The following is a 144,179-nucleotide window of genomic DNA, read 5'->3' as shown; positions in this document are numbered from 1 at the left end:
AATGCACTATTCTTACCTGCCATCATCATAATATACCTTAGATTACTCAATTTGTTCATCACACATAATCACAATTTTGTATCCTTTGACCTGCATCTCCTCAGTCCTGCTTTCTTCTCTTTACTCCTGGTATCTTAGTCTGTTCTATACTTCTGTAACAGAATACCTGACAATAGATACTTTATTAAAAAAAGAAAGAAAGAAAGAAAAAGACAAAGAAAAATAGAAATGCATTGGCTTACAGTTCTAGAGGCTGGAAAGTCCAAGATTGAGGGGTTGTATCTGATGAGGCCTTCTTGATACAACACAACATCGCTGATGGCATACATAGCAAGAGAGAGCAAGAAGGGGACTGCACTTATCCTTTATAAGGACCTGACTCTTGAGATAACAAACTCACTTGTGCAACAATGGTATTAATCTATTCATGAAGACAAAGCCTTCAGATCTAATTCCCCCTGAAAATTCCACCTCTTAACAGCATTGAAGATTAAGTTTTCTGCATATGAACTTTAAAAGACTCATTCAAAACATGGCACTTATTAACCGTGGTTCCACTCTCTGACTTTCTGTTTCTATGTATGTGATATTTTTAGATACCATGTAACTGAGATCATGTAGTATTTGTCTTTCTGTACCTGTGTTATTTCAATTCACATAATGTTCTCTAGGTTAATCTATGTTGTTGCAAATGACAGCATTTCTTTCTTTGTAAAGGCTGAATAGTATACCACATTTTCTTTTTGCATTTATTGGTTGATGGACGCTTAGGTTGATTCTGTATTTTGGGTATTATGAATAATGCTACAGTGAAAATGGGAACTTAGAAATCTCTATAAAGTACTGATCTCATTTCTTTTGAATGTATACCTAGAAAAGAGATTGCTGGTTCACATGTTAAGTTTTATTTTTTATTTTGTAAAAACTGTTCCTATTATTTTTCATGAGTGTACAAGGGCATCCTTTTCCCCACACCCTTGCCGACATCGATTTATGGAGCTTTTTAAAAATAAAAGCCATGCTAACAGATGTTATGTGACATCTCATTGTATATTTGTTTGCATTTCTCTGGTGATTTGTAATGTTGAGCACATTTTTATATACCTGTTGGTCATTTTTATGTCTTCTTTTAAAAAAGAAGACAGAAAATGTCTGCTTTTTGCACAAGTTTTGAGTTTTTTATTGCTTTAAAACATTAGTTAAAAATTGGAGAACACATAAATAAATGGAAATATCTCTTAAGTTTATGGGTTAAGAGGATTAATATTCTTAGAAGTCCACACTACCCAAGGCAATCTGGATCAAAATCCCAATGGCAATTTTTACAGAAAAAAAGTAATATAAAATTTACATGGATCCACGAAAGACCCTGCATAGCCAATACTGTCTTAAGAGGAAAAAAAGTTGGAGTTATTACACTTCCTGATTTCAGATTATATTACACAGTTATAGTAACAAATATAATATGGTACTGGCATAAAAACAGACACTAGAAAAATCAAACGGAATAAGAGCCTCCAAGTGAACATAAACATAGTCTACTAATTTACAGCAAGGGCCCAAGGAAACACGATATGGAAATAATAATCTCTTCAGTAAATGGTTCTGGGAAAACTGAATATTCACCCTCAAAAGAACAAAACTGAGTATGTATCTTCCACCAAGCACAAAGAATGAACTCAAAATAAATTAAAGACCTAAACATAAGACTTGGAATAAATTCCTAGAAGAAAACACAGGTAAATCCTCCTCAGTGTTGCTCTGGGCGCGGTGATGATTTCTTTAGATACTATACCCAAAGCACGAGCCACAAAAGAAAAAAAATAAACCCACGATAATACATCAAGCTAACTTTGCACTTCAAGGAAACAATCAAAACAAAAAGTTTACATTTTGTCAGAAACTATTTGTAAACCACATATTCAATAGGGGAAAACTTTAAAGTACCTAGTCTTACTTCTATGGAGGTATTTTCTTAAAAACGGGCTTTGAGGGCATGGAAGGAAAAAAAAGGTTAATTCATAGAAGTTTAATAAATAGGTTGGGTGTGGTGGCTCACTCCTGTAACCCCAGGACTTAGGGAGGCCGAGGCAGGTGGATCCCGAGGTCAAGAGATCGAGACCATCCTGGTCAACATGGTGAAAACCCGTCTCTACTAAAAATACAAAAAATTAGCTGGGCATGGTGGCACATGCCTGTAATCCCAGCTACTCAGGAGGTTGAGGCAGGACAATTGCCTGAACCCAGGAGGCAGAGGTTGCAGTGAGCCGAGATCGCGCCATTGCACTCCAGCCTGGGTAACAAAAGCGAAACTCTGTCTCAAAAAAAAAAAAAAAAAAAGTTTAAAAAATAAATATAAATACATAATTATCTATGTAATTTAATATATTAACAGTAAATATATCTAATTTTAGAATCTGAGAGTCTAATAATTTTAATTTTCTTTTCTTTTCTTTTCTTTTTTTTTTTTTTTTTTGAGACAGAGTTTCTCTGTCACCCAGGCTGGAGTGCAGTGGTTTCGAACTCGGCCCACTGCAACTCTGCAACCTACACCTCCTGGGTTCAAGCAATTCTCCTGCCTCAGTCTCCTGAGTAGTTGAGACTACAGGCACTCACCACCACCCCTGGCTAATTTTTGTATTTTTAGTAGAGACAGGGTTTCACCATGTTGGTCAGGATGGTCTCCGTCTTCTATCCTTGTGTTCCATCCTCCTCGGCCTCCTCAAAGTGCAGGGATTACAGGCATGAGACACCACACCTGGCAGGAGCCTAATCAGTTTCAGTAATTAATACCAGAGAATACAAAAGATAGAAACCCTCAAAAAAACAGAGATAGTTTGCTATGAAATGATCATCATACAAAACTAGCATCAACTCTCAAAATTGTGTTAAGGTTAAAAACATAAAATATAATTTGTAAGTATCTGGAACTAGAGATCCAGGACTTTTATAAAAGATAGAGTCAGATAAGTGAATGCTGAGAAAGGCTCACATTGATTGATTTATCACGATAGGTATGCTTCATTCTTCTTCTTGTCTCTAATTATGTGTATTTCTCCATGGGAATTACCCAGCCTTAATTTAACCTACTTCTGTTGGCCAGAAAAATAAATGACAGTGCCTGTCAACTGATGGCCTGCAGCCAGTGAATATGCAAATAGATACTGTACAATCTATCCTTAGGTTGCCAATTACATCTACTGTTTATCTTTGTTGCTCCTTCCTAGGCTCATCTTTATTTTTTATTTGACTTTGATTTTGGCACAGATAACAAGACTGAAATTTCTATTCTTGATCAGTCACAAAGGTAAATCATTATTTACTACTCAGAGGAATAATTACACTTATTTAATAGATAACAGAAAATTATTCAATTTATTTTAAAAACTGACAATTCCTTAGCTGTGCTAAGAACACTTTATTGATGTGAGGAAAATGTATGTATGCAGAGAAAACCATTATTTCCCTAAGGTTATCTAGATGAAAGCTGCCTTATTATTCTCTCACAAAAGTATCTTTCGAAAGTGCTACTGAAAACACTTCAGGTATTAAATAAATTCTTAGCTATTGTTCTATAGTTGATTTCTAGATACTTTTGTCTGTAGAGACAGAATATATGCCATCATCTATATGAAATTCTGCTGAGAGATCACTAATAATAATTCATTGCATCATTCTCCTTCTCATTATTGCATCTTGTTATCTGTGGCCATAAACATATGCACACATTCTTACAGTCTATTGCAAACTGAAGAGTAAAACGTTTCAAAAATATGCAGGTGCTTTGTAAGGCTAAGTGCCTCATCAATGATGCAAGTAAGTAACCAAGAGCAAGCTGAGATCTTTCAATTCTCAGAAGCTTCTCCGTTTTATGGTGAAGTGAAAGTGGAATTATATGAAGAGCTTGTAATATATGCAACCAACTCATTATATTTACATATTTTCAGCTCTGCTAACAGATGATCAAGTGTAAATACCATAGTGAATTTTCTGCTTCTTTTTCTTCAGCAAAAACTATATACATAAATTTTCTAGACTAAAAATGAAAATGTCACCATGCATTTGCTGAAGACAAATATACCTTCTTCAACATGTACTGATGATTTGTTATTTCCATAATCCAAAATGGGTTTTATTATATCCTAACCTCTTTATGCAATATACATTTATTGAGGTTTTCATTAGATTTTCTATACCTAGAAACTGAGTATTAGGTCAAACCTAGCATTAAGTAAGCTGATCTTTTAAGGGGGCTGGAATTACTAAATCTCACCAACATCCACAGAAATATTACTACTATTTTTTATTCCTATACTTACAGGAAATTCATTATCATATTTACTCTCATCTACTATCAGAATGACACATTATGAGTATATATGTAATTATTATCTGCATATCTAATTTTCATGAGAACAGAGACTGTTATGATAATCTTCCTTTATGATTTTTTTTTTTAGTTTGATCCAAACAATTTCTTGAAGACCCAATGAAAAGGTGAATTTAAGGCGACTGTATGTAGTCCCAGTGACTCAGGAGGCTGAGGTGAGAGGATCATTTGGGCCTGGCAGGTGGAATCTGCAGTGAGCCTTGATTGCACCGCTGCACCCCAGCCTGGGTGACAGAGTGAGACCCTGTGTCAAAATAACAAAGTAAAATAAAATAAAATAATAAAGTAAAATAAAGTGATAGTAAATTTAGTGTAATTGATGGATTATAGCTCTTTCTTTTGGTGGATCATAGTCATATCCACTTGGTTTAACCTAATTTTAGCTGTAGCTGGTCAGTTCTATAGTATTTCTGCCTTACATTGATAATGTCACCTGGAGTACACACTATGTGTCTCGTTTTCAGTCACAGGGCTTTCTTTGAAACAATGCAAGCCTACTGAGGCACAACTTGGAACTATGTAGGACTTCATAGTCTTACGGACAAGCCTTAATTGATAGGTGCTGTAGTATGTGAGTGTGTGCTTTAGTCTTTCATTTATTGTATGAACAAATATAAAAGACATACAGCATGTTTCTCTGCCATTGCTAGAGAATAGGGTCCTGTGAATTAAATAGCAGTAACTTTGATGCTGAGCAATTATACTGCTTTTTTTCTGCTTGCATCTTTTCTAATATTGCCTTTCAAACAGTCATTTGGCACCCTTATTTCTTGCTTTACTTTTTGATTTGAATGTTGTATCAGTATGGAAACAAAATAGTTGAAGAAAATCAGTGAGATTTGTTTGTTTTTTTTTTTTTATATCTGGGACCTATTTTTAACTTAAGGATTGCAGGGAAAGTTCACAACTTCTGATTTATTTGCGAAAGTGTGATTTGTATGCAAATTTCTATAAAATATAGATTTATTTTAATTGCAGTATTTTATTATACATATAGAGCTTTAAATCCTTAAAATGGTTTACTTATTTGCTATACTCATTTATATACTACTGAATTTGTTGCTCAAGGGCATTACATCAGCATACCAACTGGAGGAAAGGGCATTGAAAATGTTCTACTTTATGACTTGGTAGAAAAATTGGACACCATGTATTTCCCTTTTAAATTTAGAAGAAGTATAGAGATGTATCTGGAATTAGTCTCTATATTTTTATTAAACTTAAATAGTATAAAACATGAATAGACTAAAAAGGGCTTCAGTATCATAAAATAGTTTCAGAGTTAACATTTTGTATTATGATGCAGACAAGATAACCAAGTAATACGGCTAAGCAACGCTAACAGAAGTAACAGGGTAATTGAATCTGAGGGAATGTACACACACGTGCACACACACATATACATACATGCTTTGAGAAACTTCGTGGTGGATTAAGTGAGTTGTGATTGTGGCCTCATTAGGTAGACAGAAGTATGTAAATGACCTAACTAGGGAAATGCTTAATTTTTCTCTCTCTCTTCTCATAGTAATCACATTTTTAAGTTTTTGAGTAACCATTGTATTGTTTTCCACAGTGGTTATACCAGTTTACATTCCTACCTACAGTGTACGAGGGGTCCCTTTTCTCCACATGTTCACCAACATTAAATATCGTGTAGCAGAAAAAAAGGGAAAATGTAAAGGTAACTTTGTATGGCACTGGAGATTTTGGTGGACATTATGAAAACTAAGAGAGAGAGAGAGGGATTTAAGGAGAGGATGATACAATCATCTACCCAGAAATCCCAACATAATCAACCTACAAATTATTGAAATAAATGACAAGCTCAGCAATGATTTAAAATTCAAAATTAAATATAAAAAGATACGATTTTAAAAAATCAAATTTTCCACAATATGGTTCTGAGAATTTAGGGCAATGCAAATTCATGTGTACTACTGATCTGCACATTCTTAATTCAGTCATTGTTTTTTGGTCCATGTTTTACTCTATTTATCAGCAATTATTTTTGTTAATGTATGTCCAAGACAACACACATTGGGTTCTCTTTCAGTTTCAATGCTATTTTGTTTGCTGGCAAACGTCATTCTTTTCATTTGGCATTATCTTCATACTCAGTCTCTGGACCTCCTATATTCTCTATCTATGCATTTTGTCTCTATAATCTCATCTAATCCTTTGCTTTAAGTACTGTCTTTTTTTGTAATGGCTCACATATTTATATATTTATATTTATATCTATGGGACCTCTTCCTGAATGCAGGATATATTTATATATATTCACTTTCTAGTTTTAGATCTCTATGTGTATGGCTAGCAGAGATTTACATTGTTCAATTTATGATGTTTTGATTTTATGACGGTGTGAAAGCGATACATGCTCAGTAGAACTTGCACAATGGGTACCCATAACCATTCTGTTTTTACAGTTTTAGTACAGTATTCTATAAATTGCATGAGCTACTCAAAACTTTATTAGAAATAGGTATGTGTTAGATAATTTTGTCTAACTGTAGACTAATGTGACTGTACTGAATATGTTTAATTTAGGCTAGGCTAGGCTATAATGTTCGTTAGGTTAGGTGAGTTAAATGCATTTTCTACTTATATTATTTTCAACTTAAAATAGACTTTTTGAGAAATAACCTCATCATAAATCAAGGGGCATCTGCAGTAATCTCAAAATCAGCATATCCAAAAGTTAACTTCTGTTCTTCTTCCCTCTACACACACTCTGCAGTATGTGCACTATTCATTGGTCTTTTTTTAGCTACTGGTCAAAAATATTCAAGTCGTGTTTTTCCGATACCCCATGTCACATCTATCAAAGATTCTCTTACATCAATTTTCAAAATATATTTAGAATTTAATCACTTTCCATTTTCTACTAAAACCATTCTTTCCATGCTACAATTAAAATGGCCTCCTAATGCATTCTCTTATATCCACTATCTTCATTGTACATGTTCTCAACACAGCAGCTTTATTGATGCTGTTGATACAAAGGTCAGATGATGTAACTTCTGTGCTAAAACTCCACCAGTGACTCCTTGTGTCTTTCTAAGTAAAAGCCTACAAGGCTCCACACATTCTTCCACCTTCTCTGATATTCTTGTATTTCACTTCTACCTTGGGTCACTCTGCTTCAGCCACCTCAGCTTATTTCTGTCATTTGAACATGCAGCTATACTTCCACCACAGGGCTTTTGAAATGTCTGTTCCATCTGCCAGGAATGTTCCTCTTCCCTACAGCAGCATGAATTCTTGGTAAAACTCCAGGAGGTATAATATGAACACCCTTCCTCTTGTTTTCCAGGACTTCCAAAAGGTTCTCTACTACTTTTCTATGGCTCTTGTAACATTATAATAAACATTGAAACTTAATTATTTAATGATTTTGTATACTCATTAATATATGAGTCATCCGCTGCGGCTCAGGCCCATAATCCAATATTTTGGGAGGCTGAGGCAGGCAGGTCACGAGGCTAGAGATCGAGATTATCCTGGCCAACACGGTTAAACCCCTTCTCTACTAAAAATACAAAAATTAGCTGGGCATGGTGGTGAGTGCCTGTAGTTCCAGCTACTCAGAGGCTGAGGCTGGAGAATCACTTGAACCTGGAGGTGGAGGTTGCAGTGAGCCAAGATTGCGTCACTGCACTCCCGCCTGGTGATAGAGTGAGACAAGACTCCATCTCAAAACAAAAAAAGTTTGTCCCAGAAGTATTCGTAGAACTAATAATTATATCTGAAACCTAGTAGAATACTTATAAATATTTATTGTGTGAATGAAATGTGTTGATGTTTCATTTATTCTAATAAACTGTATTTTTGCCCTTTGATTTAGATGTATTGATCTCTAATATATATCCTAGACAATTCTCATAAGAGGAAATACAGTACTATTTTATTATAATGTATTTTGCAAGACAAGGAGTTAGAGATAACTGTAAGATTTATAAACTATCTCTTCCTCTGTCTCTTTCTTTTATATCTAAATAGATATATAGGTAGATAGACAGAGAGAGAGAGAGAGAGAGAGATACATAGATTGAGATAGACTGGACAGATAGAGGAAAGCATATCACATGGGTGAATCACAAAAATAGTAAATAGAGTAGGGTTGGGAAATATTTAGAAGTAGATGGTTGACTGTTACTGCAGAATATTTTTATTTTAAATAGAGTACTACCTAATATAAACAAATACTATAAAGTTCAGTATTTATGTCATAAAGATTGAGTCAATGTTGGAAGCATAAGACAAAAATGAAAATACAAAATAAAACAGAAGGAGAAACTCATACAAACAAGTGATTAGAATAGACTATGAGTGGATAAATTAGGTTGATATTGATAAATGAGGAAATAATCAAATAGAATAGCATGCTTCTCAGCTGGAGTGTAATGGAGCCATTATATATCGCTGTAGTCTCAAACTCCTGGGCTTAAGTGATCCTCCTGCCTCTGCCTCCCAAGAAGCTAGGACTACAGGCATGCAACATCATGCCTATCTAATTTTTTAATTTTTAAATATTATTATTATCACTTTTGTAGAGTTCTTGTCTCACTTTGCCATCCAGGCTGTTCTGAAACTCCTGACTTCACATGATACACATGCCATGGCCTCTCAAAGTGCTAGGATTACAGGCAAGAACCACCATTTCCAGCCTTGTTCCACAATTTTTTTTAGGACATATTTAAAGTATTTGAATCTGAATAGTGCATAATGGTGTTATGCTTCTTAACATATGAAATAAAATAAAAGTTCTTAAAATATGAAAGTTTTGATGCATACATAATACTGATATCATATATTTAATAAATAACTTTAAAATCCTCATAAAGCATTCTAGAGAGAGAAAAACATCATGTTATAGTAGAAATGTTTTATCTGGACCCTGGAGAGTTAAGTTTAAGAAACAATAAACAATTATTTTGGAGAAGAATAAAAAATGGCAAATAAAATATATAAAATTGAACACAACAGATCAGTCAAAGACTAAAAAAAATTCAGACAATTCTAGATACTGGAAAGAATATGGGAATATAAAAATGCTTACTCCCTGCTGGTAAATTTTTATAACTATCCTGGAGATCCCTTAGAATTTAGCTTGTAAAATTAAAGATGCATGTAAATTAGTTTTCTTCAGCGAGTATCCTAAGTATAAGCTCCAGAGAAATCACTGCTCATGTGCATTGATATATATCCAAGTATGTTTTTAGAGATGTTGTTTGTTATGACAGGTAATAGAACCATACCAAATGTCTGTTATCAAAAGAATAGATTCATATAATGAGGTGACTTCATAAAGTAGGTTACTATGTAACAATAAAATTGAATGGATTGCAGCTGTTTTCCTCATCAAAGATATCTAAAATGTAAGTTTGGGTTAAAAATATTAGTTGCAACATATTTGCTTGGTACATATGACTGTGTACATACAAGATTATACAATTATGCAATGTTTCAGATATACAAACCCTAATGCTATTTTACTATGATTTCATTCATATGTAAAAATTTATAATAAAAAACAAGGAGTAATGGCTCATAAATGGGTAAAAGAAAATAACATTGGGGATATCTTCATAAAGGTTTTTATCTGATTTATATATTAAATTGAATGGTGTTTCCTTAGAAAAATGTCGACCACAGGTAATAATGAAATATGTTTCATGATAGTGTATTTACTTTTATTGTCAATAGTATTGGATAATATAGTTATATAAAAATAAAAAATATTTTTACAATTTAAAGTTGGCAGACAATATACTGCACATCAGAAAGCAAAATTTTAATTTGAAAATTAACTTCAAATAAATCCTAACAAAAAATTTGCTCTATGGTGAATTTGCTGCTGGATCTTTCAAAATCTGTTGAGAGATATTAGCAATATTGATATTCCTTAATGATGTAAATAAATATCCCTTAAAAATGTAAAGAAGTCTTCAGTATTTTTAATTTAGGTATTCAGTATTTTTAATTTAGAAGAAGGTTTATTGGTTTGTTGTTTTTATTTTTCAGGAAGATAATTTGGAGAAATGAACACATTCATCAACTTGACCTAATTTGTTCATTATATAATACAAGTGAAACATGAAATATTTGTGTAATACTAACTGGATACTCTTTCTATTAAAACTATGTGCAAGTAAAGATGATGAAGTATTTTATAGCACACTATGGAAACAATTTACCAAAATTGGGTTTCAAAATTAAGTTCTGTAATATTCTGGCAAATCACTTCTTCATAGCCATGGTGCTATATTCACATTTATGCATGGAGTCACTGGCAAACTTTAAAACTTTCACAAGTTATATCATTACTTGCATATGTAGTTTGGGAAGCACTTTCCATAATCTCTCCTATGTATATAGCCTTATCATATCAAACTCCAAAAGCATTCCATTACTCATATAAAAATACTTGTGCATTTAAATATTTTAACATTAGTTATGGAGAAGACCTTATATTTGTCGGTAAACAATTCTCCACAGTCTCTTGTATTTTTGCATGTCTTGTGAGCAAAAATACTGACTGCCTTTAGTCTAGACTATCATTTCAATGATGTGTTCAGCATGAGCTGCTTTGAAATTAGAGACGGTGTCTCCACTAGAGGCAATAACAAGCTTACTTGTCAAATTAACATAATGTCTCCTTTGGAGCCAAGTTCAGGAAGGCTGACAGCCCATGACAGTTAATTTTACATGTCAGCTCAGCTGTGCCATGGGGTGTGCAGACACAGTCGTGCACCACTTAATGGTGAAGATACTCTCTGAGAAATGCATTGTTTGGCAATTCCACTGTTGTGTGCACATTACAGAGTATACTCAGCAAACCTAGGTGGCATAGCCTACTGACCACTAGCCTATATGGTGTAGCCTGGGCTACAAACCTGGAGAGCATGTTACTGCTGTCAAGACCATATGCAACTGCAATACATTTATAAATATTTGTGTGTCTAAACACAGAAAATGGTCCTATAAACTTACGGGACCACTGTTGAATGTGCAGTTCATCCTCGACTGAAACATCACTAACCTAGGCATGACTGTATCTGATCAAACATCATTCTGGGTGTGTCTGTGAGAGTCTTTCCCACTGAGATTAACATTTGAATTGATAGACTGAGTAAAGAAGATTGCCCTCTCTAATGTGGGTACACCTCATCTCATCAGTCAAAGTACTAAATAGAATTAAAATGATGATAAAAAGTAAAATTCTCTAGCTACTTTCAAATTGGAACATCAGCTTTTTCTCTGCCTTTGACTTGAACGGAAACATTGGCTCTCCTTCAGTGTTCATCCTGCCAGTTTTTGGAATAGAACTATGCCACTGGTATCTCCCGAATCTCAAACCTGCCAGCATACCCTGCCATTCTCAGGATCTGTCAATTTCCATAATAATGTAAGCAAATTCCTTATAATATTTTTTCTCTTTGTCTCTCTACATATACATGTAAATATATTTATACGAGGATCATTTTTTTCTCTTCATATCAGTCTGAGGAACTGAGGAAACGAAAGCTTGAGGAATTGGTACAAATACTGATACTCTAGCTACTGCTATTGTAAATAATGATACATCCATTTATCTCTGACCCATGAGTCTCGTATCTTCTGTCAACATTTATAATACTATTATTGTAGGTGGCTCATTTGTTAGTTTGCAGGTACAAATAAATTTCAGCCTCTTTATGAATCTTGACAAAATTTTATTTAAAATATCTATTTCTAGGCCAGATGTGGTGGCTTATGTCTCAAATCCCAGCACTTTGGGAGGCCGAGGCCAGTGAATCAAGAGGTCAGCAGTTGGAGACCAGCCTGTCCAATATGATGACACCCCATCTTTACTAAATATAAAAAAATAGCCAGGCATGGTGGGGCATGCCTGTAGTCCCAACTACTTGGGAGGCTGAGGCAGGAGAATTGCTTGAATCTGGGAGGCAGAGGCTTCAGTAAGCCAAGATCATGCCATTGCACTCCAGCCTGGAAACAGAGCAAGATTCTGTCTCAAAAGAAAAAAAAAACTGTTTTTATGATAATATTAAGAAAAATATATACAGTATCCATTTCCATTTTATTTTTATATGTGCAGTACAGCATTACTCTTTTGCAACCAAAGGTTTTACATCTAAATTTGATACTTTTATTCTATGTATTATGTTTATAATGCCTATATTTAATATGATTATACAATCTATGTTGATGGCAAAATGGTATGTATATCTTAATTTTCCACTGGTTAGTAATCCAATTTGAAAAAATGTATTCTCTTAGCTATTCTCACCTCTTTTCCATGTTGTTTATTATTAGGTTTCACCTCTGTAAAAAAGGCTAAATGGGGCAATGGAGAGTCAGTAAGACTGTACCAGTCACAACTTCTATTGTCATACTGAGAGTCAGCTGAAGCAGGTGGAAAGCAACAGGGAAGCAGGGCATCTAACACATATTAATGTTCTACATAGTTTAGTAGCAGTCCTGAAAAAAGCAGCCAGAATACTTGTAAATGCTGATGCAATTTTGAAAATTTAAATATACATTTTTATTTTATTAAGTATTATTAGAACATTTTTATAATTACAGAATAATTACAAAAATAATGTAGAGTTTTTATGTAATCCATATCCAGTTTTTTCTAACATAATTATTTAAGTAATTACGGTAAATTTTTCTTAATTAATGAGCCAATATTTCTCCATTAACTAAAACTCATAATTTAATCAGAATTTTCACATTTTTCCGAGTGACTTCTTTTGTTGTTGTTACTTTTTCAAGATCACAATCAGGATATCACATATATCTAGCAGTCATGTGTACTTGGTTTTCTGTTAGTTGTGACAATTTCACAGACTTTTCTTATTTTTGATGACCTTGATGTGGTATATTACTGATAGAATGTTCTGAATTGAGACTTTTTAAAATTGTATCTTGGCCTCTGGTGTACATGTGCACATCCAGCATCCTGCAGGATTGTTGCATAGGTACATACATGCCATAGTGGTTTGCTGTCTCCATCCCCAACCCCTCCATCCCTCCCCCGCCACCTACATCAGGCAGTTCTCCTGGTGTTACCCCTCCCTATCCTCCCTTAAATGTTTCACTCATGATTAGACTTTCAGTAGTAGATTTAATGATGACCACCCAGGTCAGACACAGTGGTCCATGCCTGTATCTCAGAACTATGAAAGGCTGAGATAGGCACATCACTTGAGTTTAGGGGTTCAAGACCAGCCTGAGCAACATGGCAAAACACCATCTCTACAAAAATTCACTGGGTGTGGTGACACTTGCCTGTAGTCCAAGATCCTTGGGAGGCTGAAGTGGAAGGATCACCTAAGCATGGGAGTTTGAGGCCACAGTGAGTCATGATTGCACTACTGCAGTGTAGCCTGGGTGACAGAGCAAGATGCTGTCTCAAAAAAAAAAAAAAAAAAGACACCCAAAGATATCAGTTTCCAATGACTGGAACATATAAATATTTCCTTTCTAAAAAAAGTTTTTAACAATATCATTTAGTTAAGAACACTAACATAAGGAGACTATCCTGAATTATTTATTTGGGACTTAAATCCAGTAACAAATGTTATTTAAGAGAGATTCTACACACAGAAGATGAGTAGACAGAGGCAGAGAGAGGAGTTGTGCAGCCACAAGCAAAGGAATGTGGCAGCCACCAGAAGATGAAAGAGGCAAAAAACAGCTTGTCTACTAGGCTCCTGAAGAAAGTACTGCCCTGTGGACACCTGGATTTCAATCCAGTAAAACCGATGGGAACACCTTGCCTTCAGAATTGTAAGAAAGTTCCTCTTATTTTAAAACGCTCAATTCTTGGGAATTAACAGCCCAAGAAAACTAATGTGGGAAACTACTTACACAGAAATCTTGTGTTTTCTAGAGGAAGGCCACAGAGATAAAGTGGCATTTTCACCACATTATATCAAGTCTCCACAATCTTTTTTGTCTCTAACTTTTATTTTAGGTTCAGAGGTATATGTAGAAGTTTGTTACACAGGCAAATTGCATGCCACAGAGGTTTGGTGTACAGATTATTTTACCACCCAGGCAATAAGCATAGTACTCAATAGATAGTTTTTTGATCCTAGCCCTCTAACACCTTCCACTTGAATCGGCCCAGCGTCTGTTGTTCCCTTCTTGGTATCCATGTGTACTCAAGGCTAAAATCCCACTTCCAAGTGAGAACATGCAGTATTTGATTTGATGGTTCTGCATTAATTCTCTTAGTATAATAGCCTCTAGTGCCATTTGTGTTGCTTCAAAGAACATGATTTTATTCTTTTTTTTTTCCTGGCTTTATACTATTCTATGATGTATATGTACCACATTTTCTTTAACCAGTCCACTGTTGATAGGAATCTAGATTGATTCCATGTCCTCACTATTGTGACTAGTGCTATAATGAATATATATGCATGTTTTTATGGTGGAACAATTTATAGCCATTTGGGTATATGATTGCTGGGTCAAATAGTAGTTCCACTTTAAGATCTTTGAGAAATCTCCAGAAATTGCTTTCTACAATGGCTAATTTGCATTCCTGTCAGCAGTGTATAAGCATTCCTTATTCTCATAAGCTTGCCATCTCTAATTATTTGACACTTTAATAATAGCCATTCTGACTGGAATGAGATGGTATCTCATTGTGGTTTTCATTTGCATTTCTCTGATGATTAGTGATGTTGAATATTGTTTCACATGCTCATTGGGCACATGTAAGTCTTCTTTTGAAAAGTATCTGTTCTTAGCTAGGAGAGGTGGCTCACGTCTGTAATCCCAGCACTTTGAAAGGCTGAGCAGGCAAAACCCCGTCTCTACCACAAATACAGAAACAAAAAACAAACAAACAAGAAAAAAAAAAAGAGCTAAGTGTCGTGGCATGCACCTGTAATCCCAGCTACTTGGGAGACTGAGACAGGAGAATCACTTGATCCTAGGAGGCTGAGGTGGCAGTGCAGTGAGTCAATATTGAGCCACTGCACTCCAGCCTTGGTGACAAACTGTTTTAAAAAAAAAAAACAAACAGAGAGAGACAAGAAAACTGTCTGTTTGTGCTCTTTGCTCACTTTTTAATATGATTATTTCCACTAGTTAATTTATTTAAGTTCCTGTAGATTCTAGTAAGATGCATAATTTGAAAAAATTTTCTCCCATTTTATAGATTGGCTGTTTACTCTGTTAGTTTCTTTCTTTCTTTCTTTCTTTCATTTTAAATTGTACTTTAGCTTCTGGGGTACATGTGCAGATCATGCAGGATTGTTGCATAGGTACACACATGATAATGTGATTTGCTGCCTCCATTCCCCCGTCACCCACATCTGGCAATTCTCCCCATGTTATTCCTCCCCAACCTCTCCAACCCCCCACCCACTGTCTCTCCCTTGGATCCCCAACAAAAGACCCGAGTGTGTGATGCTCCCCTCCCTGTGTCCATGTGTTTTCATTGTTCAACACCTGTCTATGAGTGAGAACATGCGGTATTTGATTTTCTGTTCTTGTGTCAGTTTGCTGAGAATGATGGTTTCCATATTCAACCATGTCTCTACAAAGAGCACTAATTCATCGTTTCTTATGGCTGCATAGTATTTCATGGTGTATATGTGCCACATTTTCCTTGTCCAGTCTATCGTCGATGGGCATTTGGGTTGATTCCAAGTCTTTGCTATTGCAAAAAGTGCCGCTATACACATACATGTGCATGTGTCCTTACAATAGAATGATTTATAATCCTCACCCAGCAATGGGATTGCTGGGTCAAATGGAATTTCTATTTCTAGGTCCTTGAGGAATCACCACACTCTCTTCTACAATGGTTGAACTAGTTTACACTCCCACCAACAGTGTAAAAGTGTTTCTATTTCTCCACATGCTCTCCAGCATCTATTGTCTCCAGATTTTTTAATGATTGCCATTATAACTGGCATAAGGTGATATCTCAGTGTAGTTTTGATTTACATTTCTCTAATAATCAGTGATGATGAGCATTTGTTTATATGTTTGTTAGCCTCATATATGTCTTCTTTTGAAAAGTGTCTGTTCATATCCTTCACCCAATTTTGGATGGATTTTTTTTTTCTTGGAAATCTGTTTTAGTTCTTTGTATATTCTGGATATTAGCCCTTTGTCAGATGGGTAGATTGCAAAAAATGTTTACCATTCCGTTGATTGCCAGTTCACTCTAATGATTGTTTCTTTGCTATACAGAAGCTCTGGAGTTTAATTAGGTTCCATTTGTCTATTTTGGCTTTTGTTTTAGTCGTGAAGACCTTGCCTATGCCTATGTCCTGAATGGTTTTGCCTAGGTTTTCTTACAGAGTTTTTTATGGTGTTAGGCCTTATGTTTAGGTCTTTAATCCATGTGGAGTTAATTTTAGTGTAAGGTGTCAGGAAGGGGTCCAGTTTCTGCTTTCTGCACACTGCTAGGCAGTTTTCCCAACACCATTTATTAAACAGGGAATCCTTTCCCCATTGCTTGTTTTTGTCAGGTTTGTCTAAGATCAGATGTTTGTAAATGTGTGGCGTTGCCTCCAAGGCCTCTGTTCTGTTCCATTGGTTTGTATCTCTGTTTTGGTACCAGTACCATGCTGTTTTGGTTACTATAGACTTGTACTATAGTTTTAGGTCAGGTAGCATGATGGCTTCAGCTTTGTTCTTTTTGCTTAGGATTGTCTTGACTATGTGGGCTCTCTTTTGGTTCGATATGAAGTTTAAGGTGTATTTTTCCAGTTCTGTGAAGAAGATCTTTGGTAGCATGAAGGGGATTGCATTGAATCAATAAATTGCTTTGGGCAGTATGGCCATTTTCACAATGTTGATTCTTCCTAACCATGAGCATGGAATGTTTCTGCATCTGTTTGTGTCCTCTCTTATTTCCTTGAGCAGTGGTTTGTAGTTTTCCTTGAAGAGGTACTTTATGTCCTTTGCTAGTTGTATTCCTAGCTATTTTGTTTTCTTTGTAGCAATTGTGAATGAGAGTTTGCTCATGATTTGGCTCTCTGTTAGTCTATTATCTGTGTATAGAAATGTTTGTGATTTCTCCACATTGATTTTGTATCCTGAGACTTTGCTGGAGTTGCTTATCAGTTTAAGGAGATTTTGGACTGAGACGATAGGGTATCCTAAATATACAATCATGTCATCTGCAAGTAGAGACAACTTGACTTCCTCTTTTCCTTACTGAATACCTTTTATTTCATTTTCTTGCTTGATTTCTCTAGCTAGAACTTCCAATACTGTATTGAATAGAAGTGGTGACAGAGGGCATCCTTGTCTAGTGCCAGATTTCAGAGGGAATGATTCCGGTTTTTGCCCATTCAGTATGATATTGGCTGTTACGTTTGTCATAAACAGCTTTTATTATTTTGAGATATGTTCCTTTGATATCTAGTTTACTGAGAGTTTTTAGCATAAAGTGCTGTTGAATATTGTCCAAGGTCTTCTCTGCATGTCTTGAGATAATCATGTGGTTTTTGTGTTTGATTTTGTTTATGTGGTGGATTACAATTATAGACTTGCATATGTTGAACCAGCCTTGCATCCTCGGAATGAAGCCTACTTGATCGTGATGGACAAGCTTTTTGATGTGCTGTTGCAATCAGTTTGCAGTATTTTACTTAAGATTTTTGTATCTATGTTCGTCATGGATATTGGCCTGAAGTTTTCGTTTTTTTGTTGAGTCTCTGCCATGAGATTTAGGCAGGGACACCAATTCAGACCATATCACAAGCATAAGAGAAATGTGTTATCTTTCATTGTTGCAAGTATGTATGTGCGTCTTTGCAAAAAATCATTTATTTCTCTTGCCATATCAACAGTGGAATCTACACAGCTACAATTACAGACCATGCTTTAAGACTTATTTGTAAGTTTAAGATGACTGATACCTGAAACAAATCAAAATCCATACTTTTTCCAGGATTTTATAAAGTGTCAGAGGATAGTGGCATCAAATCAATCTCTTTAAGTATAAACTGTATGCCGGTTTTATAAAAGCCTGCATTAATGAAGCACTATTTTAAGAACTATTGGAAGATGAAAATAAATAATACATTATCTTATTTCTTAATGCACTATTTAGTAGATAAAATAATATACTTCAATAAATTGGTATACTTTTTAGTTTGCTAATTTTATTTTTATTTTTCCACATGAGTAGTAATCTTGCATCTTAACATATTAAAAACTGCTATTAACTTACACATGAGATTCAAGTTCTAAAGATTCAAAAGTTTTCCAGGTTCATCCATGTCCTTACAAAGGACACAAACTCATCGTTTTTGATGGCTGCATAATATTCCATGATGCATATGTGCCATATTTTCCCTGTCCAGTCTATCATCGATGGGCATTTAGGTTGGTTCCAGGTCTTTGCTATTGTAAACAGTGCTGCAATGAACATTCGTGTGCATGTGTCCCTATAGTAGAGCGATTTATAATCCTTTGGATATATATCCAGTAATGAGATTGCTGGGTCAAATGGAATTTCTATTTCTAGGTCCTTAAGGAATTGCCACACTGTCTTCCACAATGGTTGAACTAATTTACACTCCCACTAACAGTGTAAAAGTGTTCCTATTTCTCCACATCCTCTCCAGTATCTGTTGTCTCCAGATTTTTAAATGATTGCCATTCTATCTGGCATGAGATGGTATCTCAATGTAGTTTTGATTTGCATTTCTCTAATGACCAGTGATGATGAGCATTTTTCATACATTTGTTGGCCTCATGTATGTCTTCTTTTGTAAAGTGTCTGTTCATATCCTTCTCCCACTTTTGAATGGGCTTTTTTTTTTTTTCTTGTAAATCTGTTTTAGTTCTTTGTAAATTCTAGATATCAGAAAATCAAACACTCCATGTTCTCACTCACAGGTGGGTGTTGAACAATGAGAACACATGGACATAGGGAGGGGAGCGCTACACAATGGGGTCTGTTGGGGGAGAATGGGGAAGGGACAGTGGGGGGTGGGGAGGTGGGGAGGGATAGCATGGGGAGAAATGCAAGATATAGGTGAAGGGGAGGAAGGCAGCAAATCATACTGCCATGTGTGTACCTATGCAACAATCTTGCATGTTCTCCACATGTACCATAAAACCTAAAATGCAATTAAAAAAATAAAATAAAATAAAATAACAGAAGTTTTAACTCAAATTTTAACAATGTGTGAAAATATCTTGCTGCATTTTAAAGAAATGTGTGCAATAATAGTGTGGAAATCTTACTTTGCATATTGCTTTTATACAACTTTGTTTTATATGAGTAAACTTTTGGTTTATTTCTTCCACATTCCACCATGAAAAACATCAATGAAGGCCGGGCGCGGTGGCTTAAGCCTGTAATCCCAGCACTTTGGGAGGCCGAGGCGGGTGGAACACGAGGTCGAGAGATCGAGACCATCCTGGTCAACATGGTGAAACCCCGTCTCTACTAAAAATACAAAAAATTAGCTGGGCATGGTGGCACGTGCCTGTAATCCCAGCTACTCAGGAGGCTGAGGCAGGAGAATTACCTGAACCCAGGAGGCGGAGGTTGCGGTGAGCCGAGATCGCGCCATTGCACTCCAGCCTGGGTAACAAGAGTGAAACTCCGTCTCAAAAAAAAAAAAAGAAAAAAGAAAAACATCAATGAAATAACTAGAATATCTGCTTTTCCTCATGGTCATTGTATGTGTCTCCTAGAAGGATTAATTCTCCTGCAAAAACCAAGACACACTAATAACTTTAGCAGACTCCACTCCAAGGAAAGAATAGGCAATTCACAGAAGGGAGATTCAAGACCATTCTTTTTTATCTCTTCCCCTGTGGTATCCTCAGATGGCCAAAGAGTATATGAAGATATGATTAAATATCCTCTGGTCGTCAGCTTCCAAATCTTCCTACCAGCCAAGGCTGGAGTTTTCTTCTAAAAAGGAGAAAAAAATGATACTCTAATATCTAAATATTAAAAAAAATTACAATGTCAATATTATACTGGGGGTATCTTGAATACATAGTGGAAATAAAATTGTTACTATTCTAACTAAGACATGAATGAAGCTACTGAAGTATGAATAAGTAAGGGTGAGTTTGGAGGGTCACATCAAAGACATAAGATAGAGGGAGGGTCACATCAAAGACATAAGTTAGAGGAGTCAAAATAATTTGGAGACCAGTTAGGTATGAAAATTAAAGAGGAAGGTGTAATCAGGTATAATTTACATTTTCCATCATAGCTAATCACTAAGATAATGTTTTTTCAAAACAAATTTTAAAAAGGAAGAGGTACATAAGCATTATTTAAACACTTGCATAGTAAATCTTTTAGCACATAGTTGCACATAGAGGAAGATAGAGACCACTTATGTATTTAAAGCTAGTAAATAATTTAGTCATATATTTCCCAAATACTTACTAAAGGCCACTATGTACCAGGTACTAGTTTTGGTTTGGGTATAAAATGGGAAACTAAGTTACAGTTTCTCTTTTACTTGTAGTGCTTGTACCTTGCTCAACACTGCATTCTTAATAAAATTTTTACCTAAAGAAATTCATGTTAAATCCTGTGAAGGAAGAATGTATATTGTGCTATAAGTTCATAATGAAGGATACTCTGCTAGTGGGGCAGGATAAAGGGTACAGGAAGCAGCGTTAGACGCAAGATCTGAACGATGACAACACAATAGTCTACACAGTAAAATCACTCTGACAGGAAGAGGGAGAGGAAGTGAAAGTATTTCACATGGCACCTAATGTCATAGGAAATATAAAAAATGATGAAGATAAAAATGTAAGTGGGCGAAGGACCAAATGGGGATATATAAATCTTATTCTCATTCAGTTGTATTATAAGTAGTCTTTTGACTGGCAGTATAATACTCATAGCCACAGGTTATGAATGCCAGAAACTGTAAACTTGGTTATATATAACCATATGCCAACAAATCAAAAAACTTGAAGAAAATGAGTACATTTCTGTCCACATTTAATCTGCCAAAAATGAACCAAGAAGACATAACAAACCTGAATAGGTAAGTAATGTGCAACAAGTTTGTTTCAGTAATAAAAACCCTCCCAACAACAACAATAACAAAAACCCAGGACCTGATGGCTTTATTTCTGTATTCTACCAAAATTTTAAAGAAGAACTAACACCAATACTTCTAAAATTATTTAAACATATTGAAGAGGAGAGATTTCTTCCTATTTTTTTTCTATGAAGACAACATTATTCTGATACCAAAACTAAACAAGGACACAAAAACAACAAAAAATAATGGCTAATATACATGATAAACATAGAAGTAACCATCCTTAACAAAATATTAGTAAACAAAATCTAACAGCACATCAACAAGATAATAAACCAGGATCAATGGAATTTATTTCAGGGATGCAAGGATCCTTCAACATACACAAATCAATGAATGTGATACGTCATATCAACAGAATAAAGGAAAAAAGTCTTAAGATCATCTCAGTAGAAGCATAAACATCATTTGATAAAACACAATACTATTCATGATAAAAAAAAAAAAAAAAACTCTCAACAAATCAGGTATAGAATGAACATACCTCAACACAGTAAAGGTCATATATGGCAAACATATAGCTAACATTCTGAATAGGGAACGTGTAAAATTTTTCTTCTAAGAAATGAAGGAATATGAGAATGCCCAATATCACAACTGTTGTTCATCATGATACTGAAAGTTTTAGACAAAGCAATTAGGCAATATAAAAAATGGCATACATATTGAAAAATAAGAAGTCAATTTTTTTTTTCTGTTTGCAGATGATATAGTCTTATATACACAGAAAAGCCTAAAGACTCTACCAAAAAAAAAAAAAAAAAAAAAAAAAACTCTTAAAACAGGAATAAATTCAGTAAAACTGCATGATACAATATTAGTATACAAAAATCAGTAGTATTTCTATATACCAATAATAAACTACCTGAAAAATAAATCCAGGAAGTGATCCTATTTATAGTAGCTATGAAAAATAAAATATTTAGGAATAAATTGAACTGAGGAGGTGAGTGAAAAATCTCTACAATAAAACTCAAAAACACCAATGAAAAAAATTGAAGAGAACTCCCAAAATAAAATGGCCTCCCATGCTTATGAATTGCAAGAATTATACAGTTAAAATAATTATATTATACAAAGCAATCTATAAGGTCAGTGCAATCCCTCTTAAAATACCAATGACATTGCTCTCAGGTAGAAAAAAAAAAAGTCCTAAAATTTATATGGAATCAAAAAAGACTCAGAATAGACAAAGCAGTCCTGAGCAAAAAAGCAAAGCCAGAGACATTACACTACCCCACTTCAAAATATACTACAAAACTGTTGTAACCCAAAACAGCATGGTATTGATATACAAACAGATACACAGACTGATGAAACAGAGAAGATTCCCAGAAATAAATTCATGTATTTAGAGGCAATTCATTTTTGACAAATTTACTAAAAACATACATTGGGAAAAAGACACTCGTTAATAAATTGTGCAGGCAAAATTAAATATCAATATACAGAAGAATAAACTTCTTAACTCTCACTGTATACATAAATCAACTCAAAAAATTAAAGAATTAAACTTAAAACATGGAAATATGAAAGTACTTCTATAGGGGCAGTGTTTCAGGACATCAGTCTAGTCAACTATTTTATGGATAAGACTTTGAAAGTGCAAACAACAAAAACACAAATAGACAAATTGCATTATATCAAACTCAAAGCATTCTGCACAGCAAAGGAAGTAATCAACAGAGTGAAGAGCTAGTCAGCAGAATAGAAGGTATTTGTAAATTATTCCTCTGACAAGGGATTTCTGTTCAGAATATGCGAGACACTCAAACAACTCAACATAAAAAATTGATTACAAAATGGGCAAAGAATAAAAACAGACATTTCTCATAGAAAGACACACAAATGACCAATAAATAGATGAAGAAACAATTGATTACAAAATGGGCAAATAATAAAAATAGACATTTCTCATGAAAAGACTTGCAAATGACCAATAAATAGGTAAAGAAAAAATCAACATCAATGAAATGCAAATCAAAGTCACAATGAGATTCTATCCCATCCGAGTTGGAATGTCTATTAAGAAGAAGAAAATTAATGAATGCTGGCAAGGATGTGGAGGAAAGGGGGCTGTTTTACATTTTTAGTAGAAATAGAGATTAATACAGTCATTATAGAAAACAGTATGGAAATTTCTCAGAAAAACTAAAAATAGAACTGTCCAAGACTCAGTCTTTCCACTATTTGTTATTTATTCAAAGGGAAAGGATTCAGTATATTAAAGATGCGCCTGCACCCCATGTTTTTTGCAGCACTATGCACAAACACCAAGATATAGAATAAACCTAAATGCCCTTCAACTGATAAATGGATAAAGAAAATGTGATTGTATATATATGCATATGTACAATGAAATGTTATTCAGCTATAAGAAATGAAATCTTATCATACCTAGTAACATGAATGAACATGGAGAGCACTATGTTAAGTAAAATAAGTTAAGCACTATGTTAAGTAAAATAAGCAAGTTAAATACCACATATTCTCACGTACGTGTTGGAGCTAAAAAAAAATAGCTGAGCTCAGAAGTAGAGAGCAGAAAAATATTACTATCAGCTGGGAAAGATCTCAGGGAGAAGAAGATAGAGAGAGGTTAGTTAGTGGATACAACATTGTAGCTAGATAAGAATACTCTGTAATGCACTGTAGCACTGTAGGATGTATATAGTTAATAATAATTTACAAGAAGCTGGAAAAAGGATTTTAAACGTTCACAACACCAATAAATAAACATTTGAGATATGTACATTGTATACATGTATGTCCTTTTATATCCCATAAAGATGTATGATTATTAAATGTCAACTAAAAAGGGAAGAAAGACAGGAAACTTGGAAAATCCATAGAGTAGATTTCATTTGTACTCCTTATCCATAATCAAGTTTTCTTTTTTTTTTTGAGACGGAGTTTCACTCTTGTTACCCAGGCTGGAGTGCAATGGTGCATCTCGGCTCACCGCAACCTCCGCCTCCTGGGTTCAGGCAATTCTCCTGCCTCAGCCTCCTGAGTAGCTGGGATTACAGGCACGTGCCACCATGCCCAGCTAATTTTTTGTATTTTTAGTAGAGACGGGGTTTCACCATATTGACCAGGATGGTCTCGATCCCTCGACCTCGTGATCCACCCACCTCGGCCTCCCAAAGTGCTGGGATTACAGGCTTGAGCCACCGCGCCCGGCCCATAATCAAGTTTTCTAATAGAGGAAAGCTCCAGAGAACTTCCTTAATTTCTCTCTACATTTTCAGATTATGCTTTTCCCATTTTAAAAATTATATCTATCATTCTTTAAAAGGGGTCTTAAAAATAAATTTTTTCCCTGTGTTAAATCAAAAAGTAAAAGATTTGACTTAATAATAGGTATAAAAGGTAGAGACAGTTAATGCAAATGAAAGGAAGATTTTTATTAACCTACTCAATGAATCTATATATTTCAGTTAAACATTCTGTCTGTAAAGAGGCAGAATATTTAATGATCATCACTTAAAATAACTGTGAAATATTCCTTAACTAGCACATTTTCATTAAAAAATTCTTTGAGCGAGCATTGTGCTTCTGTCTTAGATGTATGACATGATCTTTTCCCTTTTTATAAGAGTATTTTATACTCCTGTTATATTATTCAACTACCTTCCACAGGAAAAAAAAAAAAAAAATGTGACCAAAGTCTCTTCTTTGTCTGATAGCATTATTACCAACTTAAAATACTCTGTCAAATATTAAAATTTTAGAGAGATGAGCTTATTCCTGAAAGAATGGCCATAATGGAAAAAATAACAAAAATAACAGAGGTTGGCCTGGATGCAGTGAAAAGGGAACACTTGTAGACTGCTGGTGAGAATAGAACCACTGGAAAGGAATGTAGAGATTTCTTAAAGAAGAGACTTTCAAATGTACTTAATTAAAAACCTTCATTTTAATAATAAGCAAAGAAAAATCAAGTAAGACTAAACTATGTTCTTTAGCTTCTCATTCGGAGAGTTAATACATGCATAGACCTAATTCCCCCTCTAATTTTTTTCTCTCCTTGCTCACTAAACATTTGTAGTGGTTTACAGGTGTCATAGACTGCTTCTGATGTGGGTTTGAACAGCAAACTAGTCAATGTCTTATAGTATTTTTATTCTGGTGGAGATAGAGAATTAATATATAAGTGAATTACTTCTTACAGTGATAATTTCTATAAGAAATAACTAACATACTAATGTGAGAAAGCTAAATGAGAGACCAGAGCTGAGGGATTTATTTATTTATTTATTTATTTTAATTTTTGTTTGAGATGGGATCTCACTCTGCCACCTAGGCTGGAGTCAGAGGCACATCTTCACTCACTGCAAACTCTGCCTCCCGGATTCAAGTGATTCTTCTTCCTCGGCTTCCCAAGTAGCTGGGGCTACAGGTGTGTGCCATCATGTCCAGCTAATTTTCATAGTTTTAGTAGAGACAGGGTTTCACCATACTGGACAGGCTGGTCTTGAAATCCTGACCTTGTGATTTGCCAGTATCGGCCTTCCAAAGTCCTGGGATTACAGGCATGAGCCACTGCACTCAGCCAGGGATGTGCTTTATAATAGGAGTCAGGAGTTGAGGCCAAGGGACAAAAAACAACCATGTTGTGAAGATCTGGGAAAAGAATGTTTGATGTAGATAGAGGTTGTACAAAGCCCCTGGTAGAAAAAAGCTTCTCCCGATCAAGGATAGAAAGTTAATGTAAGCAGAGTACATCCAGTAAACATGTGGTGCAGGGTAATGGCGAGTCTGAACCCAGAAAACCCTGCACACTTCAATACAGGGCCTCGACTTTGTTGAATCAATCCCTCTGGCTCCTGTCTGGAGAATGGACTGCTAGGTGACAAAAATGAAAACAGGAAGAACAATTAAGAGGCTATTACTCCTTCCTTAATCAGACAATAAATTACTTTTTCAGAAATGTAAACTCAAAATTGATTGTCTTCTTAAATCATGTATTAACTAAGTACTATATGTTGAGTATCTCTAAACAACTTGTGACAAGTAAATAAAATGAAAAATTTGTTATAATTTAGAAATCTGGGGAAAAGCAAAATTGTTTAAATAGTGAAGGAACATGTATATCAGAACATATTTAGATCTATTTACAAAAAATGTAATTAATTTAAATGTTATATGTCAGAATTCATTTTTAAATTGTAAGCTGCATTTCAAGTATCATAAATATAATTTGTGGTAATTACTTATTTTGTAAAATTAACATTTATCTTTAGAAGACTAAGTATGTAGTGTCGTGTTATATACAAAGAATGTTGCTCAATAGGACTTTGTAAAATTCAATGTAAGTTACTATGCTAGCTAAACTCTATATATTATTTGTTTCTATCATGGATTGCTGTGCTTTAAAAGTTGCATAATTTTTTTTAACATTACTATGCTCTGTCTTAATGTAATTAGTAATATACTTTTAGTTTTAAGTTTGGCAGGTTGGAGGATAGATAATATGTTATAAAATTTCAAAGCTTCAAATAATGACCAAAGCTGAGGAAGCTTTTTATTTCAAAATATGATGCTAGTATAGAAAACTTGCTATTCAAGTATAATTTTGAATTACTGTTTAATTCTGTTACAATAATAAATTTATTTGTGATATTTCATGAAAGGAACTGGTTAAGCTTGCATTCCTTCTTTCTACTAACAATATTTGATATACAGAAAATCTTCAGGTACCCCAAAATCACCTGTCATTTGTAAGTGCAGAAATCCAGAGTTCAAAATTTCAGATATTTAATTTACCTGAAAATTCCAAAGGATGTCCAAGTAATAGCCTCTTAAATTTTCAAAAGACACATCAGAAATATGGGCCTTAATTATTTTCTATTCAGCTATTTTCCAAAAAGCTGTTTCTAAGTGAAAGTTGCTAATTTCTTCTAATACGTCCCAACCAAATTATTATATGCTGTATAACAGAAATATCACAAAATCTCTAGCTTAAAGATGATGTCATATTTCTAAAAGTGACCAATTCAATCTTTTTAACTGGTTTAAATCATATGAATGTATAAGCAGGAAAGTGATAGATAACTAGAATTATCTAAATTATAGTTAGATAACTATAATTTACAAATCTAGAGAAAAGCAAAATTGTTTAAATTGTGAAGAGGATACATAGTGAACTATAAATAATGATCATGTAACCAAATAGTCTTCTTTGAATGCAAGATAAAGATTGTAATGTGTTGTATTTTCTTCTGAACCTCTTTGACTTGTGATGTTTAATTTATGTAAATTGGGGTTTGGGTAAATATTGTCAATGTTAAATTATTGCTTTCTAATATTCATTAGACAGATTTTCAAAGTTTAACTGAAATTTTCATTCAGTTTTCTAATCAGGAATAAACATTTGGGCTTAACTTTCAATATAACTTGCTTAAATAATTGTATCATTTTAAACAAAAATTTTTTCCACTTATTTGTTTTATTATTATTATTATTATGCTTCAGTTTCTGGGACGTGCAGATCTTGAAGGATTGTTACATAGGTACACACATACCATGGTGATTTGCTGCCTCCATCCCCCTGTCACCTACATTAGGTATTTCTCCTAATGTTATCTGTCTCCAATCTCCCCACCCACAGCTATCCCTCCCCTAGCACCCCACTCCTCAACAGACGCCAGTGTGAGATGTTCCCCTCCCTGTGTCCATGTGTTCTCATTGTTCAACACCCACTTATGAGTGAGAACATGCGTTGTTTGGTTTTCTGTTCTTGTGTCAGTTTGCTGAGAATGATAGTTTCCAGATTCATCCATGTCCCTGCAAAGGAAATGAACTCATCCTTTCTTATGGCTGCATAATATCCCATGGTGTATATGTGCCACACTTTCTTTATCGAATCTATCCTTTATGAACATTTGGGTTGGTTCCAAGTCTTTGCTGTAGTAAACAGTGCTGCAATGAACATATGTGTGCATGTGACTTTATAATAGAACAATTTATAATCCTGGAAATTTATATTATCTGATATCTATACTTTGAGTAACCAAATTAACTGCAACTACTAAATACTTATTATAAGGCAAGTATTATACTAAATTTCTCATATACACTATCTCATTTGTTTCCTGGGACAACTCTATGGAATAGATGTTATTATCTCCACATCTCAGAAAAGAAAATGAATGTGTACTTCAACCAAATCTATGAAGTATTAAATCTGAATTGAAATCTGGAATTACTTGGCATAGGAGTCCAGGCTCTGGGTTCTGAAATGTGTGCCAGGCTCTAGGTTTTGCTCTTTTTCTCCTGCTGTGTGTTTGCTTTTCTATTTCTTTTTGTTCTTGCTCTGTTTCATCCCAGCCTGCCACATACCCATAATATAATCATCTTCGAAAAGGTGTGAAATTGCAGATGAAAGAGAAGCAGATATTTCTGAACTCCCACCAGCAGAAAGAATGAATTGTCCAACAATTTTTTTGGTATGAATATTTATGAGCCAGGCTGTAGAAGGAATGAAGACCAACTTTCAATAACAGAGAACAGATCCTTGGTTTAATAAGATCGAGCATTTTTAGTGTTGTTGGTCTTATATTTTTTTCTGAAGATTAAGCCTAATAGGAACTTATAATTTATAGCAATATTTATCAGTCTCTAGAAACCTCTAGTGTTTCATGACTTAACTTTCTGTATTTTGTCAACTTTTATAATTTTTTTGCTTCCAGAAATATTTTATTATGTTGTGGCTAAATGTGATCTGCTATGCATATATCAGTATAAATCTAAAGTTTCATGTTTGTTTGCAAATATCTATACAAGTGAAAGGTAGATATTTGCATTACAATACAAATAAGATCTAAGTTTTCTTTTCATATATATTTATACATTTGCTTTCTTGTTCTTGTGACAAGGAATTCAAATTAATTATGAGATACTAAAATTATTCAGTCTAATCACTCATAGCCTGTCAGTTTTGAAAGATAGTAACCATAAAATAGTGTACTATAAGTAGTTTATTTTATTTTATTATTTTTCAGTTGAAAATAACATTACTCAGGCCTGAGTAGACCAATAACAGGGTCTGAAGTTGAGGCAGAAATTAATAGCCTACCAACCAATGAAAGTCCATGACTAGAGGGATTCACACATGAATTCTATGAGAGGTACAAAGAGGAGCTGTTACCATTTCTTCTGAAACTCTTCCAAATTATACAAAAAGAGGGAATCCTCTCTAACTCATTTTTTGAAACCAACAACATTCTGACACCACAACCTGCCAGAGACAGAAAAATTTCAGGCCAATATACGGAAAAGAAAATTTCAGGCCAATACCCATGATGAACACTGATGCAAAAATCTCCAATAAAATGCTGGCAAAATGAATCCAACAGCACATCAAAAAGCGTATCCATAACGATCAGGTAGGCTTCATTCTGGCGATGCAAAGCTGGTTCAACATACGCTAATCTATAAATGTAATTCATCACATAAACAGAACCAAAGACAAAAACCACATGATTATCTCATTAGATTCAGAGAAGGTCTTCCACAAAATTCAACAGCACTTTATGCTAAAAACCCTCAATAAACTAGGTCTTGATGGAACATATCTCAAAATAATAAAAGCTATTTATGACAAACTCATGGGCAATATCATACTGAATGGGCAAAAACTGGAATCATTCGCTTTGAAAACAGGAATAAACAAGGGGTCCTCTTTCACCACTCCTGTTCAACGTAGTATTGGAAGTTCTGGCCAGAGCACTGAGGCAAGAAAAAGAATATTCAACTAGGAAAACAGGAAGTCAAATTGTCTCTATTTGCAGATGACATGATTGTATATTTAGAAAACTCCCATCATCTCAGCCCAAAATCTTCTTAAGCTGATAAGAAACTTCAGCAAAGTCTCAAGATACAAAATCAACGTGCGAAAATCACAAGCATTCCTATGCACCAATAACAGGAAAACAGAGCCAAATTGAGGGAGCTCGCATTCACAATTGCTTCAAAGAGAATAAAATTCCTAGGAATACAACTAACAAAGAATGTAAAGGACCTCTTCAAGGAGAACTACAAACCACTGCTCAAGGAAATAAGAGAGGACACATACAGATGGAAAAACATTTCATGCTCATGGTTAGGAAGAATCAATATCGTGAAAATGTCCATACTGCCCAAAGTAATTTATATATTCAGTGCTATCCCCATCAAGCTACCAATGACCTTCTTCACAGAACTGGAAAAAAACACCTTAAACTTCATATGGAATCAAAAAAGAGCTCACATAACCAAGACAATCCTAAGCCAAAAAAAAAAAAAAAAAAAAAAGCTGGAGGTGCTTCCTAGCTTCAAAGTGTAAACTATACTACAAGCCTTGGAAGTAACGCACATCTACAACCATCTGATCTTTGACAAACCTGACAAAAACAAACAACAGGGAAAGGATTCTCTGTTTAATAAATGGTGTTGGGAAAACTGGCTAGCCATAGGCATAAAGCTGAAACTGGATCATTTCCTCACACCTTATACAGAAATTAACTACAGATGGTTTAAAGATTTAAACTTAAGACCTACCACTGTAAAAACTCTAGAAGAAAACCTAGGCAATACCATTTAAGACATAGGCATGGTCAAGGCCTTCATGACTAAATCATCAATAGCAATGGCACAACAGCCAAAATAGACAGATGAGATCTTATTAAAGAGCTTCTTCTGCACAGCAAAAGAAACTATCATTAGATAGTTTCAGTGATAGACTGAACAGGCAACCTACTGAATGGGAAAATCTTTTTGCAATGTACTCACCTGACAAAGAGCCAGTATCCAGAATCTACAAAGAACAAAAATAAATTTACAAGAAAAAGACAACCACATCAAAAAGTGGGCCAGGGAGATGAACAGACACTTTTCAAAAGAAGATGCTTATACACCCAACAAACATATGAAAAAATACTCATCATCACTGGTCATTACAGAAATGAAAATCAAAACCACATTGAGACACCATCTCATGCCAGTTAAAATATTAAAAAATCTGGAGACAACAGATGCTGGACAGGATGTGAAGAAATTGGAACACCTTTACACTGTTGGTGAAAGTGTAAATTAGTTCAACCATTGCAGAAGACAGAGTGGTGAATTTTCAAGGATCTAGAAATAAAAATACCATTTGACCCAGTAATCTAATTACTGGGTATATACCCAAAGCACTATAAATCTTTCTATTATAAAGACACATGTATGTTCATTTTGGCACTGTTTAACAATAGCAAAGACTTGGAACCAACCGAAATGCCCATCAGTAATTGACTGGATAAAGAAAATGTGGCATATAAATACCATAGAATGCTATGCAGCCATAAAAAAGATGAGTTCATGTCCTTTGCAGGAACATGGATGAAGCTGGAAACCATCATTCTCAGCAAACTAACACAAGGACAGAAAACCAGACACTCTGTGTTTTCACTCATAAGTGGGTATTGAACAATGAGAACACATGGACACAGTGAGGAGAACATCACTGGGGCCTGTCAGGGGGCTGGGTGGCTTAGGGGAGGGAGAATTGGGGGGAGATTGGGGAGGAATAACATTAGAAGACATACCTAATAATGTAGGTGATGTGGGGATGGATGCAGCAAACCACCATGGCATGTGTATACCTATGTAACAATCCTTCATGATCTGCACATGTACCCCAGAACTTAAAGTATAGGAAAAAAAAGAGGAAAATAACATTACTAACATATTTTGTAACTTATTTAATCTGCTCCTAGGATTTCTTTCTCTGTCTTCTGCTTCATGGACAAATTCTAAAACATTAATGTATTTTAGTCAGTTAAAAATCTTTCCCATGCATCTTCTTCCAAATACAGAGTATTATGGTATTGGATTCCTCTTTATTGGTTGCTATGGATTGAATTTTGTCCTTCAAGAAAGATGTATTGAATTCCTAAGACATGGTACCTCAGAAAGTAACCTTAGTCAGAAATAGGGTGTTGACAGAGGAAAAACAGCTTTAATTTCTAGTTATCCTTCTGTTTCATGTTTTATTTCTATTATATAATGTGTTATAGAGATAAGATGATAGCTGTTATGAATCCAATCTCTTCGGATGGTGGTACCCCAGAGCTCATTCTTTGTACATCTTTCTGTCTTAATAAATTTTATGAAAACGCATTACATGTGCTTAATGTACCTAAAAAAAAAAAAAAAGTTCAGTTCTTTTGTGGATTGTGAAGTTTAAAACATATTGTGATAGTTGCCATATTTAAATAGGACACCCCTGGCCTCTGCAAATAAAGAATCACCACAGTATATTCAGTAACAACCAACGTCAACTATTACACTCTGAAGAATCTCTTTTAAGACAAATATGCATGTAACCACTAAAATCAGTGTTCTACTCATCTGCTCAAAATCACAATGAAAGTCAAAAATAAAAGTTCTCGTTTTTCATTAAAAAATTCTAAAGTAGAAAACTAAATTTTTAGAAAAAGGATTTTTATTTTTTAAAAAATGACACACATAATTACACAGAGGACAATTGTTCTGTTTTTGTGATTAGCTCAGAAGAATGAAATCGCAAATTTAAAATTTTTTCTTCATTCTTATTTAGCATATAGGCTACTAAATGATACTAAAATGCATGCCTTTATATTTACTGTGATTTTTAAGACATGGGAATTTATTTGTTAGCTGTGTTTTGTGAATTCTGGTTATCCAAATAAAAATCAAAATGTTACGTGTTTAAAAAAATCAAAACTTCGGAGTGGAGATTGAGTACAAGTACAATTCCAGGAAGTTGTTTTGTTTATTTGTGAAATAAATAATTTGAAATTAAATGCTCATTTTTTTTTTTTTTTTTTTTTTTTTTTTTTTTTTTTAGGCAGAGTCTCACTTTGTCACCCAGGTTGGAGTATAGTGGCGCTGTCTTGGCTCACTGCAATCTCTGCCTCCTAGGTTCAAGTGATTCTTCCACTCAGACTCCTGAGTAGCTGGGACTACAAGCATGTACCACCACACCCAGCTAATTTGTGTATTTTTAGTAGAGACAAGTTTTCACTACGTTTGCCAGGCTGCTCTCAAACCCCTGATCTTGTGATCCTCCCGCCTCTGCCTCTCAAAGTGCTGGAATTACAGGCATGAGCCACTGCGCCTGGCCAATAAATTTTAAAAACCATCCAGTTAAGTAGTAATAAAGGATACTTGAATTTCTGCATTCTGTATTGCTTGAATGTCTATTTGCATATGACTTTTAATATCTTAATGAAAAGCTGTTTTATATTAAGTGTATGTCATTATTTTTTATGTGTCATTGAAATAGCAACAATGTTTGAATTTAAATATTTTCCAATGTGAGATATTTGTTGAGGCTTTAAATAGCTAATGTTAGAGATTAATATACTTGTTTTGAGTAATACAATGGATTATATGTAATTAAGTTAGAAATGTTTTGGTATTACAACACATTATTTTTGAATAGAAAAAACTAAGTGGTTACCATTTTACTTTTATATGGATATTTGTAAATTAAATTATCTTCTAATATGCATTGTTTTATATTAGTGTAGGAATTTCTCATTTAGTCTATATTGTCTAAAAATATACATATATTTAAAATATCTATCTATCTATCTATATATAATCACAGCAAAAAAAGTACACATTTAAGAAACTCGATTTTTTTAACTTTTAAGTTCAGGGATATATGTGCTTTTTGTTATATATGTAAACTTGTGTCACGGCGGTTTGTTGTACAGATTATTTCATCACCCGAGTATTAAGCTCAGTACCCAGTAGTTTTCATTTCTCCTCCTCTCACTCCTCCCACTCTTCCCCACTCAAGTAGACCCAAGTGTCTCTTATTTTCTTCTTTGTATTCGTAAGTTCTTATCATTTAGCTGCCACTTACAAGTGGAACATTCAGTATTTGGTTTTCTCTTCCTTTGTTAATTTGCTAAGAATAATAACTCCCAGCTTCACCTATGTCCCTGAAACCTTTAATGAAAGTTCAAATTTACATAAATAGAAAAGGAGAACATACAAAATTATTTAATCTTAGGTTCCTGCATTAGTTTCTAAAACATAGATTAGATAAACAAAGTCAACAGAAAAATTTTCCACACTTCACTGTGAAAAATGATCTTATACTTGCTACCACTCCTTGCTATCTTCCTATCTCTTATTTTTATACCAATAAGATGACCCTAGAAAATCATGGTAAGTTACTTTGTATTGTCCCCAGGAAGACACCTAGAACCTTGAAGCCGAAAGTCCTTCCGCAATAGGGCTTAACATCCTAATGTTATCTCTATATAATTTAAAATAGCAAGCATATGTGTGATAGCTGCAGCAATGTAAGAAAAAAATATTGAAATGTATGTTACTGAAAATTAATAATTTAAAAAATAGTTTAACATGTTCATTTTGTTAGATGGACTTGCATTTATCTCTTGTGATTTTGGATTTTTCCCTCCAAAAAGCTTTGTTCATCAACATGTAGTTGTTTATGCATTTGACAAGGCTACTGCGAGTAAGATTATACATTTCAGGGTTATCTGCAAGTTACTTATAAAAACAGAGAATACCACCACAAGTATATCCTGAGGAACTGTGAAATATTCAGGAATTTGCAGAGACATTAAGCATGCAATCACGAAACAAAGTCAATAATTTTGAAATCTGATTAGTTTATAATAGTTCTTCAACAAAGAAATTGTTTCATTCATTCTTTCATGTTACATCAGTATCAATATGGAACAATGATTAAATGAACCAAATTAAATGTATCAAAAGTATACTGGAAAATATTGAAATACTTATGATAATACCCTTAAAAAGCAGATGTGTGTCATGAAACTTACAACTTTCAAGGGTGACTTCCAATGAAGAGGACGTAAAGTTTAATGAGAAACTATGTTAGAAAGTACAAAATCATGAAAGAAAAAATTTCATCTCAAGCACAATTCACACCACAGAACAAAAAGCTTCAGTTTAAGGCAGAATAACTATATGTGGAAAAGAAGGGAATAAAGATGACAAAGGTGAAGAAAATGGAAAAAAAAAATGTAGACTAAAAGTGTTAAATATATTCATATCATTTTCTTTTCCAGGAGAAATTTGAATAAATTAGCTAGAAATGCAAATATATTATCAAGAAAAGGAGACAGACATCAACAGTTGAAGTTGCCAGTTGGTAAATGTAAGGCCTAACAGAAAATTTTAGGGCTGGGTGACACAGATAGTGTGAAATACATAATTGTAGGTCAGTGGTTCTAGAAAGTTCCTGATCTTTCCTTCAGTTATCTCCAAAACCTCTGTGTTTCTGCCTCATTCTACACTTCATTTCCTTCATTTTTTTATTCCCTCCTATATTCCTATTTCTTTAAGCTTAAGTTATCTTAGTTCTTTAAGCTTAAGTTATCTTAGTTCATCATTTTACACACTACCTTTCTAGCACTGTGAACTCTTTTTTTAACAATACACCTTCCTGGCCAAACTCTTCTATGTATTTATTTTTATTTTTATTACACTTTAAGTTCTGGGTTACAAGTGCAGACATGCAGGTTTGTTGCATAGGTATACATATGACGTGGTGGTTTGCTGCATCCTTCAACCCGTCATCTAGAATAGGTATTTCTTCTAATGCTGTCTCTCCCCTAGTCCCACACTCCACAATAGGTCCCATGCGTGATGTTCCCCTCCCGGTGTCCATGTGTTCTCATTGTTCAACTCCTACTTAGAAGTGAGAACATGCAGTGTTTAGTTTACTGTTTTGTGTTAGTTTGCTGAGAATGATGGTTTCCAGCTTCATCCATGTCCCTGCAAAGGACATTAACTCATCCATTTTTATGGCTGCATAGTATTCCATGGTGTATATGTGCTGCATTTTCTTTATACGGTCTATGGATAGGCATTTGGGTTGGTTCCAAGTCTTTGCTATTGTGAACAATGCTGCAATAATCATATGTGTGCACGTGTCTTTATAGTAGAATGATTTAATCTTTTGAGTATATACCCAGTAATGAGATTGCTGAGTCAAATGGTATTTCTGTCTAGATCCTGGAGGAATCACCACACTGTCTTCCATGGTAGGTGAACTAATTTACACTTCCACCAAGAGTGTAAAAATATTCTTATTTCTCCACATCCTCTCCAGCATCTGTTATATGATTTTTTGCCGCTGCATGCAAGTTATTAAGAATTGCTGAAGAAAATCAGTTCAATGTAATAATAAAAGCAGATATATTCCACTATTGATAGATTCATGGTCTTTAATGACTTTCAGACTTACATTACTAAAAATAGTAATCTCATGCTTCTTTTTCACACAGTTATTTCAACTTCTAATTATTTTTCAAATTTACTTTTTTTCTCTTCAGTGTTACAGACGACTTCTGCTGCTACTTTATGAAGCTAAACGCTATAAAATAAAACTCCCATAATTATTTACCACCTCTGCTATAGCTACTTCCATTCTCAATTATTTCACATCTTTCCTTCTTCCCTTTGTTTTCAAAGAGGAAAGCATTTTTCTTCCTTGTCTGTTAGACTAGTTATTTTCTCTAAATTCCATCCTAATCTTTATTTTCAGAGACTAATCTTTATTCATATGTATAAATTATCACTTCACTTTTGTAATATCAGATTTTCTCACTTTAATAAATCCTTTCAATCAACATCTACTTTTCTGTAAATCTGTCTTTATTCCAAATCATCATAACTTATGTCTCCCATTTTTGAGTTTATTTGGTTTTTTTATGGCCTTCATAATCAGATTACTTCTGAAATTAGATTACTACTGGCATCTCTCTTTTGATAACTTACTGTGACTCTAACATCAGCAAATATGAAGACACCGTATTTAAGTATCCCTTCTCCATAACCGTGACTTCCAAAACTGAATTCCAAAATCCCAGCCATTTTGTTGTTTATTTTTACTCTCACTTTCTTTCCAAATCTCTTAGGTCAGTCTCGTGATGTGAGCTCCCTGAAGCCAGCCTTATCTACTTTAATCTGGTCTCTAATGTTAGCTTGATATGTTTCTTTCTTTAAAATAATCATTTTATTTTTCACATAAAGGCTTTGCAGCGAGTTCTAGTTACAGTCAGTAAAAAATCCAAAGTCTTTATCTTGCCCAGCTCATTTCACCCTTCTGCTGGACGTTTTTCAAGTCTCTCTTAAACATTTTTGCTTTGTAAAATATGCCAATTATTCTCTCACTTCCCAATCTTATCAAAGGTTATTTATTTAATCCATCTTTCAAACTTATCCCAACTCTATTTGTAGTTTCATGATCTAGTTAACACTTCCTCTCTTTACTATTCTCTGAAAACTTCAAGAATAATCACATGCTCCCAAGAACTTCCATGGTAACCTGTACTTTTGTGTCATTGAATTCCTTAAATACTTTGTTCTTTTTATACTTCCATGTTCATTTTCTAACAGCTGATGCTTTCGTTGAAACATTACAGTTCCATGAGCATGATGAGGAAATTACGTGTCATTCCTGCTATCTAATTTCTGTTCCCACTGTTTTGAAATTTATTTTCTCAGTCATTCTGGCTGCTACACCTGCTGCTCATCCAGTAAATACTATTATACATCAAGGCAATTTTAAACTGATTAAGGTCTTTCTCTCCAATGAATAAGTTAGGCCATTTGAAAAGAATAACAGCGTTAAATATAAACAGAATGCATCCTCCTCAGTGAATCCTTTAAGTGATGTGCTGCTGTGCTCTCGCTTCATTCAGCATGAAGGTGACAAGAGACTTGCTGTCAGCTTACACCTACTAATGAAAAAAATGACTTTCTTCTCTTTCCTTAAAAAAGCAGTCTCTGACAAGTAAGTAAGGCAAATAATTTTTCATCAAAATGTATCTGATGATGACTCTACAGTGACCATCTCAGCACATAAATGGGCTTACCATTTTTATTTTTAAAAACTATAAAGCACCTCCATACCATTGTTTGCCTACTTCACCCATATTCTCTCTCTCGTTTTTTTGTTTGTTTGTTTTGTTTTGTTTTGTTTTGTTTTTTGAGACAGTGTCTCATTCTCTTGCTCAGGCTGGAGTGCAGTGGAGTTGCCATCTCTTCTCACTGTAACCTCCACCTCCCAGGTTCAAGCAATTCTCGTGCCTCAGCCAACCTCCCAAGTAGCTGGGACTACAGGTGCATGCCACCACATCCAGCTAGTTTTGTATTTTTAGTAGAGAAAGATTTTTACCATGTTTGTCAGATTGGTCTTGAACTTCTGACCTCAGGCAATCTACCAGCCTCAGCCTCCCAAAGTGCTTGGATTACAGGTGTAAACCCCCACACCCAGCCTATCTTCTCTTTTTAATATTTTCTTCTGCACGGTAGTTTCACCATATTGGCCAGGATGGTCTCAATCTCCTGACCTCAAGTGATCTGCCCTCCTCGGTCTCCCAAATTGCTGAGATTACAGGTGTGAGCCACCACCCCTGGGCATGAAATGCATTTCTTAAATCATAATATTTGAAAGTAAAAATTACTCCTTGTCTCAGACTCCTTAGTAGCTGAGATTACAGGTACGCACCACAATGTCCAGCTAAGTTTTGCATTTTTTCAGGAGAGACAGGGTTTCACCATGTTAACCAGGATGGTCTTGCACTCCTGACCTCAGGTGATCTGCCCGCCTCAGCCTCCCAAAATGCTGGGATTACAGGCATGAGCCACCACACCTGTGCTCATATTTCTCTTTTATCACTGATAGCAACAGTGTTTCAAGCTAATCAAATATCTATATTAATCTGGCCTATACCCTAGTGTATTGTCCTCTTTTAAGTTGGTAAGATATATCCCCCAAAATGATATTTTCTGATTTGTAGTGATAAATACCAAGTTTACAAATTGTTTAGCCACCATAGTGAAGTAAAGAATTCTCATTCATCACATATTACCCCTTTCCTTAATTCAAAATGATCTTTAAAAATTCACCTGCAAAATGGAATGTATTTCAGCCATTCTAATTTGGGCAAAATGTGATTAAGGCATATTGCTCTCAGATTTGCACTGACCAGTGAGTGGTTAATTGCAGTATCAAATTTCATTATAAATTGCAACTGTTAAAATCACAGATGCAATTTATTTATTTTTATTATTATTTAAAAATAATTTTACCTGTCATTTTAGATTTAGTGGGTACATGAGCAAGTTGTTATTTAAGTTCATTATGTGATGCTAATGTTTAGGGAAGGAAAGTTCCCATGATGCAGATAATGAACGTGGTACCCAGTAGGTAATTTTTTCAGCCCCTCAGTTCCTCCCTCTCTGCACCCTCTGGAAGTCTGCAGTCACTGGGGTTTCCACTTTTATTTCCATATGCACACGATGCTTAGCTTCCACTTATAAGCAAGAACATGCATCCTGTTCCTGCATTAACTTGTTTAGGATGATGACCTCCAGTTCTATCCATGTGGAAGCAAAGGACATGATTTTGTTCTTTTTTATGGCTGCATAGTATTTCATGGTATGTACGTACCACATTTTTCTTTGTGATTGAGAATAGTATTGTGATGAACATATGAGTGCATGTGTGTTTTGGTAGAATAATATACTTTCCTTTGGTTATATACCCAGTAATGAGGTAGCTGGTTCTATTTTAAGTTCTTTGAGAAATCTTCAAACTGCTTTTCACCATGGCTACACTACTTTACACTCCCACCTAATGGGAATAAGCATTAATTTTCTACATAGCCTTGTGGTCATCTGTTTTTTTTTTTTTTTTTTTTAAACATTTTAATAATAGCCATTCTAACTGATGTGAGATTTTATCTCATTGTGGTTTTGATTTGCATTTCTCTGTTGATTAGTGATGTTGAACATATTTTCAGATGTTTGATGGCCACATGTATGTATTCTTTTGTGAAGTGTCTGTTCATGTTCCTATCCACTTTTTAATGTTTTTTTTTTTTTCTTGAGTTCCTCATGGATTTTGGATATTAAATCTTTGTTACATGCACAGTTTGTGAATATTTTCTTGTTCTGTAGGTTGTTTGTTTACTCTGCTGATATTTTCTCTTCTGCAGAAATTATTTAGCTTAATTTGATCCCACTTGCCAATTTTGATTTTGTTGCAATTGTTCTTGTGGACTTTCTCATAAATTCTTTGCATTAGCTGATACTTAGTCATAAATTCTTTGCCATTGCTGATACTGAGAAGATAATTTACCAGGTTTTGTTCTAGGATTTTTTTTTTTCTTTGAGACAGAGTCTTACTCTGTCACCAAGGCTGGAGTGCAGTGGCACGATCTCAGCTCACTGCAACCTCTGCCTCCTGAGTTCAAGCAAGTCTCCTGCCGCAGCCTTCTGAATAGTTGGGATTATTGGCATGTACCACCATGCCCCATTAACTTTTTATATTTTAGTTGAGATGGGGTCTCACCATGTTGGTTTTGAACTTCTGACCTCAAGTGATCCACCTACCTTAGATTCTCAAAATGTTAGGATTACAGGCTTGAGCCACCTCGCCAGGCCTGTTGGATTCTTGTAGTTTGTGTCTTATACTTAAATATTTAATCTATCTTGAGTTAATTTTTATACATGGTGAAAAGTAGTCAAATTCTATTCTTCTGTACATGGCTAGTCAGTTATCCCAGCATCACTTATTAAATTGGGATTTCTTTATCCATTGTTTATTTTTATCAACTTTGTCAAACACCAGATGGTGGTAGGTGTGCTGCTTATTTTTTTTTCCTCTCTTTTTAGTTTTCTATTTCATTTGTTTATGTGTCTATTTGTATGTTAGCAGCATGCTGTTTTGTTTACTATAGCCTTATAGTGTAGTTTGAAGTCACATAATGTGTTGCTTCTGGCTTTGTTTCTTTTGCTTAGGATTGCTTTGGCTATTCAAACTCCTTTTTGATTCCATATACATTTTGGAATAGTTTTTCTAATTCTGTGAAGAGTGATGTTGTTAGTTTGATAAAGATAGGATTGAATCTGTAGATTGCCTTAGGCAATATGGCCATTTAAATGATATTGACTCTTTCAATTCACAAGCATGGAATGTTTTTTCATTTGTTTGTATCATCCATGATTTCTTTCAGGGTTGTTTTGCTATTTTGCTTCTATATGTATGTCTATATCTGTGTCTATATATAGATATAGATAGATAGATAGATAGATTTTTTTTAATTCTTTTGCCATTATTGTAAATGGGATTATGTTCTTAATTTGGCTGTCAGCTTGAACATTGTTGGTATATAGAAATTCTACTGATTTTTGTACATTGATTTTGCTGCATTTTCTAGGTATAGGATTATATTGTCAGTGCAGAGAGCTAATTTGACTCATTCTTTTTCTATTTGGATAGCTTTTATTTATATCTCTTGCCTGATTTTTCTTGCTAAGACTTTTAGTACTATGTTGAAGAAAAGTGGTGAGAGTTAGTATCCACATTTTATTTCAGTTCTTAGGGGAAATGCTTCCAGCTTTTGCTCATTCAGCATAATATTAGCTGTGAATTTGTCATAGATGTCTCTTATTAGTTTGAGGAATGTTCCTTAGCTGCCTAGTTTCTTGAGGGTTTTTAACATGAAGGGATGATGAATTTTATTGAAAGCTTTAACTCCATCTATTGAGATAACCATATGGTTTTTGTTTCTAAATCAGTTTCTGTGGTGAATCACATTTATTAATTTGTGTATGTGGAACAAAGCTTGCATCACAAGAATCACTTAATCATGGTAAATTAATTTTTGATGTGCTGCTGGATTCAGTTTGCTAGTATTTTATTGAAGATTTCTGTGCCTGTGTTCATTAGGGATATTGGCCTGTAGATTCTTTTTTCTTTTTTTGATTATATCTTTGATAGGTTTTGGTATTCGGATGATGCTGACTTTGTTGAATGAGTAAAGGAGAAATCCTTTCTCTCCAATTTTTTTGAATAGTTTCAACAATATTGCTACCAGCTATTCTTCGTATGTCTAGTAGTACTTGGTTATGAATTCATCAGGTCTAGGGCTCTTAACGATTGGTTGGTTTTGTATTACAAACTCAATTTTGGTCTGCTCAGGATTTTTCATCTCCACTTTTCTCATTATTGGGAAGGGATGTGTTTTTAGGAATTTATCCATTCCTCTAGATTTTCAAGTTTGTGTACATAAAGGAGTTCATAATAGTATGTTATTATCTTTTGTATTTCTGGGGGAATAATGATCATGTAAACGTTGTCATTTCTGATTATGCTTATTTGGATCTTCTCCCATTTTTTCTTTGTTAATCTAGCTAGTAGTATACTGATCTTGTTTATCCTTTCAAAAAATCAACTTTTGGTTTTATCAATCCTTTATATAGATTTTTGGATCTTAATTTTATTCTGTTCTGCTCTAATTTCAGTCATTTTTTTTTTTTCTTCTTCTTCTAACTCTGAGTTTAGTTTGTTCTTATTTTTCTAGTTTCTCTAGGTGTGATGTTAGGTCATCAATTTGAGATGTTTCTATCTTCTTGATACAAGCATTTCATGCTATAAACTTTCCTCAGCACTGATTTTGCTGATTTTTTTTTTTTTTTTTTTTTTTTTTTTTTTGAGATCTGTGTGCCTTTATTAGCAGAGCCACTACTTGAGGGGGACGAAGCGGGAGGAGTGAGTGGCCCCGATGCCCGGCCGGCCGTGCTTCACGGGCTTGTAGGTGATGGAGAACTCGCCCAGGTAGTGGCCGATCATCTCCCGCTTGATCTCCACTTGGTTGGAAGTCTTGCCGTTGTAGACGCCCACCATGCTACCCGCCATCTCGGGCAGGATGATCATGTCTCGCAGGTGCGTCTTCACCACTTCCGGCTTCTCCATGGGCGGCGCCTCCTTCTCGGCTTTGTGCAGGCGTTTCAGCGGCGAGTGCTGCTTCCGCCGAAGGCCCGGGTTCAGCCGCTGCCGAAGGCCCGGGTTCAGCCGCTGCCGAAGGCGCGCGCTGTGCAACTGCATCAGTTGCTCGTAGGACACGTCCAGCCGCTGGTCCAGGCCCAGGCCGCGGTGGGTGAACTTCCGGAAGGTCCGCTGCTGTTTCCGCTCTACCTCCGCCACCTTGCGTTTTACACTTTTCGTCACTTTTTTCCTCTGTTTTTCTTATTTTAAAGAATTATTTGTTTTCTACCTTAATATCATTGTTTATCTAAAAGTCATTCAGGAACACGTTGTTTAATTTCCATATGATTTATGGTTTTGAGATAATTTATTGATATTGTGTTCTACTTTTATTTATCTATGGTCTGAGACTATGCTTGATATTATTTCAGTTTTCTTGGATGTATTCAGATTTGCTTTAGGACAGAGGATGTCATCAATTTTAGAGTATATTCCATGTATACATGAGAGGGGTATATATTCTGTGGTTGAGGGAAGAGTCTTCTGTAGATATGTGTTCCATCTAATTGGTAGAGTGTCTAATTTAAGTCCGGAGTTTCTTCGTTAGTTTGCTGACTTGGTGATCTAGCTAATCCTGTCAGTGGAGTACTGAAGTCACCTACTATTATTGCATGGTCGTTTAAGTATTTTCCTAACTCTGAAAGTACTTGTTTAATAAATTGGATTGTTCCCATGTTAGGTGTATATATTTTTGGGACAGTTAAATCTTCTCGTTGATTTAAGCTCTTTATCATTATGTAATACCTTTCTTTGTCCTATTTTATCATTGTATTTTTAAATTTTGTTTTATCTGATATAATAATAGGGACTCTTGCTCTCTTTTGTGTTCTGTTTTTGTGTTAAATTTTTCTCTCTCCTTTACTTTGAGCCTCTGGGTTCCGTTACACTTGAGATGTATCTCTTTAAGACAGAAGATGAATGGAACTCATTTTTTTTTTTTTTCAACTTGCCACTCTGTGCCTTTTAAGTGAAGGCATTTAGACTCTTTATGTTCAAGGTTAACATTGATATGTAAGCTTTTGATCCTATGATGAAGCTGTCAACTGGTTGTTTCGTAGTTTCTGTTGTATAGCCGCTTGAGAGAGTCAATGGATTATGCACTTCAGCATGTTTTTGTAGCGGCAGGTATTGATTCTTCTTTTTTTTTTTTTTTGAATTATTCAATTTAGAACTCTTTTAAAGACCTCTTGTAAGGTGGGGTAGTGGTAACAAATTCTTTTAGCAATTTCTTGTCTGCAAAAGATTTGCATTTCTTCACTTTCGAAGCTTTTTTTTTTTTTTTTTTTTTGACAAGACATGAAGTTCTTGTTTGGAATTTATTTTCTTTCAGAGTGCCAAAAAATTGCTCCCCATTTATTGTGGCTTCTATGGCTTTTGCTGAGGAGTCCACTGTTGGCTTGTTGGGGTTCCACTTGAATGTAATCTGATGTTTTTTAAATTGACTTTGTGCAGTGCAAATACTGTATGTTTTGGTGATGTTTATTTTCTACAATTTCTCACAGGTGTTCTCTGGATATGTTTAATCTTGATGTCTACCTATCTAGCAAAATTTGAAAAACATTCTTGAGTTGTTCTATCAAATATGTTTTTCAGATTGTTTATGTTGTCTTGCCCTCTCTTATGAATGCTAATAATTCAAAGTTTGGTTGCTTTACATAATCCCATGTTTCTCAAAGACTTTGTTCATATATTTTAAATTATTGTTTTTTAAAATTTTTGCCTGAGTGGGCTAGTTCAAAAGGAACAGTCTTCAATACTTGACAGATGGAATTTAAAAGAGCAAATATTCTCTTGATGTTTATATGACATCTTTTTTGATGTAAGGTAAGACAAACAATTATATTAGATTTATACTTCAAATCTACAGGTCTTCTTCTATAATACATACACTCTTAAAACAGTTACTATTATTATTCCTAAAGTCATTAACATTACTAAAAAGTTATAGCAAACATGAAGTCATACTGGAATAAAATACGTTTCTTCTCAGAGGTAACAAGAGAATCACTAGTCATTGACAACATAATGTTTCTGTGATAAAGCAAAGAGGCTTTTGGAAAGTGTGAAACTGACTATGTGTTGACTGAGAAGAGCTGAAGAAGCAATATAAAGTTTCAGTGGTACAAGTCACTGTGGGATGAAACTCAGGAAAGACAAACATAACTTCGAGAAGGAAAAGGTATTCAGAATATGGCTGCTGCCTAATGGAAACACACACACACACGCACACACACACACACACACACACACATATACACACACACTCATATACACACACACACACACACACATACACACACACACACACACACACACACACACACACACACAGTGTCCTACTAAGAACATGGTCTTCCATTTATTTATAAAGCTTTGTAGAAAAATTGTTTTAATTTAAAAATAATGTTTTCAATGTGAATCTATCTATGCATTTCCCCAAATTGTTAAAAAAGAAAACTATGGATGAAAGCTAAATTTATAAACCAGGGAGGTAGACATATACTATTAACTGAGAATGTTTTAAATAAGAATTTACATTATAAATATATGTATATATTATATATAGGCTTTTTGATATTTTCCTCTAGCAAAGCTTTATTTTCTTATCAAAACTGGTATTGTCATTTGGGTTTTCACAGTCCAAGTCTACAATTTTATACATCTCCATTGCATTTCTCAATAAAATGGTAGTAACTTCTACCCTTACAAGTGCACTGAACCTGATTTTTAAAAACTCATCAAAGATTCTTTGTTGCTCATGCAGTGGACTTCTCACTCAGTGTAAAAACTAAAAAACATTTGAAATTATTGACTTTTTATTGTCTTTACTCTTATTGCACATAGGATTATTCCTGTGACACTTACCCTTTGGTTTTTAGGAAAAAAAAAAATATATATATATATATATATATATATATATATATATATATAACTTATTTCCTTATTTGATTATAAGCAAATTTATTGAGTATGCACTATTGTTCTGTATTTTATGTATAAACTTTCACAGTTTGGTGGGTGACAAAATATTTTATGAATGAGCAAATTAATGATCAGCTGTCATAAAATATGTATTTATCTCTCTTTAGACATATGAATGTAGGTATGCCTAAAGATGTGTATACCATCCATCTGCAGTTAAAGAAGAGTGCTTCGTTTCGCATTATGCATTCTCTAAAGGATTTAATCTAATTGATACACTTTATCTAAAGTAGAATGTGTTGAGGATGGCACAACGTTTTATTTGAATATGTATTTAAGTGCTAATTTTTATCAGGCTCCAGACTATCATGCAACCAGTCACAACCTACTCCACTGGCTCTCATTCTGTTGGGGGGCAGAAAACAATACACTAAAATAAAGGCTTCAGAAACAGCCTCGGAAGAAAAAGTTTCTCTCTGACTTTCTCATGCCCTCCTGTCTCTCACTCTTATTTTCCCCGGAGTCAAGCCATAGAAACTAGAAGCTCTCTTCCTCATGGTTAATCATAGAAACCAGAACACTTTTTACCCATATATGGCTGTAAAACCTAATAAAATTACTCTTTCTCTTGCTGTCCTGTGTAAAAATCAGCCATAAGGAAATTATCTGACCTACTTTGTTTGACTGTAGGTCATAAGACCCTCATTTCAGAAAGATTCCTGTCCCATAGCCAGAAGGACGGAAGGCTGCATTGAAGATTCTGGACAGACAGGCCTTTTGGGGCTTCCTCTTTCAGTCTAATAGATTATGAAAACATAACCCTTGTGTTCAATCACAGTTCTACAAGACCATCCATTCTTCATTGAACCTAAGCTTTAAAATGGACAATTTCTCTTATATCTTTGGGTCTTCATTCTGAAAACTTCTATGGCATGTAAGACTATGACCAAATACATTGATATGCCTTTTCTCAGTTGATGATTCTTTTCCAGTTTGATTTTTAGTAAACCTTCAGTGGAATAAAAGGAAATTTTTTCTTTACCCCTATAATTCTATTATAGAGATAAATAATTTTCGCTGAAATAAATTTTGAATTTTTTTTTCATTGATGACCTGAGCTAACATTTTAAAAGGATTATGAAGTCAAGGGTGACTAGAATTGCTATTTTAAATTACATTTTCAAGGAAGTCATGTTGGAGGGAAAGTCTTTGTGTTAAGGTTTGTTTATTTTTCAGTTTAATCTAAAGTATGCTGTAATAACAATGACATAAAACCTCAATGGCTTACTACAATAGTTAATTTATCCTTCACATGAAATGTGGAATGGACTTTTAGTGGAAACATAAAAGTGTAAGTAAAATTAAATATATATATGTGTGTATATATATATATATATATATATATATATATTTCCAGTTTATTCTGTAATTATATGGAGATGTAGAGGATTTACAACTGTTAAATGTGAAAAACACCAATAGCAAATGGCTCACAATAACTAATTTCAAAGATTTTTACAAAACCATAAAAAATATGCTATTGCCATAAATAGAGACAAAAAGATCAATGAAACAGAAGAAAAATACTGAAAACTGAACACGCAAGTTTGGATATAGAATGAAATAAATTAGTCTTAATAAATAGGGTCCTAAGACAATTCTGTGGCAAATAAGTTTCTTTTTTTTTTTTTTTTTTCATCATTTTTATTCAGGAAGAGTCTCCCTCATGAGGAGATAACCTGAATGACTGAATATACATTCACACATATGTTAATTGCAGCACTGTTCACAAGAGCAAAGACTTGGAACCAACCCAAATGCCTATCAATGATAGACCGGACAAAGAAAATGTGACACATATACACCATGGAATACTATGCAGCCATAAAAAAGGATGAATTCAGAACAGGGTGTGGTGGCTTAAGCCTGTAATTCCAGCACTTTGGGAGGCTGAGGTGGGCAGATCACAAGATGAAGAGATCGAGACAATCCTGGCCAACATGGTGAAACCTCGTCTCTACTAAAAATAGAAAAATTAGCTGGGTATGGTGGCGTGCACCTGTAGGAGGCTGAGGCAGGAGAATTGCTTGAACCCTAGAGGCGGAGGTTCCAGTAAGCCGAGATTGTGCCACTGCAGTCCAGCCTGGTGCCTAGCAATAGAGTGATACTCTGTCTCAAAAAAAAAAAAAAAAAAAAAAAAAAGATGAATTCATGTTCTTCGCTGGAGCATGGATGAAACCGGAAAGCATCATTCTCAGCAAAGTGAGATGGGAAAATATATAAAAATAAAAATTAATCGAAACCCTTGTCTCTTACTAAAACAAAGTAAGATATTAATACCAGACATATTTTTTATCTAAAAATAAAAGGCAAAATATAAATTATTAAAAGAAATTATTAAAAAAAGCTTATGTCAGTTTGATATCTGCTTTTTTCACTTTTTATATATCACTCTATAGATATATATTAGAAAAAAATTGCAGAATAATCAACAATAATATTAATATGAAAACATCATTGTTTACTCAAACACATTATTTAGGAAGAATAAAAAGAAAAATAAGACACCATATATACAGATAGCTACCAAATCTTATATGAATACAGTACAGCATAGTAGTGGCACCATAATACCAAAACAATGTGATGAGGGCTTATATAAAGGCACAGCACAAATGTTATTGTATTACAGAAAAAAAGAGTCCTGAACTTTTGAAGGGTGGAAAGAGGAAAATAAATGCTTTATAGCGTGTTTCTTAAGCCTGCAAATCTTTTAACACTAACAATATGTTTGATTATGATTTTTTATGTTGTTAGCATTTAAAAAGGCATTTACTGGATATAAAAAGATAGCAAGATATTTGATGCAGTTTGACATATTTTTCTTTATAAAAAGAAACATTTAATATAGAAACTTTTGAATTAAAATGCATTTCAGATTCATAATGTCATTTTAACATGTATTACTATACTTTGAATCCACTTAGGACTGAATCTGAAATATATATATGAACAGCTGTTAGTTGAAATAAAAGTACTCATTTTTTTACTAGACTAATTTTATGTAATGCTTAAAACTCTTTTAGCATTTTTTGTTTAACAAAGGGAATGGCAAAATGCCTAAAAACATGTACGTTATTTGGCTGTACCTTGTATGTATATTTTTCTTCAAGTTTGTTCTAGTGATAATAGTTTTTTAAGTCTCAAAGTAAAATTAGAAATGCTTAAAAAATTGCAAAATTGCCGGGCGCGGTGGCTAAAGCCTGTAATCACAGCACTTTGGGAGGCCGAGGCGGGTGGATCACAAGGTCAAGAGATCGAGACCATCTTGGTCAACATGGTGAAACCCCGTCTCTACTAAAAATACAAAAAACTAGCTGGGCATGGTGGTGCGTGCCTGTAATCCCAGCTACTCAGGAGGCTGAGGCAGGAGAATTGCCTGAACCCAGGAGGCGGAGGTTGCGGTGAGCAGAGATCGCGCCATTGCCCTCCAGCCTGGGTAACAAAAGCGAAACTCCAAATCAAAAAAAAAAAAAAAAAAAAAAAAAGAAAAAAATTGCAAAATAGAAAATAACATGGGCCTGAAATGATTATTTGTCATATGACTGACAAGCCAGACAGAAGAACTCACATATCACTTGACATTTTGCTTTTTATAATTGATCAATGTTTACATATATTTTCTTTCATAATTGTGTTTTAGTTACTTAAGTGAAGGTGCAGTTCATGTTCTTTAAGTATTCATATTGTCTTTCACTAAATATTATTTTAATCGTGATAGCATTTAAAAAACCCAGGTAAAATAATATATCATAACTTAGAAGAAATTTTAAAATAATTACTCCACTATCATATACAGTCACACATCATTTGGGGCACACAATTTTCTCCTTTAAAACATATAATTTCTTGAATTTTTTCTGTTTAGAATGTTCAAACATGACAATGTATTATATCTATTATAGCTGACAATGTTAATTTTAATTGAAAAATTGTAATTATTTTAGACGATAATTCTCCTATAGGAACATTAACTAATTGATAGTTCCTAGAAGAAAATATTTGCTTCAATGGCTTTATGTAGTTTTATTGATAAAAATGTATTTATTTTTAATTAAAAATTATTTTAAACTACATTTTGGAACTTTCTTTTTCTTTTAACTTTTATTTTATGTTCAGAGGGTATATGTGCATATTTGTTACATGGGTAAATTGTGTGTTGTTGGGGTTTGGTGAACAAATTATTTTGTCCATATAATAAGCATAGTACCCAATAAGTAGTTTTTAAATCTTCCCCCCACTCCTCCTCTCCACCTTCAAGTAGACCCCAATGTCAGTTGTTCCCTTCTTTGTGTCCATGTGCACTCTCTGTTTAGCTCTCACTTAGAAATAAGTACATGCAGTAATCAGGTTTCTGTTCCTACGTTAATTCACTGAGAATAATAGCCTTCAACTCCATCCATTTAAAGTGGATGGAGAAAACATAATTCCATTCTATTTTTAAGGCTGTAGTATTCCATGATGTATACATACCACATTTTCTTTATTCTAGTCCACAGCTGATGGGACTAGGTTGATTCCGTATCTTTGCTATAATGAATGATGGTGCTGCAATGAACATATACATGCATGCATTTTTATGGTAAAATGACATATAGTCCTTTGGGTATATAGTCACTTGTGGGACTGCTGGGTTAAATAATAGCTCTTTTGTAAGTTATTTGAGAAATCTCCAAACTGCTTTCTACAGTGGCTAAACTAATTTACATTCCCTCCAGCAGTGTATAAGTGTTTTCTTTCTTTTGTAAACCTTGACAACATCTGTGATTTTTTGACATTTCTATAATAGCCATTCTGAATGGTGAAAGATGGTATTTCATTGTGGCTTTGATTTGCATTTTTCTAATGATTGGTGATGTTGAGTACTTTTTCATATGCTTGTTGGCTGAATATACCTTTGCTTTTGAGAAGAGTCTGCTTATGTCCTTTGCCCATTTTGTAATAAAATTATTTGTTTTACATTTGTTGATTTGTTTAAGTTCCTTACAGATTCTGGATAGTAGGCCTTTATGGGCTGCAGAGTTTGCAAATATTTTTCTCATTCTCTAGGTTGTCTGTTTACTCTGTTGATACTTTTTTTTTTTCTGTTCAGAGCTCTTTAATTTAATTAGGTCTAACTTGTAAATTTTTACTTCTCTTGCAATTGCTTTTGGAGTCTTTGTCATGAAATCTTTTCCATGGGCTACATTCAGAACAGTATTTCCTATTTTCTTGTAGAGTTTTTTTTTTTTTTTTTTTTTTTTTTTTTTTTTTTTTTTTTTTTTTTGAGATGGAGTTTCACTCTTGTTACCCAGGCTGGAGTGCAATGGCACGATCTTGGCTCACCGCAACCTCCGCCTCCTGGGTTCAAGCAATTCTCCTGCCTCAGCCTCCTGAGTAGCTGGGATTACAGGCACGTGCCACCATGCCCAGCTAATTTTTTATATTTTTAGTAGAGACGGGGTTTCACCATGTTGATCAGGATGGTCTCGATCTCTCGACCTCGTGATCCACCCGCCTCTGCCTCCCAAAGTGCTGGGATTACAGGCTTGAGCCACCACGCCCGGCTGTTTTTTTTTTTTTTTAATAGTTTTAGATTTTATATCTAAGTCCAGATATTTTAGAGAATAATAATATAAATTATGGGCTATTTGGAGAACATTTATTTCTACATTTATTTAGTTGTAATGAATTTTGATTGGCCCAAAGATGTGCAGATTACATATAGCTTGTATTAACATTTTCTGTTGAAAAAAAAAATAGCAATTCTGTAAAATGTAATGTTATGTTATTTCACTCCACAAGCTAATGAGAGAAGATATATCTGTATCTGTATTCATACACCAAAAACCTGGGTGGTTCACATATTTATATACTAGTATATATGCATATAATATATAAATATATGCATATTTTCATGTATATATGTATGCGTAGTTTACCTAAGTTTGTGAATGTGACTAAAAATATACAGTAAAACCAGTTATAAAATACATACATTTATTATAAAAATAAGCAATGAATGAAATTGTAGATAATAAAATTAAAATATTATTATAACTAAGATGAATATGGCAACTTATATAAAAGTATTTATAGCTTCTAAAATTAAAAAGAAAAAGAAATTCATGACCAGCAGATAAGTACTTTATAAAATATTAACGGAAGTTCTTCAGGTAGAAGCAATATTATAAATATTGATGAAAACAATGAAATTAAATTTTACCATTAACATTGAACAGATTTTTTTTTCTTCTCTTAAATGATACCTGAGTTTCTTTGTGTCTCTATTAGAGGAAGACTGCTCATTTATAATAAGTAGCACATCTCTGAAGGAAGATGGAGTTGAGATTAATATACTTGCTCTCTGAAGATTATAGACAATAACTACCCAAATGCGCATAAAATACCAAAATACCTGGTTTTCAGAGAATCATATTTCATACCAACGTCGTGTCACTGTGTTATCTTATTACCTCAGCATCACATTCTTTCCCCTTTGAATACTCTACCACATGATTTACTGTTGTTTTCTGTTTTATGTCCCATGTTTACTCTGCATTAATTAAAACTTATGAAAGTAACCTCTTGAAAATGATAACTACCTGTGTCCTTAAGAAGGTGGTTTCAGATAACCTTAACCACTTCTTTTCCATTCTAAAGGAGATTCAAGGCTGTTACAGAATCACCTTCACCCTACTTCCTCTATATTTAAAACATTATTTATCTTTGGTTTTCATATTTCTTTTTTTCCCCTCTAAACATTTTCTTAATTTTATGGAAACCTTATACACTTTGAATCTTGTGTCTTTTGTCTTTCTCTTAATATTGCCTTTCTGGTACTTCCAGCAAAATAAAGTTAGACAACAATGTTAACCCTTCTCTTGCCATTCTTCTTTCTCTCTTTTTAAAAAATTATTATATTTTAAGTTCAGGGATATGTGTGCAGAACGTGCAGGTTTGTGACATAGGTACACACGTACTATGGTGGTGCGCTGCACCCATCACCCCATCATCTACATTATATATTTCTCCTAATGTCTGCCCCTAGTCCCCACCCACTGAGTTGCCGGTGTGTGATGTTCCCTTTCCTGTGTCCATGTGTTCTCATTGTTCAACTCCCATTTATGAGCGGGAACATGAGGTGTTTGGTTTTCTGTTCTTGTGTTAGCTTGCTGAGAATGATGGTTTCCAGCTTCATCCACGTCCCTGCAAAGGACATGAACTCATCCTTCTTTTATGGCTCATAGTATTCTATGGTATATATGTGCCACATTTTCTTTATTCAGTCTATCATCGATGGGCATTTTGGTTGGTTCCAAGTATTTACTATTGTGAACAGTGTCACAACAAACATATATATGCATGTGCCTTTATTGTAGAGTGATTTATAGTCCTTTGGGTGTATATCCATTGATGGGGTTTCTGAGTCAAATGATATTTCTAGTTCTAGATCCTTGAGGAATCGCCACTATGTCTTCCACAATGGTTGAACTAATTTAAACTCTCACCAAAAGTATAAAATCATTCCTACTCCTTTGCATACTCTTCAGCATCTATTGTCTCCTGACTTTTTAATGATTGTCGTTCTAACTGTTGTGAGATGGTATCTCAATATGGTTTTGATTTGCATTTCTCTAATGACCGGTGATGATGAGTATTTTTTTTTCATATTTTTGTTGACTGCATAAATGTCTTCTTTTGAGAAGTGTTTGTTCATATCTTTCACCCACTTTTGATGAGGTTGTTTGTCTTTCCCTTGTAAATTTGTTTAAGTTCTTTGTCAATTCTGGATATTAGCCCTTTGTCAGATGAATAAATCACAAAAATTTTTTCCCATTCTGTAGGTTGCCTGTTCACTCTGATGATACTGTCTTTTGCTTTGCAGAAGCTCTTTAGTTTTATTAGTTACCATTTGTCTATTTTGGCTTTTGTGCCATTGCTTTTGGTGTTTTAGTCATGAAGAACTTGTCCATGCCTATGTACTCAATGGTACTGCCTTCTAGGTTTTCTTCTAGGGTTTTTATGGTGTTAGGTCTTATGGTTAAATCTTTAATTCATCTGGAGTGAATTTTTGTATAAAGTGTAAAGAAAGGATCCAGTTTCAGCCTTCTGCCTATGGTTCGCCAGTCTTGCCAACACCATTTATTAAACAGGAAATTCTTTCCCCATGTTTGTTTTCATCATGTTTGTCAAAGATCAGATGGTTGTAGATGTGTGGCATTATTTTTGAAACCTCTATTCTGTTCCATTGATCTATATGTCTCTGTTGGTACCGGTATCATGCTGTTTTAATTACTGTGTCCTGGTAGTATAATTTGAAGTCAGGTAGTACAATGTCTCCAGCTTTTATTTTATTTTATTTTATTTATTTATTTATTTATTTATTTATTTATTTATTTTGCTGCTGTTTTTTTTCCAATTCTGTGAAGAAAGTCAGTGGTAGCTTAATAGTGATAACACTGAATCTATAAATCACTTTGGGCAATCTGGCCATTTTTATGATATAAATTCTTCCTAACCATGAACATGGAATGTTTTTTTCCATTTGTTGTGTCCTCTCTTATTTCCTTGAGCAGTGGGTTGTAGTTCTCCTTGAAGAGGTCCTTCACAACTCTTATAACCTGTATTCCTAGGCATTTAATTTTATTTGTATTAGTTATGAATGGGAGTTCACTCATGATTTGACTCCCTGTCTGTTATTAGTGTGTAGGAATGCTGTGATTTTTCCACATTGATTTTGTATCCTGAGACTTTGCTGAAGTTATCAGCTTAAAGAGATTCTGGGCTGAGACAATGGGGTCTTCTAAGTATACAACCATGTCGTCTTCAAACAGAGACAATTTGGCTTTCTCTTTACCTAATTTTATACCCTTCATTTGTTTTCTTGCCTGATTGCCTAACTTCCAATACTGTGTTGAACAGGAGTGATGAGAGAGGGCATCCTTGTCTTGTGCAAGTTTTCAAAGGGAATGCTTCCAATTTTTGCCCATTCAGTATGATATTCACTGTGGGTTTGTCATAAATGCTCTTATTATTTTGAGATATGCTCCATCAATACGTAATTTATTGAGAGGCTTTAGTATAACTTGTTGTTGAATCTTGTTGAAGGCTTTCTCTGTATCTATTGAGACAATCATGTGGTTTTTTTTGGTCTTTTCTTCTGTTTATGTGATGAATCACATTTATTGATTTGCTTATGTTGAAACAGCGTTGTATTCCAGGGATGAAGCTGACTTGATCATGATGGATAAGCTCTCAGACGTGCTGTTGAATTTGGTTTTTCAGTATTTTATTGAGGATTTTTGAATTGATGTCCATCAGGGATATTGGTCTGAAATTTTCTTTTTTGGTTGTGTCTCTGCCAGGTGTTGGTATTAGGATAAAGTTGGCCTTGTAAGATGAGTTAGAGGGGATTCCCTCTTTTCTATTGTTTGGAATAGTTTCAGGAGGAATGCTACCAGCTCCTCTTTGTACTTCTGGTAGAATTTGGCTGTGAATCCGTCTGGTCATGGACTTTTTTTGGTTGGTAGGCTATTAATTGCTGTCAGACCTTGTTATTATTCTATTCAGAGTTTCTACTTCTTTCTGGTTTAGTCTTGAGTGGGTGTAAATGTCCAGGGATATCTCAATTTCTTCTAGATTCCAGTTTATTTGCATAAAGGTGTTTATAATATTCTCTGTTTGTAGTGTGTATTTCTGTGGAATCACTGGTGATCTCCCCTTTTTCAGGTTTTATTGTATCTATTTGTTTCTTCTCTCTTTTCATTTTTATTAGTCTGGCTAGTGGTCTATCTGTTTTGTTGATCTTTTCAAATAACCAGCTTCTGTATTTACTGATTTTTTGGAAGGGTTTTTGTGTCTCTATCTTCTTCAGTTCTGCTCTGATCTTAGTTATTTATTGTCTTCTGCTAGTTTTTGAATTTTTTTGTTCTTTCTCCTCTAGTTCTTTTAATTGTGACATTAGGGTGCCATTTTTAGACCTTTCGTTTTTACCTAAAGGAGAAGATGTAGAGATTTTGTTACATTGTGTTTTTGTTCTCATTGGTTTTAAAGAACACCTTTATTTCTGCCTTCATTTTATAATTTATCCAGTAGTCATTCAGGAGCAGGTTGTTTAGTTTCAAGGTAGTTGTTCAGTTTTTTTGTAGGTTTCTTAATTCTGAGTTCTGATTTGGGTGAACTGTGGTCTGAGAGACTGTTCGTTATGATTTTCATTCTTTAGTACTTGCTGAGGAGTGTTTTACTTCCAATTAAGTGGTCTGTTTTAGAAAAAGTGAAATATGGTGTTGCGGAGAATGCGTGTTTATTTAGGGTAGAGAGTTCTGTAGATATCTATTAGGTCTGCTTGGTCCTGATCTGTGTTCAAGTGCTGGATACCCTTGTTAATTTTCTGTCTTGTTGATCTGTTTAATATTGATAGTGGAGTGTTAAAGTCTTCTACTATTATTGTGTTGGAGTCTAAGTTTCTTAGTAGGTCTTTATGAACTTGTTTTATGAATCTGGGTGATCCTGTATTGGGTACATATATATTTAAGATCATTAGCTCTTCTTGTTGCATTGATCCCTTTACTATTATATAATTCCCTTCTTTGTCTGTTTTGACCTTTGTTGGTTTAAAGTCTATTTATCAGATACTAGGATTGCAACCCCTGCGTTTTTTTTTTGTTTGTTTGTTTGTTTGTTTTGCTTTGGGTTACCCACAATGAGAAGTCCATCAGACTAACAGCAGATCTCTCACCAGAAACCTTACAAGCCAGAAGAGAGTTGGGGCCAATATTCAACATTCATAAAGAAAAATAATTTTCAACCTGGAATTTCATATTGTAAAGACCATCGATGCTATGAAGAAACTGCATCATCTAATGGGAAGAATAACCAGCTAGAATCATAATGGCAGGGTCAAATTCACACATAACAATATTAGCCTTACATGTAAATGGGCTAAGTGCCCCAATTAAAAGACATAGGCTGGCAAATTGGTTAAAGAGTCAAGACCCATTGGTGTGCTGTATTCAGGAGACCCATTTCACATACAAAGACATACATAGGCTCAAAATAAAGGGATAGGGGAATATTTACCAAGCAAATGGAAAGAAGAAAAAAAAAATCAGGGTTTCCGATACTAGTCTCTGATAAAACAGACTTTAAACCAACAAAATCAAAACAAAGAAGGGTTTCTTTCTCTTTTTTTAACAATTGCTTGGATACATTGCAAAACCTCTCAGTGTGCCCAACAAGATTTATTTATCACCATTTGATGTTGAACCTATAATATTCTGGTTTCCACTTTTGCAATTTGAACAGCTTTTGCAGAGTTGGCAATATTTATGTATTGCTAATTTCACCATTCTATACTCTAAGACACATTGTTCTATGTGCTCTTTTAAATGAGGTTTTGTTTTTTTCTCCTTTAGTGTCTTTGACCCTGACTTTACCTGCTTTGACCTATATTTCTTTTGGTGTTCATTTCAGACTCTTGTCCAAGATATAACTGTGTGATGTCTGTTTCTTCATACACACCCACACCCAGACCCACACACACACACACACACACACACACACACAGAATCTTTATCACAGCCATTATAGAACATACTTTTGCATTGAACATGTAATTTTAAGAGAAATTTGAACTATAAAATTCTGATACAAGAAGCATTTTAAAGAAAAGTTAAAGATGAAAATGCTTGGTTTAAGATATGTATCCTAACTTTGATATCTGCTACATACTAATCATCCAACTAAAAATATCACTAAGCATCTGTTTCTCATATGGAGAATTAGTAAAACAAAATAATATATACAATGATAGAATGAAAAATCAATAGTCTGTAATATACCTGATGCTTGTAAGAGATATAGGAAATATCGCTGTCTTTATAATTATTTGGCTCTAAATTCCCTTATTCAAATAATAAAAGTATATAAATATAGAAAAATGTTATAAGTTAGAAGCACTTGTACATTTTTTATGAGAGACTATTTAATGCAACTATATTTTTGTGAAACATCCGAATTTTTTGTCTTATTTATCAAAAACTATATATTTAAAGAGATTCTATCCATTTTAATAAAGTAATTAGGTTTGAAGTGATTATTGTTCAACATTGATATAATTAATTTAATCTAAATCTCAGGTATTGTCCTGAAGCCATTTAAAATTATTACAGAATATGAGTATTTTATGCTCATAAGTTCATTTAGATATGTAGTGTTATCTATAAAATGTCTCTTTTCATTATTAATGTGATTTGTTTCTAATTTTGAAATATGAGATGAATACACTCATGTCATCATCGAATGCTATAGAGCAAAATCAATAAAAATGTAGAATGACACAATAATGCTGCTTCTGTATTTTATATTTAAAGCACATAGATAAGAGCAATTCACCTCTTGACAGTTAGAATGGTGATCATTAAAAAATCTGGAGACAACAGATACTGGAGAGGATGTGGAGAAATGGAAACACTTTTACACTGTTGATGGGAGTGCAAACTAGTTCAACCTTTGTGGAAGACAGTGAGGTGCTTCCTCAAGGACCTAGAAATAGAAATTCCATTTGACCTAGCAATCCCATTACTAGGTATATACCCAAAGGATTATAAATCATTCTGTTATAAAGACACGTGCACACATATGTTCATAGTGGCACTGTTCACAATAGCAAAGACCTGGACCCAACCCAAGTGCCCATCAGCGATAGACTGGACAAGGTAAATATGGTACATACACACCATGAAATATGCAGCCATAAAAAAACGATGAGTTTGTGTCCTTTGTAAGTACATGGATGAACCTGGAAACCATCATTTTCAGCAAACTGACACAAGAACAGAAAATTAAATACCACATGTTTTGCTCATAGGTAGATGTTGAACAATGAGAACACATGGACACAGGGAGGGGAGCATCACACACTGGGATCTGTTGTGGGGGGAAGGGAGGGACAACGGAAGGGCGGGGAGGTTGGGGAGGGATAAAATCAGGAGAAATGCCAGCTGTAGGTCACGGGGGAATGGAGGCAGCAAACCACATGTGTGTACCTATGCAGCAATCCTGCATGATCTGCACATGTACCTCAGAACCTAAAGAACAATGAAAAGAAGAAAAAAAAAAAAAAAAAAAAAAAAAGAACATTTCAACTAGGTTAGTATTTTTCAAAGAAATCCTCATATTTTAATATATATTTATCTTAAAATAATTATTTCTTAGTCAAGAAGACTTTCCACATACTCAGTTTTCATTGTACTGATAAGGCATTTGAACCATATATATGAGTGTTTGTGGTACAGATATATGTGTATGCCTATATGTGTATATCACTATTATACATAGACATTGCATGTAATACTCTATTGTAAGTTCTAGTTTGTTTCCTTACCTATTTAGATGTATTTAATGGAAAAAGTATTTTCTATATTTTTGGTTTGTAATAAAAGTGTATAAGATAATTTCTTCCTTATAATATGATATATTTTATGAAAGACAAGGGCTAGGATTTATAATTAAATAAGATGTTAGATTCATTGCTGTGAAAATTTGAAAGGTAAAATGTATGCTGATTTTATTATTACATATGCGTATTTTTTATCAGTACATGTTAAAAGCCTACACCTTGAAAGCCTACATACTGTTGACAGAGGAAGCTTTTACTACTTGCTACTTTCTGGGTTCTACTAGAAGCCCATCATGTTGCTTTGAGGTATTTTTAGGGCTATCACTCTGCATGTACCTCTCTTCTACCTTTGATCTTATTCAACCTTATCGAATCTCCCTGTGTCTCTGACTCTCTCTCTCCTTTTGAAAAATATTCTTTTTTAGTTTCTCTTTTAATAATAACTGAGGAATTTTATGTCTAGTAACATGCATCATGGAATTGTATCAGCTGTACAGGATCATATTATTAAGGAAAAAATACATTGAAATATATTAAGGCAAATATTTCATCTCAAGTTTGGCTTTGCTGTCATTATATTCTCTGATTAATGTACCTAACAAGTCTACAAACCCTGGGAGAACCAGAAGTGTAATAGACATGAAATCTTCCTACTGTTAAATAACAGGAATCATAGCAATTATGTGTAAGAGTTCATGTTTTATTGGTTAAATGTTAATGCTTATGATGATTATCAAAGGATAAATTTTCATTTATAATTAAATTATCGCATTACAAAAATCCGAATGTACATATGGCTACAGAATTAATGAACATTTCAAAGAATGTTTAAACATTAGCTTTAGAGAGAAAAAAAAAAAAGAAAAAAAAAACAGCTGTTCCAGGTAAAACCAGTTGAGTGGGTAATTTGTAATTAATTACAAACGCATATGGCCATTGCTACTCATGCACAGACCAAGTGTTTCCTTGCTAATAAAAAGGCAAGTGTTAAATCATCTGTAACTATTAAAGAGTATCTTCATTGCTGTATTGTGAATTAATTTGATGTGATTATCTGTTCTAGATTTTAGGTGTGAATAATTTTACAAAACTGTTTTGATTTGCCAAACAAAATAAATTTGAAAAAGCCCATGTCTATAGAGAAAAAGTAAATTTATTTTTAGTAACATTTTAACATTTGAGAGATAATTTCATGACAAAAAAAATCCAAAGGTGTTTGGTTTATCTCATTAAAATGTAGCTAAACTTATTTGTGAGAAAGAAAGAAAGATAATATTCAGGTCAGTAAATAATTCTCTATTGTTGTGAAACAAGTTGTAATTAATGCCTACATATCTATTTCATATATCTCCACTTAAATACTCTTTTTCTTTGTTCTGTACAATTATTCTAAAATAATTCTTGATACATCATGGTTATTCTCATTCAAATCATTGACATTTACTCCCCTTTTGCCTTTGTTGAATTTGTTTGCATAGATATCTCAAATTTATTCACTTAAAACTGACATTATTATTTTAAAATATCTATTTTTCACTCCTTTTTGAATGATAACAATAAAAAATATGCCAGTGCCTATTGTGTTAGAAACTGTGCCTTGTGGTGAATAGAATATTGCTTTTACTTTTTTATTTTTTTCTAATTTCATTTTAGGTTTTGGGGTACAGGTGAAGAACATGCAAGACTGTTGCATAGGTAAACATGTGGCAGTGTGATTTGCTGCCTTCCTCTCTATCACCTATATCTGGCATTTCTCCCCATGCTATCTCTCCCCAACTCCCCACCCACTGCTGTCCTTCTTCTATTTCCCCCCAACAGACCTCAGTGTGTAGTGCTCCCCTCCCTGTGCCCGTGTGTTCTCATTGTTCAAAACCTGCTTATGAGTGAGAACATGTGGTGTTTGATTTTCTGCTCTTGTGTCAGTTTGCTGAGAATGATGGTTTCCAGGTTCATCCATGTCCCTACAAAGGACACGAACTCATCGTTTTTGATGACTGCATAATATTCCGTGGTATATATGTGCCACATTTTCCCTGTCCAGTCTATCATAGATTACTTTTTTTTTGAACTTAACTTTCAACTCCGGTTTTTCAAAAAAGTCTGAATATTCTAACATTTGATTTTTCTAGACTTTTCTTTGGATTTCATTCATTCTTTGAATGTTTGAAAGAATAATGTTAATCATAATTCATACACTTGATTTGTGGCACAACTGTCACTTGATGTAGTGTGAGAAATAAACATTACAGATCATGACTTTTCAATTTTTATACAGTTGAAAAAAATAATATCAGATTTGGTGCAGAAAAATTTTAGGCTTCTATGGTTTAACTTGCTTGATGTTTGGTTGAATATTGGTTGCCCCTCCACACTTGATATCTCATGCTTCTCCACAGTCTGGTATGATAACAATCAAATTTTAAGTTTAGTCAAGATTATGTCCAAATTTTTCACAAGAAAATTATATATAAAACTAAAATTAAAATTAACAGACATACATGGATATGGGAATCTGTAGAACAAAGCTCTCTGCTCCTGTTTACCGCATTTTGGTTAAATATTGCTTCCAGTGATTCAGCTTCTGCTACTTATCTCTTTTAAAATTTTTTATTTTACTGTGGTAAAATGTATAATATAAAATTTACCATTTTAACAATTGTTAGGTGTACAATTCAGTGGTATTAAGTCTGTGCACATGGTTGTGCAACCATCACTACTATGTTTTTTGTTGGATGCCTTGACTCACTCCTGTAATCTCAGCACTTTAGGAGGCTGAGCTGGGAGGATTGGTTGAGCCTAGGAGTTAAGAGCAGGCTGGGCAATATGGCAGGACCCTATCTATACAAAAGATAGAAAAATCAGCCAGGCGGAGTGGCATGCTCCTGTAGTCCTAGCTAGTTGAGGGGTTGATAAGGAAGGATTTCTTGAGCCCAGGAGTTCACGGATTGCTTGAGGCCGTGATCACACCACTGCACTATAGCCTGTGTGACAGAGTGAGACTCTGTCTTAGGAAAAAAGTGTCTTTTTTATTTTAATAAAAATAAAAGAATAAATTTTTAAAAAAGAAAAAAAATTGACATCTCTCTTTACTTACAATTGCATCCCCCTTTTCCAAATTTCACATACTCATACATTTCAGAAAAAAAATGTCAGAACTCTTTATGAGATGATCATAAAATTAAATTTGGAGTTAACATGAAAAGTGCTTCACATACAATTTAAACTATGGTATATAAATACACACACACGCATGTGCAATACATGGGAATGTGAAATAATTTTTATGGATGTTTCACGTATAACCTTCTATGCCATGTATAACTAGGTGTTAAATTCACACACTCCTAAATTAAGAAAACTGTGCTTGTTCACAAGGGCTTCATGATGTTATTTCTTTTCTTTTCTTTTTTTGCTATTATTATTTTTATTTATTTATTTACTTATTTATTTATTTATTTATTTATTTTGAGACAAAGTCTTGCACCATAGCCTAGACTGGAGTTCAGTGGCAGGAGCTCGGCTAACTGCAACCTCTGTCTTTTGGGTTGAAGGAATTCTCCTGCATCTGCCTCCAGAGAAGGTGAGATTCCAGGTATGCACCATCACACACAGCTAAATTTTTTGTATTTTTAGTAGATACAGAGTTTCGCCATGTTGGCCAAGTGCATCTCGAACTCTTGATCTCATAAGCCTCCTGTCTTGGCCTCCCAAAGTACTGGTATTACACGTATGAGCCACTGCACCTAGCTCTTTTCTAATTTTAATTTTAAAATATACTTATTTTGGCATAACTAGCATTTTATCTACTGACCTGTTAGTTTTCTTTCTTTCCTTCTTTCCTCCTTTTCATCCTGCTTACCATTCTAATCTCATTCTTTTATTTTCCTCTTTCAATAATATTATATGTGCCTAAGGAATATATTGATTGACAAAGAATACAAATAAAGCAAGTAGTATCTATAAACATACTCTTATCAAAATTAATATTATTTCTTAGTATAAATATATAACACATACAAAAATGGAAATTACCATATAAGATATTAATATGTTTCTATTGTATATCTTTCCACAAAAATGCTGAAATATATTATTTTAAGTAGAGTAGTAGCATGTAATGTGAAAGTTACTTTTGCCTGGAAATTTCCATTCTTATAATTTCCTTCTACTTATAAAAATATAAATAATAAATCCAGATATAATATAGCTGTAGCTATGTCTTACCCTGCAATCCCATAATTTTGAGAGTCCAAGGTGGGTGGATCACCTGAGGTCAGGAGTTCAAGACCAGCCTGGCCAACATGGCAAAATATAGTCTCTACTAAAAATATAAAAATTAAGTCAGGCGTATTAGCATGTGACTGTAATCCCAGCTACTAAGGAGGCTGAGGGAGGAGAATCACTTGAACCTGGGAGGTGGAGGCTGCATTGAGACAAGCTAATTCTACTACACTCCAGCCTGGGTGAGAGCGCAAGACTCCTTCTCAAAATAAATAAATAAATAAATAAATAAATAAATAAATAAATAACTGACTTCGAGAAATAAATTAGAATTATAAGAAAATGTTTGAGTATAGTATTTTAACATATTACAGATAAATTTCAGTATCAGAATATATATTTATGCATTATACACGTGTATATATTTAAAACGGAATAAAGAAATTGAAAAGTGTTAGAGAGTTAACAATATTTGATCAATTAATACTCTAGGCCTATAGAATATAAAGCGACAACTCTAGGCAGTACTGAAATAAATAACTGTTTATTTAGATATTTAAAACTTGAAAAATGAATTTTTAAATAATGTCTTTACTAGTCCCTGCTTTGTAAGAAGTTACAGCATTATATGTTTGAATGAAGAGATTATTACAGAAACAAAATAATTGAACCAAACTCATTATATATGAGTTAGTGTAAAATTATCTCCTTTCATGTGGCTCAAGATGCTTCTTAAAACTCCCTTTAAACATCTTATATTACCTAATATTGCTCTTATTTTTCAAACACGTGTGTTCTAGAGGATAATTTTTGAATTAGTTTGTAATATAACATGATAAGAATATTATATCTACTTAAGAAATGTTTTAATATAATTAATGTTGTATTGCTTCATCAATTGGAATGCTTTGATAGTCACAATTTTTAAATTCAGTTTTAATAATTTTTTTTATGCTTAAGACAGTTCTGGTTGGTGGAGGTAGAAAATGATTTTATATTTTCTCTTAATCAAAAATATTTTCGAGGTGACAATTGACAAATAGTCCCTTGGTATTTGCTTGAGGATTACTCAAAAACATTAATTTCTTTTCATATGTATCAAGTGCTGTTTTGGGCCTGGATCGGTGCACGGCTGGAAGGTCAACACTCAGTAGAAGTCTTATCCTTAAGAAATTTACTATATAACTAATAATATACAAGTAACTAATTAGAGCATTACTTTCATGAATTCCATGCAGTGGTTGGCCTTTCCAGTCAAAATTAAACTGTTTTAATTAACTTTAATTATTTAAAAAATTCCTAATCTGTGATTTGGAATTAGAAATTCCAAGTAGAAATTCACCCATGGATGGAAGAATCTAATTCCATTTTTTTTTTCATTTAATGTACAAATAAAGCAAGGGGGTGCTGTGTCTTACAGAACCAGCATAAAAAGGAATTACTCATTTGTCAAGTTCTAGACAATGGATCCAAGAACAAATTTATAATAAGAATTATATCTAAAGTTTTTTCTTCAATAGCAAAACAAATTGTGATACACATATATAAAATATAATACCAGGTATGTTATTGAAAATATAGTACATAATTGAGGTTGTATTTTAGGGCTACTAGTGACGTAGTTAATTCACAAATTGTCCAAGCTATGGAAAAGTCTTTAATTATTAATTTACTCAAAATATGTCTTACTTACCTATTGTATACCAGGCCCCTTTGGTCTAAATTATGCCTAAATTCTTTTTTTTTTCTACATGGGTGGAGGGTAAAATACGGCCCTAGAAAATTACTCACTCTGTTCATTTGAATGTCAATATTGTTGAGGATTTGAAAGAATGAAAAAGCCAATTATCTGAATAAAGTGATCTCAGTTGGTGGCCAATTATGCACCTGTATGACATTTTTTACCTTTTGGAGAAAGACTTAAAGTCATTGAGTTGTTGAAAAACGGACTGACAGCTGATTTTTTCAGTAAAGGAAAAGTAAAGTTAATCAATGAAACAGTAAATAATTTTTGTTGACATCATCCTAAATATACTGATGATATATCCTTTTCCTCTCACTTACTTGGTGTCTACTAACTCTTCAGTTGACATCCAATATATAAACACTATTTTTTTCTCCTCTAAATCCTTTAGACCTATCCTACTATCCTAAAGAAAATGGAATATTTTATTGCTGCTTTCTATGTAAAATAAAATGTCACTTTTGAATAGAAAAAGAAAGAAAGAAAGAAAAACCACTAAGAGAAGAGCAGAACAGTGAGAACAGTGAATAGAAAAACGTAGAAAAAAAAATCAGTTAGAAAGGGTAATATAGTTCTCAAGATTATGTATTATTTTACACAATTTTGTGTTAGATTAGTTAATTAACTGAAATATTTCTTTAAAATAAAATCTCATTGGAGTATAAGCAAAGCTGGTATTTTGATATTTTTTTCTTTCAATTTTTGTGTTTTATAAATGGAGCAAAACGTGCAGAAATAGGATAGTATCGAGCAATTTACAATTAAAAATCCTTGGCCCCAAATCAGGAAATTGAACTGTATAAGAAAGAGCTATCTCGTAACTGACAGTGACAACTCTGTGATTATCTCTAGAGTCTGCTTCTGACCCTTGGCCAAGATAAGGGTGAGATACGCTGCTTGTGATGAATACTGTGCTGTTTAAAGTTTGAAACTCCCCTGGACGTACTTTAGGGCTAGATTGTCTATATTGTTTTTGAAATATATAATGTAGATTGTGAAAACCCGAGTACACGTCAGCATTATCTATTACCTGAATTATTGGTGTAGTTTCCACAAAAATTATTCTGCCTTGCTTTATTGCTTTATTCATTTATTTTGGGGGTGGGTGGGGCTTGTTTGGGGTTAGAGTTTTTGTTTTTGTTTTTGTTTTTGTTTAATTTTACTTCAGGTGCATACTATATCAGCTTACTGGTCAGTGTGTTATAAAACTCTCCTGCTCAAAAGCTTCTAGTAGTCTCCCATCTCACTCAAAGGAGATACAGATCTTTACAAGCGCCTGCAAAGGTCCTATGTAATCTGCCTCCAGTGGTCTGTTTCACTTCAGCTCCTACTTGCTCAATTGTACATGCTCTGCTGGCTATACTGGTTCCCAGTATATGGAACAAGTTAAGATGCTCCGTCTCGGTGGAATTAAGCTTGCTCTTTCCTCAGTCTGGAACGTTCTTCCCCAGACGCAAAGCATACCCTCTCAACTCCTTTATATTTTTATTTGCTTCTTGCAAATTATGTCTTTCTGGCCACTGAATCGCGCTCTCTCTCTCTCTCTCTCTCTCTCTCTCTCTCTCTCTCTCGTTTGCGTGTGTGTGTGTGTGTGTGTGTGTGTGTGTGTGTGTACTTTAAATATCTTACTTTTCCTTTTTATAGATTTGGTGGTACTAATGCTATTTGTTTACATGGATATATTGCATAGTGTTGAAATCCGGGCTTTTAGTGTACCCATTGCCCAAATATTGTACATTGTGCCCAATAGCTAATAGTTCATCCCTCACCCTCATCCCACCCTCCCACCTTTTGGAGTCTCTCATGTCTATCGTTCCACTCTATATGGCCAAGTGTACTCATTGTTGAACTCCCACTTATAAATAAGAACATAAGATTTTTTATTTTCTGCTTCTGAGTTATTTCACTTAGGATAATGGCTTGCTATGCCATCCATGTTGTTGCAAAATATAACATTTTATTTTTTAAAGGATGAGTAGTATTCTATAATACACACACACACACACACACACACACACACACACACACACATAGCCTGTACATTCTGTGTGTGTGCGTGTAGTCTTTTTCATCATTCTCTATGGCGTTATCACTATCTTGCCTAATACTAAGTATTTATTTATTTAACCTATTTATTTTGTTTATTACAGGTAGACAAGGAAATTCGATTTTTTTTTTAATTTGGTACTACTTAGGTTTAGAAGAGGGCCTTGCACATTGTAGGTGTGTAGACTAGACTTGATGTACAGCTGGGTATCACTGGGGTCTCCTGAATACCTATCTGGGTTTGTCTGTAGCCAAGTCAAGGGTGGTGAGCTTTATGATCCTCAGTAAAGTTAACACATAAAATTAACCATCCCAGTGGCTATCTAAAGTTTGAAACACCATGGTACACCATGGTACTCTTTGATTACCCATAATTTTTTTTTTTTTTTTTTTTTTTTTTTTTTTTTTTTTTTTTTGAGACGGAGTTTCACTCTTTTCACCCAGGCTGGAGTACAATGGCACAATCTCGGCTCACCGCAACCTCCGCCTCCTGGGTTCAGGCAATTCTCCTGCTTCAGCCTCCTGAGTAGCTGGGATTACAGGCATGCGCCACCATGCCCAGCTAACTTTTTTGTATTTTTAGTAGAGACGGGTTTTCACCATGTTGACCAGGATGGTCTCGATCTCTTGACCTCGTGATCCACCTGCCTCGGCTTCCCAAAGTGCTGGATTACCCATAATTTTAAACTGGCGTACCTAGTAGACAACTTGGAATCTCTACATGATCAAAAAGGAATAAAAATCACCACACCAGTGGGAACTTTTCTTTTAATATCTCCCAAAGCCAAAATCCTTTGCAGAGGCCTTGATGGTCAATGTCAGAATAAAGACACTGGAGATTTGTAGTTGGCTATTTGTGACTTCTCAATGTTTGCCTGTATTTTATTGCTCTTTCTGATCATGACACTTTGCCTTTTAAAAAGTCTCCTGTGATTATGCTTTGTGGAATTATTCAAACATCTGAAATTTTTTATGGAGGTATTCGATAAATATTTTCCTAATGACAGATACAGGTGAGGGGACGGAAGGCAGCAAACCACACTGCCATGTGTGTACCTATGCAACAATCTTGCATGTTCATCACATGTACCCCAAAACCTAAAATGCAATTAAAAAAAAAATAGTTTACCAAACCAAAAAAAAAAAAAATTTCCTAATGAATCAATCAATCAATTCTCCTTTAGTTTGACTGTACGAATGTCTTAGTCCGTTCAGGCTGCTATAACAAATATAATAGACTGATGACATATAAAAAGCAGAAATTTATTTCTCAATTCTGGAGGCTTCAAGTTGAAGATTAAGGTGATATAAGATTCGTTGGCTAGTGAGAGCCTATTCCTCATAAACAGTTGGTTCTTGCTATGTATTTATGTGATAAAAGGGATGAGATAGGTTTTTGGGGCCTTCTATGAGGGCACTAATCCTATTCATGAAGGCTGCATCCTTATGAACTAATTAAATTCCAAAGGTGCCACCTCCTACTACCATCACATTGAGCGTCAGGATTTAAACATGAATTTTGGGTGGAAACAAATATTCTAACCATGGCTATGTGTAAAAGGATTCTGAAGAATTCTACAGCAGAATAATCCAAAATATGGGTTCAATAAGATTATTTAACCTTAAATTTATTTGAATTATATTCTGAATATAGCTAAATTTATACTCTTTGTCAAATCAGGATAAAAGGAAGAACACCAGACAGCCTTGATGTCGTCCTATTATGTTGCAGTTCAGTTAAGCTTCGGCCACTGGAGCAATCACAAATTTCTCTCTCTTTAGATAGAAAGGGAGACGACGTAACAGCAGAACAAATCTATGCACTTGCATAAGCTGTTCACTAAGGCTGATTGCCCAGAGTAGATCAGCTCTGAGTTCCAGATCAAAGGACGAAAGTAAGAACATTCAATACGAAGCTCAAAAACACAAACTTTGTTTAATATTATATTTTTTCTTTGTTTAATCTTAAATTGCTGCATGTCTCTATTCTCTTCTACAAATTTGCATTTGCTGTTTACTAATTTTATTGCACAACAATCTGAGAATACAATGCTTTTTCTTAGTGAGATTTTTATTTTTCTTGTTTTGTGGGCAATTTTTATTATGTGCATTATTATGGGAATGTAATGCCTATGTTCTACTCTGGAAAATAACTAATATTTTGTTCTCTAGCTTTAGCTTTGTTAATCACATTAAGTCAAATTCTAATTTCCCTAGCTGGGTTTTTCCCCTTTCCTTCATTATGAGATTGTTATCTTTCGATACATTATTATTAGTATATCTATTTTTCTTTGACTGTTTTTCCATTTTTACTCATGTAAACTTAAAAGCCTACTTTAAGAGCATAATATTCAGATCATAAATATTTTGCCCAATTATAAATGTGAAATATATCTGTGGATAATGCCCAGTGCTATTTATGTTATTCTACATATACCAATGTATAGGCTTACTTTAATTCATAGCATTTGTTGTTTTACTTACATTCATTAGTTTCCAAATATATGTGATGCTAAATTATTTCAAACCTACAGTTTGTATTCAGGAAATATATATGTTTATATAATTACTTAGAGGATTTTATTTATTGTTTATATACTATACCATCAACTTACATGTATTTCTTTCTTTATATATTACCTTCTCTTCTAATTGACTTTTTTTTTTTTTTTTTTTTTTTTTTTTTATAAATTCTATGTTTGGAAGAGATCGTGGAAGAGAGGTTGTGTATTCCATCATATTTAGTTACTCAAAGTCACACTAAGTCAAAATTACTCCTGAAAATTTTGTACATTAACTCTGTGTATGAGGCCTAAAATTTCTCTCATAACAACCCTACCACGAACAGTTTTGTTTCCAGCTTAAAAATTCATAGCAAATCATTTGTATGAATTAAACAATTTATGTTTAGAAGCTATGGAATATAAAATATAATACTTAGAGCCACATTTATGGTGGCAATTTTATCACAGTATGTGAGCTCATAGAACTGAGGCCAACAGGAGAGAACAGAGATTTAAATCTCTCAGAGTCTCGTTGTATGATTTTTTTCAGAATACATGGTCATGAGTATAATGAAAGAGTGTATGGCCTGTATATTTGTAAATTTATTTTCATTTCACTCTATTTGTCACTAAATGTTGAAATTAAGTTGTCATGATTTGTCTATTTTTATAATATTATACACCAAATGTCTTCTTTCACATTCCAAGTATCCCTAGACTTATTTCAAAGGGAGGATATTTTGATTGTCATTATCTAAGGAGAGTTTTCTTTTTTGTGTATGTGTGGAAACTCACAGAGAGTTGCATTAATTAAGGTGTTACAAACAAGTATGTTTACTTGTAAATCTATTGATTTATATGTCTATTCAAACACGCAAAAACGATGTCAACAATATTGTTACCAGAAATTTATTTCCTCCCTCTGTCAGTCTTAGAAGAACAACAATAAGCTCTGCTAATGATATGAAGGTTAATCAACTAAAATAGCTTCTGCTTTCAAAATCAGACTTGTCCTCTGAACTCTCATGCCATCTAATAAATTTATTTCATTCTACACTGTAGAAGTATGAATTAGGTAATATTACCACACATCACCACAAGAATTGACTTTGGTTGCTACAAAAAAAGAGACCAAACTATGATTTTTACAGCAGGTAAAAATTTTCATATGAATGATTTTAGCAATTAAAAAAAGATAGATTAATGTTTAGTTATAAATAATTTGGATTGTAATAATTAAAATTTGTATACCTGTACTATTCACAGAAATAAACTGCAAATTACCATTGCCCACTGCCTCACTCAGATTTTATTTATATAGTGTGTTAACTATAATTTTATAAACTCAACCACCTAAATAAGTTTTACAGTCAGTTTTAGTAATCACATAAATGGGTAATACATTTTTTAGGAGTTAAAAACCTATTTATTCATTTTTCTACCAATAAAATCAGTAATCCTATGAAAATGACAAAACTCTCGAATGTTAAAGAACAAATGAAAACTTTATTTTTTTGTTGTTGTTGTTAGAGTAGTTACAGATCATTACTGCCTCAGTTAGTTTGGGCTGATGGGACATAGTTGGGGTGGCTTACACAATAGACATTTACTTCTCACAGTTCTAGAGTTAGAAAATCTAAGATCAAGGCAATGGCAGATCTGCTTACTGTTGAGTGCCCAGTTTCTGTTTTGTAGTCTGCGGTTATATTTGTTATCCCCCTGTGTTCTCACGTGAGACAAAGCGAGAGATCATCTTTCTCATCTCTCATCATATAAGGACACCAATCCCTTTCATGAGAGCTTTCCTCTCATGATCTATTTGTCCCAGCAAAGGCTCTACTTCCAGTAACATCAGATTAGAAATCCAGGCTTCAACACTTAAAATTTTAGGAGATACAAATATTCAATCTGTGGCAAATTTTTTAAAAATCAAAGTTTAGTGATGCAATTAACCGTATTTTTCTCTTCAGATTTACTAAAAAACTGAAAAGAGACATGTGTCCAGTGATCTAAAATCCAGATATTTTAGATGCATTATAAAGAAAGTACTTAAATACACTTCCTCTTTTGCTGCTGATTCCTTTTTCAAATTCAGATATTTTAGCTTATTTGTGGGAAAGTTAAATACTATATATTGTTTAAATATGCAGTAAATATGTTTATATTTCCCAGAGAGAGAATGTGTGTGCATGTGCTTGTGTATGTGTGGATTTCTTTGCATTCTGTGAGCACAGAAGGATTAGCTAGATCCATCACTTACTGGCCACACATAATAGCCTATTTGAGGCCAACTTCTTAGCAGATCCACCTATCCTCTAAGGCATCTCTCCAATATTATGAGCAAGAAAGTAAGGGAAAAAGTGAGACCAGAACTCTCATAGTTCCCACTGCAGTGACCCATAACTCACCTTCTGTGGAAAGTTAATAATAAAAGCTAAGCAAATTTTTATTAGTGACAATTTACAATTGATACAGTTTTAAATATGGCTTTGAGTAGAGATGTAAAGGATGTGAAAATATTACTTATTTTTCCTCCATCATTTATGCAGTGGTGTACTTCTCTTTTTTGAATGATATAACCATCATCATCTCAAAGTCCTTTATTTAGTAAATCCCCTTCATATTTGCTACCCGCAGAGCCTTACTTTATATGTAAATATCTATTTTTCTGTTTTTGATGTAGACACTACATAAAATTAATAGCTATTATTTAATACGGAGTAAACACTACATAAAACTTGATTCCATTATATTTTTGATAATAAGGAGTCATATATGAGAGGTGAAAATGTAGAGCCAAATGTATAAAGGCATTAACAAACAGAGGAATTAGCTTATAAGATTTATTAGTAAACACCTATATATTTATATAATCATGTATTCCAAAGAATATATATAATTTTCACATACTTAAAGTCAAACCAGTAAGAATTAAGGTTATTATCCAAGAACCAGCTAAGAACCAAAACTGATTGCCTCAGCTCCCAAATTTCTTCCTTCCGAAATGATAACTTGATCATATAGAAATATGTATATGGAAACTCTAAAAGGGAGAAGAGTGATAAGATATCCCATGAAATAACATATGCTTACTCAAGTAAGTATAAGTTCCTACTGGAAGGAAACTTGAAAAGAGTCCAATAAATGTTAAGCCCTCAACAAAAAGGGATGAAAAAGAATGTCAACAATATGTTTGGCTCTTAATGGATATTTTTATGTAATATGCAGGTATCACAGGGAGATCTTATAATGAAATATAATATTAAATAATCTGGTAAGAGTACTTCAGTGTTTTCACATCTCTTCCCAAATCAACTTAAACTCTTCCAAAACGGGACAACATTAAATTAACATATAATTGTCTAATATAATGTCATTTTGTTTCTTCATTCAATCCCTCTATAAAACCAATATGCCTTCTGGCTCTTTTAAAAGTAGCATACTCCTATGAAGATGCATAAATCCTTCATGTTAGTATTTGCTAAACTGATTTTTGTTGCTCATTAGTGAAGCAGGAACCCAAGTGATTGGGTTGTACTCACAGCTTTTAAATTTACTTTTTAATAGACTAGAAAATAACATAGCAGAGTAAGACAATACAATAGGATAGAGTGCCATAGAGATAAAAAAAAAAGTCCTAGGAAATTACGTGTTTTGCAAGAATTACATATATTGTAGCAAGTGCTGCTGAAATTTCTAAGTGTGAAGTAAGAGAGTCAGTGAATGAGATGATACAACAAATTTGTTTCCTGAACATGTCATTTTATCATGTGCAATACTTCTCTGTGAGATCGCCTTAGGTCCTCCAGTTCATCCAGCAGATTAATGTAGCTGCAAGTAGGAGCTTCTGAGACCAATAGAACAGCCTCCCAGACAATGCACATACATTCAAACAATAGTGACATTGACAAAATATTGGGAAGACTTACTCATGATCTTAAACGTGCTTTACAGAAAGAAAAATTACGCATATGTCTGAAACTTCATTAAACGTTTTAATTCATCTTGTCTTCAATTAGATCAAGGTTAAAAGTCCTACTTTATATGAAGTGGTCATGGTAAATAGCATGAATAATAATAAACTCAGAATATTACTGAACATTTTTCATATAGTATAACCTAATTTGATAATGTATAGTTAAGTATAATTATCCATCTTAACCAATTGAAGAATTAAACTGCAAATATGTATTTTCTTTAGAAGACAAGTTTAAATGAAACAAGTCAGATTTCACAAAGTAAATGGATCTTATACCAAAATTTTATTTCTTAAAATTTTCAACATTCTCTGCTGGAAATTACATTTATTATTTTTAGATAGAAAGTGAAGTAAATGGTGTTGGGAAAACTGGCTAGCCATGTGCAGAAAGCAGAAACAGGACCCCTTCCTGACACCTTACACCAAAATTAACTCCAGATGGATTAAAGACTTAAACATCAGAACTAACACCATAAAAACCCTAGAAGAAAATCTAGGCAAAACCATTCAGGACATAGGCATAGGCAAGGACTTCATGATCAAAATGCCAAAAGCAATGGCAACAAAAGCCAAAATAGACAAATGGGACCTAATCAAACTCCACAGCTTCTGCACAGCAAAAGAAACAGTCAGTAGAGTGAATCGGCAACCAACAAAATGGGAAAAAATTTTTGCAGTCTACCCATCTGACAAGGGGCTGATACCCAGAATTTACAAAAAACTAAAACAGATCTACATATGAAAAAATGCTCGTCATCACTGGTCATTAGAGAAATGCAAATCAAAAGCACATTAAGATAGCATCTCACACCAGTTAGAATGGCAATCATTAAAAAATCTGGAGACAACAGATGCTGGAGAGGATGTGGAGAAATAGGAACACTTTTACCTGTTGGTGGGAGAGTAAATTAGTTCAACCATTGTGGAATACAGTGTGGCGATTTCTCAATGACCTAAAAATAGAAATCCCACTTGACCCAGCAATCCCATTACTGGGTATATATCCAGAGGATTATAAATCATTCTACTATAAGGACACATGCACACGAATGTTCATTGCAGCACTGTTTACAATAGCAAAGACCTGGAACCAACCCAAATGTCCATCAATGATAGACTTGATAGGGAAAATCTGGTACATATACACCATGGAATATTATGCAGCCACCAAAAACGATGAGTTTGTGTCCTTTGTAGGGACATGGATGAACCTGGAAACCATCATTCTCAGCAAACTGACACAAGAGCAGAAAATCAAACACCGCATGTTCTCACTCATAGGCAGGCGTTGAACAATAAGAACACATGGACACATGGAGGGGAGCACTACACACTGGGGTCCGTTGGGAGGAAATGGGGGAGGGATGGGGGTGGGGAGGTGGGAAGAGATAGCATGGGGAGAAATGACAGATACAGATGAGGGGAAGGAAGGCAGCAATGTGTGTACTTATGCAACAATCTTGCATGTCCTTCACATGTACCCCAAAACCTAAAATGCAATAAAAAAAGAAAGATAATAATTCAATAAATTCTGTGTTTGTAAAAAAAAAAAAAAAGCAAGTGAAATATAATGGTAACTTTAACCCTGAATTTGTGTTATTTTAATAATCCTGATTAGTAATGTTCTCTTCAAAGTATTTTAGTAATACTAGGAAGATAGGCTTACTAGAGAAATTACCATTAAGTTTTGCTTTCTATTGGCAATAATTTGAGAGTTTTTGGACATTTTGGATTCTTTGCTATATTAAATGTGTTGAAAATATCATTTTTTTTCCTCTTTGTAGCTTCAAATTTATCCTGTTAAGTATTCTGAAAATACCAGATGGGAACCTGACAGAAGATCTCCAGTACCAGCTGGGCTAAGCTTGCTTTGGCCAAATTTGGGACAAGTTAAACATCAAAAATAATAGTGATATTGATGAATTATAACACATTGAATTAAAAGTTGGAAAAGACACAACATTTTTGTGAAATAAAATATCAGATGAATCTTAATTCAGAATAATAGATATGCAAATTTGGAAGAGCAAGCACTATGTCAGATTAATGGTTCTTGTTAGCAATACACTCTATATGTGGCTGTTTACCTGCATGAAATCTCTTGCCTGTGTTGAAGTTTTTAATAGTTCAAAAGTTAACTCAGTGTGTATATTCTGAAATAACCTGAGGATAATACACAAAACCACACACAAAGTACTTGCTGCCTACTCTAAATATACAGTGATTACTTGTATGTATTATAATAATGAAAATTATATACATGTGAATGTCAACAAGTAAATTTGTAGCCATTTATAAAAAAAACATTTCATAGTTGTGGAAAGAGAAATTTAGGTAAATAAAATTTTATTCTAGACAAGAAAAATTTGTTTTTTTTAGTGGTTAAAAGGAGACAGACTGCTGGTTTTGAATTGTAATGTTACTGACAAATACGTAACTTAGGCATCGACTTATCATCATTTTTAATTTGCAAAAAGGTTGATTATTGTAAGTAGCTCAAAGTGATCTATGAAGATTAAATTGAGTAACACCTTTAGAAACATAGAGCAGAGATTAGTATATATAATCAATTATCAATAGTCCCTGGACAGCTAGACTAACTTAATAACAAGTGTTTATCTTAATATAACAGGAACTATGTTAAAATCTCTACACATTTTAATATTACACTTAATTTTCATCCTCAGCTATGTTAGTATCAATGACTCTATTTCAGTTACAAGTGAAAGATAAATAAAGCAGCCTGCCTATTTTTATGTAATGACTAATTGGACAATATGGGGTTCAAACTCATTTGTATAGAAAGGCAAATTTTACATCTTAATTAGTATAAAAATATTCCACATGTGATGGACTCAATTTTAAACATGATGGTTTGAGTTGCTTGTGGGAGGGTCAAGTACATGTGATGTCATGCTAATTTGTGAAACAAATTGCTTTACCTTTTTTCTAGAAGTTCTCAAAAGACTATATCCCAGTTCTTAAACAAATAATATCGCAATTTTATTGGCATACTAGACTTACCAGAGTTTGGCCATTTTGAACCAGTATTACTGAAAGTGCTACACATTTCTTTTAAAGAAAGTGAACTTGAAAATGTCTGGTTCCTCTGGATGTTACCAGCTGCCAGCTTGAAAAATCAATTTCATAACTAAAATTGTAAAATGTAACATTTAATTTGCTCTTATGGTCTGTTGAGCAACATATTCATCCATGACAACACTTATCTGTCTATAGCTAATATTTTTTTAGCTACCCATAATTACTGAACAAGATTCATCCAGACATAAATCTTTTTTTCAGTCTACGTGGATTTAAATGCATATATTTAAATGGAATCTTTATTCATACTGAAAGCTAAATAATTATGGGGAGAATGTCTTCACAATGGTGACCATTTTAGATTCTATGAGCAGAAATGATTGATTTTCTTGTTCTAAAAAACATCATGTTATATGGTTAGTTAATAAACTCATTGAGTTAAGGAAGATTTTGAATTTTCTTGATCATGTCCAGTACAATATTACAAATGGAAAGAATCCCACTCATATTTTCCATGAGTTCAACTTATTATAATACTATTTTCTTTTTTAAATTCAGGAGTGATCTTTCCAGATGGTTTAAAGAATTTTTACATCCTTTCACTTTTAAGCAGTTTAATATTATATAAGTTTATATAACATTATAGAAGTTTAACATAATATAATTATAATAAACCAACAAATGTATATTTCTAAAGATTGTCAATAAAATTTCAAGGATTATTTCAGCTTTTAATAGTTATTTTTAATTTTCATTGCACCATTTAGGCATTTTAGGTATTACTTGTATTAAAATAAATCAACTATAATTTGTGGTAAATTTTACCATTTGACATCCACGAAATTATCATAATGTCTAAATGAGGATATTAGTAGGAAGTGGATGTAATGGTGTATTTTTATGCCACTCTGTATGAAATAGATTTGCTATTATTACTCTGTGAGTCTGCTTTCTACATTAGTCTATTTTTTTCTTCCAGATAAGGAGATTATATTTTTGTGATATTTCTTTAATCAATATTAATTTAAGCAAAAAATAGAAGTCTAAAATTCCTGACAAGCTGAATTCCCAATAGAAGAAATTCATTGAAATAAAAAACACAGTGCATTAATTGGATTACTAAGTTTCATATTAGTTAAAATGCATTTTACTTTAAAAGGCCCAGAACTATATTGTTTATAAATATTGAGAATTATGAAAGAATGTACACAAAGTTATTTGAAATTGCTTAGTTATAAGTTATGCTTAAAAATAGTTATAAGATTGATGTACTAGAATGTGTTATTGCCTCATTTTTTATTTTCTTTTATTGTATAAATATCCACTCTTTTGAGGTGTAAATTTTTCAGTGGCTCCAATTATGGGCAGAGCATGATTCTCTGTCCCGATGATGGTAGACATGTCAGCATCATGTGCAGAAAATTTCGGTGTACATCATGAGACTAATATTGTTGGTTTCTACTCCTGAACTCTGTTACTGCACAATATACACCAGATGTTAATTGACACTAACAATGTTCTTCAGCCCATACCACAAAAAGGGACATGCATTTCACTTCCCAGCCCAAGATCAGGAAAACCACAAATGAACTTCCCATCTCTGTGTGAACCTTTTCTGGTGACAAGTATACAAAATAAAATTTATATAGAAAGACACTGAAAATTTATGGGTTATTTCTTCCTAACACAAATTGTTTATACAGGCAATTTAATATAAATTTCTTTTTAGGTATAAAATATCACTTCTAAGAGACCATTTTTTAACGTTATCTACCTATATAGTCACTACATTATCAATTTTTTTTTCTTTTTATCTTCTCTCTTTCATTGATTAACTACTTTCTCTGTATAGTACAATACCTTGGAAAGACCTAACACTATTAGGGAATTATAAAGATTAATTTTTGGTAGTTATGAGTATTAAAGAGTTGAGAGAAACACTGGAAATACTGTGATAACTCATTTTTTATTTTTAATATGATGCTGTTAATAGTAATTATCTTTATTTCAAATTATATTCTTTGAATAGTATCTGAAATCCATTACTGATACGTCTCATTAGAAATGAACAGCAGTAGTTGCATTCCTTTCAGTAATAAATCACCAGTCTTTTATCTGTTTCTAGAGGCACAAGTTTGAAAGAGGAATTCATCTATATATGAGATGCTATTTTAAGTTTTAATGAATACAGTTTTGTGAAACTTAGCTACCTCACAAGAGCAGTAAATATTTAATCAAACTGAGATAGGAAAGTGCAAAAAGGCTAAATGTATTCTTTGGGGAAAGATGAAATATAAATTTATATGAAGATAAACCTATATCTGTAGGTTAAAATTCTTTTTGTAAACATACTTGGATTTATTTATTAGTTATTTACAGTTTTGCTTAGGGATTTACTAAAATCAGCTATAGTTCCAAGGAAAACAGTAATTACTTTATTGAAAAGGAAAACATCTTGAAATATCCTGAATATCTAATATTTCTTTCCATGCTTATAATTGTGAGAAGTAGCATAACTTCAACAGAGGAATAGTACTGCATAAATGGATGTGGCGTCAGTGAATGGCATGGATAAAATTGTTCACTCTGCATACAAGGGCTCGATTCCAAGGTCCATTGCTGTCTGTATAGCTCATTTAGAATTTTGAGCTCTCAGATTGCAGCTTAGTAGAGATAATACATACTATTTTAAAATTATCAGTTATATAAAGATATAGATTATGCACATTCATATCTATGTCTATACATACAACCATTAATCATCCTCTGTGTGTAATATCTCCTTATATATTCATACAAAGTAGTAATTTTTTAGTATATTGCAAAGAGTAATTATGGTAATTTCCATAATTGCCTAAGTTAAGTGCAATATTAACAGGAGCAGCACTACCTTATCCTGTACACTGAAACATTTTGGGAATTTTTATTTATTTTTTTTTAGTTCTTAGAGGAAAAACTTTAAGATTTTAAAGTGCCTTGTAGTCCGTTCTTTTTCTAATATAATCTTTGTCAATTAATTTACTTACTTTACATTTTAGACTTTTCCTATGTCAAGTTTATTTTTTCACACCTGGTTACTGTATTTCTGGAAAGACATAACCATAAAATTTTCTCATGGAAACTTTTCACAAATTCATTGCCTCTAAACGTTTTTCTTTTTTTAGGAAAAAAAATCCTAAACACATGTCACACAGCCTATTATTATTATTATTATTATTATTATTATTATTATTATTGAGACGGAGTCTCGCTCTGTCACCCAAGTTGGAGTGCAGTGGCCTGATCTCAGCTCACTGCAATCTCCGCCTCTCGGCTTCAAGTGATTCTGCTGCCTCAGCCTCCCGAGTAGCTGGGATAACAGGTGCACACCACCAGGCCCAGATAATTTTTGTGTTTTTAGTAGAGACGGGGTTTCATCATACTGGTCAGCTTGGTCTCGAATTCCTGACCTCGTGATCCTCTCTCCTTGGCCTCCCAAAGCACTGAGATTACAGGCATGAGATACCATGCCCGGCCAGGTCAATTTATATTTTATATTTACCATATCATTTAGGGTTTTTTTTTTTTTTTTTTTTTTTTTTTTTGGCATGGAATCACCACAGTTTTCTCCATTTCCTTTTCAAGTGTGACAACTGGAGCTGGATGTTTCGAATAGGCTCACCACTTCCATGCAGCTTAGGTCCCTTCATTTAAATTCAGTAAACGTAAAGGTCAAAATTAAGTCAGAGGCTCATTTTTAACCTTAAGCATGCCCGTCTTAATGTGCTATAGGTAGTTGATCATTTTAGATAGTTGAATGAACTTTCCTACTCTACAGGATTGCATACTTACATTCCAGGAACACAACAAATGGAGAGTGTTGATTATTGCAGCACTGATAGGACTAACATCGCAAATTTGCATTCAAGTTTAAGGATCAAATTTTCAAAATGAAATGAGCTGAGATCATAGTTATTAAAATGACTGAATATTAAATAATTATAACAGATAAGGATCAAATTTTCAAAACGAAATGAGCTGAGATCATAGTTATTAAAATGACTGAATATTAAATAATTATAAAAGATATGGATAATTTATATGTATAGATAATAATAATAAAGTCAACTTTCCTACTTGTAGTTTCAGTTTAATAAACAAGCTGTGGTCCTTAACTTTAAAGCATATTTTATATACATATTTATCAATTAACCCCAATGATCTGCCTTTTCTCGGATAATTAAGCCGTGTGAATAAATTATATTACACATAAAACAATGGAATTCTCTTAGTGTCTTTTAGGACTGGTGTTAATGGCATTTAAGTCTCCGTAAAATGTGTCCATCAAACTTTTTTCAATCTCTACTTCTACTTACATATGATATGACTAACGTTATGAATTATGTTAAATCAATTTCCATCATATTTCAATTTATTTACTAGGCAAAATTGAAGAATTTTAAATTAGAGGAATAATATAATTTGCTTAGTATAGTATTAATATATATTATTTGTATTATAAAACTAGCATTAATCTACAGTGATTTCATTTATCTCAAATATTCTCTGTGAATGTCAAATATAGGATATACTTTCAAGACTCACTTCTTACAAATAAAAATAAAAATTAATATATCAGGGATAGAAATGTTTGTCTACATAAAATTTGGTCAAAAAATGCTTAGACTAAATGTAAAAGTAGACAGAATGGAAGATTTTATGCATGCTATCTACCAAATTTTGAATTTGGCATGGAATTTTACACACAATGTTGTCCCATCTATTTATTTCACAATTACTGAAATTTTGCCATGTGAAAAATTCTGTTTTAGATTTTACGGTTATTGTAATTAAATGTTTAAAAACTTTTCTAGCTTTATATTCTTTTCAAACAAAATGGTATTTAAAAGTATTTAAAATTAGAATTGATTCCGACATCATCAAAATAAATTTTGAAACCATGGAAGTATTCTCTAATATTTTAAATTAAAATTAGAGATAACCAATCAATTATTTTATTACATATATTTCATTATTTCCTTACAAATTAATTTTAGATTAGTATAAAATAAAACTATACACATTGCAATTGAGCAATTAAAATTGTCAGTTCTAAGTGGAAATTTAAAAATGTTTATTTATAATTTCTTCTCTGAACTTTCCAAAGTATTTTCCATTTCTTTAGTTTATGCATCAGTCACATGGTCAGTTGTCATTTAGCCCATCATTGAATAGAGAGCTACTGTTATAAAAATATAGGTAAAATTCTACTTTCACTGGAATATTACATTTAAAAATATGGAATAATATATTTTTCCATGCTAAAATACATGATTATCTTGGAGTCTATTAGACAGATTTTTCAATCCTTTAATCTGGAAATAGTTCCCATGTATTTCATTTTGTCTGAAGGAAATTTTTGACATCAATCTTTTTATCTTTTTGGCATTTTTGTTTTCTTATCTATAAGTTGCTAACCACCTGAAAAATTTTGAATTTATTTGATTTAATTTTAAATAAAACCAGGACTGTAGTATAGTCATTATGAACATAGGGATTTAAGTCAGACAACTGGGTGCAAACTGAGATTTAGCTAACTAGGCATTCCACCTTGAATAAGTCATTAGACTCCCCCATGACTCAGTTTACTCAACTGTAAAATGATAATATATTTACTTCAAAAGATTATTCTGAAATAACTGATATTATTTTATATGAGTATTTAGGAAAGTATTTTGCACATATAAATAGATGATACAATTAATAAAATTTAGTTGAATACATCAACAATGGATATTGAAATAATAAGCAAGACAAACAAAAATCTCATCAAAGCCACATCAAGAGAACATTAATCATGTAAACTAATGGTTAATAGTGTGAATTATATTAGATTAAATGTCTCTAGAAACTGCATTAGAATGGTTTACACCTTAGTATACAATTCAGAATTAGAGTCAATGATTCTTCATTACTTAAAATGAGCAATATATTTCCTACTCACTTTAATGGGCAATTATGTTTAATATATAAATCTTAACTTTATAGTGTTTATAGCTATCATGCAATAAAAATGCCTAAACTAAATTTTACTCTATATTACAGAGGGAAGTTCTTGCTTAACATATTTAATTTCAAGATAGTATAGCAGTTAAGGCAGAAAAATAAGTTTCAATGTACAAAGCTCTATAAATTAACAATGACAAACTAATTATGGTGGTAGATGCAGTAGCCTGATAGTTTATTCTAGCACTCCGTAAATCCATAGTTAATAAATTCTTGCAATTTGGATTACAAGTCAATAATATAAAAATTACTTATTGTTTTATTATTCATGTCCCCACCCCCATTATTGAGTTGTTCTATGCAGCTTCAGCTCCCCAAACATCTGTCTGCTCTTCAAACATACCAAGGATGCTCCCATTTGAACTCTACAACTGCTCCTCCTTCTATAAGAATCTTCTTTCCCCAGATTTCGAACATTTTGCTCCTTCAAATCAATCAAAAATATTTTCTCACTTTCATCTTTAACCATGTGCCAGAAGTTAATAATTAGTCTATATCATAATTATTCTATGAACCAGAATTATTATTGCAGCAAAATTATATCATCCAAGGAGCATTTCATAAATAAAGTTTTATCAGATACACTTCTAGGTAATACTGTAAATGTCTATTAAAACTAAGTGTTCACTGTTCAAAAAGTTTAAGTTATCTTAAACAAAATTATTTGGTAAAGAATTTCTTAATATGTCACAATAAGAGGGCTAATATGCTTGACTTTCCAAATTTGTGTAGACAGAAATCTTCCTTTCAAAAGGCTATTACATTCAACAATGTTTACAACACCTATAAAGAAACATGTATCAGTCATTGAACAAAGCATAGTAAAGTATACTCAACTGGCTATTAATCTGGGATGCAATACAAAGGGTGTAATTCAAGCCTGTTTGAACATACGAAGTTATAATATCTTCTCTTTATAATGTCACTAATATCATGATAGTTTAAAAAGTATACGTTAATGATAATGAATAAAAAAATTCAAAATCATAGATAAAGGCTATAACATCCAATAATGTTTAGAACAACTATGAGGGAACCCAGTCAGGATTAGAAAAAAATTATGGATCAGTGTATTGTCTGAGGGACAACATTAATTATGTAAGAAAAATTGTATTTTAGCTTAAAATGTATCTCTTGCTGGTTTTGAAAATATTTAAATGAAGCTTATTACTAAAGGGGTAGCAATGTATTTATCATCTTAAATATATATGTGTTTAATTTTTTTAATAATGAAAATTATCATTTCTAATACTTCAACTTCAAACACTATGTTCTTATATAAATAAGAGAGAATATTTTAAAAGTAGGCCATATCAAAAAAAAAAAAAGGTCCACTCAGAATCTACAAGGGGTGCAAAGTCAGAGGTGTATTTGCCATACACCTACCAAAATCTAAATGCATTATTTGATCTATATCTAATGACACTTTTTATGATATTTAGTATGACTGTTCATCTTATTTACTTATCTTGTATTAGTTATTTACTAGTGCATAAAAATTTGTCCCCAAATATCAGTGGCTTTAAACAACTCACATGTATTATGTTATAATCTGTTGATCTAGAATCTAGGCAGTTCATCTGGCTCCTCTGTTTCAGGTTTATTCATGCAGTTACAATCAAGTTGTTAGCCAGGGCTAAGGTCTCATCTGAAGATGTGATTGATGAAGGATCCACTTACAAGCTTCCTCATTTGCTTTTTTACAGGATTCAGCTTTCTGGAGCTGGTGAACTGTGGCTATCTGTTTCTTGCTTTCTGTTAGCCAGACTGTGCTCAGCCTCTTGGGATATGGCTGTCCCTATTGCTCTGTCCACGTAATAGCTTGTTTCATCAAAGCAAACATAAGATCTCACATACATATACAAAGACAGAATCGCAGTCTTCTAAAATCTAATCTTGAAAATGGCATCTTATCACTTTTACCACATTATATTAATTGGCAGCAAGTTACTAACCCCAACCCTCCCTCAAGCGGAGGGGATTACACAGGTCATAAATATAGGAAACAAGTATTATTGAAAGTCATTTTCTGTATATTGAAATGGATAACATGTACCTGTTAGTAAATGTAAAATTATTTTACATGTTTTACTTGTTATAATTTAATATATGATATAAAATGGGGGAGAATAAAAAATAAATAAGAAAAATTTAGGATACTTATCAAATACCCTTTATGTCCTGAACATTATAGTATGTATTTTATATGCATTATCTATTTTAAATAAAACCAAAAAATTTAAACAAATATTACTTTCCTTAAGTTGGTGAAGAATTTGGAGTTTGAACAAATTAAGATTTATCTTTCCAATCTGGTAAGATAACAATATTTTTATGTTATTTTATTAATATACTACCTATCTATATTAATTAGGGTTCTCCAAAGAGACTGAATCAATAAGATAGATAGATGATGGATGGATAGGTGAATAGATAGAGCAATGATTGTTAGATAGATAGATAGATAGATAGATAGATAGATAGATAGATAGATGAATTTATTAGATAAACTGGCTCATGTGATTATGGTGGCTGAGAAGTCCCACAACATGCTTTCCACAAGCTGGGGAACCAGAGAAGTTGGTAACATGGCTCAGTCCAAGTTCAAAATCCTCAAAATCAGAGAAGCTGACATTGTGACTCTCAGTCTGAGGCTAGTGGCATGAAAAGCTGTGAGAGGGTGGGGGACTGGTCTAAGTCCAAGAGTCCAAAGGCCAGAAAGCTGGAGTTCTGCTGTCCAAGGGCAGGATCCCAAAGAAAGGTATCTCAGCTCCAAGAGAAAGAAAATTCATCTTTTCCTTCTTTTCTGTTTTATCTTGCCTCCACCTGATTGGATGGTGACTGCCCACCTTGCCCACTCAGTCCACCGACACACCCACCAATCTCTCGCAGAAGCGCCCTCATAGACACACCAAGAAATAAGACTTTACAGCTATTTAGGTATCCATTAATCCAGTCAAGGTGACAAATAAAATGTACCAGTACATTACCTAATATTTTTATATCTCTATTGACTTTCTTTTTGTAATATTGAATCTATGATTTATTCAGAAAATTAGGTTAAACTTAAATATATCAGTCATTTAATAAAGCACAGTAAGGTTAATTATAAATTGAATAAATGCTCCAAAAAACAGAAAATAATTTTCAAATTGAGTAATAAAAACCAAACTTGAAATTTTTTAAAAGACACACATTTACCTATAAAGACAATAAATTTTGATAGAAGATGGAATAATGAAAAAGGGTGCAATATGTTTGTTGGTTAGAGTCTCAGAGCAATAGAAAATTACTCAACACAATATAATCACAAAAATAATATAAACAATTCTTAACTTGCCATAAGTCTATTAACTGGTTAATTTGATAAAAACAGAGAACAAAGATGTATCCCAGAATTGGTAGCTGCTAGAAGGAGCAAATCTCTGAACCTTTCATGATAGAATGATTCCAATATAATAAGCCCACCATCACGTGACAGTCTGGTCTCCCTGAAAAATGGGGACTCAGTACCTTTCTCTGCTTTGAAACCAAGAGGTGGTGGTTAGCTTTGGTGAGGAAATATACACAGTTTTCATCCCTTGTATCTATCGTTATTAACATGACCACTTTGTACATAGGCATATTGAGTGAGCCCAACATAATTGGAGAACCAGAGTGTTGTTCTGCCATACAATGAGTCATTTTATTCACCTGATTATTCATCATTCATAAGAGACAAATATGTACACATTAATTGCATTCTGGGAGGTCTATCCACATACCATTTTCCCACAGCTTTTGGTTGCATAACTTTTTAACTTATTATTTCCAATAAATAGATCATCCAATGGTTCAAGAATTACTGTACATCCATAATTGTGACCATCTTTTGGTCCAGGGAAATGATATTTTTGTGTGTGTTCATTAAAATAAAAATTAAAATGCAAAAATCTCTCTTAATAAATTGTATAATGAACAAAGTATTATGATTAATCTGGCTTCATGAACTTAAGATCCAATATGGGAAATATTTTTTTTAAATCTATCTGTAAACAGATTTGTCTGTAAAGAGGAAATCGTTAAAAGTATGCTTCTGTTCAAAAAATAATTTAGCTCCAAAGCATCAGAATGATAATTGTACTTTAAAAGATTGCCTTAGATCATTGCTTTTGTTTTACAACTCCTGTCATTTTTCTGAGACTTCAAAATATCTAAGAAACAAGATTAATGTAAGTCAAGTGTCCACTGATTTGAAAAGATGGTTTAGATCATAAGCTTTGTTTTTCAAGAATTTTTTTTTTCCTGAATGCCATGAGAATAATTGTTTGAAATTTTTTGCTTATACCAAACTGTAAAAAGAAGAAAAAAGAGTTTTGCTCTCTAATAAGAGGATGTGAGCTTTAGAGGGCAAGGTGACCTTGCAGACAATAGGAAGACCTTTCAACCTGCCAAATGATCAACAACTTACAAATTCATGGGGTCAGACTTACATAGCTGAACTCAGTGACTATTCTTTCCTTGCAGCCATTCATGAAATGCTTTATGACAGCTTGTTTTCAATACTCCTGAACATTCATTTAGGCAATTTTCTTTAAAACTGTAGTAATCTTGGAAAGTATTCATAAAGAACTTTTGAAGTGCCCTGAATACAAATGAATTATCAGTTAGTGCTACAGGCTTTGATTCAAAACTTTATTATAAAATAAATATTATTCAGTAATCATGCAAATTTATGTGAAATTTCTATTTTTTTTCTGGCTTTTAAGTTCTCAGCAATTGTTATGTTTTCCTAAAAGTTTCTTAAATTAAAAACAAGTTGAATATTCCCTGACACATCACTGAAATAGTAGTGAAAGTTGTAATAAAGAACACAGGGTAGGTGAACAAAGTATCACATTGTTGGTCCCACTTTTCTGTATTTGGATCACAAAACAGAATTTGTAATTTGTTTTGTATGATTTTACATATTGGAAGGTGCTAGTAGAAAGTATTATGTAACATTTAGTCTCAGGAATTGCTACTTTTTCATGTCTGTATTTGAGTTGACATAGCAAATTACAAAGAAACACAGCTTTGTCTTAACAACTAAGAAGAAAAAGCTTGCAAAAATGATTGATAAATTGTTTTTAACTGGATAGTTCTAAGAAGATTGTTTTATATTTTATATTAAAGTTTCATATTGAAGTTATTTTACATGTTTATAGGACATTTGGATATGCTTATGGTCATGAAGTGCTGGTTCAGAAACTGTTCGTTTTCCATAGGGTTGATCAATGACATTTTCTCATTATTCATAAGAACTATTTAAGGTTCATACATTTCTATAGGTATAAATTGCTGTTCCATAGATGCATATACACATAGGTGATATGAAACCTGCTATATATAAATTTACATATGTATAATCAGTCACATTCATTCATTGTTTCCTATTTTAGTCTTTTTATGATACATTTTGATAAAATTCTTAGTTCTAAAGTAGTTCTGATTACCAGTCTCTACTTGTAATGAAAATACTTTCTCACCTTTGTGGTTTGTTTAAGAAACTCTAAGCAATAAAGATATTTTTTTCTATAGCTTTTTCAACAAGATTTATTGTGTCACTATTTACATTGTGAATTATCACCCGTATAGACATCGTTTCCATACAACAAAATAGAGGTCAGGATATTTTTCTTGGATTCTCAATCGTTCCAGCATTATTAATCAAACAGAAACTTGCCATATAACTTTATTATTAAGTGAATATTTTAAAAGTGTGGAATTTAATTGTAAGTCTGTATTCTACTCCACTATTATAGCACTACATTTGGATTGATAATATTCTTTATGTTTACATTATTAAATATAAATAACAAAATTTTCTTTTATTTTAAAAGTTTATGCTTCTGAATGATGAATGTGGAAATCTCCTAAAATGATTTGAAGTGTTTTCTATTATTGTGTTCCTTACAATAATTGATATGCTTTTTTTTGGTCTTTCTTAGATTCTTGAAAGGAATTTAAGGGTCCATAAGATTTTTGAAATACTTTTTAGAAATTATGCAAATATAAAATTATATTTTTTAAGAAATATGGAAATTTCAAGGTTTTCCACAATTTTTTCTTCAATCGTCAGTAGTTGTTCTTGTCTAACAATTCTGTCATTTAACCCACATTTCAAACTATACGGGCAGAATTTTTATAATCACTTGATTGCATATTTAAATCTTGAAGATTTACAGTGACATTCTCCTTTTTTTTCTGTTTATTATTTATGTTATTAGCTTTTACTAATAACCGTTGCTAAGTATTTGTTATTTTCATGAGGCATTTCAGAGACCTGAATTTTTATTTTATTATTTGCAACATATATTTGTTTTCTATTTTCCTAATTTCTGATATTCTCTTTTGTTTCCTATTTTTCTCATTAGATTATGAATCTGATTTGTGTGTTACTGACAGAATTACTACCACGTTACCAGAAGTGATGTTTTATTCATCATTTAGTTATTACTCTCTCACAAGGAGTTTTGACTCTTTCTTTATTCTCTTAGTTATAAGACACACAATTCTCTTACTGTTCTTTTACATAAACAGGATAAGCATAGCATAAAAGATGTAAAAGCAAGAACATTTAAAAATAATAATTTATATTTTAAATATAAAATAAATATTTTTGATGATATGAAATCCCAAAACATGTAAATATTAAGCAATTCTTCCAAAATTTTATCTCAGAGGACTTTCAAATTTTCAGGTGATTTTATTTTTTTTTTACTCAAATGTTTAACTAAAATTAAATCTTAATTACCTTGGATTAATTACTGTAAAAATAAATATAAAAGTACCTCCACTTTGCCTGAACATCAGATATCTTAATATTAATTTAAAACTCTTCAATAGTCATTACTTTCATATATTTTTGATTATTAAAAATATACAATAGAAGATCTTTATTATTTGGGAAAAATAGTGCAATATTAAACTTAATTTTTTAAATGCTTGAAAATTTATTTTTAGTATGCCTTATCAACCATAATGAATCAATCATAATAAATTAGAATTAACTTATCACAATAAACAAAGAGAAAATTTGCCACACAAAAGATAAAAACAGCAATTTCCACTGGAGAAGTCATGGAGGAAGATGCAGCACAGATTGTGATCCCCAAGAGAAAGAAAACTATTGAAGTCAGCTCTGTGGTGATTTTCTGCCTCAAAACACATTTTGGGCCCTGAGACGGAGAGTAAGACATGGTGGTCCTATTTATTTGATATGACAAAGATCACCTTTTATGAAGAATAACTGTAATTTGTTAGGCATATAACACAGAGAAAGGTGACACAAAGAAAGAGCTCCAGAAACCAGTATGATCTTCTCCTCGAATCTATGCTAAATACTAAGTTACTGTGAAATTCCACAAGGCTGGCAGAGAATGATTTAAGACATGATGACCTTTACGTTCATAAATGATGGACATTATACTTGTTTGTTTTCTTCTTTCAGTTTTTTGAGATGGAGTCTCCATCTGCCCAGGATGGAGTGCAGTACCTCTCGTGATCTTGGCTCACCGCAACCTCCGCCTCTTGGGTTCAAGCCATTCTCCCGCCGCAGCCTCCTGAGTACCTGGGATTACAAATGCCTGCCCTCACGCTCAGCTAATTTTTTGTATTTTAAGTAGAGATGGAATTTCACCCAGTTGGCCACATTGGTCTCAAATTCCTGATTTCGTGATTCGCGTGCCCTGGCCTCCCAAAGTGCTGGGGTTACAGGCGTGAGCCACCACAGCCAGCCGTTTTCTTTCTTATTATTAGATATCATGCCCTGCCATCCATAGTAGGGATGGTGAAATTAGACAAATGCTATTACTAGTATGATCACTGCACTAATGTGTATAAAAGAGAGCATAGTTTTAACATATTTTAATTGCCATACCAGATAAAAACAAATAAGAGATAGCTATCATTTTTTTTTATTTAAAAGCAATTTATTTATGGTAAATTGATTATAACTATATAAATACATGAGCTACAAAGTGATGTTACAATTTATAAATATATTGTGGAATAATTAAATTAAGCTAATTAACACATCTATAATCTCAAATATTTAACTATTTTTTGCAATAAGGACATTGAAATTTATCACTCTTAGGAATTTTTAAATGTATATTATTATTAACTATATTCACCACACTGTGTAATATAATTCAAAAATATACATACTTTCTGTCTGAGATTTTGTATTCCTTGGCCATTATCTCAATATATTTTTAAAGCAAAAATAACAATGTATTTGAAGTTTCTAATATATGCAAAATATTATCCCACAACTAGAGTATAAGCTACAGAAAAGATAAATAAAAGAGCATTGTTTTATTGTCTTAAAGCAAGTTAGGAAAATATTATTTAAAAATATAGTGTAAGATAAATATGTAAATGTAAAATTGTAGGTTAAAAAATGAAGAAATAAATTATATATTGTGTTGTAATACAACAGGTAACAGGGGAAATTAAATTGAATCCCAAGTATTTATATGTTTTACGGGTTGAATTGTGTCCCTCCAAAATTTATATGTTGAAATTGTAACCCTCAGAATGTGACTGTATTCGGAGATAGATTATTTTAAAAGGTAATTAACTTTAAATAATGTCAGTAGAATGGGCTCTAATCCAATATGACCAATATTCTGCTACATAAAAATCAGAATACAAACATGCCGAGAGGTAAGATCATGTGAAAAAACAAGAAGGTGAATTTCTACAAGCCAAAGAGAGAGGCCTCGGAAGAAACCAGTACTGCTGACACCCTGATCTGACACCTCTGTCCTATAGGACTTTGAGAAATAAATTTCTGCTGTTTATGCCACTCAGTCAGTGGTACTTTGTTATGGCTGCCATAGCATGCTAATACAGTATTCATTCAAAATAAGTGAGGACAAAAGTGAAAAATAGAAAAAGAGGAAATGGGTCACACTGAGTAATAATAGCAATAATGTCAAATAAGTAATATCAATATTTACATTAATTATAAATGCAATAATCACTCCAATTAGAAAACAAAGATTTTTCAGTTGGGCAGAAACAAAGACCCCAAAATGTGTGGTTTTCAAGACCACCACATTAATTAAAAATACACATTTTTAAACAGAAAATAATAGAAAATACATGTTGTCCACAATCATAAGTAAGCTGGAGTGCCAACATATTATAAAATATACATTTTAGCTTTGTCCAAATTACAAAGGATTTGAGAGGCAGTCATGTTAAGCGGGTGAATTCATTAAGAAAATTAACAACCCTAAATATTCAAACACTTAGGCTTAAAAATACAAGAAACAGAAAGTAATAAAATTATTTGGAGCAAAAGAAAAATCCACAGTTACCCCAAAATTTTAATTGTCCTGCCTCAATAATTAATAAAACAAATGAATCAAAAATTTACATATGTAGCTGAGCTTGGTGGCTCAGGCTTATAATCCCATTGATTTGGGAAGAAGAATGAGTGGGAGGGTCTCTTGGGGTCTGGCAATTGAGACTAACCTAGGCAACATAGTGAGATGCTGTCTCTACAATTTTTTTTTTTTTTTTAATTAGCTGGGCATGGTGGTGCCTGCCTGAGTCCTAGCTATGCTTGAGGCTGAGGTGGGGGTATGACTTGAGCCCAGGTGTTTGAGGCTGCTGTGAGTTATGATTATGCCATTGCATACCAGCCTGGGTGACAGGGTGAGATCTTGCTGTGAAACAAACAAGCAAAATTAATATAGGTATAGAAATCTTGAACAACATTTTAAAATAACAGGACCTAATTGACACTCGTAGAATATTCCACCCAATAATATCAGATAAGCAAACTGTTTTAAGAAAAAAAAATGTCATTTACCGAGACTGACTATATGATGTTCAATAAAATAAGCTTCATTGAGTTTATTAACTTGAAATAATGTGTAAAGTATATTCATTTACAATAATCCTATGACAGAATCAATAAAAAATTTATTGCCACAAGATATATGAGATAAATCCGAAATAGTATGGTATTAAATAAGACATGTTTAAACAACCCAAAGTTAAAGAAGAAATTAGAATATATATTGAACTAAATATAAATGAAAAAATATCAACATTTAAGTCATAGAAAAGAATGGTCCCAAAACAACAACCTAACATTTTGCCTTAAGAAACTACAAATGCAAGAGCCAATTAAAGCACTATACATAAAAGAAATATTATATACATATGATTATTCTAAAAAAAATGATACACATGTGCAGAACATGCAGGTTTGTGACATAAGTATACATGTGCCATGGTGGTTTGCTGCACCTATTGAACCACCCTCTAGGTTCTCTCTCCTCACCCCCGGCCTTCAATAGGCCCTGGTGTGTGCTGTTCTTCTCTTTGTGCCCATGTTTTCATGGTTCAACTCCCAGTTATTAGTGAGAACGCTCAGTATTTGATTTTCTCTTCCTGTGTTAGTTTGCTGAGGATGATGGTTTCCAGTTTATCTATGTCCCTTCGAAGTACATGATCTCACTCCTTTTTACAGCTGCATAGTATTCCATGGTGTACGTACCACAGTTTCTTTATCCAGTCTATCTTTGATGGGCATTCGGGTTGGTTACATATCTTTGCTATTGCAAACAGTGCTGCAATACACATTAAGTGTGCATATGTCTTTATAGTAGACTTCATGACAAAAATACCAAAAGCAATTGCAACGAAAGCCAAAATTGTAATACGGGATCTAATTAAACTGAAGTGCTTCTGCTAAGCAAAATAAACTATCCTCAGAGTGAACAGGCAATCTACAGATTGGGAGAAAATTTTTGCAATCTATCCATCTGATAAAGGGCTAATACCCAGAATTTACAAGGATCTTAAACACATTTACAAGAAAAAAATAAAAATAAAAAAGTGTGGAAAGCATATGAACAGAAACTGCTGAAAAGAAGACATTTATGCATTTAACAAACATGAAAAAGAGCTCAGCATCACTGATCATCAGAGAAATGCAAATCAAAACAATGAGATACCATCTCATGCCAGTCAGGTCAGTCAGAATGGAGATTATTAAAAAGTTAGGAAACAGTAGATGCCGGTAAGGCTGTGGAGAAATAGAAACACTTTTACACTGTTGGTGGGAATGTAAATTAGTTCAATCACTGTGGAAGACAATGTGATGATTCCTCAAGTATCTAGAATCAGAAATACAATTTTACCTATCAATTCCATTACTGGGTGTATACCCAAAGGAATACAAATCATTCTAGTATAAAAGGAAGAATATTATAAGGGAAATGATAATCAGTAAAATTCAAATTAAAAAAATATTTTAAAAATCAAAAAAATCCTAAGGCTGATTTTTTATTATTAAATGAGATTGATCCTTACTTTCATTGAACATGCAAAAACAGAGAAGAAACAAATTGTCATAGAATGAATGAAAGTTCTTACCGTCCTTACACATCAAAAGGCTAATGAGAAAATATGAACAATTTAATAAACTTAGAAACTTTGAAGAAATTGATAAATTTATAAAAAGTCAAAACTTTTGAAAAATGGCTATAGAATAGAAAATCTCAAAAAACTATGTCTGTTATAGAGTTTAAATGTCTATTTAAAATTATCCCCACGGAAAAAAGCACTAGCCATTGAAGTATTTGCTTGTGAATTTTGTCAAATACTTAAGAAAGGAATGATACTCAAGTAACACAAATTCTTTAAGAATACAGAGGACATTAAAACACCTCCCGGATCATTTATGAGGCAAGTGTTTCACATATATCAAGCCTAGGCTAAAAAATGAAAAAAAAAAAATAACGGATGTTAACCAATGAATAAAATTACATATATATATATATATATATATATATATATATATATATATTTGAATAAAATGGTGATTAAGTAGAGTGTATCCCAGGAATGCAGTTTGTTTTAACATTAAGAATCAATGAATGTGTCTTATGCCAGAATTTGGGTAATGGATAACTGTAAATGGTGGAGCACACACACTTTCGTTGGTATAGGTGAGTGATTCAGAAAGTCTGTTTATTAGATCCTTCTGACTTATGAAGGACAATATTCATCATTGATTCATAAACATAAAGACATTATTATAAGTGTTTCATAAAGTGATTTGATTTAAATTATTGCTCTGTATGTTTTTTTCTTTATTTTTGTTAATAAAATATTCCTCGATTGATGAAATCATATGATAGTCAATAGTACTTTTAATACTTCTGAGTGAAATAAAATAGAAAACCCTATGTCTGGTGCTTTTCAAATTCTAAACTCTGGGAATATTCTAGAAGACAAATAACAATGCACCAGCCAGTATTTCAGAACTTTTCAATTTTTTAAAACAATGAGTTAGCTTTATCCAATAACAGTTGTAAAGTAATAAAACACCGTGTGACTATTTCACCGGCGAAATCCTCACAGTTATTCTTATTATACGTTGAAGTCTACTAAAAAGAATATTTTTGTGTCCTCAGAATATACAAACAAGCCAGGGGAAGGAATAAGTGTTAAGAGGTATTGCATCTCTTTACATGGCACTAAATTGTATATGTATCTAATAATCTATATTCTGTAATTATAGCTAAAAGTGGTGGAAAATGTCTAATACCATAAATAAAACAAAATAAAATAAAAATAACAGTGCTGATAGAAAAGATTTTTGGTTGATTTTATTTGTTTGCTTATTTTTTTAATATTATGCTTTTATCTGAGGAATAAGTTTTGTATGTTCAGAAACTCTATGGAGACAGTTTTTAAAGGATGCAGATGGAGGATTTGAAGCCATGTGCATCTCCCCCTATGATTCATACTCTCTCCTTGTTACCTAAATTTCTACTTTTGCTGCAATTAAATTGAACCATACAGTTGTTTCATGAATATAAGCCTGTTACATCAAAGGTAAATGTTATTTTGTTATAAATATCTAAAGGGCATATAGTTTGTAAAATGTCTGGATGATGGATGCTCAGTTAGAAAGCAATAAATATATGACTTTGCTTTTCTCATTCTGGTGAATCCCGTATAAATCATGATAGGGTCTTTTGCACATGGTTTGCAGCTAAACAGAATTTTGACAAAGAAGTTGGGCACAGTACTCAGAAATTATACCAAAGTTGGAGAAGAAAATTAAAAAAGAAATACTGAGACATATCCTTTTCTCATATTTTCTGTAAAGGAATGGTGTGAATTTAGTTTTAAATTTGTTACTATTCTATTTACAAGAACATATTGCTCTGAGGTGAATGTATTCACAGGTTTCCATTAAGGGTAAGATTTTGTGTTTGCCATTTCTGCAAAAACCTGAAGTATTATTCCCCCTACATGTCCATGCAACCTTTTATTAGCAAATGATGAATTCATATAATATTTTTTCAAATACATTTATATCTAGAATGAATTATCTGGAAATTAATGAATTAACTAGAAAATTATAATATTCAAAAGTATTTCATAAATTTTATTTTTATAATTTAAATTTTGATTTTCGTTGTTACGTAGGTGTTTATATTTATGTGGTACATGATGTGCTGTATACAGACATGCAATGCTTAATAATTACATCAAGTTAAACCGCATATTTATCTCTGTGTGTATTTATCCTTTGTGCTACAAACAATCCAATTATGCTCTTTTCGCTATTTTAAAATGTATAATTAAGTGTATTATTAACTACGGTCACCCTGATGTGCTAGCAAATGCTAAGTCTTATTAATTCCATTTCTTCGTGCCCTTAACCATCCCCACTGCTCCCCCTCCTGCAACACACACACCTCCATTATCCTTCCGAGCCTCTGGTAACTACCTCTGCACTCTCTATCTCCATGAATTCAATTATATTAATGTTTAGCATCCACAAATAAATGAGAACATAATGACCTCTAGTTCTGTTCGTATTGTAGCACATGACAGGATCTCATTTTTTTATGGTGAATAGTAGTATTCCATTAAGTATATGTATTGGAGTTTCTTTGTCCATTCATCTGTTGAGGAACACTAGGGTTACTTCCAAATCTTGGCTACTGTGAATAATGCTGGACTCTTTTCAAACTATTTTCTAGATATGTGAGGCATGCTTCATTATTATTATTTTTCCTTTTTTCTCCTTGACTGTGTATTTTCAAATAGCCTGTCTTAAAGCTTGCTGATACTTTCTTCCACTTGTTAAATCTAATGGTAAGAGATACTGAAATATTCTTCAATAGCACAATTGCATTTTCAGCTCCAGAATTTCTGCTTGATTCTTTTAATTATTTTAATCTTTTTGTTAAATTTATGTGATAGAATTCTGAATTCTCTCTCTGTGTTATCTTGAAATTCTCTGAGATTCCTCAACATAGCTATTTTGATTTATCTGGCTAAAAATGTCACATATCTCTGTTGCTCCAGGATTGGTCCCTGGTGACTAGTTTGTTTAGTGAGATCTTGTTTTCCTCACCGGTTCTGATGCTTGTAGATGTTCATCAGAGATATACTTTGCACATTTACCCTGCTCAAATTTTATGCTGAAATGCTATTCTCCAGTGCTGGAAGCAGGTCTTCATGGGAACTATTTAGATTATGGAAGCAGATTCCTTATGAATGACTTAGGCCATCTCTTTGATGATAAGTGAGCTCTCGTTCGTTCTGAGTCCACATGAGAGCTGGTGACTTAAAAATGTGTAGCCCCTCCCTGCACTACTTTCTCTCTCCCTGCTCAATTCTCTCTCACTTGCTCCTTCTTTTTTCCATGTGCATGTGATTTTCTTGCTCTCTTCACCTTCTGCTGTGATAGTAATCTTCCTGAAACCTCCTTAGAAGGAGGCCAGGACCATGGTTTATCTTAAGCCTGAAAAACCATAATCTAATTAAATCCCTGTTTTTCTATAAATAACTCAGTTGCAGATATTTACTTAGAGTAATGCAACAATGGCTTAATACAGAAAATTAGTACCGAGTGTTGGCACATTGCTATAAAGATCCTTGGAAACGTAGAAGCATCTTTGGAACTGCATAACAGGCAGAAGTTGGATGTGTTTGGAGGGCTCAAAGAAGACAGGAAGATGAAGAAAAGTTTGGAACTTCTTAGAGACTGATAAATAATTGTGTCCAAACTGTTGATAGTATTATGGACAGTGAAGTCAAGCCTGCTAAGATTGGAGAAGGAAATTAGGAATTCATTAGGAACTGGAGTAAAGGTCATTTGAGTTACATCTTAGTGATGGGTTTGGCTGCATTCTATTTATGTCCTAAGGTCTGAGGAAGTGTGAAATATAGAGTGTTAATTTAGTGTATCTGGCAGAATAAATTTCTATGCAGCCAAGTGACCTGGCTACTTCTAACAACCTAGACTCAGATATGGGAACAAAGGGATGACTCAAAGTTGACACTTATACTAAAAAGCAAAGCAGAGCACGGAAGTTTAGTAAATGTGAAGCCTGGCCATGTGGCAGTGAAATAAACCTTTTTTCAGGAGAAAAATTCAAGCAGGTTGTGGAGCAATTTATTGTGAGAGAAATTTGCATAACTGAAAGGGAGGCAGATGTTGCTTTCTAACCCAAGGAGGAAAAGGTCTTGAAGGGATTTTAGAGACCTTTGTGGCAACCCCTCCCATCACGGGCCCAGAGACCTAGCAGGGAAGGAGGGCCTAAAGTACCCACTTGGGTACTGCCTACTGGAGCCATGGGAAGGGGGCCATTGTCTGCCAGACCCCACAAGGGCAAATCCACCAGCAGCTTCTACCCTGAACCTGGGAAAGCTATAGGAACTCAACAACCTGTGAGAACAGCCATGGCGGCTGAATTCTACAATGACGCAGTATTACCATTGGAGGGTGCTCAGCTTCTCGCCATCCTAAACAAATAATTGGACAAAATTCACAAAGAAAGAAAGAGAAGAAGGAAGCAACAAAAGCAGAGACTTACTGAAAATGAAAGTACACTCCACAGTGAGGAAGTGGGCCCGGGCAGAGGGGCTCAAGCCCTGTTTCAGAATTTTCTGTTATTTAAATATCTTCTGTTGGTTTCCATTGGCTTCTTGGTGTATTCTCTATGTAAATGAAGAGAATGGAGTAAAGTTACAAAGTCATTTACTTGGTGTATGCCCTAGGTAAATGGAGAGGATATTACTTGTCATAGCTGAAATGCTTTCACTTGATTTAGTTCTAGGAAGTCAGCATAAATCGGCCCTATGTTCCTTGCCTCCACACCTTATTCTCCTGCCTAGACAGAGGCAGAGAGGCAGAGCTTCTCAAGGCCTAGAAGGTTCACTCCTTGCGGCTGTGTACCCTGGTTGTGGGATATGGAGTCAAAGGAATCTATTTTGGAGCTTTAAGATATAATGACTATCCTGCTGAATTTCTGACTTTTGTGGAGCCTGCAGCCTTTTTTCTTTTGTTCAGTTTCTCCTTTTGGATTTGGAATGTCTATCCAATTTCTGCACCCCCATTGTATCTTTTTTTTTTTTTTTTTTTTTTTTTTGAGATGGAGTTTCACTCTTGTTACCCAGGCTGGAGTGCAATGGCGCGATCTCGGCTCACCGCAACCTCCGCCTCCTGTGTTCAGGCAATTCTCCTGCCTCAGCCTCCTGCCCATTGTATCTTAGAAGTAAATTAATTGTTTTTATTTTACAGCATCTTAGGTGGAAGGAACTTACATTCAGATGAGACTTTTGATTTTGGACTTGGGACTTTTGAGTTAATGCTCAAATGAGGTAAGACTTTGATTACTATTGATATGTCATGATTTTATTTTGAAATATGAGATGGACAATCATTTGGAAGATGCCAGGGGTGGAATGATATAGTTAGTATATATGTCCCTGCCCAAGTCTCAGGAGTATGTTATGTCCAATATGTGAGTTGGGACATGAGGGAACTGTTTGAATGGAGGCAGACCTCTCATAATGCTTTAGTGATAAATGAGCTCTTTCTCTGAATTTACGGAAGATCTGGCTATTTAAAAGTATGTGACACCTTTCCCCACTTTCTCTTTCTTTTATGTGTCTGCTTCTTCACCTTCCACTATGAGAGGAAATTTTCTGAGATTTGCCCAGAAGCTAAGCTGATGCCAGCACCATGCTTCTTGTGAAGCCCACACAACCTTGAGCCAATCAAACTTCTTTTCTTTATAAGTTACTCAGTCTCAGGTATTTCTTTATAGCAATATAAGAATGGAGTACATACAGCTGGTGTCTGTGTATCAGATATTTAGTGTTTATTGTAGTCTTCCTAATCTGGGCTTTGTGATCTGTACCTGCCCTTCTTGGGAAGACTTCCCAGATTTTCAAAGGGATTTGTGTCCCAACCCCAGTAATGCTATGGTTCTTTAAGACCTATAGAGTTCCCACCTTGATAATCTTGGATAAGATCCAGATGAATTGTTTGGATAACCAAGCAAAGACTCTTGTTTGCTTCCCTTACTTTTTTCCCCAACAAATGTTCTCTCTGTCTCTGTACTGAACTGCCTGGAGCTGGTGGTGGAATAACACAAGCACCTCTGTGACTAACACCTTGGAACCTCACTGGGTCAGACTTGAAACCAGAACAGCCCTGGGTCACACCCAAGGCTCACTGTACGTACTACCTGTCTACCACCTGTGTTCATTCAATCCTGGGGCTCTCTAATCAGCAGATGACAAAGCCAGCCAGGTTTGTGCCCTCTTCTTCAGGGAGGTGAGTTCTCCCAGCCCCTGAGTGGGTTCAGAGATGAGGTCTGGAAGTCAGAAACTGGAGTCAAAAATTCTAGAACTCTATCCGGTAGTCTATCCCCCTGTGGCCAAGCTGGCCCTCAAACCACAATATGCAGTCCTTCTTCCTCTTCTCTCTGCTTTAAACAGGCAGAGAACCCTCGTCCTGTGGCCACTATCACCACCAGCCCATGGGGAATTCTGCCAGGCTATCACCAATATTCACTTGAGGCCAAAGGGATCTTCAGTCAGATTGTGGTGAATACTACAGGGCCCAGGGATCAAACTTCGGGATAGTGGGCTCACCTCTAGCTCAGGGCAGGTCCAGAAATTCTGTTCAAGAGCCTAGGCATGGACTCAGGGACTCGAAGAGCCTGCTTCATACTCCAGCCCACTGTGGCAAAACTGGTGCCTAAAGCCAGCACATATCAGAGACTCAACCAATGCCCATGTCATACTACCTGTCTATTGCTGTTGGTTATTCAGGGCCCAAGGACTGTTTAGTCAACAAACAATGAATCTTACCAGGCCTGGGTCTTTTCTTTATAGGAAGTGGGTTCCAAGCCCATGGTATGTCTACAAATGTAATCTGAAAGCTTGGTCCTAGAATGGGGGCCTCATGACTCTACCCCATAGCCTCTCGTACTGTGGTTGAGTTGGTATCCAATATGCAAGATAAAATCCTCTTACTCTTCTCCCTCCTCTTCTGAAGCACAGATAAGGAGTCATTTTGTTATTGCTGCAAACTGTGCTGCCTGGGGTTGGGGGACAGGTGGCATACACACTCCCCTACCCACCCCATCTGCTGTCTCAGTAGGTCAGAAACTGCTCAAGTCCACTAGCCTTAAGCTCAGTACGGCATCACGATTTGCCTAAGAATTGCACTCCCTGTGACCTAGACTACATTTAAAGTTTACCTAGGACCTCAGATCAATTTAATCTTTAAATATGGTAGTGAAGATTGCTGAAACCCACGTTCCAGCTGCTTGGATGAGTGCTTCCGTTCTGGCTAGGGCTGGTCAAAATGCTTCATCCGTGGGTGAAGTTCAGCAGGGTTTTGTTTTCTGCTGTGACAGGGCAGCAGTGAGTTCAATGTAAAGTCCTCCAGCTGCTGTGTTTTCTCTCCCCCAAGTGCACAAATTCTCTCTCCATGCCAAGCAGTTGCTGGCGGGGAATTGGAGATTGATCATGTCAAAGATTCAAGAGTCTTTTTCTTCCCACTTCAGGGTCTTTGTCAGCTATATAAAATTAGAAACAGGCACCGTGATTGCTCACCTGGTATTTTTGTCTTACAACGGTGATTTTTTTGTGTGCAGATAATTGTTAAAATTTGTTATTCCTGTTGTAGGAATGATGGGTGGAATCTTCTATTCCATCATCTTACCCTTCTTTTATAAATTTGATGTAATTGGATTTTTAGTAATTTGCCTTTACTCATTTATTAGATATTTACGCTGTAATATATAATTAGCTAATTACTGTTACTGAATCAATTTGTAAGACAATGAAATTTTACTGAAACACTTGATATTCTTTCATATTATCCCAATTCTCTTAGTTCTAACAAAGATTTTAAAGTGTTTGTTGTAAGAACTTGATTGCTGATATCTTAATATATTAAAGATTAATATTGAATTTATTTGTACATTAAGCATAAAATCCTGTTGTTAAAGGGTAACCAAAAAACTCATTTTGATATTGTTGTGTAGAGATATAATAGTCATCAGCTATGTTTTGGAAGATGATGATCCCATGTGCTGTTCACTTGTGCAGTTACCCAAATGTTAACCAGGCATGTTAGCTATTTTCAATTCTTTCTGTCTGAACTCATTTGCATAAAACATGTTTCTTGAGAAAGAGCCAAAATTCAGAAATTCTACAGTTAAGGTTGCCTGAAAAACTGTTGTAAATAATCACAAAATATTTTAGTTTAAAAACAAGTTTTCTTGGTAATTCTATTGGTTTTATACCTGTTTAGTAATACAATAAAATATGTTTGTGTTATTTAATATCAATCCTTAAGGTCATATGATTTCCATTTTACACTGGATAAAAAGAAAAGCCAACATACACAAACAAATTCCATAAAATATTTTCTATAAATTGCTATTGAAAACATAGTACATATGAATATTTTGGTTCAGATTAGGTAGGTATATATATATATTTAATGACAAATCTCAGCTTAATATCTCTATTCTATTTATTCTTATTTTTTTTCCTGCATTTATCATAACAGTTTCAGTATCTTTCTTGGATTGACTAATTCAAGAAAGTCTCACCCACCTAACTCGTTAACTATGGTAAAAGTAAGCAGCATCTTTACCCTTGATATGACCAATTAACAGAGTACGGCATTTAGAACATGTTTTACTTTGAAACAACTTTAGGCACAAAATACTTACCAAAAAAATAACAGATTCCAGAAAATGTCCTCATGGGTGCAGAATAATTTCTTACTCTCTCTCTCTCTCTCTCTCTCTCTCTATATATATATATATATATATATACATACATATATATATATATATATGAGTGTTTTATAAACTTGATGATTGAATAATAAGTGCACTGGATATAAAATAGTTTTATGTCCTTTTATTGAGTTTCCAAAGAATGCTGCTACATTTGCATGTTCCTTGTTTTTCTGTGGTTTTTGAAAGTCTGATGACAAGTAATTTTGTTTTCTAAGGTTTTTAATCACTGTGCCTGAGCCTTGAAAATTTTTTTTTAATCTTAAAATCTAACAGTTGTGCTAGAAAATATCTTGAAGTTGATCGTTCTGCTTAATTTTCCCAGGCACCCAGTAGAACGTTTTAATATATATACTCAGGTTCTTACTACTTTTTTAAGTATTTTAGAGTTTAAATATGAATTCTGTGTTATTGCTTACTTTTTCTTTTTCAGAAAATCTAATAATATTATGACATTCTTTGTATAACTTCTACTTGCCTTATGTTTCTTCTGAACCATCTTACTTCTTTATATTATTTAATTTCTTTGTTTTTCTGTCTTTTTAAAATGTTTATTAGAATTTTTGACTATTTTTTTATTATCTATATTGTATTCTTAACTTTTAAGAAATATTGTATTCTTACATTTCTTCCCTCTCCTCCTCCTCCTCCTCCTCCCCCCCCTCCTCCTCCTCCTTCTTCTTCTTCTTTTTGATGGCATTTCTGCCCTTTTGTCCAGGCTGGAGTGCAGTGGCTCGATCTTGGCTTACTGCAATCTCCATCCTCTGGGTTCAAGCAATTCTTCTACCCCAGCCTCCCAAGTAGAAGGAATTACAGGTGCCTGCCATCATGCCTGGCTAATTTTTTTATATTTTTAGTAGAGACCGGGTTTCACCATGTTGGCCAGGCTGGTCTCAAACTCCTGCCCTCAGGTGATCTACTCACCTCAGCCTCCCAAACTGCTGGGATTACAGATGTGAGTACAATGCCCATCTATTTTCCTTTGTCTTTATATATTGTCTTCTGTGTTCTCTTTTTATTTCTTTTTTAAGATAACTTTTAAAAATGTTTAATTATTTGCTTGAATAGAATTAAACCCATTTGGACTGGGGTCTTCAAGTTGCTTTATGTTTGTTTTCCTGGAAAAAATTTTACTCAATTGATATTTGTTCAATTTGTTTTCTGATTTTTACAATACTTCTATTAATGTTGTTCATGTTTGTGTTACTGGGGTGCTTCTTGTAAAAAATAAAGAGGAAAGAAACATAAAAAGGTGGGTTGACCATTAAGACAGGTTTATTTTAGAGAAAACAAACCTGAGAGGGGTGTTTGGCTGCATTAGGTTAGAGGTACACTCTCTTACAGACTAAGAGTTTTTAAGTTTTTAGGAAGGGAAAATTTATTAAAGGTTTGGACTATTTCTGTTTTTTGTTTGTTTGTTTGTTTGTTTTGTGTGTGTGGTGTGTGTGTGTGTGTGTGTACTTATTTAGGAAGAAGAGTTGTGTCTTTGTTCCCATACATTTTTCTGCAGCTGCAGGCATACCCCCTGAGTCTGCTTTTAGATTTCCTATTTTAGTGTACCTGAAGGGAAAGGAATGTGCTTATTAAGGTTTACTGTTTTACTGGGCCCATTGTATAAGGGTGAAGTTTTGCAGTTACCCAAGAGACTTTTCTCCCACCTTCCTCTGTAACTGAGCTGTTTTATCTGTGTGTTTTGTTATCTGCTTTTTCTGGCTGCTTATAGTAAGAAGAGATTTTCTTAAAATGCATGAGACTAGAAAGGGTGCTGGAACTTAAAGTGATGGCATTTGCTAGAGATGACAGTGCTCCTGCTCTGTCACTTAGAGTGTCTTGAGTGTCCTCATCTATGAATATTGTAAAGTCAGATATTTAGTGTGGTTTTTTAAGTTTTTTTTTTTCTTTGCTTTCATAATAAAGAGAAGAGTTGTGTGCTTTCAGATGTTTTAGGTCTCTTATGATGTGCAGGACTTAAAATTTTCACTGTTATGTCCTTCTCTTGGTATCATTTAATTGCCAAATCGTGTTTTCCCTTCCTACTTTAAATTATTTCCCCTAGTGCGAGTTTCAATGACAGTTTTATATATATTTGGTCCCTTCCATAGAGACATATTTTTTCTATGCCCTGAACCACCAGAGGTTATTAGTATTACAGACTACATCATTAATGTATTTAGTCCTTCTGGAAACAACTTCAGATCATTCTTAGGATCCATTGTTTCATCTCTTTCTGTTTCATTCAGTCTTCTTAGGCCTATAATTCCTGGCTGCTTGCCCTTTTATGAGGTGGAATTGGTGGAGGAATGTGAGTCTAACCATGCTGTGACTTGGGGTTCTCTTTTTCTGTTTATATATATATATATATATATATATATATATATATATATATATATATAAATGTGTATGTGTAAAAAATATATATGTAATTATGTAATGTCAAGTATTCTCTGCTTTCAAGTTATGCTAAAAGATGGTTTTTATATGTTTTCTTATTTCTCAGAATTACTTTTACAAGAAATATGACAAATAGAGACTTAGGTACTGCTTTTGTCTTTAACCATCAGCAATCCTTTATTCCTGTTAAAAAATATTAAATTTAGGACATAGTAATTCATGTTTCATTCATACTATTCAACTAATTTTTACAAATTATCCATAGTATATACATTTTACAAAATTCAATGTAAGATTTTTATGCATATTTTATATTTATTTATTCATTTATTTTTGAGACAGAGTCTCACTCTATTGCCCAGGCTGGAGTGCAGTGGTGTGATCTTGGCTCATTGAAACCTCAGGGTTCAAGCAATTCTCGTGTCTCAGCCTCAGCTGTAGCTGGGAATACAGGCACCCACCACTGCACCCATCTAATTTTTTTTTTTTTTTTTTTTTTTTTTTAACAGAGACAGGGTTTCACCATGTTGGCCAGGTTGGTTTTGAAATCCTGACCACAAGAGATCAAGTGATCTGCCTGCCTTGGCCTCTCAAAGTGCTGAGTGTCACTGTGCCTGGCCTCTGATATATATCTATTTTAAATGTTTCTCAAATATCATTGCTTTCCATTAGAAAGAAACAAGCGTTTTGGAGAATTACCATACACAAAAACCTCTATATTTGTTGTCATTTACTACACAGAATAATCTGGCAGAGTGTGTCCTATTATACTGGATACCTATATCAAGAGACTATAAATGAACAACAAAATGGATTCAGCAACTGAATAAAATTTTTATATTATTTGAATTACCATTCATGTTTATATTCCATCAAGGTTTTAATTTAATTTCAAGTTTTAGTTAAAATTATACTGTTTATGAAGTTGTTATACAAATAATAGAACCATTTAACCACACATCACCAGAATCAATTAGTGCAAATGCATAAAAAGAAAACAACTGTGTCATATATTTGAAAAATCATTTACTAACCTTCAAAAGACAATTTAACAAAAAAATGTAAGATAATCATTTTTGGGGGATTAAATAAATCAATGAAATACTATTTCCAATTTTTATAAAAAGATATATAATTACTCTTAAAGAGTATGTATTTTACTCTACTATGGTTATTTAATAGATATATTGCTCTAGATTTAATGTATTGCAAGTGTTTTTTTTTTGTTTGTTTTTTTTTTTTTTTTTTTTTTTTGAGACGGAGTTTCGCTCTTGTTACCCAGGCTGGAGTGCAATGGCGCAATCTCGGCTCACTGCAACCTCCGCCTCCTGGGTTCAGGCAATTCTCCTGCCGCAGCCTCCTGAGTAGCTGGGATTACAGGCACACGCCACCATACCCAGCTAATTTTTTGTATTTTTAGTAGAGATGGGGTTTCACCATGTTGACCAGGATGGTCTCGATCTCTTGACCTCGTGATCCGCCCGCCTTGGCCTCCCAAAGTGCTGGGATTACAGGCTTGAACCACCGCGCCCGGCCCCTGTATTGCAAGTGTTAATCACACTTCTGTGATCAAAGCAATACCATAATGATGTAAATCTTTTATAAGATTCAAAACCACTTTCAGAGAAAAAATATATTTATATTTATATTAAAATGAATTATATATCTATCAATTTTGGGGGGTTAACAAATAGTTTGTGACACAGAACTGTCCACTTTTAATAGTATTACATTTTCTTCAAAAGTGTTTTCTTATTTTTAATCATCAGTTGTGTACATGTAGAAATTTTATGGCATCTCTACTATATCAAATATGAATGAGCAGTAGTACCATTATGGAAAATATACTTTAAGTTAAATTTTTTAACCTAATAAACTTTAATAAATACATTTACTAATAAATTAAACTTCCTGAAATTAATTTTAAATATGTTATCTCCTAATTAAAAAAAATAACAGAAGGCTACATATATCATCTTCTTTTATTTAAAGTATGTCTAATTATGTTATATGAATTAAGAGAAAAGAATCTTTATTATGCTACTGACTGGATAAATGGAGTAGTTAAAACTTTTAAGTAGAACAGAAAGGAGTGCCATATGAAGGTCATAGAGTAAAACTGATTCTATAAAATTGATTTGATTTATGTTCGCATGCCGACCATTCCCAATTTAATTACACACGGCAGCCTTGACCATCACAAAGGCCAAATAAATCGACTAGATCAGCAAAGAGTTGAACTTGAGGCAATCGAAGTACAGATATTGGCTTTTTGGAACAAAGCAGACTTAGAGGCAGTGGAGTGTGGATAATATCCACTTTGCTTATACAGTTTTCCCCAAGGTCTTGGCGTACATAAGGAAATGAATCTGTCCTAGTGAGATCGTACATTCACCAAGATATTTATTTAAATTTTATGTTCAATGTACTATGTAAAATTTAATGTAGACAACTTAAAAACATGCTTAAGAGTAGCACTTAGTGATTAAAGAAACTCGATTGTGTCTAAGTACAGGTATTTCAAACAGTATAAAGTAATTTATCGCTTCGATTGAGACATATTTGTGAATGAAAGTAAATTTCCAGAGCTTCTAGTTTATAATCTCTGTGCAAAAAAAACAAAACAAAACAAAACAAAAAAAAAACCTCTTCTTTCCATTCTCTCCTTCCCCATTCCAGTAAGAAATCTGGCTCGATTAAAAAAAAGAAAAGAAAAGAAAAGAAAAAAAAGCTGGCACCACCTTTACCTTTGCACAAAAAGTGACTTTCTTGTTTTGAATACATCACCCTACTAGATGATACTAGCCTAAAATTTCTAGGAAAAAATTTATACAGGGTCATTTAGATCAAATGCACTTCAGAATGTGGAGAGGAAAATTAGAAAAGTTGTATGAAGAAAGAAGGACAACACGTAGCATTTGCTCATGATGTGTTTGGCAGAGAGTTAGCAACTTAAACACATGGATTTGTTGAATCTACTATGGCTTTTATTATTTCTCATTTTGAGGACATTGTTTAAAGCCACAGAGCTGTGTGACACACTCATTAGAATAACTTCCTTAAATGTGCACTGGGCTTCTGCCCAGGATGACAGGAGGCTAACGACATAGAGAAACAGTTCCTGAACTGTGTGCTAAGGCACCACAGAGCACCATATGTAACTCACAAGGACACTGCAGAATATTCTAAATGTTTGAGGGAAACAAAAGCATGTTCCACATTTGTCAGGTAGCACACAAAATACTAGTTTGAGTTCACTGTTATAATATTTGATTATCCTACACTCTTTTGTTGATGCCCTATTTGTTAGGTTGAGTTTTTGTAGTCGCAGTAATAAAAAGGCAAGTACTGCCTGAAAATCAGTGTGGAACTATAAATCAGGATAGTGATAGTCAATAGAATTTCAAGCCATTCAGTCCTGACGATGGCACAGATCCCATAAGTATATGTGGTTATTGAAGACAAAAAATATATTTTTTTTTCAAATTGCATATTTGTCATTTCAAATGACTTAAATTGTGAAGACATAAACACTCACTGAGGATTTTGGACCTAATATGTAGTTAAAAATAGAAACTCATAGATATTTTAAAAACTAACAATACATTCAGAGCTTCATGAACCAAAAACATTTTAGAATCTCTGACATAGGGTTTAGACCAGTGTTCTTAGGTTGTAATCTCAGTTTAATTGACTTGAAACAAGTTAGAGAAACTCCGTTTTCTTACTTGAAAAATGTGGGCAAAATATTAAGCATCTCATAGGTGATTTTTTTATTTAATAATTAATTGCTTTTATGTAAATAAAGCATGTAAAAGACGATAAGGCACATGTTAATACTAGCTAAATAAGTCTCATCTAGAAACATAAAAACACACTGGATGAACCATGTTTTGAAACTTAAGAAACTGACAGTTTTTAGGTAATGAACTTAAAACTGCTTTAGTAGCTATACTGTATGTTTCTTTACAGTGTTATATAGTTACATGAAAACACAGATTAAAATGTGACCAGTTTTTATTTAATGTAACTAATCCTTGTTTATTTTGTTTAGGGAAATTTCTGTTCATCAACCAAACATGTAATTGAAAGCACTGATTAATAAAAGTATCTGAAATTATTTAGAATATTAGCATATAGATTTTAATCTATAGTCTCATAAAATCTTCTAAAATAACAGATAGTCTATACAGTTTGATAGTTTATGGATGCAAATGTAGTTATACTTTTTCAAAATATAAAAGAATGATCTATATCAAACCAGGTATATTGTTTGGCAATTTATTGAAGAAAGGACTGCATTTAGAGATTTCATAAAGGCAATCTAGGGTATAGATGATGTGTCTTACTATGGATTGAGCATACTGATTTATTATTATTATTATTATTATTATTATTATTGAGACAGAGTATCACTCTGTCACCAGGCCGGAGTGCAGTGGCGTGATCTCCGCTCATTGCAACCTCTGCCTCCCGGGTTCAAGCAATTCCCCTTCCTCAGCCTCTGGAGCAGCTGGGATTACAGGCTCACACCACCATGCCAGGCTGCTTTTTTTGTATTTTATTAGGGGCAGGGTTTCACCATGTTGGTCAGGATTGTCTGGATCTCCTGACCTTCTTATCCATCCACCTCGGCCTCCCAAAGTGTTGGGATTACAGGCGTCAGCCACCTAACCTGGCTGGTCCTTTTATTAATTTTATAAAAGTGTACTTAGGTATCTTATGTTTTATTACTTTTTAAAAATAATTTATAAAAATAGAGACATAATTATAAAACATAGCCCTTGCTTTTGAAATTCAGAGAAGCTAAGCAATATACCTACATCCTTACTTTACATTTACATTACATTTCTTTCTGATATCTCAGTACCACGGGAACATAGGAATTTCAGTTGCAGGAAACTGTGAAATTGCATCTCCTGCTGAAGTCTTACCCAGAGTAAACTAACTTTCTTTTGTTAATAAGCATGAGAACATTTGTCTTTAAAAAATTGCACTGAGTAAATTATTATCATATTAAAATATGAAACGGTTTTAATTTTGCTATTATACTTTAAAATTAACACAGCGAGATTTATAAGAAAGCAAAAACAAAGTGGTAACATTTTGGATGAAACAGTTATGACCATACTAGGTTCCTTCACCAATTTTCCTACTGTGAAATTGTATGGCTGAGTGTCTGAATAACACTGCTAACCCATTTAGAATATTAAACCTAATAAGATATCCTTTAAAGTAAGAAAGTCAAGCTTTGGGGCATGAAATAAAGTACAAACATGGAAAACGGCAGACTGTTTCTGATTAGTGTGACAGGGCAGCAGGCCTGACTGAAACTTATTCTTGGCACCATCATTCTGAAATAAATTTGTCAGAAAATAAGGCTACTTGACAAATTTCATAATGGTCGCAAGCTTATATCTACTTTTTCAACAATCATTGGTGATTAAGAACTGATATTAAAAAAATGTTTGATAGAATTTATTAGTTCTAACATTAAGTCACTGAAATATTATATGTATGTACATACATGTATTTATGAAACTTACTGATCTAGCAGTATTAACTACCTTTCTGCTGTATAACTTTTCCATCAAGCTGTTGAGCATAATGCAACCTCTAACTCCCAGGTTCGAATGATTCTCCTGCCTCAGTCTCCCAAGTAGCTTGCACTAGAGGCATCCATCACCACACCCAGCTAATTTTTGTATTATTGGTAGAGACGGGTTTTCACCATGTTGGCCAGGCCAGTATCAAACTCTTGACCTCAGGTGATCTGCCCGCCTTGGCCTCTCAAAGTGCTGGGATTATAGGCATGAGCCACCAAGCACAGCCTCTCCTCTTATCTTGAAACCATGTGTGTATTTCTTTGCTTTTCTTCCCTGGGCCCAATGCACCATCTTGAATAGCCTTGGAGTCTATTATTTGTAGTATTTTTAAATGAAGGCTTTACTCAACAAACTTCTATTAAAATTTCAAAAGTGACAGAAAAAGGGGCATTATGCTGAGGAAAAAAAAAAAAAAAAACTCATCTCAAAAGGCATATATAACTCAATTCACATAACATTTCCTAAATTTGTAAAAAATATAATGAAACAAAATAATTGTAGTGGGTGCCAGAAGAGAGGGACAAGGAGGATGGGTGTTGCTGCAAAGGAGTAGCATAAAGAAAATCTTTGTGGTGATGGGATCGGGATCGTAATGTCACTCTTCTGTTTTTGATATTGTTTTATTTTTAAGTGAAATATAACTTTTTTTTTTTTTTTTTTTTTTTTTTTTTTTTTTTTGAGACGGAGTTTCTCTCTTGTTCCCCAGGCTGGAGTGCAATGGTGCGATCTCGGCTCACCGCAACCTCCGCCTCCTGGGTTCAGGCAATTCTCCTGCCTCAGCTTCCTGAGTAGCTCGGATTACAGGCATGCGCCACCATACCTAGCTAATTTTTTGTATTTTTAGTAGAGATGGGGTTTCACCATGTTGACCAGGATGGTCTTGATCTCTTGACCTCGTGATCCACCTGCCTCGACCTCCCAAAGTGCTGGGATTACAGGCTTGAGCCACCGTGCCCGGCCCATGAAATATAACTAATAGGAAAAATTATATAAAGCATACATAAAACTTCTTTGTATGATCTTTACAATCTCCCATATGTCTAGAATTATTTCAAAATTAAATGTTTAAAAGTGATAAAATGACAATCCTTTAAAAATAATTCTAATATAAAACTATCTTAGTGCTTAATTTGAACATCAGGTAAATAGGATTTGAGAAAATGTTTTATCTTCTTGAAAATTCACAGGTGATGCAGCTATAAATAATGAGAATAAAGCCCCACCTTATCAAAACTAATGAATTTAGTAAATTCATTAGGGCAAGTAGTAATTTAAGTGAGAAAATATAGTTTGACATTAATTCACAAATATATTTATCAAACACTTGTGCATATATTCAAGCCTACACTGTTCCATAAATTTTAATGTAGTTATGCTTTCAGTCCTCAGAAATATGGAATCCTGTGAAAAATTTGAACCATACATACATAAAATAAATAGTAGATAAACAAAATGTGTATATCTGGTTTCAAGACTCATCAGTAGTAAAGCCATGAAAACCGGACTTTGGTAGAAAGACAACAAAGGGACCCAATTATGGCAATAAATTTTAAAGCCTGATAGGTGGGAAAACAATTACCTAGCAATAGTATTTGAAAAATTCTGAAAGTTTCTCAAAAAAAAAAAAAAAAAAAAAAAAGGAGTATTTTGCCAAAACTCTATGTTACATAATTGCAAAACAATCAAGACCACATATCCAGAATTGGATGCATATATTGGAAGTCTAGGATTGTGAAGTGTTACAAAAATAAGTTATAAAGTTACATTAATACCATTTTTCCTGAAAATGATTTTAACTGCCAGTGATGATATTTAAAATATTAGAAACTTCCTTATCCAAGTGAATCGTTCTTAGAACTTCAAGTTTCTGGTGAAAAATCAATAATGTCACCAACACAGTTCATAGAACAACAAACAAACAAACGAACAAACAACCAAAAAAGCATTACATGAGCAACTAGAAAGTGAGCTAAAAAATAAGCCAAGTGTTGGAGTTCCTTGTTTCTTATTATTTTGCTATGACAGAATATCACAGACTGGGTCATTTATGATGAGCGTACATTTATTTTCTCATAGATTTTGAGGCTAGTAAGTCAACATCACGGTGCTGGCATCTTTAGAGGCCTTTCTTGCTGCATCATCACATGACAAAAGGCAGACAGCAGAGAGACAAAAGAGGCCAAACTTGCCCTATCCTAAGGGCACCAATCCCACCCAATAGGGTCATAGCCCCCAAGTCAATGTCACCACCCAAAGTTCTAACTTTCTAATACCATCACAATGGCAAGCAAATTTCATCACAAATTTTGGAGAGGACATTTGAACCATAGCACCAAGGCAACTGGAAGCAATATGCCTTTCAATAAATGAATGGATAAACAATCAGACAATGAAATATTATACAGAGCTAAAAAGAAATGAGCTATCAAGTCATGCAGAAACATAACGGGACCTAAACTGTAGTTTGTTAAGTGAAAGGAGCCAGTCTTAGGAAGCTATATTTTACTGTTTAATTCCAACTATGTAACCTAGAAAAGAAAAAACTATGGAGATGGTTAAGAAGTCAGTCATTACCGGGAATTAAGGAGTTGGAAGGGGGAGGAGGGATAAATAGGTCAACAAAAAGGCTTCTTAAGACAGGGAGTTTACTCTGTACACTCTAAAGGTAGATACATGTCACTGTACATTTTCCAAACACACAGAATGTACAATACAAAGAGGAAACAATTGATGAACCAGTTAATTGATGACACATTGATCTTAAGTAAACAGTGTGTCAATATTGGCTCATGAATTGCAACAAATGTACCACACTAACATTTGAAATGAATATTATATTGGTGCAAAACTAATTGTGTGTTGTGTCATTACTTAAAAAAAAAATGACAAAAATTGTGATTACTTTTGTACCAACCTAATAATAGAGGAAATTTTGTGTGGATGGGAGGTTTTATAGAAGTGTCTACATATCACTCAATTTTTCTGTAAACCTAAAACTGATCTAAAAATTTAATTAATTAAAATAATCCAAGGAATAAGGGAGTTTAGATAAGTGGATTGGTCATTTTTTTCTTTATTTAACAAATGTACATGTAATGATGTCGATGGACCAGGCACTGTGCTGATTATCGAAGAAAACAATGGCAACAAGATAGACACGGTCTATACCCTTATAAAGCTTATAGTTAATTATTTCCACTAAGTCTATTGTGAAATTTAAATAAGACATTGCAATTAGTACTGTATACATCTTTTCTTTCTGCTATAAGTACTTAACACACCATGTAATCCCTTCTCCAACACTCATTTAAATTTGTAATTACTTGTTTATTATCTAAATTCTTTATTTGAATATAATCACCAAATGGCAGAAACACTTTTTTCACCACTGTGTAGCTACTAGCTAGCCTAATACCAATACCATAGCTGACATATGCACAAATACACATGCGTGAGTCCACATAAAGTCTAAAATTATATATATATACTTACATGTCATCGTTAAAGTACATTCAAAAGAATAATAAAAATAAAAATTATTTCAAATAGTGATAACTGTGGAAGTAGATATTGTGTAGAAAAATTTACTTGAAAGTAAAGCACAATATAACTCTTCAGTAGTGAAGTGAAGAAGTCATAGAGTTTAGAGTTCAGAAAAAGGTAGTTTAGACATTTTTAAGAAAAAAAAAAAAAAACTCATGAGTATTTTTGTAGGTGGATATTCCAAGGAAGGCTAGGAGAATAAAGCTCAGTTATAGTGGGTGAGGAACAAACAGTTCAGGGATTAATCAAATTTCAAGCGAGTACATGTTTTATGAATCTGGTTCAAACATTACCATATTTTTAAAAATTCTTAAAATATTATTTTTATTTAAATTCCTTCAATGTATTTCAATGGCAATTTATTTTTAAAAGCAAATAACCACATTTATTAATTGTATTTAGAATTTTAATGGGGACAACTAATGAAAAGAGTTGAACAAAGATTTCTAATTGCTGTTTTAAAAAGCAGTTTAATTGTGTACTATTGTTGGCACTCTATAATGAGTGAAATTTTCAATAGTTTATCTTGAATAAAAGTCACGCTACAGAAGATGATCTAAAATTAACCTTATTTTACACTAAAATGTTGAATGGCATATTTGTAGTCTTTTTATTTGTTATATCCAACTGATGTGAAACATGTTTCTCTAGTGAATTATTTATTTACAGAAACATGACAATCATTTGTAAAGATAATTTACTTTCTTTTCATCAAGTATTATGAAAGATATGTCTTAGATTATCAGATATTTTAGTTATTTGAAATTTTTCATATATGCAGAGTAATATCTATAAGATCAATATTACATAATCAGCTTACTTTACTCATCAAAAATATGTCTCTGCAGATATCCATCAATTATAATCAGAAGTAAAAAAGGTAGTTAATAATCTTGGCTAAAAATGTTATTTAATATTGATGAAATAATTTGAAATATGTAAAAATATAATTAATATATTTATTTGATATGCCTTACTTATCTAATTAAAATACATATATATGAGCATTTTATTCACCAGTTTTATTGCACATACAGGTATACATGTCCAGAGGATGAAAAAGATTGTTAGCATTAACTTAATATACGGTATAATTGATGACTTTTAATAAAAATGATTTCATGTGGAAGATAATTGGGTACATTTGCATATTACTTATTTTATTTTGTTAGTGACCAAACAATGAGCCTCTTGACAAGGTGAAACAGGAATATAGTCTTTGGTGTCCCTAGTGACTATAAGTTAAAAACATATTATGACTTCTGAGAAGTCAGGGTCTGGCAGTAGAGCTCAATCAGCAAATCCTTTACCAATTCAAAAAAACAAATAAATGAAACCTCCAGCAAATGACTTACTAACTAAAACAAAACACAGAAAGAGAACATGATGACACTGACTTGAAGTAGAAAGTGACACTTTTAGCTAAATAAATAACACTCTTAAGGCACTTCAAAATGGTTCAGAAAACAATATTGCAGAAAACAAATAAAGAGGAGTTTAGGAAGTCCCGAGCCATTTCAAGAATAGCTAAATATTTTGAGAGTAATGAGGAGAGGGGATTCGATGTGTAAACTGACAATAAAATCCTAAACCTCTCACCAACTGAGTGATTTTCTCTCAGTCAATGGGGCTCCAGAGAAACCTTAAAAACTGAGTTTCTGGCCATAATAGGGAGGCTGGACTAGCCTCAAGATTCATTATATGCCCTCCCTTTGGGAGTTGACCAGATTTCATAAATACATAAATATATATGTTATATATAAATATACATATATATATTTTATATATATATATATATATATATATATATATATATATAGTGGCAATAAGAGATTAAATTTTAAACAGACCTAAGGCCATGTAAGGCCAGGCCGTCATAGCATCCTTCTCTTAAAACATTCCTTTCTACTGACTCCAAGTTTAGACAGACACTTACTTCACTGACTAACTGGAAATTAAAGAATGTTTGAATCCACCTAAGATATTCTTCTTCAAGATATCCTGCTTTGTGGGGGCAAACCAATGTTTATGTTTTACGTAGTGGTGTATGCATTTGCCTGTAACTTTTGCCTCCCTGAAATGTGTAAAACTAAACTGTGATCTCAGTACCTCAGCTGCACTTTCTCAGAACTTCTTGAGACTGTTTCTCCAGGCCCCAGTCACTCATACAGGCCCAGAACGAAGCTTTTTAAAAAACATTGTACAGAGTTAGGATTTCCCACTTGCAAATAAAAATAGCATAGTCATCAGGGAGTACATTTCAATGGTAGAAGCTTGAGGCATCGATCACGTTGGGGTTACCACCTGAGACATCCATCACAACTTGGAGGGGTCTTTCCTGCAAACCCTGACTCCCTGACAGGTGAATACAATACACTCACACATACAGTAAAGTGCACGAGTGGGCTAGGGATGTTGTCAGTTGCTCTCACAGGACTATTGCAGCTACCTTACTCCTTAATAGCTGTTCCCCTCGAATTTATTTAGTATAGATTTAATAACAGAGGTTCTAAGTCAACATGCTTGTGGATAATTAATATCGTTGAAAGAGTGGTTTTACAAATGATAAAAGCTTTGGTTCCAGGCCCAGAACAAACACCATTAACAGATAATTCCCCTTCGACCTCCTCTGAGAGGGCCATCCCATCTGGCACAAAGTTTACATGAGTCAACAGAGTAGAGACAAAACAGTGTTGGGTAAACACATTTAACTCAGGAAGCTTCTATCATCCCTAATCTTTACTCTATGACCTAATGCTTTAAGATATGCACGGGCTGCCTTCAGCCTGTCCCATGAAAACCTTTTGCCCTCCCAAAAGGTTTGAGAATATAATCGTATAACTTCCCTAATATTTCCCTTACTATTTTGCCAACCACTCTGAATGAATCCCAACAGAAGCTCATATGTAATCTCATAATATTCTTCACATAACTTCTAGGCTTGTCATTTCTAGAACTTCATATTCTTTGGGGAGACTTTCTGCAATTAAGGACATGTTTATGGGAATAAGACAGACATGTTTAATTAGAGATAGCCCCAGAAGGGCAGTCTGCCTTGTGACACTCAGGCCTAACATATGTGGTTAAAATATATTGAAAAAATGAACTGATTTTCATGCTAAAGACAAATATGACTCACATAGTTGGGAAGTTTCAAAGAAATCTCTTGGCCATTAAGTCAGAGAAAAGAGAAATTTGGTTATAGCTGCTCATGTTCAGCCCTAGAACAGCGACTAGAAAAAGTCAAGACAAGAAGTAGAAAAATTTGCAGAAACTTAGAGAACATAACATAAACGTGTAATGGAAAAACAAGAGCAAAATAATTATGACCCATGGGAATGCAAACAAATCTATAATTCATATATAACAATATAAAGTAATATAAGAATAAATTTACTGATGTAAAAACTCAGTATATAAACTTTGAGAACATAATATGTTGAGACAAAACACAATACTTCAAAGATATCAAATAAAACAATAAGGATAAAATAACTTGATTGTAAGCTAAAATAATATTCAATTATAAATTGCTTACATTGGCCTAAAAATAAATACACAATCTGAAAACAATCTTGAGATTATTGTAAATAATGTTAAAATAATTAAATAAAGAGGAAAATAAAGATAGGCTACACAGATAATAAAATACATACAACTATAATACTGCAAATAAAACAGAAAAAAGACGTAATAGTGAAGTTTTCTAAGTAATATTAGCAGTTGACTTGATCCCCAATTCCTATCTTTCTCATAAAATGATTTGCAATCCTGGAAAACTATGAAAACCAATATTTATTTATTTATTTATTTATTTATTATTCTTTTTGAAATGGAATCTCACTCTATCACCTAGACTGGAGCGCAATGATGTGATTTCTGCTCACTGCAACCTCCATCTTCTGGGTTCAAGTGATTCTCCTGTCTCAGCCTCCCAAGTAGCTGGAATTACAAATGGGCACCAACACGCCTGGCTAATTTTTGCATTTTTAGTAGAAATGTGGTTTCACCATGTTAGTCACGTTGATCTCAAACTCCTGACACCAAGTGATCCACCTGCCAAGGCCTCCCCAGTTGCTGGGATTTCAGGCATGAGCCACAATGCCCGGCCACAAATCAAGCAATATATATATATATATATGCATGCTTGGAAACAAGAAAGAAACAATTTTATATTTCATAAACATAGAGAAAACTCAAGTATTATGTAATAAAATTAATTAAAGCTAAGAGCCTTTCCTAATGGTTTTCTGCAATGAGTATAAGCCTAAGAGACTGAAGAACAGAGGCTCAAGGACTGAAAGAAAAACAGTGACAGATCATCCGATCCAAACTATCTAGAAAGTCAGCAATATATTCATACTTTCAGAGAAGAAATACTTCTTTCTCACCCCTCCTAGGTTCTGTGATTGAAGACCTATGAATTAAACTGACAAAAGATAAATTAGAGAAACAAACATCTGTAATCATATTTGAATGAAAATTCACAGAAAATTATATAACTTATAGAAATAAATTCATGGTTTATGTAGAAAACTTAATTGGGCAACAGGAGGGAGAGAATGGCACTGAAGAGAATACAAATTGCTATTTGGAAAGATAAATGAGCCCTTAGGAGAACAGAGGGGAGACATGATAGTTCTGTGGCAATGGAGGTTTAAGGTGGTGTAGAAACTTCTCATCTCCAGTAATAGTCAATCTTGCCTGGTTGCTCTTGGGAGAAAATTGATCACAATTGCCTTCTTTTCATTCTTCTGGAAGGTTCTGCTTTTCAGCAGATGAGAGATTTCAGGAACTCAAATGCCTTCTATTTGAAATCATTCTTTATTTTTTATTTTGCCTGGAATCGTGTATTCTGGGCCCTGTCAATATGTAGCTGGATCCACTGCTGTCCTACTGATACAAAAATTAACAGGAAAATATCCAAAGACCTGGGTAGCAGTAAGAAAGGCCCTCAATAGTTCAGGATAGTCTCATAAGGAAATTTCAGCATTATAACATATTTCCAAAATGGTTGTGGTGGTGCCAAATCACACTACTTAGTGAGACTGGAATGTACTAGAAAAGGAACACAGAAATAATTCTTGAATGCTAAAAGGAAAAAATATATATATAAATATGTTTGTGCATGCATGCATGAGGTATGTATGTGTATACATATATACAATTTTATGTCTTTATGTGAATATAGTTGATTCTACCTACAGTCAAACAGAAAACTACAATGCACAATGACCCTAGACCATGAGATTTGCATTGCTACAATAACAAAATAATTATTACTAAGAAATCATTTACTATATATTAAAGTACAAAAGTATTTGTTGAGAATCAAAGATGCAGTAAACTGTTAAATTTACTCTCCAAGTCTGTTAATTTTTTTAAAAAAATTAGCTTTAGAAAGTTAATTAAAAAATAAATTAAAAATGTATTATGCATGGAAAGCTATATACTATATGGCAAGGACCAGTCTATCTTTGAGAAAAAAGTGCAATTTCTAGCACTAAAAATATACTACCACTTTTAAAATATCTCCATGTAGAAAGGTACAGTAGACAAGAGAGTGCTAAGGAAATACCTAATTAAATCACCCCTAAATAAAATTGATAAATAACAAGATAGGAAATAAGAAAGAGAAGTTCAAAGAGAATTTTGTGAAGAAAAGAATAATACATCATAACATGCATCTAAAAGGATTTCTTGAAGGGATTAATTTAGAGGCAGTAGGACATAGGTAACAATTCATAATTTTATATTCTCATTTTTCTAGAAATCAAGAGAATGAGTGACAGATGTGGAAAATTGGGTTACTGTACTGTCACAGTATTTAGGATGGGTGTACAGTTCTCAAAGATGCTGAATTAGTCACCTCCAATTATGAGCATTTTATCTTTTTCAAAAATAATAGATAATATTATACACTGATGTGTACCATTTACATAAAAAATTGGGAAACTCTCTTCTAGGCTGTATATACTAATACACAGAGTCTAAATAACTACTGTAGCTACTCAATTTCTAGTCACTAGTGATGATATACCAGTGAGCCAAATGAACCACACACCTTCCCACTCATGTGAAGATTTTATTTTACTTGTGTGGAGAAAGGAAATTAAGCAAATAAGCAATAAACATGGAAAAATTCAGGTGACCTTAAATGCTACAAAGAAAAAAAAATATCACATGTGAAGATTGAATTTTCCATTGAAGGCAACTGAAGTATCTCCCATCCACATGTTCTTCTAGAGCCTTGCCACTGTGTCCTCAAGAGGAAAATTCAAATCCCTCTCTATTGAGTTTGAGCTAGTTATATTACTTATATCCAAATATAAAATGTGATGACATACAGTACACCATATGCCTGTTACTGCAATAGAAATTGGCCTGAAATGTACATTAATAATTTCCATACATAAGATATTAATCCAGAGATTCTGAATATAATCTTTCATGCCTGTCAATATTTTCAAATGCCTCTAGTTCACATTTTCCATTTTCAAGGAGGTTGAGACAACCAAATTAATTTTTGTAGTTTCCAGGCTTCCCAGATGACAGGTGTGTTGTGTGTATGAAAGTAAGCTACCTGTGCTGGTCTAAGAACTTTATGTCGAGGAAAAGAGAGTAAGCAAGATATGATGGCAGAAGTTGAAACAACCACCAAAATGATTATTTGCCTTGACCTTAAAAAGGAAATCTTAACCAGAAAATATGAGTGGAACAATACTTTCTCGTCTAACTTATAAGAAGAATTTAAGAAATATAAGAAATTATTTGCACATCAGTTATTGAGTGCTGTTGAAGGGCAATAGCATGTGCTTCTGTCAGTTTAAAGAGCCTAGCATGTGACGTGCATGAGTGAGCCTAAAGGTCAAAATATCTGTGGCAGTTCAATGATGGCTTAACAGCAAGGGAAATATTTCTAAATACACGTATATTGAGAAGGCTTCAGGAAGCATGATTTTTTCAATTTCAAATGAACAGACTATGTGTGAATTGTAACTGCTGAAACCAAATAAAAATATCTTTTCACAGACAACTGACAGTGCTTCAGGTCACAGATTTGCAGGATGAATGAATATAGTCCTGAAAGAGTTTTAAAAAAGAATGGAAAGAATAATATATGAGGCAAGTTTTATATGAAAGTATACTTAAATAACTAGCATAATGGTAAATATTAAGGGAACTAACAGTGACATTGTGTGTTTGTGTGTGTGTGTGTGTGTGTGTGTGTGTGTGCACGTGCACATGTGTGCATTGGATGAGTAGCTGATGTATTAAAATATTTGAAAGAAACAGGACCAGCTGCACATATGTGTAATAGTGTCTATGTATATATACACAACCAAACATCCTCTATATAAAGAATACATATAAAGTACAGAACAAAATATAGATAACTATGTCTATATATGTACACACACACATACACAGAGCTAGAGATGGAGCCAAAATGATAAAAGCAAAAGGGTGGAATGTCAACAATCAATAAACCTGAGTTTAAAAAAAATATAGTATGTGTGCAACTTCTTTGTGAGTATAACAAATAAATGATAATAATGACATAAAAGTATCTATATATCAATTATATATATATATATATATATATATATATATATATATATATTTAAAAGTAAAAACCATATGCAAAATCCTGAAGGTGAGAAGTAAAAGTAATTTGAGGAAATCAAAATGGTTACAAGTGCCAGAGTTGAGAGTGGAGGGAGACCAGGCAAGAAAGGTGAGCCACAGAAGAGTCACAGAGGTCCATTTAGCCCACTTGGAGAAATCAGACTTTATTTGCTGGGGTTAAAGGGCTCTTGAAGTTTTCAACAAAGGAATTACTTTGAAATTATTTTAGTTCAATATTTTGAGATAATTAAAAGTTGGCAAGTCAGATTAATAAGACCACTTAAGAGATTGTTGCAGTAATTTAGGTTTAAAATGTATCACTAATTTGAACAAGTATACTGGCAGTTAGAATGCAGAGAATGAAATGTACTCAAAACAGAATTTGATATAGAGTCACAAGGAAAGAAATGAGGTAAAAATACTGTTATTGAGTTGGGTTTTAGGCACTCTGTTAAATTCAATGAGTTAGAAACAAAAACACATTAAGTGCGACTTTTGGATGGCAGTCTACAATTTTTCCCACCCTAAACACCCAAACGTGATCCTGGGGGACTAACTAAAAATGAAATATTTGGGATACAACACTAATTCTCTGTTATATGACATCTGTCTAACAACCAATCAGAGTTACGTATTGAACCACTCGGTCATTCAAAAATATTATATTTCAGAAATATTACATTGAAACACCTGACTCTGAACTCATGCTTCAGTTTTGTGAACTTTCTGACTCAGTTCTTCCCATCACATCTGTTCCTAATCTTTACTAAAAATTTCTATTCCAGACCATTTTATGTTTTCTTTCTTTCTTTCTTTCTTTCTTTCTTTCTTTCTTTATTTCTTTCCTTCTTTCTTTCTTTCTTTCTTTCTTTCTTTCTTTCTTTCTTTCTTTCTTTCTTTCTAATGTTTTTCTGTTTTATCTTGATAGCATGAACTTGGAGCTGCCTGCCTGGGTTTATAATAAAACTGGTCTCTAATTACATTGTGGAGCAAGTGTGTTTACACCTCTGCACGCTGTGCACAGTTTTTTTTTTTTTTTTAATACAAACTATTATCACATTCTCACCTACTTGCAAGGGTTTTAAGTTCCTGTCATGACAGCACTATGCAACCGAGACTTGGATGGATGGATGGATGGATGGATGGATGGATGGATGGATGGATGGACAGATGGATGGTTGGACAGAAAGATATGTAGGTAGAGAGATAATTCTATTCTGTATTACCCTTCTTCAAATCTTCATTAGCTTTTTAATCTTGCTCAGAATGAAATGGAAGCCTTTTATTATGAATTACCTATCTCTATAAAATACAAGTTTAGCTCTCTAAACAGTATGTGATTTATTCTACTCTTTGAGTAACACTCTTGCAAAGCATAGATGTAACTGAATTATGACTGGTCCGTATCCTTCAGTAGATCACAACTCCTTTGATGAACTCAGACTACATTTTTACATCAGACTCTCACATTTTCCTTAACAGATAGGTAGTTGATAACTGTTTATTGAATAGACATGTTGTCAATTTACAGCTAAATCTATCCTCCCTAGGCTACTCTTTATCTAGCCGACTAGTCCCAAGTAATTGCTGCCTATGCTGTAATGGCTAAGCCTTTTAAGAATGCTTGGCATCCCAGTCTGTCTCAGGATTAAACTTAATGATGTCAAGAGAACTTCCACAGTGGCTTATGTGTATGTGCCAGTCTTCTTCATTAGATTGTAAATCCCTATATTGAAGAAACTGTATTTGATTTACTTCTCTATGCTTCACAGCATCTTGGCACAGTACCTTGCATTTAATCAGCCCTCAATACAAATTGAGTTAAACTGAGTTTTACTTTCCTTCAAAATCCAGCTCAGATGTCACATCTTAGAAAAGACTTCCCTGAGTCTCCCATGCAGAACCAATCATCCCCTATGCTGTAGTAAGGATTGACTTTGACTATGAGAAGGATTAATCTGTCTTTTAAATATGAAAATTTCCTACCTACACACAGAAATGGATATATAACTAAACTGAAAAACTATGGTTTTCTTCTCCTGGGCATAGGGATACATTGATTTGTCCAGAGCAGGCATTTTACCAAAGCCAGGTCTTTTGGAGACCTTTGCAAAAAGAAAATAAAAATAAAAATAAAAATAAACTAACAAATTCAATAATTTAATAAACAAATTGCAAGAGACAGCAAAACAGTATTAAATTCCCAAATGTTTCTGTTTCTTGCATTTGTGCTTTTATTTCTATTCATTGTTCAGAATAAATTAAATTTATTCAAATGTAGATTTTGCAACTTGCACCCAATAAATTATAGAACAGTGCAGTTCATCTTATTGATAAACCAGTAGTGTTGTCTGTCTTTCCTTTCTTCTTTTTTCTGTCATCTCTCCTGTTTTCCTCTTTCCCTCCGTCTCTCCTCCAAACCATTTTTCTTTTCTTCGTCCACCTATATGTTTTTTTTTCCTATTTTTTTCCCTTCATCTTTCTTGAAATGTTAACAAAATACAATTGGTTCCTATTTATTCTACTTCACAATAAGTTCCCCAATCTACCCGTATACATCTCTTTCCATTTCTTCCATTCCAGATGAAAAGATATCTTGAGTTAGACAGATGGATGGAAGGATGGATGGATGGTTGGATGGATGGATGGATGGATGCATGGATGGATTGATGGACGGACAGACAGATGAATGGATAGATGAATGGACAGTGGAGGTGGTAGACAGATAGATAGATAATTGCATTCTGTATCACTCTCTTTAAAATCTTCCTTAGCTTTTTAATATTGCTCAGAATGAAAATCAACCCATTTATTGCGAAGTACCTATCTCTATAAAATACAGGATAAGCTTCCTACCTAACTTTAAAACCTCATCTATTTTCTGCCACCCTTTGTTTAAAGTGATTCAGCCACATAGGTTTTCTCTTGTCCTGTAAACACACTACATTTTCCTCTGTCATTGAACTTGTCACTCTTTCTGGTATGGTTTGGCTGTGTTGTCACCCAATCTTCTTTTGAACTGTAGTTCTCATCATCCCTGCATGTCATGGGAGGAAACAAATGAGAGGTAATTGAATTATGGGGGGTGGTTACCTTCATGCTGTTCTTGTGGTAGCGAGTTCTCATAAGATGTGATAGCTTTAAAAGGGGTTTGGCTATAATAAACAAATAAAAAGTGCTGCAATAAACATGAGAGTGCTTATATCTCTTTGATATCCAGATTTACTTTTTTGTTGTTGTTTATACACCTAAGAGTATGATTGTTAGATAGTATGGTGGCTCTATTTTTAGATTTTTGAGAAACTTACACACTGTTCTTAATAGTAGTGCTAATTTATATTCTCACCAACAGGGTATGAGGGCTCAATATTCTTTATATACTCAACACTATTTGTTACTGTCTGATGTTTTGATAAAAGCCATTTTAACTGGGGTGAGATGATATGTCATTTTACTATTAATTTTCATTATCTGATAATCAATGATGCTAAGCACCTATTTCTATGTAGGTTTGCCATTTGCATGTATTCCTTTGAGAAATGTCTATTCAGATCTTTTGCTCATTTTTGGTCAGATGATTATATTTATTTCCTATATGATCATTGCAGTTCCTTATATATTCTGGTTACAAATCTCTTGTCAGATGGGTAGCTTGCAAATTTTTTTTTCTTATTATTTGTGTTGTCACTTCACATTGCTGATTAATTCCTTTGATGTGCAGAAGCTTTTAATTTATTGTGATCCTATTTGCCAGTTGTTGCTTTGATTACCTGTGCTTGTGAGTTATTACCCAATAAAGCTTTGCCCAGAACAATGTCCTGGAGAGTTTCCCCAAAGTTATCTTGTATGAGTTTAGTAGTTTGAGGTCTTAGATATTAGTCTTTAAACCCTTTTGACTTGATTTTTGTATATGGCAAGAGAAAGAAGTCTGGTTTAATTTTTCTTGATATAGATATCCAGTTTGCACAACACCATTTACTGAAGAGATTGTCTTTTCTCCAGTGTATGTTCTTGGCACTTTTGTCTACAATGAGTTTCCTGAAGCTGTATATATTTATCTCTGGATTCTCTATCGTTTTCCACTGATCTAAGTGTGTGTTTCTATGCCAGGACCATGCCTTTTTTGTTACTGTAAGTCCGTAGTATAATTTAAAGTAGGTAATGTGCTTTCTCCAGTGTTCATTTTTTCTTAGGATAGCTTTGGCTATTCTAGGTCTACTGCAGCTCCATATAAATTTTAGGGTTCTTTGTTTCTATTTCAGTGAAGAATGTCATTGGTACTTTTATAGGGATTACATTCAATTTATAGATTGCTTTGAGCAGCCTGACTATTTTACCAATATTAATACTTCCAATACATGAACATGAAATAAATTTCATTTGTTTGTGACTTCTTCAATTTCTTGTATCAATATTGTATGTTTTCATTATATAGCTCTTTTATTTATTTAGTTAATTCCTAGACACTTTATTTTATTTGTAGCCATTGTAGATGGTACTACCATCTCAAATAATTTTTCATGTGGTTCACTGGTTGGCATGGAAAAATGCTGATTTTGGCATGCTGATTGTGAGTCCTGCAACCTTCACTAAATTTGTATACCAGTTCTAATACCTTTTGGGTGTTTTCTTTTTGTGTTTCAAAATATAAGATCATATCATCTACACAGAAGGATAATTTGATTTCTTTCAACCTAATTTGGATGTCCTTTATTTTATACTCTTCGCTGATTGCTCTAGGTAGGATCCAGTACTATGTTGAAAACAATGGTATAAGCAGGCATCCTTGCTATGTTCCCAGTCTCTGAGGAAAAGACTTTCAACTTTTCTCCATTCAGTATGATACTAGCTGTGAGTCTGTCATGTAAGGTTTTAATTATGTTGAGGTATGTTCCTTCTATACCTAAGTTTTGAAGATTTTTATTGTGAAGAGATGTTGAATTTTTTCAATTGCTTTTTCAGCATCAACTGAAATGATCATAAGAGTTTTGCCCATTTGGCTGATATGATGAACTTTTGCATACGTTGAAACTTTCTTGTAATCCCTGGTATAAATCCCACCTTATCATAATGAATGATCTTTTAAATGTGTTGTTGAATTTGGTTTGTAAGTATTTTGTTGAAGATTTTTGCATCAATGTTCATCAGTGATATTAGCTAAACTTTTATTTTTCATGTGACTTTGTCTAGTTTTGGTATCGGGATAATAGTGGCCATGTAGAATGAACTTGAAAGTGTTTCATTTTCCTCTATTTTTCAAAATAGTTTGAGTAGGATTGGTATTAGTTTGTATTTAAGTGTTTGCTTGAATTCAGCAGTGATGCCATAGGGTACTAGGAATATCTTTGTTAGAAGACTTTTTTTATTACAGCTTCAATCTCATTATTTGCTATTGGTCTGCTCAGGTTCTGGATGTTTTTCATGGTTCAGTCTTCATAGGTTGCGTGTAGCTAAGAGTGTATCCATTTTTTTCATGATTTTCCACTTTACTGGCATATAGTTGCTTATAGTAGACACTAATTATCCTTTGGACTTTCACAGTATTAATTGTAATATCTACCTTTTCATCTCTGATTTCATTTAGTTAGGTCTTTTTATCTCTGGTTTTATTTATTTAGGTATTCTCTCATTTTTTTCTTAGTCTGGTTAAAGATTTGTCAATTTTGTTTATCTTTTTAAAAAAATTAACTTCTCATTTCATTGTTTTGTATTGTTTTCTTCATTTTAAATTTATTTATTTTGCTCTGATTTTATTATTTATTTTCTTCTAATTTTGTGTCTGGCTTGACATTCCTTTTCTATTTTTTAAGATGCATCTTTGGATTATTTATTTGAAGTTATTCTTATTTTTTGTTGTAGACACTTAAAACTATAAACTTCCTTATTAGGACTACTTTTGACATAGCCCATGGTGTTATTATTTAGTATTGTTTTGTGTTTCGAGACAGGGTTTCACTCTCTTTTCCTAGGCTGGAATGCAGTGGCATGATTACAGCTCACTGAAGCCTTAACTTCCTTGACTCTGGTGATTCTCCAATATCAGTCTCCCAAAATAGCTGGAACTATAGCTACATACCACCATGCTCAGCTAACATTCTGTATTTTCACTAGAGATGGGATTTTGCCATGTTCCTGAGGCTGGTCTTGAACTCCTAGGCTCAAGCAATCCACCCCTCTCATCCTCCCAAAGTACTGGGAATGCAAGTATAAACCACTGTGCCCAGCCCTCAAAAGACTTTGGTATCTTCTCTTTCTACTAATTTGTTTCAAGAATTTTTAAAAATTTTCTTCTTAACTTCTCATTAACTCACTAGTAATTCAGGAGTATATTGTTTAATTTCCACGCATTTGTATAGCTTCCAGAATTCCTCATTATTGATTTATTTCATTTTCATCAGAGAGGATGCTCAATATTATTTCAATTTTTAAAATATTTTAAGACTTGTTTTGTGACTTAACACATGGTTTATGTTTATTTTATTGTAGTCCTCACAGTCTGGCCTTGTTTATACTAATCCTTCTTAGAAAGGTCTTCCAGTTACTCAAAGGGACTTCAATGTTGTGATCTAAGCTGTGCCTGCATTAAGAGGGACCAGAAGCCCAGTGATGCTGTGGTTCTTGCAGTCTCAGAAGTATTGCCTTCATGGTCTTGGATAAGTTCCAAAAGAACTCTCTGAATTACCATACCAAGACTCTTGTTCTCTTGCATTATTTTTCCCAAATGGTATCTTTCTGTCTGTTCTGAGCTGCCTGGAGCTACGGGTGTGGTGACACATGCATTCCTGTGGCCATGACAAGTAGAAGTTCCCTGGGTCAGACCTGAAGCCAGAATAGCACTGGGCCTCACCCAAGGACTGCTGTAACCACTCCTGACTACTGTTCATGTTCATTAAAGGGCCTACAGCTCTACAACCAGCAGGCGGTGAAGCAACCCAGGCCTGTGTCCTTCCTTCAGGACAGCAAGTTCCCCTAGGCCCCAGGTGAGTCCAGAGGTGCCATCCAGGACCCAGAAACTGCAGTCAAAATCTTTAGAAATCTACCTGGTGTCCTACTGTATTGCAGCTAAACTGGCAATCATCCCACAAGATGCAGTCCTTCCCACCCCTCCCTATTCTTTCCATAGGCAGAGGAGGCTCACCTGTGACCACCGCCAACACAGACCCGAGGAAAGAATTGCCAGGTTATTCCTGACATTCCCTTAAGGTCCAGAGGATCTTCAGTCCGCTTGTGGGGAATGCGAATGCTAACTGTCCTGCTGCTCACCAGAGGCCCAAGGAGAGTACTTCCAGGGTATTGCTGACATTCTCTTGAGGCCCAAGGGACCTTCAGTTAGCTTGTGGTAAATACTGCCTGGTCTGCAAGTAACCTTTCAAGGACTTGGGATCCCCTCTAGAAAAGGCAGGTCCAGAAATGCCATCTGGAGACCCTAAGAGCCTGCTGAGTCCTCTACATCCTGTGGCCAAGCTGGTACCTAAGGTGCAAAACAAACTCTCCTTTACATTTCCCTCTGCTTTTCTCAAGCAGAGTCACTCTCCATAGCCACCACAGCTGGCATGTGCTGGGATACACTTGGAGCCAGCACATCGCAGAGTCTCACCTAAGGCCCACAACAAACTACCTGAATATCACTGCTGGTTATTCAGGGCCCAAGAGCTCTTTCGTCAGCAAGTGATGGGTATGGACAAAACTAATTCCATCCCTTTAAGATCGTGGGTTCTCTTTTTGCCCAAGGTATGTCTAGAAATGTTATCTGGGTTCTAGGTCCTGGAAAAGGGTTCTCATGACTCTCACTAGTGCCCTATCCTACTGTGGCTGAGCTGGTATTTGAGATGCAAAACAAAATCCTCTTTACTGCTCACAAATCAAGAGGAAGGAAGGGGTCACTTTTGAAGCTGTGGGCTGCCGCTTGAGATGGAGGCAAAGGCAGTTCAAATACTCCCTTAGCCACCCTAGCTGGTGTATCAGTAGATTGTATGCCCCCCAATTCCACTGGTTCTGAGACCAGTTCAGCACTGGGACTCACCCAGGAGTTGCAGTCCCTGAGCCTAGATTGCCTTTTGAGTTTATTTTGAGCCACACATTTTAGCTCATGATGGTGAGATCATTTCAATCACTGGAGTGGGTGATTCTTCTCTGGTGAGGGCGGCTGATTTAAATATCTCCTCCACGGGCAGGCATCAGCTGAGTTAGGCTGTTTTTTCTTTCTGCTGTAACAATACAACACTGAGTTCAATGCAATGTTTCACAATTGTTGTGATTATTCAGGGCCCAAGAGCTTTTCAGTCAGCAGGTAATGGGTATGGCCAGGACTTCCTGTTAAGGCCCAACATGTGTCTAGAAAGGTTGCCTGAGCCTTCGGTCCTGGAAAGGGGGTCTCATGACTTTTACTGGGTGAGAAGTAGCATCAGCAATTATGAACTGTCTTTCCTACCCTCTTCAGTACCTCTGTTGTGATGGGGAGTTACAACCAGATACTGTGATTGCTAACCTAATTTTTAGTTCTTATGAATGTCCTTTTTGTGTATAAATAATGCTTAAATTGATGTCCTTGCAGGGGAAATGATTGTTGAAGCCTTTTATTTGGTCATCCTGCTCTGCCCCTTAATACATGTTTCTCATATACCCATGCCAACTTCACTTCTTTCTTCTGTACTCATTATGTACAAGCTGTCTAAAATAACATGAGAAAATTACATATCATTTGCATATAATGCCTTGCCATGGGGTGTTCTGAGTGCTCGAAAGAGCACAGAAAATCCACAACTGACATTTCTAAATCTTGCTGTGCAATGTTATTACATAAGTTATTTACCTAATTAGCAAATGTAGGTTTACTTCAAATTTCTAGGCACAATTTCTACTTGTGGTTCAAAAAATAAGATCTTTGGTTAAAAAACAATTTGTTTTCATATTATTACTGTTAAATTAATACATTTATGCTGGTTTTACTTTAGTCTTTAATAGTAAACAAATATAAAATCAAGAAAGATTCACATCTTGAAAGACATAAAAAAGTTAAAATTACAGACTTGAAACAGAGAACTAAGCAGACCTGTTGGGTCTTTCACTTCTAGACTGTGTGACTTTTTGAGAAAATTACTAAAATTTCCAAATATTTTGTGACCCCCTAACCCCAAAATTCACATGTTGAAGCCTTGTCCTTTGATAGTGTCGAGAGGTAGGATCCTAGGAATGAAATCAGCTTTAGATGAGGCCATGATGGTGGAGGCCCCATTAGGGGATTTATTTCCTTACAGTAAAATATCAGAACTTTCTGTCTTTGCTATATGAGATTAGAGAGAGAAGAAAGCCATCTGCAAGCCGAGAAGAGAGGTTTTACTAAGAATTGAATCTGTCACATCTTGATCTTGGACTTTTCAGCCTCCAGAACTATGAAAAATAAACGTCTGCTATTTAAGCCACTCAGTTTTCTTATGGAAGCCTAAGCTGATTAATATAATCTTTTTAGGATTTCTGATCACACTTTGAATAGTTCGTACTGTATCTTGGTATGTGGGATATCCCCGACTAGCTGAAACCTACACTGTGTGCTCTCTTACAGGTGAACCAGAAGTGACTAGAAAATTATGTCCCTACAGAGAATATCCCTTCAGCAAAGCCTGACAAGTATGGAGTTACTAATATTTTGATTCCCATTCGTCTTGGCCATCATATATTTATCAAAGGCATGTGTTCTGTGTCATGTCCCAGCACGATCTTGCAAAATTACTCCAAGGAAGCCAGCTGTCTAATATAGCCTCTTGGCTTGCATTACCTTCCCTGTACTACTGCCACACTCACCTGCCAGGGTGTATTCATCCCAACAAAGAAATTAAATTTTAGTTTCTTTTCCTAGGAAGACGTGGACTCAAGAAACAACTAAAGCTATGAAAAGATGGAAATGCAGCAATCTCTTGTAACATCCCACCACCACCACCACCCTAGCTCATTCATCCCGTTTCAGCAATTGATTTTATTATTATTAATGCTCTGACTTTAGGAAAACCATCAAATGTCACTGAGTTGTTATCTTTAAACCAGAGCTATTAATGTTAAAAACTACCATGGTTTCAATCTTCAGAGAAAAATTACTTACATAAAAATTGAGTAAGAAATGCTTGAGGTGATAGATACCGCATTTACCCTGATGTGATTATTGTGCTTTGGATGCCTGTATCACAATATCTCATGTATCCCATAAATATATACACCTTCTATGTACCCACAGATAAATCTCTACTTTGTGTTTCATACAAGTATTACAATAAGAAAAAGGAAATTTAAGTGTGAAAGTGAGCATTAGTAAAAAATGAGAAAAATTTTCTTAATTGTACATTAAATCTGTGTTTGCTTAGGTACACCTGTTTCTGATTCTCTGTCATTGTCCTACTCATGTTAATCAAGTGTCACCAACTGCTGAATCACACCTGCAGAATAACAGGTGCAGCCAGGAGAACACTAAGCTCAGAACTGTCAAATAAAAGTTTTAAACCTGGAACAGGAAACCCCTCTGTGCTCTCATGTAGGTGTGAACATCTAGTTGTCTAGCTTTTGGGAATGATCGCTTCTAGACTACTTTTTCTAACTTCATAAAATTACTTGTTTGTATCTTTCTTTTTATTAAAATATATCTTATTTGGCAATTCTTTATTCAACATCTGATGATGATATTTTAAGATTTCTGATAATATAATGACTGCTGGTCTACACTGATCCTAACCTAAATATTAATTTCTCACACTATTCATAGATTTGTTGATGATTTCACATTATTTTGAGCTTCACTTTTGTTATAAAGCAGATTGATGCAAGTTCAGTATGCACCAAACACTCTGTGACTTGTACAAGTCATATGAGAGAACACTCATACAACATAGTGAACACTCATTCAGCAAGTGAAGCAACTTTGTTACTGAGAGATAAGCAACAAAGGACAACAGAAGTGTAGAATTCATAATAAGCCACTCACTCAAGGCTCAGGAAAGCTTTCTAGAAAAGACAATCTCATCTACATGTCCCTCACCTCATATTGCAGTTGAGGGACCCCAAAAACACTCTAACCTGAGTTTTATACTCTGGAGGAAAGTAGGGTCATGGGGCTAACACACTGTGGGGCACCCTGTTCTATGAGAGATGGGAATAGAGCGTAGCTTTTCCAGAAAGTCTCCCCTTATCTCAGAATAATGCATTCCTGGCACACTCTGCAGTTTTTCTGAGAACTGCAAGGAAGAAAGTGGGGGAAAAGCTGGCTTAGCCAAACCAGCCAGGGACCATCTTGCACATGCTGCAAATAAACTTGTTCCCTAAATAATCTTATATTATTCATCAGTTGCCTATAGTACTATATTATTTTAAAAATTGAGTTATTATAAACCATAAAACATAAAAATCAAACACGCTGAATATGAATTCAATTATCTGATTATTTGTTTAGGACTGATTAACTAACAGGACAATAATTGTGTAATCACTAGAATGTCTTCTCTGTTTCTGCCTAACAAGTTATTCATAAATTTAAAATTTATGAGTTGCTGATTTTGTATGAAACAAATAAGGATAGACACAAGATCACAATTAACTTTTATCATAACAGCAGGCACACAATCAACTAAAAAATTTGTCTTAATTTTTTTCTCTCAAGAATAAATGCTTATCATTCATAATTATAGCATGTACTAATTCTGTTGGGATAAAGTTTTACTGGAAATTATACTATTTATATTCGCCTTTATATATCCTTGCAAATTTCTCCTCTTTGTAAAAGCTTCAAGCCCAAGAAATGTTTTTTTTTTAATTTTTACAACTGTAATTAATATGTTAAAATAAAAAGAAATCTGGATCTTTGAAAGTAAACTGAAATTTAAAAACATTAATAATACAAGAACTAGGTCTAACTATGTTTGTGAAAAATGATTTCTTTATTATATACTTGGATTGTCAGCAGTCTTGGCCAAATATAAGAAATACTGGAGCTTGATACAACTCAGAATTAGTATTACATGTAATGAATGTATGTAATAAATGGTCTCTGTTAACATGTAAAAGCTGTCAGAGCATTAGCCTGAAAAATGGTAGCTATTTTACTATTTTACTGAAATAAAAGCAACTAGAAGAAGCATTATATAATTAAATCTATAACCAATAGTGTTATATAATTTCAAAAGAATTGTATGATAGGACCATGTATAGTTGCCATGCTTATTGATTAGCAGGAGTTAAATATTTGTAATTTTATATAATTCTAACTAAATATCCAGGTAATGTTCAGTGAAAGTATACATTGATGAAGAGGGAAACAATTGTTTGTATATAGGAAATGTCCAGATTGAAAAATCCGCTGAGCACAACAGAGTGCTTATTAGGAAATTGCAAAGTGATATGTTGTGCCCTATGATATACATAAACTTTTCCCAGTACAAATTTAGGCATCTAATTTACAGAACTTGAATTAATTAATGATTTTCTTTTATAAGGCAACGAGTAAAACTTTTAGACAGCTTGGTCAGGATAAAGTTTTTTAACAAAGTTCTTGTATCAGATAAGATAATAATGGCAGCTTTAATAAAAAAAAAACTTTCAGCATTTTACAGATCTATTATAAGAGAGGATTTCTTTTTTTTTTCATTTGTGTTCAAGTAGATAAGAAATTTGTGTTCAAGTGGACAAAGAAACTGGTTTTGGTTTCAGTAGTCTTTACCGTATTTCCTTGTTTTCTAAATTGTATTTGGTGGCAATTATACATTGATTGCACTAGCTTCTCGATCACCATCACAATCATGACATGTAACCTCAATCACTTCAAAAATATCTCCTTGTGCTCTTTGTAGTCAGCCTCTTCTCCCACCCACAACTCCTGGCAGCCATTGATCAGTTATTTGTCAGCGTAGTTTTCTTTTGCAAGAAAGTCTTAGAAATATAATCATACCCTTTGTAGGATTATTTTTTTTCTGTCTCCTTTTAATTAGCCTAATGAATTTCAGGTTTATTTGTGTTTTTTGTGCCTCAGGGGTTACCATTTTTATTTTTATTATAACTGACTAATATTATGGTTCATCAATGAATCACAGTCTGGTTACCTATACACTAGTAGAAGGAATTGGCAATCAGGAGTAAAGTTCTTATAAACATTCATGCACAAAGTTTTGTATAAATTTTAGTAAAGAAAAAGGAGCGAGGTTATTGGTTAATATGATAAATACATACTTAGCTTCATAAGAAAATGCCAAATGGCTTTACAAAATGACTTATAGGGTTTTTTTTTTTTATTTTTTTTAAATGATGTCTCGCTCTTGTCCCCTCGGCTGGAGTGCAATGGCACGATCTTCTCTCACTCCGCCTCCCGAGTTCAAGCCATTCTCTTGCCTCAGTCTTCTGGGGAGCTGGGATTACAGGCACCTGCTACCCCGCCCAACTAATTTTAGCGTTTTTAGTAGAGACAAGGTTTCACGGTGTTGGCCAGGCTAGTCTTGAACTGACCTCAGTTGATCTGCCTGTGTTGGCCTCCCAAAGTGCTGGCATTACAGGCATGAGCCACCATGCTCGGTTGATCTAGAGTTTTTACAGGTGATTATTTTAATGCAAAAGAGTAACACACTGAAGAATATATTATTTCAAAGTTTGCTATTTCTTAAATCAACTTTCTTAAATCAACCAATCATACTATTTTCCTCCAAATTCCCATTTAGTTTCTATGCTGATATCTAATATTGGGATATACCTTTCTAAAAAAAAAATAAAAATAAAAATTTGAATTCATTTGTCATTATTATTATTTTTTTAATTTTAAGAGTCTAATTTTAGTTTCAGTTTTTCTTTTTTAAAAAAATCAATGTTATTGTGTAAATAGAGCTGGACCTCTATATCTGTGAGTTTCACATCACTAGATTTCACATCTGTAGAATCAACCAACCATATTTCTAAAATATTCAGAAAAAAGTTATAAAAATAAAATACAACAATAATAAGTAATGCAAATAAAACACAATACAGTATAACAACTATTTGCATAGCCTTCGCATTGTATTAGGTGTTATAAATAATCTAGAGATATTTAAAATGTATGAGATTATGTGCCTAGGTTACATGCAAATTCAACACCATTTGGAAGGGTCTTGAATAAGGGACTTAAGTATCTATAAATTTTGGTATCCACTGGCAGTGAAAAGGTGACCTAGAACCAATACCTTATGGATACCAAGGGATGAAAGTGTATATTACCTATACAAGAAGAAAAAAAATGGGTTTCCTAGGCAATTGGAAACATTTTTTACAGATTAGTCACAATAAACTGCATAAAAAAGGAAGGTCAAAGACATAAATAAACCAGCATTCATTGCAATTAGTCATAGATCAAATGTTACTACCATGTCAACTTAGATGTTTACCAGGCATTTTAGAAACTAAAATGTCATTCACAATCCACATTATCTTAGCAGGCAAATTCACTGGGTCTGTTTATGGTGCCTCAGTAATAAAGGAATAAAGAGCTTCTGTCATATTTATAGCTTATTTTGTGAGAAATAATAAGAGAAAAAAATCAAACATGTTTGAAAACGATGTATAACAGAAATAAGAGTCAATTACATAATTTTAGGCCACTGTATTTTTTTTCGTTAAGATAAGTTTATTAAAACTGGCAAAGTTCTACACAGAATTACTCATTACTGCCCTAGCCATACTGGCCCCCTTGCTCTTCCTTAAATCATCCAACCACACTCCTGCCTTGGGGCCTTTGTAATGGAAATTACTTTGGTCGGGATTCTTTCTCTAATAGGCACTTGGCCCACATCCTTACTTAAGTCATGGCCTTGTTCAGATGCTACCCCGTCAGAAAAGTCTTCAATTTATGCCAATACATATAAAAACACTTTAAAAAAATTCTCCATCAATTTCTATCCTTTTATTTTACTTCTCAGCATTTCTTATGCCCTAGCAAATCTGACTTTATGAGTTTAGTTTGTTTACTGTCTTTTTGAACCATGATGCAAACTCATGAATTACACACTGCTTTGTAATTCATTTTCTAGAAGACACACTTTTGAGTAAATGGGCAAATACATAAGGCAAATATGCAATCGGTTGATATAAATAATTCCTAGTGCTATACAAAATAGATTCACACAAAAACAATTATGGATGTTCCACAGTTAAAATGTAATTGTATTTTCTGATACAACATATTCTTGTCCCAAGGCAGACACTGAATAAAGGACTTTAATTAATATTTTAATTAAAGATATATTCATTGTTATTGAGTGTCTATACTGTGTACCAAATACTGGTAGTTCCAGTGGAAGATAGTTTTAAACAAAGAGTCCCAGTTTAGTCAGAAAATAATTACTCAATCTAATTAGATTATTATACATTTTTAAAAATTGGTACAAAGAGAATTATTAAAATTGCTATAGATTTTGAGTATAAGGCAGAGCAAGATGGGCAAATAGAATACTGCAGCAATTATCCCTCTGCAGGAACATCAAATTGAACAACTATGCAAGAAAGCACCTTTATAAGAATAGAAAAATCAGGTGACTTATCTATCATAGAAATTGATTTTTCATAATAACAAGAATATATCCATTGAACAGGGTAGGAAGGACAATTTTGCATTACCTACACCTTCCCTTACCTGATCTTAGCAAGAAGGAATTTGTGTGCTTGAAGGCAAGAGAGGAAAGTGAGTGTGAAATTTTGTGTTAGAACTCTGGTCTTCCCTGTCACAGTGAAACACAACACCAGGAATAATTCTGCTGGTTAGAAAGCATTTAGATCACAGTGAAACACAACACCAGGAATAATTCTGCTGGAACGAAAGCATTTAGGTCACATCTGGGCTGGAGGGGAATCCTCTATCCCCTTGAGATGAGCTCAAGTCCTGGCCTGCTTCACCATTGACTAAAGTGCCTCCGGGCCCTGAATAAATTTGAGTGGCAGTAAGAGCAAAGTAACAGCAGTCCTTAGGTAAGCCTTGACACTGAGCTGGTCTGGAAGGCTTTGAGTTTGGGGTGTGACTCAATGTGACACTAGCTGAAGCTACCACAGAAAGGCTTGTATCACCACTACCCAAATTGCAGGCAGAGCAGTACAGATAGAAACTCCTGCTTGGGAGGAGAGGAAAAAGCACAAAGGACTTTGCCTTACAATTAGGCACCAGCACAGCAATCGTAAAATAAAGCACTGGGTGGGATCCTGAAGCCTCTGCTTATGTGCCTGTTATCCCACAGTGTTTAGACTTACACTGGGGCTGAGAGGAATCTGCTGTCCTGGTTGGATGGACTGAATTCTAATAGGAAATACTAAAGGAATCTCTTCAGTCTAAAAGATGCTGAAGTGACAAGAAAGTATCTGAAGGTACAGTACTCATTGGTAAAAGTAAGTAGACAAATAAAACAATTCTTTAATACTGAAATTATGGTGTAAAAACCACTCGTATCTTTTGTATGATGATGAAAAAAAGATAAACCTACAAAAAAATAACAATAACTATAAAAATTTTAGTAGATGGGCAGTGAAAAAATATTTAAATAAATACAACAAAAAGTTAAAAAGTGAAGGGAAGGCTCTTAAAGTGCAAAAGGTTTTTTGTTTTGTTTTGTCTTCTCTTTGCTTTTCCTTGTGTTTTTAAAAAGAAATAACAATGTTTTTAACCAGTTATTTTAAACTAATGACAACTTAACTCTGATTACAAGGCTGTCATTAGTTTAAAATAATTGGTTAAAAACTTTTTTTTTTTTTTTTGTAAGCCTCATGGTAACCATAATACAACTAGAAACTGATAAAAGAGGAATTTTGGGAACTATAAAAATAGGTGGAAATTAAACAATATGCTTCTGAATAACTATTGGGCCAAAGAAAAAATTAAGAGAATGTTTTGAAAATTTCTAAGGCAATTAAAAATGAAAACAAAATATACAAAAATACATGAAATACAGTAAAAGTAGTACTGACAGGAAAGATTATAGTAATAAATACCTAGATCAAAAAGTAGAAAGACTACAAATAACTTAATGAAGCATCTTTAAAAATCGGAAAAGCAAGAGCATAGTGAATTTAAAATTAGTAGGATAAAAGAGATAATAGGGGCCGGGCGCAGTGGCTCACGCCTGTAATCCCAGCACTTTGGGAGGCCAAAGCGGGTGGATCACCAGGTCAAGAGATCGAGACCATCCTGGTTAACATGGTGAAACCCCGTCTCTACTAAAAATACAAAACGTATTTTGTAAAATTTTTACACATGTAAAAATACATGTGTATTTTTACAAAAATACGCATGGTGGCACGTGCCTATAATCCTAGCTACTCGGGAGGCTGAGGCAGGAGAATTGCCTGAACCCAGGAAGCGGAGGTGGCGGTGAGCCGAGATCGTGCCATTGCAATCCAGCCTGGCTAACAAGAGAGAAACTCTGTCTCAGAAAAAAAAAAAAAAAAAAAAAAAAAAAAAAAAAAAAAAAAAAAAAAAGAAAGAAAAAGAAATAATAGAGACCAGAACATAAATAAATAAAATTGAGACTAAAAAGTAAAATTGAGACTAAAAAGTACATAAGATTACCAAAATAAAAAGATAAGTTTTTGAAAAGATAAACAAAATTCAGAAAATTTTAATTAGACTAAGAAAATAGGGGATCCAAATAAAATTAGAGATAAAAGGAGACATTACAACTGATATCACAGCAATTTAAAGAATAATTATAGACCATTATAACCAACTATATACCAACAAATTAGAAAATCTAGAAGAAACAGATAAATGTCTAAACACATACAACCTACTAAGATGTAATAATGAAGAATTAAAAAAAAAATGCAAGTTACGGTATAGAAGCAATAGTAGAAAGTCTTACATCAAGGTAAATTCCAAGACCTAGTGGCTTCACTGCTGAATTCTACCAAACATTGAAAGAACAAGTGCAAATCCTACTCAAATTATTCTGATAAATAGAACAGGAGGTAATACATCCAAATTCATTCTATGAGGCCAGTATTATCCTGATACAAAACTATGGAATTAGAGAAAATATTTGCAAAGTACTGATCTGACATGATATTAAATCTAGAATATATTAGCAACTTAATATCAATGCATATATTCATCTAATTTATTTAATTTATATAATATAAATTAAAAATGAGTAAATACCTCGTCAGACATTTCTCAAAGTAAGACTTCCAAATGGCCAACAGATATGTGAAAAAAAAAATCTTCATTATTACTAATCATCAGAACAATGCAAACAAAACTGTAATGAAACATTTAACCCCAGTTCCAGTTGAAATAGTTTTTATCTAAAATACAAAAAATAGCAAATGCTAGTAAGATTTGGAGAAAGACAAACATTGGTATACTGTTCATTGGAATTTAAATTAATATAACCACTATGAAAATAAATATGGAGTTTCCTCAAAAAACTTTTAAACATAGAATATCAAAATCTTAAGCAATTGCACTTTTGGGTATATATCCAAAAGAAGGGAAATCAGTATATCGAATATATATGTGCATGCTCATGTTTATTGTAACACTTTTCGCAAGAGCCAAGATGTGGAATCAACCTCAATGTTCATCTAAAGACGAATGAATAAATGAGATATGGTACATATATATAATAGAATATTATTCAGCCCAAAAAAGTATTAAATTATTTCACTTGCAACAACATAGTTGAGGCTGGAAAATGTTACATTATGTGAAGAAAGACAGGCAGAGAAAGACAAATCTTGTATGTTTTCATTCATACTTGGGAGCTTAACATAGAAATTTCATCTCGTGAATGTAGAGTAGAATCAAGGTACCAGAGGCTCAGATGCTAGTGGGGAGGTGGAGAAAGAAGAAATTAATTAATTGACATAAAATATAGGTAGATAGTAGGAATAATGTCTAGCGATTCCCTTCCACTAGAAAAATCATAAAATCCGGAATCCCTTTTCCCCAAAGCCAGCCATAAAAATTAACATTATTATTCTAACTTTCCTCCACCTTTCTGTGTAAACCCAGGCCACAAGAAAGTTATCTGACCATTACATGAAAATATAAAATATTACATATTTTTGAATTAAAAATTTTCAAACAGAAAAATTACAATATATTTTTAAAAATACATGTATGCACTACCTAGCTGTAACAATTTTTAGCACATCACTCATAACACCTATCCCACAAAAGGACTGATGTGAAACAAATCTCAGAAAACATATTCCAACTTGTATCTTTTAGTATATAAATAAAATTTTGTTTTAGAAATTTGACACATTATAATTGAAAGTAAAACATATATTGGGAGCTTGCTAGTTGCCTAGATAAATATTTGCATAGGTGTTTCATTCTTTGCCAATGACACCAGTGCCACAGGTTTCCAGCACAAAACTGGGTGGCTGTTTTAGCTGGTGCCTAGAGTGCTTGTGAGACAGAACTACACATTCCCCTGGGGGAAAAAAAAAAAAAAAAAAAAAAAAAAAAAAAGAAAAGTGGCACAAGGCAGCAAACCTAGTAATCTGGCTTGGCTTGTCTCACTCCCAAAAAGACCAGCAAGCTGAAACCCACTGACTTGAAATTTTCACAGAAGCAAAGCAGTTTGAGCTTTACTTGGGATGGTCGAGCTGAGTGGGGGAAGGGGTGTCTGCCATTACTGAGGCAGTCTGCCATTATTGAGGCATTTCTAACCTTGCCTCTGTAAACAAAATCACAAGGAAGTTTACACGGCAGCATAACAGAGACCTCAGCAGCTCAGCAAGGCTGCAAGAAGAATGTGACCAGACTTTCTCCTTGCTAGGCAGGGCATCTCTGAAAAAGAGTAGCAGCCTGTCAGGGACTTAATAAAGCCCTACAGTCCCAGGACAGGGCACCTGGGAAAAGAGGTGGTTGTGAGTTTTACTTCAGCAGACTTAAACATTCCTGCCCAGCAGTTCCAAAGGGAGCAACAGAGCTCCTCCCACAGCACTTGAGCTCTGATAAGGTACAGACTGCCTCCTCAAGTGGCTCCACGACCCCCATATATCCCAAGAGACACCTGACACAGGAGAGTTCTGGCTGACATCTGGTGGGTACCCTACTGGGATGAAGCTACTGGAGGAAGGAACAGGCAGCAATTCAGGCTGTTCTGCAGCCCCTGCAGATGATCCTCAGGCGATCCTCAGGTTAGCAGATTCTGGAGTGGACCTCCAGCTATCCTGCAGTGGAGGGGCCTGACTGTTAGAAGGAAAACTGAAAAACAGAAGGAAATAGCTTCAACATCAACAGAAAAGACGTCCACTCAGAGACCTCATCTGAAAGTCACCAATCTCAAAGACCAAAGATATATAAATCCATGAAGATAGGAAGAAACCAGAACAAAAAGGCTGAAATCACGAAAAACCAGAATGCCTCTTCTCCTCCAAGGAATCATAACTCTTCACCAGCAATGGAACAAAACTGGATGGAGAATGAGTTTGACAAATTGACAGAAGCAAGCTTCAGAAGGGGCATAATAACAAACTTCTCTGAGCTAAAGGAGCATCTTCTAACCCAAAGCAAAGAAACTAAGAATCTTAAAAAAAGGTTAGATGAAATGCTAACTGGAATAACCAGCTTAGAGAAGAACATAAAGGACTTGATGGAGCTGAAAAACATAGCATGAGTACTTTGTGAAGCATACGCAAGTGTCAATAACTGAATCAATTAAACAGAAGAAAAGATATAAGAGATTGAAGATCATCTAATGAAATAAAAGGAGAAGACAAGATTAGAGGAAAAAAAAGGGTGAAAAGGAATGAACAAAGCCTCCAAGAAATATGGGATTATGTGAAAAAGGCCTAATCTGCATTTGATTGGTATACCTGAATGTGATGGAGACAATGAAACCAAGCTGCAAAACACTCTTCAGGATATCATCCAGGAGAGCTTCCCCAACCTAGCAAGGCAGGCCAACATTTAAATTCAGGAAATACAGAGAACACCACAAAGATATTCCTCAATAAGAGTAACACCAAGGCACATAATCATCAGATTCAACAGGGTTGAAATGAAGGAAAAAATGCTAAGGGCAGCCAGAGGAAAATGTTGGGTTACCTACAAAGGGAAGCCCATCAGACTCACAGAAGATCTCTCAACTGAAAGCCCACAAGCCAGAAGAGAGTCAGAGCCAATATGTAACATCCTTAAAGAAAAGAACTTTCAATCCAGAATTTTACATCCAGCCAAACTAAGCTTCATATGTGAAGGAGAAATAAAATCCTTTATGGACAAGCAATTGCTGAGAGATTTCATCACCACCAAGCTGCCTTGCAAGAGCTCCTCAAGGAAACACTAAACATGGAAAGGAACAATCAGTACAAGCCACTGCAAAAACATACCAAATGGTAAAGACCATTGACACAATGAAGTAACTACATCAACTAACTGGCAAATCAACCAGCTAATATCAGAATTGTAGGATCAAATTCACATGTAATAATATTAACCTTAAATGTAAATGGTCTAAATTCCCCAATCAAAAGAGACAACCTGGCAAATTGGATAAAGAATTAAGACCCATCAGTGTGCTGTTTCAGGAGACCCATCTCATATGCAAAGATACACATAGACTTAAAATAAAAGGATGGAGGAAGATTTACCAAGCAAATGGAGAGGAAAAAA

The 144,179-nt window shown here is 33.8% G+C and overlaps 1 pseudogene; it reads right to left on the bottom strand.

Moving 5' to 3' along the window:
• Positions 1-42,982: 42,982 nt before the first annotated feature.
• On the bottom strand, positions 42,983-83,746 carry LOC120365039 (small ribosomal subunit protein uS19 pseudogene; annotated as a pseudogene).
• Between the last annotated feature and the right edge of the window lie 60,433 nt (positions 83,747-144,179).

The sequence above is a fragment of the Saimiri boliviensis genome, chromosome 1 (genome assembly GCF_048565385.1).
Source record: "Saimiri boliviensis isolate mSaiBol1 chromosome 1, mSaiBol1.pri, whole genome shotgun sequence".
NCBI lineage: Eukaryota > Metazoa > Chordata > Mammalia > Primates > Cebidae > Saimiri > Saimiri boliviensis.
This window is presented reverse-complemented; position numbering and strand designations above follow the sequence as displayed.